Source organism: Acanthochromis polyacanthus, chromosome 3 (genome assembly GCF_021347895.1).
Source record: "Acanthochromis polyacanthus isolate Apoly-LR-REF ecotype Palm Island chromosome 3, KAUST_Apoly_ChrSc, whole genome shotgun sequence".
NCBI lineage: Eukaryota > Metazoa > Chordata > Actinopteri > Pomacentridae > Acanthochromis > Acanthochromis polyacanthus.
This window is the reverse complement of record NC_067115.1, coordinates 34,581,328-34,704,703: the sequence shown is the minus strand read 5'-3', so window position 1 is coordinate 34,704,703 and position 123,376 is coordinate 34,581,328. Positions and strand designations below refer to the sequence as shown.

At 39.9% G+C, this 123,376-nt stretch overlaps 7 protein-coding genes across 9 annotated transcripts; 3 read left to right on the top strand and 4 right to left on the bottom strand.

Moving 5' to 3' along the window:
* Nucleotides 1-1,884: 1,884 nt before the first annotated feature.
* On the bottom strand, nt 1,885-24,683 carry klhl2 (kelch-like family member 2). Of its 2 annotated transcripts, XM_022218482.2 has the most exons (15): nt 24,197-24,683; nt 20,527-20,652; nt 20,283-20,389; nt 18,902-19,023; nt 16,736-16,898; nt 16,493-16,602; nt 16,292-16,408; nt 11,776-11,925; nt 11,549-11,666; nt 8,381-8,578; nt 7,176-7,277; nt 6,327-6,455; nt 5,982-6,122; nt 5,762-5,905; nt 1,885-3,360 (listed from the first exon to the last, which is right to left on the bottom strand). In XM_022218482.2, exons 1-15 carry the CDS (start codon nt 24,256-24,258, stop codon nt 3,332-3,334), a joined length of 1,818 nt encoding a protein of 605 aa, XP_022074174.1. In that variant the 5' UTR covers nt 24,259-24,683; the 3' UTR covers nt 1,885-3,331. The 2 variants fall into 2 exon arrangements, with proteins under 2 accessions (XP_022074174.1, XP_022074176.1); XM_022218484.2 differs by lacking the exon at nt 20,527-20,652.
* A 3,356-nt stretch (nt 24,684-28,039) lies between these two features.
* med28 (mediator complex subunit 28) lies at nt 28,040-30,459 on the bottom strand. Its single transcript, XM_022218481.2, has 4 exons — nt 30,264-30,459; nt 29,060-29,126; nt 28,860-28,972; nt 28,040-28,696 (listed from the first exon to the last, which is right to left on the bottom strand). Exons 1-4 carry the CDS (start codon nt 30,420-30,422, stop codon nt 28,493-28,495), a joined length of 543 nt encoding a protein of 180 aa, XP_022074173.1. The 5' UTR covers nt 30,423-30,459; the 3' UTR covers nt 28,040-28,492.
* Nucleotides 30,460-31,579: 1,120 nt separating this feature from the next.
* Nucleotides 31,580-39,866, bottom strand: lap3 (leucine aminopeptidase 3). Its single transcript, XM_051946095.1, is given in 18 exon segments — nt 31,580-32,074; nt 32,209-32,321; nt 32,396-32,475; nt 34,847-34,949; nt 35,047-35,135; nt 35,243-35,367; nt 36,891-37,049; nt 37,203-37,269; nt 37,272-37,315; nt 37,317-37,364; nt 37,817-37,886; nt 37,889-37,930; nt 37,933-37,953; nt 38,030-38,116; nt 38,119-38,160; nt 38,228-38,286; nt 39,278-39,393; nt 39,746-39,866. Coding segments are annotated over 18 exon segments (1,545 nt in total). The 5' UTR covers nt 39,839-39,866; the 3' UTR covers nt 31,580-31,887.
* Nucleotides 39,867-40,933: 1,067 nt separating this feature from the next.
* clrn2 (clarin 2) lies at nt 40,934-46,074 on the bottom strand. 2 transcript variants are annotated; one of them, XM_051946093.1, is made up of 4 exons: nt 45,968-46,074; nt 45,518-45,832; nt 43,540-43,719; nt 40,934-43,379 (listed from the first exon to the last, which is right to left on the bottom strand). In XM_051946093.1, the coding sequence occupies exons 2-4, from the start codon at nt 45,768-45,770 to the stop codon at nt 43,111-43,113; spliced, it is 702 nt and encodes a 233-aa protein (XP_051802053.1). In that variant the 5' UTR covers nt 45,771-45,832; nt 45,968-46,074; the 3' UTR covers nt 40,934-43,110. The 2 variants fall into 2 exon arrangements, with proteins under 2 accessions (XP_051802053.1, XP_022074180.1); XM_022218488.2 differs by lacking the exon at nt 45,968-46,074 and having other exon boundaries at nt 45,518-45,963.
* A 1,761-nt stretch (nt 46,075-47,835) lies between these two features.
* Nucleotides 47,836-66,884, top strand: tapt1b (transmembrane anterior posterior transformation 1b). Its single transcript, XM_051946092.1, has 14 exons — nt 47,836-48,285; nt 50,971-51,101; nt 54,070-54,188; nt 55,069-55,231; nt 55,356-55,491; nt 56,265-56,362; nt 56,463-56,532; nt 56,694-56,774; nt 58,157-58,266; nt 61,254-61,313; nt 62,783-62,851; nt 62,947-63,023; nt 63,109-63,281; nt 64,558-66,884. Exons 1-14 carry the CDS (start codon nt 48,108-48,110, stop codon nt 64,809-64,811), a joined length of 1,719 nt encoding a protein of 572 aa, XP_051802052.1. The 5' UTR covers nt 47,836-48,107; the 3' UTR covers nt 64,812-66,884.
* A 14,043-nt stretch (nt 66,885-80,927) lies between these two features.
* prom1b (prominin 1 b) lies at nt 80,928-112,280 on the top strand. Its single transcript, XM_051946094.1, is given in 28 exon segments — nt 80,928-81,329; nt 81,332-81,551; nt 93,041-93,102; nt 93,448-93,474; nt 93,577-93,782; nt 95,241-95,361; nt 95,516-95,579; nt 95,670-95,759; nt 97,244-97,461; nt 97,573-97,647; nt 97,744-97,807; nt 97,926-97,934; nt 98,015-98,174; nt 99,419-99,571; nt 100,686-100,809; nt 100,967-101,070; nt 101,334-101,418; nt 101,513-101,659; nt 101,769-101,840; nt 103,828-103,920; nt 104,250-104,267; nt 104,440-104,493; nt 104,606-104,686; nt 105,228-105,296; nt 105,790-105,879; nt 107,780-107,895; nt 110,113-110,147; nt 110,247-112,280. Coding segments are annotated over 27 exon segments (2,586 nt in total). The 5' UTR covers nt 80,928-81,287; the 3' UTR covers nt 110,135-110,147; nt 110,247-112,280.
* Nucleotides 112,281-118,152: 5,872 nt separating this feature from the next.
* On the top strand, nt 118,153-119,100 carry fgfbp2b (fibroblast growth factor binding protein 2b). Its single transcript, XM_022212675.2, has one exon. The coding sequence runs from the start codon at nt 118,204-118,206 to the stop codon at nt 118,951-118,953; it is 750 nt and encodes a 249-aa protein (XP_022068367.1). The 5' UTR covers nt 118,153-118,203; the 3' UTR covers nt 118,954-119,100.
* The last annotated feature ends 4,276 nt before the right edge of the window (nt 119,101-123,376 follow it).

Below are 123,376 nucleotides of genomic sequence, written 5' to 3'. Positions count from 1 at the left end.
ATAATATTGATGTAAAGAATTTGAATGTCATAGGTGGCTAAGAAGAATGTAGTATAGACTATTGTATGTCATTTCAGATAGGTAAAAAGCTGTCGCAGTCCTTTCCAAACCATGCAGTACTTCTGTAGTCACCAGATTTACAAGCAGACAGAAGAACAGAAATTACAGTTTAATTATTGAACTTAAAGAGCCTTATTAGCAAAAAGTTAACAGTTAATTAAGCATAATTGGTAAGCAGTAGAAATAGACAGCCGACGGGAGTACATTAATGTTTCATTAGATAAGTAATGGTGAAAAAGTGATTACATGGTCGAAATAGCTCCTTAGAGACACGGCTAAAAGTTTGAATTGTTAGCTGATTGTATGGATAAACAGCTGAAACTATAACAGCACTAATAAACAAATGAAATAGTTCAGCTGAATATAGTGGACAAAAAGGTGAAAGCCACAACTGGGAATAAACAGTTGAATTTATTATCTTAAAGTATGGCTAGCTAGGAGTTTAAACAGTGTGGTAAAAGTAGCTAAGGATCATTCCAGAATTGAAGGACATTTGAGCTAGAGTGAATGAGGTAGAGTGAGACATTCGATCAATAAAAATGTTACAAAATAAAGAAAAATAGAATTGAAGACATAGCATTTCTCTACCCATTCTTTTAGAAAACTGTTTAATGATGTTAGTTCCAGCGTTTCATGTGATTCACTGTTTTCTTCTTGTTCTACGAGCTAAAAAGCTTATGCTAATATGTTGTGGGACACGCGCTCCAAGTATAATAATTATTTTAAATACTATGTTGATTTAAAAAATGTTCCCACAATTACAAGAGACATCAATGAAAAAAAAATAACATCAAAGAACGTAGGTGTAGGTTTAATTTTAACGGTTATATTTTAGATTCAACTTGGTCATCAGGGGGATGGGACAAGAGAAAAATGGCATTTTTAGAGGGAACTCCAGACTTATCTGGCATTTTAAAAATATTTTCAAACATTCTTTTGTCCTAGTTTTTTTAGATTTGGTCTCAGGGCAAGTAAATTTAGGCAAGAACTGCATGTTTTGATGAGTAGGATGTAAAATGTCCTCCAATTCTGGAATGACCCTTAAACAGCAATAAGAGCTAGGTGAACTTGAGTCTGATGAGTGTATCAAGTGGACCTTAGGTATTCAAAGTGGCTCTGAGGAGTCACCAGCTGTAGATGATCGGAATCGCTCACAAGAAGGTAAGAGATGATACCGCAAACAAAGTTTGATTCACAGGGCTTTCTAAAATCACAAAAATTGATCATTCAAATTGTTGTATGTATATTTTTGACAAATTTTTCCAGAATACCTATAATAAATATGTAAATAAATTATACATAATAAAGAAATAATAAAAATGAAGGAACAAAAAAGCATGATTGCTTTTTTTGTGACAAAGATGGATCTGTTTTAATGAGTCTAACTTAGACAATAAAGACTCATAGGAGTCATTGGAAACTCAAGATGTAAAAGTATGGTATGTAAACTCTTGTTTAAAACTGTAATATAAAACAGCAAGAAGTGGAATTTCTCCAGTAAAGTGCAATTGTATACCTGAGTAAACGTACTTTGTTTCTTCTTGCGAAACCTTTCTTTTTTTCATTCCACCAAATCCAAAGTTCTCAAATGTTTAATATCTAAGCAAGGACAAAATAAATAAGAAATTTCTCTGAATAAAACCGTCTAAAATGTGTTTAAATTTAAAGTGGTCGGTCTGAATAGCTTCAGACAAGCAAACAAATCATGTGCAAAGGTGGAAATTCAGTTGGCATCAAAAGAACCATCAAGGTTAAACACTCAACTAACGGTGAAGTTTGATTTGATAATTACCAACAAATCCTGAAAACATCACACACGGCACATTCAATTTCAATGTTTTACTGATTTGGCAAAGTTTTAAAAATGGATTATATCATTTCACAGCTTTAAATACAAGAAGCATATTTATTAATGATAATATAAAACAAGTAATGAAACATTTTCAAAGTCATTAGCCTACGTGACATTCCTCAATACACTGACAAGAAACAGCGATACCAGATACTATTATAGCAAGTTTCAATATAGTAGGAGAGGCAAGAGAAAGAGACTGAAGAAACAGAAAAATCAAGAGTAGGTTTGGTCACTTTCCAGATAGAGAGAAACAGATTAGTAAAGTAGCGTAATAAAGAGCGACAGATAAAGAAGAGACATATTAAAATTGGCACATTCATAGTACGTCAGGGTGTGCAGTAGTTAACAGGGTTGCTACACCAAAAGGAGAGGAGGGTACCGTTGAAGGATAGCAGGTTGGAGACAGGGACCATGCAATGAGTTCAGGCTGCTGCTGTCAGTAGTGGTTACAACCACAGTAAATATGGCTGCCAGGTGACAGTAAAGCACTCATACATCGGACTGTTTTTCATCTCAAACAGCTTCTCCCTCTGTCTGTCGCTGTTATTTTGGCAACGTGAACGACGCTTCTCGCTCACTAGAAGAGTAAGTGTCCCAACGAGCCTGTTTCCTCCAACATAAATGTACATTATCGTGTTTCTGAAACTGCTTCTCGCATCGCTATTCTAAATTAACGCGGGCTAATGCAACCGATCTGGAGTGAGTCAAAAACGTATTTCGAGTCCGGCTGTCGTCTGTCCGGTAACAGGACTCAAGGCATAACAGGGGGGCAGAGGGGGGAAGCGGGGCGACATTCAGGCACTCTTGAACAGCCACACTGCAACACTGTAAGAGGTCAGAGGTCAGACGGATGCGGCGTCAAAACAAGGCGCCGCCACACGGATGCACACGAACACACATGCTCACAAGCAATGGAGCACCTTTAAACGCACACACACACACACACAAACACACACTTCTCAGGAGGATAAAAACGAAGGAGAAACTAATTTCAGTCCTGAATGGTCCTTTTCAGCCTTCCCTCTCCCGTAGATTAGATGAGTGGTCTTCCTCAGAGTTGTTAACACTACTAATGTTAAAGTAACTTTGCAGTTATAGTAGCTTCATATCAGTAGCGTTTCAATGGCACTGCAGTGGTGCTTCCAACTGGTGTGTCCAGTCACTGCTGCAGTCCTGCCACGAGGGGAGAGAAACGCAGGTCTGATCCTCCCGTTTGTTACAGCTCCCCCGCTCAGGTAAGTGCAAAAATCTTCATCACCTTCAGCAATAACAATCTTGCCGTTTTCTTCATCTTCGTCAGTGCCTGTGCCAATACTGCCCAACTTAGAAGCATCGGCATCATCCAGACAGATCCAAGATCAGTATTCAGCAAGAGAATACATTCTGCTCCGAATCAGTGGCGGGCATCACGAGCAGTCATAAGGGCTTGTCAATCACAGTCACGCCTGCAAAAACATGAATGAATAAATCAGACAGATCATTAACATAATCGGTTTCACGTGCAGGGGAGTCCAAAAGTCTAAGAACACAAGGAAAATCTGTCCTATTATCCAGTAAACCTGAAAATTATGAGAATATTTGAGGCTTTCGGAACACTGATTTTTTTCCCCATCTGAGCTCAGATATTAGTTCTGGTGTTGTTTTTTGATGAAGATGATGTTAGCTGAGACAATACTCATAGAACTGCCAAATTTAACTAACAAAGTCATTTTCTGTTGTTGTTTACATCCGGTTGTACAATTACACACATTGTGTTGCATCAGGACATCTATTCCAAGATGAATCTTGAAGATCATCATGTTGATCTTGTAACTGATGTCCTGATATCGAGCATTTTATTTCAATGTACTGTATATCAGATAGCTTATAATTTTATTTTTTAGTAATTTCAAGATTGGGAAGGTCAGCCTGAGGCCACTGTTGGCATCAGAACTAAGTGAAAGTGTCAGAAGTTGGGCTGTTATTCTGATCAAAGTGGGACTTCTGAGCATTAAAATCAAATCATGGCTAGACTGAAGGTTTCTAAAGGGCAGTGTTCTCTGAAACTGGATGAGTTGAATCCAAAGCACGAACTGAGACGACACCGTGACTAGATCAATACGTCAAACTTTGTTAACTAGATGGCACCTGGACTTCTCTTTTTGGGTCTTGAAGATGTTTTGCCTCTTCCAAGAGGATTTTTCACTTCTGACTGATGAGGAGTTCGAGATATATATATATATATATATATATATATATATATATATATATATATATATATATATATATTTTTTTTTTTAACCATCACCCCCAAATTACATAAATAATGACAAAGGACTCACATGTTATGAGGTGTGGATGGTTGAGACACTGGCAGGAGAGATCTCAAGGCAACATTATAAGTATCTGATAAATGGTGTTTAAAGAATGCTTTCATGCAAAAATCACCTACTATGCAATCGAACTGGACACAGAAGGTAGATGGTTTTGAGAGAGGAGTGAAAGAAGCCATCATATTAGACTGAAAATGCCATCTTTAGGCATCTTTAAGAAGCAAAGTCTGTTTACCTTCTACTGAAGCTCTTAGGATTATTGATCGAGAGACCAATCAGCAAAGTTCTGTCAAAAGAAGGCCGACTAGTCGTGGTCTTTGAGGACAAATTTCATCTCGAAACGAGGTCAATACTTTGCATGAGCTAAGACACAGAAGTATTTCACAATAGATGAAGGAAAAAAGTCCTGTTTACTAATGAAGTGCCATTAAAGATTGGTGGCAGCAGCAGAAAGGTGTATGGACGGAGACGAGACCAACAGAGCAACACGGTGCCTGGAATGTTCATGTCTGGGACTGTTGGTCAACTGGACCGAATAAACTGCATCCTGAGCAAGAAGAAGCAGTGATCCATCCTGCAGAGACATGTTCCACCCTCTGGTTTGGACCTTTGTGGAGAAAGATTCAAACTGCAGCAGGATAAAGAGCCTAAACACACCTCAATGCTTTCTTTGACTCGGGCACCAAAGAGGACAAAATACTTCCTAACTGTTAGACCTGACTGTTATGGTACGAGTCCAGTAGATTCGTTTTTCCTGCATGTAAACCACCACTCGGTGAGCGGTGTTCAACTCCTGCTGACCTTCTTCTCCAGCTATCCTGCCTGCCCCTCATTGGACAAACGCATCGACTCATGGGCTGTTTGCTCCTGGATTTCAAGCCGAACCAAAAACAGTTCAGCGAAAAGTATTTCTGAAAGCATTTGAGGCAAGAAGTAAGCTGTGAAGTTGCTAAATCTGTCCGTGTTTTAGTTCACCGACGGCTAGTTTAGACATTTGATGAAAGTCTCACGATGCTTTGGACCTCCACTCACCGCATCGAAGTTACATTTACAGTCTACTTTATGCAAATGAGCTGCAGGACACGCAAAAGATCGCAGCTTTAAATGCATCACAATCAGACCAGCATGCAACGTGGTGCATTTCACATAGGCAATGAATGGGATGTAGGAAACTGCCAGATCTCGTGGACGCATACCTTTAGTCTTCATGAGCTCTGTGTTGTATACTAATTTCAGTCTCAATGGTTAGAAAATCTTAAATGTTTAATCTGCATCCTCCTCCATAAAACTTCTCGCATTTGTGAATAGGTACGGATGCTTTTTAGTTGACACCCTTCAACTACGTGTCATCGGTGAGAGCTTTTTCTGCAGAAGTCAGGTTTCCAAGCTGCTTACTAAAGCAGGATTGCTTGCACGTTACACTCCGATTTTAGTTGAGCTCAGGGAAGCTTTGTGCACAGCGAAGGTCAAACATCCACATGAAGCAACAACAACCAAATCCAACACCGAGCAGCACAGCGCGTTGACTACTGACCTGCATAACTGCGGCCGGTGCTCATGCAGGTCGGCAGTAGTGTCCACTTGTCAGAGTTTGGATTGTAGAACTCCACTGAGGCCAAATTGCAGCTGCCATCATCTCCTCCCACCACGTACAGTAAGTTGTTTACGGCACAAACACCTGAACACACCAAAGGATTACTGGAGGAACGTCCCACACCTGAGGACGTCCGGCGGACACAGAGCGTCTCACTCACCTGCGTTGCGTCGACACATGTTCATGTCAGCTACTTGTCGCCAGCTGTTGGAGGATGGATCATAAACTTCACAGCTCTTCCTCACCAAGGGGCCGTCGTGCCCCCCCACAGCATAGAGTAAACCTTTTAATACACCTACACCTGAGGAACACATCGGACGACGCACGGTTATCATAAGAGATTTTAAATATTCTGGTCATGAATTATTGCATGCAGCACCACATGCGTCATCTTTATCTACGGGATTTTTGCATTGTTTAAAGAATAAATCTATGGGAATCATACAGAAAACTTGGAATATCTTCAGCTCACATTTTACAAACTTCAAACCAAACATACACACACCTGCTCCACTGCGTCTCGTGCCCATCTCTGCTATATAACTCCACACGTTGCTTTTAGGGTTGTAAGCTTCTACTGTACTTAAACATTGTCTGGTAGCTCCATCGTAACCTCCCACAGCATACAGGATCCCTGAAAGTATGAGGGCAGTCGATCCATGAATTAGAAAGAGGTGCAGTTTGGGACAAAATAACAGAAATGTGTGAAAATCCTTGTCATGCCATTGACATTGGAAGCCATCAGGACCGTCCAGGTTAATTATATTCTGATCAGAGAATAAAACTTTCTTCCACCTTTCAGTGTCCAATATTTGGTGCTTCTTGCAAAATCCAAATGGGCAATTTTGTGGCACTGAAGGAGATGTGGATGTTAAAGAAATTTTTTGTTTTTTAAGTCATTCCCACGCTGATGCCGTCTGATGGTTATTGGGCTGCAGTCAGCACCGGTAAGGGCCTTATTTTGGGTCAAGGATGTCTTGACGGACAGCCAATTGGATCCTTCAGCCCAGTGCCGGTGAAATTATTTTGAGTCTACAGCTTGACTTTTTTGTTCCATAACCCTCAGGATATTTTAAGAAATAACTGTCTTACTGCATCCAAACTCATCCGTTGTGAGATGCCTTGCTTATGCAGATTAACAATCCTATCATGTTCAAGTACAGAAAGCTTTTTTGCCTTTGCCATCAGGAGGTCACGACAGTGTGAATACCTCACAGGAAATGCCATGGAATCCAAACTTTTTGTGCAGATTTTGGCTTTTAAAGGCTGTGGTTTTAAACTTTTGATCAGCTGACAAAAGCATGTTTAGTTTAAATGCAGTTCATTTGAAAAACAGACTGAGAAACGTACTCACCATTGACAACACCCACTCCTACACTGCTGCGTCGGGTGCTCATTGGTAACACATGGAACCACTCGTCTGTCTTAGCGTTGTACGCCTCAACTGTGGACAGACCTGCAAGCACACACAGAGCATGTAACAAAAACACCACGAACTGCCAGAAATATTAGGATTCGCTGTGGTGGCACACTTTTTTAAAGTCTATTTTAACATGGCAATTTGAGGTGACAACACTGGAAAAAATGTCCCTCTCAAAACAAGAAAAAAAAACTTATTTCAAAGAATTTTTACGTTGAAATGAGTGAAAAATCTGCCAACAGAACAAGTGAAAAATGTCTTGGTAAGGTTTTTTGAAATAAGACATGATATTTAGAATATTCAGATCTTAAAATTAGCTAGGAAAACTTATTTTAAGCTCTATTTTACCAGGATTGTCATGCTTAGGTGTTTTAACCCTCATGTTGCCCAAAAAATATTGCCTTGTCTGGAAAAAATCCAAAGATTCAGCAAAAAATCCCCCAATTTATAAAAAAAAAAATATTGTAAAACCATCAGGAATAAAATTCCTTAAAAGTTTCTCTTACAAGTTGTATTTTTTTTAAAAAATCCTCAAATTTGGCAAGAAATAAAAATAAAACAAATTTTTAAAAATCTAAAAATTGTAAATATTTTCTAAATATGAAAAAAAAAATCTTCCAAAAAATATAAATCCTAAAAATATCTAAAATGATTACAAATATATCAGCAAAAGTTCTAATATTTTCTTAAGAACATTCAGGGGAAAAAAAAATCAAGCAAAATCCAGCGAAATTCACTGGATTTTGCTTGATTTTTTTACTGAATGTTCTTAAAGAAAATTTTTTTTCAACATTTCTTTTTTTCACCGAAAAATGTTCAAAAATTTCCCAAAGAACTGTGAAAATGTGGAAATTTTCACTGTGAAAATATTTTTTTTCCCCACGTTTTGAAACTTTAAAACGGGTCAATTTGACCCACAGGACGACACGAAGGTTAAAACAAGATAATTTCAAGACTGTTTGACTTAACAAGATATTTTAGTTGCATTGTCTTAAAACAAGTCCCTCCATCTTGCTGAGATATCACTTGTTGAGTGAATTTATCTTAAATCAAGTGGGATGAGATATTCTGACTAAAAATAAGACAAATAGACTTGGTAAGATTCAGAGTTTTTGCAGTGTAGAAGAGCGTATCGGTACCTGTGCTGCCATCGAAGCCTCCAACAGCGTACAGGAGCCCGTTGAGAACTGCAGCACCGAGCGTCGACCTGCGATCCTGCATACTGCTCACACTCGTCCAGCGGTCCATCATCGGGTCGTAGCAGTCGACCGTCCGCACACGTAAAGAACCGTTGAAACCGCCGACCGCGTAAACACACCCGCCCACGTACACCACACCTGAAGAACAGCACAAAAGGCAGGAACAACATGCTTTAGTGAAGGTGGAAACCAGCCAGGGCTCAGAGTAGAGAAAGAAATCTTTATTGTTTAAAAGTTGTCAAGAACAGAGCAGCACAGCAGGCAGCTTTCTGTTAAATTATATGGCTTCTGATTATTTCATGAAGTCTTGTTTCTGGCACCGCTGAAGAAGGTTGTGTTGCAACCTGTTATTAAACTATCAAACCTGCTTCCAGACGAGTCTTCGCAGCGACGAATATCTTTAGATGTATTTGGTACAAGTTAATCAGACACGTGGGAAATGAGTAAAGCTGCTCGTATGAGCCAAATAGGATCCACCGTAGCTCGTGATATACATTAAGAATGCACACAGCTGATATCCAGCAGGAGTCAAACAGACGGACATTACTACAGTCTGCAGTTGAGCCCCTCCTGATCAGGTAGAACTGAGGAAGCCTCTTGGATAGGAGGTGTAACATCAAGAGCCAAAGAGAATTCTGTTTTTGGCAAACAATTTTTGCAATGAATACATGATTGAGTCTATTACATCAACACACTGTTGAGAATTACATCCTTATTGAACCTGAATTTGAATAATAACTTTTTTCTTTTTAACTCTCAGTTTCCTCCATTCCGTTGCTTATAAAATAGTCTTTAGATGAAATTGATCCATTAATAAAGTCCGGAAATATCACATCTGCATTAGTGGTATTCATATTATTATCATGATATTTCAACCAGCGTGTGGAGAGCCCACTACAAGGAGTGAATAATAAAATCAAAGCGCAAATTCCACTGTCAGTTCTGTTAGATCCTCCTCCGCAGGCTCTTTAGCATCGATCTGTCCACCACCTGCTGTGACTGGTTTACCAGCTACCTTCTGACCGTGTCCAGCAGGTGAAGACGGAAAACATCGTGTCAGACCCACTTACCCTCTCCAAAGGTGTACCTCAGGGCTTACTCTTGGGGCCCAACCTTATTACTTCATCATGGAGAGTTATGTGATGATCGGCATACGTTTGTCCTTCAGTCGATCAGTTTGCATTTATTAATCTGTCAGTACACAACATTACTCAAAAACGGACTAACAGATTTGGATGAAATTTTAGTGAAGATCAGAAATGACACAAGGAGCAAGCGATTAGATTGCGATTAGAGTGATCCAGCTTGTAGTCTGGATCCACGGATTTGTTAAAGATTTCTGTATCATTGTGAGATAGCGGCATGGCGTCACTGTAACTATAACTACAAGTGAACACTACATCAGCTGCCTGCTGATGATCACATGATTGTGATCCTACTACAAATCCACCACTGTAGATTTATCGGGACTTATCTGTTGGAAATCATACGACTGAGCAGCCTTGGCGGAGTACTGTGCTCTCTGACTGCTTTTCTTGTTTTTCATCTACATTAAATGGTAAATGGTTGTATTTATATAGTGCTTTTAAAAGATACGTCACATTCACCCATTCACACACTGATGGCGGAAGCTGCCATGCAAGGCGCTAACCACGACCCACCAGGACCAATTAGGGGTTCAGTGTCTTGCTCAGGGACACCTCGACATGAGCACAATGGGCCGAGGATCGAACCGGCAACCTTCCAGTTACAAGACGGCCACTCTACCCACTGAGCCATGCCGCCCCCATAACATTAACAATGTTGCAAAAGCTGCTGGCAGTTCCTGGATCTATTTGTATGCCGATGATACCATCTTATGCCCAGTTAGCTGTTCACTCCACTCTTCAGCTCAGCCTCACTTCTGTTGAGCAGTCCTTTCAAAACCTCCACCTCCGCCTTAACATCAGTAAAACCAAATGCATCATTTCTGACAGGAGGAATGTTGAATCCGTTCCCCCCACAATCAGCTGTACAGATGACTCGCCTGTGGAGTACGTCAAATCCTATAAATATCTAGGCTTCTGGCTGGATTCATCTCTGTCTTTCGCCACACATATTAACAATATTCAGACCAAACTTTCCTCTACTACAACAAAGCCTCCTTCACTCATACTGCCAAACGCACCTTCGTCATGATGACAATACTCCTCATTCTGGATTACGTCGACATCATTTACAAAATAGTCCCAAGTACTGTGTTAAAAAAATTGGACACTCTTTATCACTCATCTGCTGTGCCATTAAAGCACCCTTCCACATTCACCACTGCCATCTCTATAAATTGGTGCTGTTTCCCTCCCTTCATGACCAGCGCCTTCACCACTGGTTTCATTTGGTTTATAGGTCAATTCTGGGCCATACACCTCCCTACCCTGTCCTCTTTTCTTCAGTGGATACATCAAGCTAATCATCCTCAATACTTCTACTATTTTTGGCCGTAACGCCTTTCGCTTTGCAGCAGCTAATGACTGGAACACCTTCCAAAACACCCTCTAATTTGCAACTTTGCCTCCACTCACCACCTTCAAGCTTAAATTCCAACAGATTGCAGTTGACTGTTGCTCCTGCTGATCACTTCGGGCTTAACTTACATATACACACAGTTTCATACACCAAATGCACATTTTTTTCACTCACATGCATATGCTCCCATGCTTCCAACTGGTTTACTTTAGTTATATGTTATGCTCATATGCCTGTTTGTGTCTGTAGTTTATATGTGTGTTTGCTCCTCCTGGTCATGTTTGTAAATGAGAAAACTGGTTCTCAAACATTTCTACCGGGTAAAATAATGGTCAAAGAATAAATAGAAAATTCTCATCAGCGTATGTTGAATGTACGACACAATGAAACTTTACTTATTTCATAGTTATAAACATAAAATCTTTGGATTTACAAGCTGATGAGGAACAACTGAATGCACCATTAGTTCAGCAACCCAAAATGCCTCTGCAGGTGAAGGTGTAGTCTGGCCTTCCGGTCCTTTAATGCGTCCAACTTAAACATTATTTAGAGGACACAGCCCTTTAACTGTGGTGTCATTTATTGGTTCTGAGGGTTTTCTACCTGCTCTGCACCTCCTGGTTGGCAGTTCAGCCACCTGGTACCATCGCTGCTCCTCAAAGTCGTAACACTCAACGCTTCGGATGGCCTTGGGAGCCTGGCCTCCGACCACCACCATCACCTAAACGCAACAGAAGCAGCAGAGAGATGATAAGAAGGTCGTTTGTTGCGTGTAGCTGCTGTATGAGTAAGTGTTCATCTGTTCTGCTGGGCATCGGCTGTGTTTGTACCTTCGGACAACAGGCTGGAGTCCTCATGCGTGTGCGTGCCGTCTTCATCAGAGCTCTCTGATCAGCTGGCAGCAGGTGGTACTTCATGGCCTCAATCAGATAGTCTTTACATGCACTGCTGTTCTTAATCAGGGATTCCTCCTCCACCCGCTGACAGCGAAAGGAACAAAGTCAGCCTGCAGGACTCAAAAACTGCTGCAGTGTATCAAGGTAGCTGAAAATTAATGCTTCTGTGGCAAATGCTGGTTGTGTTTAGAGCCTCTTGAACATTATTAATAGCAGAACATTTTAAATTGCGTGTTTTTTAAAAGACAGAATATGCAATGAAGTGGTGGAAAACAGCATGATTTTCCAGAAAAAGGTTAAACCCAGAGGAAAATATTACAGCTCAAAGTTTGCTCTTCTCTAGCTTGGGAGACAAATTGTGATTCTCGTTTCAACCTTGTTTTAATTTGGATTTGTCTGATATGTTTCTCATATTTTCTTCCTAATATTCACCAGGAGATATAAGTGAGAAAGGAGGAGAACAATTATAGCAACAGGAGCCATACTGGAGACTTAAAGGAGAATATTTGACTAATGGATCCAATTTTTCCTCAGTTGAGCTCCATGTGAGCTGTATATGAGCTTTATTTTCTACAATTATTATACAACCTGTCAAGCTGTCTTCCCAATATTTTGCTAACCTTTTTTTTTTAATGTATTTCAAAACTTTGGTGTCACATAGAAATGTCCATATTTTTGAAAGAAAAGCTTTTTTAATTGAAGATAACATTAAATGAATCAGAAAAACAGTCTAGACATTGTTAATGTGGTAAAACACTATTCTAGCTGGAAACAACTGATTTTAAATGGAGTATCTCAATTACAAAAAAGAATATTTACCACAACCTTTGGTCAGAGGCCACGCCAAGTGAAAGATGCAGCTTACATACTGTATATGGCTACACACTGTGGCCATCATTAACACCCTAATACATGGATTACTAACATTTGCCTGACAAACCAGCAGGTATTACAACAGCATAGTTTATAGTAGCGATCATTTTTTGCAATTTAAACATCATGCACAGAGAGAAAAAAGTTGAAAGGACAGAGGTATTTAGCTAGGCGTGTCAGTTTCCATTTCATTGTGATTATGGGACACAATTTTGAGGGTTTGAATGTTTATTTTCTCAATAACTCTGGGGTAGAGAGGAACATTTCCAGCAACCGTCCCTCCTGTGTTCTAATGCTACATTGTGTTAGCTAATGGTGTTGAAAGGCTAATTGATGATTAGAAAACCCTTGTGCAATTATGTTAGCACATGAATAAATGTGTGAGTTTCATGGAAAACATGAAATTACTTGGATGACCCAAAACTTTGAACGGTAGTGAACATATATATATATATATATATATATATATATATATATATATATATATATACAGCTCACATGTAGCTCAACTGAGAAAAAAATGGATCCATCAGTCCAGTTATCTAATAGAAATCTCAAGTATGGCTCCTGTTGCTAACTGCTCTCCTCCTTTCTCACCAGCATTGCCTGGAGAATTTTAGGAGAACAATATTAGAAACATATCTGACAAAACTGAAGCTAAAACAAGCCGAAAAATAAGAATCACAATTTTGTCTCCTGAGCTATAGAGCGCAAACTTTAAGCTGTAAGATTTTCATCTGGGAAGAACCTGAGCCATCGCACGCATTTTCTACCCTAAAAGAATCTAACACCAGTAATATTCTCATGCAAGATCAACAAACAAAAACAATTAAACGGCATGTAACTTCATCTAAGCCAACCCAAGATTCAAATCTCTTCTGCAGATCGACATGACAGAACATTTAAAAAAAAAATAAATCAGTATCACAAACAAGAGAAGTGCTTCTTGTCATGAATGAAGCACTGCTGCCATTCATTTCAAGGTGAGTCAGCTGTTTTGCTACCAGTGAAGTCACCAGCCCACATATAGAAGCTTTTTGTCATAACCACCTGTTGTTATTGTTGCTTAGCTCTGTTTTCTTGTATGTACATGTTTGAGCTCATTGGATACACAATAATCGATTTAATGTTCAACATGTTTGAACTTTACATTACAGCTTATGCTTTATCTCTATAGTTTTATCCTTTATAATGCCTATATTTCATTGTGGATGCCCCATAGCTCCATATTTTACATCAAATGTTCACTTTTTAAAGGCTTCTTTGTTTATGCGTTTGCTCTGTTTTTCTTGGTTTGTTTGCACTATATTTTCATTCACAGTGTTGTGTAATGGATGACTGGGAATGTGACAAATGAATGTTTGAATTTTGGCACCAGGTAACACCTCACCATCTCTCAGGCTACTTTACACTGTGTTCCAAATTATTATGCAAGTAGGATTTCAGTTAAATAAACATTAGATTTTTTTATTTTTCAATGAAACGCTTCGCTTGTGTCGTTTCGCCACTGACATCGATTTCAGACAGGTTTGATCATTAATTTGGCAGGTGAGCCTAATTAAATGGAAATTAAGTGAAATCATCTTCACCCAAGACAATGCACCATCCCATACTGCATAAAATACCATTGAGTCCTTGGCTGCTATGGACATAAAGAGAGAGAAAATCATGGTATGACCACCATCATCCCCTGAGCTTAACCCTAGTGAGAACCTGTGGAGCATCCTTAAAAGTAGATCTATGAGGGTGAGCGCTAGTGTACCCGAAGACAGCAGCTCTGGGAGGTAATTCTGGCAAACACAGGAAATCCAGGCAGAAACTATACATGGACTCACAAGTTCTATGGATGAGAGTTTGATAGAGGTGATATCCAAGAAGTGCTTCTATGCTAATATGTAACTTCACCTGTGAAGATATTTTTGATAGAAAGAGCATCTATTTTGAGAAAAAAATATCTTCTAATAAAGAAAATATAACTGATTTCCATTTTCAGTTCTTATAATCTATTGAATGCTTTGAAACTCTCCTGTGCATAGTGATTTGGAACACTGTACTTTGTGTTATTTAAAAAAAAAAAACTATTGCTATCATCTGAAGTTTTGTTTACGAAAATTCTGATTATAATATGATAGCTGAGGATTTTTAAAAAAATGTACCGGCTGTCATTTGTATTCACTAGTTAGGAAAAATGAACAGCACATACATAATAACTTGGAGCACAAGTTACATATTCATAGTTAGATATTCCTCTGGGTTATCCATATGCAGAGGATGGTTTATAGTAAGAGAGCTGCAAAAACGACCAAGTAAAGCAGAATACTAGCCTAGCCGCGCTAGACAACCCACGGCAACAAATTTAATTCTCTGCCAGGGTGGGTCTAGTTACCCTCGGTAAGCCTCGAGGTTGGATGCTCCTAAAACTGGCCGGACGAATCACCATGAAGTGTAGAGTCAGAAGGCGGGCGTAACGAAGTGACGACAGAGGTGCGACGACTCTGACAGAAACAACCGGCGCACAATAAACAGTTATCTTTCGACTCGGCTTTGGCCACAGCCCTTAAAGATTTGAAGCCAAAATTCAACTTGAAAGATAAAGAAAGGACGGCACTGAAGTGTATAAATAAGGCTTCACCGAACTCCCGCATCCTCTGATTTCCGGCGCTCTAGGAGCTACGTCAGCATATTCGTTGCGCTGATTGGTTGTATACCTACCCAATTACTGTAGAGTGATTTGAAAGACAACGTTTTAGCCCAGCCTCCCTCCCTGTTGAGAGTTCCTAGCCCCTTGCGTCTTCAGACCTGGGTCTAGCGCGGCTAGGCTAGCAGAATACAGGGTGTCCCAAAAACTTTGACATCATTTTGCAAGCCAAAAATTTTGGCAATTCTTGTTGAAATCACCTCAAATTTTCACAGAATGTCTAGAAACAGATCAAGATTTTATATTTAATGCTTTATTTATGTTCTGTTTTCAGGTTGAGCCATGCCGTTCACTCCCAAAGAGAAGTCACATTGCATCTTGGAATATGCTCACAAACAGTCACCCTAGACTGTGCAGAGTGGCGTGTGCCGTGTCACAGGCGGTGCACATACCGAACACGTACGAAATTGGTCCCATAATAAACTTATGATGTTCAAAATCTAAACTGTTCAATTTCATTGAGCTAGACTTAGTAGTTTTCAAGATAATTGCTTTTAAAATGGTGTCAAATTTCTGGGACACCCTGTACATGCCAGCAAAGTCAGCCTCACTTTGCATATTTAAAAATACAACAGAACGTGAAACGCTGATGCTAAAATACAATTTGTGACTGTTTTTATTTTGCCAGCAGCCACAAAAAAGCTGAAACAAACCCTGACACATCTACTGTAAGCCAGATACTACAATGATCTGTTGAAACAGAGGAGAAACCGTTGAGAAACAGCTGCTGTAGCTGTTTGTTGCTCAAACAATAAAGTAATATGGTGGCAGAATTGAGACAGCTCATGACAACAAATGCTCTTCAGTGCTTTGCCGCTGAACACTTTAACTGCGACGAATAGAAAACACATAAAAACAAGCACATCCAGTCCAACACACCTGCACCAGGTATTCTCTGGAGAGCAGCGGCAGGCGGACGTGTTCCATCAGGTGAGCCAAGTGTTCCTGGCGGACGTCTTTATCGTGATTGACCCACGCTATGACTGCTTCAAACACCTGCACAGCGTTGTACAAACACACACGTCAGTGTACGACTGTTTGGTCGTAGCTGCGTTTAATGAGCAGGGTGACAGTTTGTACCTTCTCCTCCGTGGGGATGGTGAGCTTGTCGCTGGCGATCAGGCTGGACACCTGCTCCATGCCCAGATTGAGAAACTCTTCACTGCCGACCACCTCAGGAAAATGTTGCTCTGTCAGCAGGAACACGGTGTAAGCACCAGGCACAACTATTTTCAACATATCTGCATGTTCATTAATCACGCCTGCTCTCATTCTGTCTGATGGTTAATTTTAACAAACACGAGCAGAGGTTTGCACACAGACCTGCGTAGCTGTTGGCCTGAGCGAGGAGCTGCGAACAGGCATGCAGGTCGGCGAAGGCTCGTATTCCCAGACAGTTGGACGGATGAAGCTGGGAGCTCAGGAATTCACAGCATGCCTTTTTCACCTCGTTAAGCTGGAGCAGCCCTGCAGCAGGCAACAGCGCCTGAGACACAAAGACACTAAGTCTGTAGATGATGGTACAGAAGAATTAAACAGCAGGGATTGTTTTTTTTTTTACTGCTTTAACTGCTACTGGATGGATGGATGGATGGATGGATGGATGGATGGATGGATGGATGGATTGGATGGATGGATGGATGGATGGATGGATGGATGGATGGATGGATGGATGGATGGATGGATGGATGGATGGATGGAATTGTGCTGGTCAAAGAAATAGAAATAAAGTGCAAAAATTGCTAGCATTTACAATAAAACAGAGTATTATAAAATGAGAGAAAACAATATAATGCAGTATTAGAAAGTAAAAAATAGAACAAAAAGGCAATATGAAAATGATTTTAAGGAAGAAATTATGATCAACATTAAAAGTAAATCAGACTTTTTTTTAAGAATTTCTAGGTCAAAAGTCTGCTATTAAGCTTAAATTATGAGACAGCAGTTCTTCTATATTTCTTAAAGTATCTTAATAAATAAAAAATATCCTAAGTTTTGATTTTGCATATTAAAAATAGTGAGTTTTTTTCCTTTTAAATATACAAAAGATAATGTAAATTTGGTTTCACTGGTAAGTTCTAAAGTATCAATTAGATAGACAGATAGACAGAGTACAGGAAACAACAAATAGAGTATTAAGTACAGTTACTAGGTACAGTTTCTCTGCTACAGTAAACGCTGCTCCTCACTTGCCTGAGTGACCTCATTTGAACTCTGTCTTACATCACTGTGTAACACATTTGAATAATGTCTGCAGAATTTGACCACACCCTCAAACAAACATTGAGCTGCCAGGTATTTGCTCAGTAGAGCTGCTTCTGCTAACGCTACATATCTCTGCCTATATTCACAGATCTCAGATCATAGTCCATGACTTATGCTTTCTCATTTTGTTGTTCCATCTGACCAGTCAGAGAACTGGACTTTTTGATAGGGGGTCCTTTAAGTTACAGGAATGTTCCAGACTGAGGATGAGAAACGGTGCTGCAGCAATGGACAGTGTGATGAAAATAATGTGCTTTTTCAACATGAAAGCATGTAAATAGAGTCGAGAAGACCATGAAAATCAAATCAGAAACCTGTAAACGTGCATAATATGGTGCTCTTTAATTTCAACGGTACCAGGTTGGTGTACAAAACACCATCCTGTAGTGAGATGACGACGTGATCAGTCACCTAAAATAGCCCCTGTCTGTCACTCCGACAGTTTGTGTGAGGAAAGCACACATGCTGTGATAAAAACGCATGTTTGGTTTAACAACTCAAACGAGCTTAGAGCATGGTAACCTTTTCTCACTAAAAAATAACTTAATTGTTACCTTTTTAGTGCAGATATATGCACCAGTTTAAACAGCTATCAGATGTCCAGTGACATAAATGTTAAAGAAATTAAATATTCTCATTTTCCAGTTATTAGAGCAGGTACACTGCTATTAAAAATGTTTATTAAATGATTGTGGATGAGGAAAATACATAGCAACTGTCTGTGATAACCAAAATGACACACTTAAATGGCACTATAAAGCCATAAACGTGACGCAAGTTCAGTGAATACAGATTGCTGGGGCACTGGGTTTGGTTGTCAGGTGTGGCACAAAAAGAGGCAGGTCCATGTGATCGGGCATGCAGAGAGGAGGGACAAACTCTAAATTTGTGAGGACTTCATTGGTTGGATGTTTTTGTGTTCCATGGAAGTGCAGAATTAAGATCAACTGCTTTCCAGGACACATTTCATGAGATCTTAAAAGACATCCTAGCAGTAACTGTAGCAGGAGAATGTCAATATTGATCTGCTCTCATTAACTTAGATTTGTGGGAAATCAGAAAAAAAAGCATTTCAATACACATTACTACAAATTCTGTGTTTTTTCAATATCTGTGCAGCGCTTCAACAGCTGTTCAGTCCTCAGAAAACATGGAACTGACCGTAAATACTGCTCAGTGTGATAAAAAGCTACGATCACGGAGCTAATGCATGCGAGCCTTTACCTGCACATTATCCTCTGTGACCTGTATCTCTGCCGTGTAGATGTAGTCCACCAGCAGGCCCAGAGTCCAGCCGTCCACCTCCTTTATCCTCACTCGTTTCGCTCTGCTCTCTGCCATCTCCCCTGCGAGAACAAGCGCTCATATTATCCTTCCATCGCCGCAAAGATAAAACCATGCAGTGAGTTAATCTGCATTAATGGAGCTAAACCAGGGGTGTCAAACATACGGCCCGTGGGCCAAAACCGGCCCGCCATAGAGTCCAATCCGGCCCACAGGAAGACTTTGTAAAGTGTAAAAATAACAGAGGTGAAAAAACATTTTAAGACATTGACCACTGGAATATAATGTCAGTCAGCAGCTTCAGTTCAAAAGAGTTTGGTTTGGTTGAACCAATTGTCACAACTTTTATGTATTTTTTATGCACAAATTTTACACATTTCAAAGGCAAGGGGATAACACAACCTTCTTCCTTCATAGTGAGTCAGTTCAGCTGGTCAGGATTACTACACAGATGTGGAAATGAACGCAAATTTAAAATCATTTCTACATCTTGACAAGTTGTTTTGATCATGGTAACGAGTAAAATATTATATTGTTCAGTTCAGAAACCTGAGACTAATATTTTGTGCCTTCTGTCTGTGATGTGTAAGTCGTAACGTGTAAATGATAAACTGAGGCACAATATTGTTGAAATTGTACTTATTTATGTTCTTTACTCAAATATACGCCTTCCTCCCAGCTCTATGATAAATCTAGTTCTGTTAGCGGTACCAGACAGATTCCTTAATGAGGGATAATACACAAGTTATCAGATACTAGTGTTTGCCTTTTCTCTTTTTTTCTACTTCTGTTTCTGTATATGAAAGACAACAAGTGATAACAAGGAGGATAACCTTAATGGTTTATTTCTGTTATTTACACTTACTGTCTTCTGAAATGCCTACATTTTTCTTTTTCAGTCTGTTTCATTTCATTTCTCCATGAATACATCCCTGACTTGTGTGTTTGCACTTGTGACATGGTTGGAATGTGTTCTGTTATGTTCTGACACAAAAAAATACATTTAACAAAAAAAGAAAAAGAAAAAAAGAGAAATTGTACTTATTTTAGCTGATAAATTTCAGGATGTTCATAATGTTTTGTAGAAAAGAGGTTTTTTTTTAAAGCTGAACATTTTCAGAATGTACCTTTTTGCATTAAAACAAAAGAAAAAATGTGGAGTTGTGGTTATTTATTGGTTATTAGGCTCTGATTTTACCGGTACGGCTCACTTGGGATAAAATTGGGCTGAACGTGGCCCCTGAACTAAGAGGAGTTTGACACCCCTGATCTAAACACACCTGCCAGCTGTGGTGTCCTCAGGATGGAGGATGGTCCTTACCTGTGAACATGGCGTGGAAATACGGACTTCCAGCCGCCAGAACCACCCTGTGAGCGGAGATCTCTACGTCCTCGGCCACTATGGTCACATCACACAACAGGCTCTGGCTGCACGAGCATCGAGGAGGGGGAGACAGAAAGCGAGAGGGAGAATAAACAACATCCGGTTACAGTGTACACGAAGGGGGACAAAAGGATTTGGGGATGACAAGACAACAAATGACTGAAGAGAAAGTGTGCAACACCTGCGCAGCTCGTTCATGACTTTGAACGCCTTCCTCATGTGCCGAGGGTTCAGAGTGACGGGGCCTTGCCTCTCCACTCCTTCTTTGTCCTCTTTGTCCAGTGCATGTGGACAAAGTCTAGTGCACCTGAGAGGGACAGCACAGATACATGAACAGGAAACAAACACAAAAAACACACACAGATATAAACAGAGAAGTGTCTGATCAGGATGTTTCCGATCGTGCCTACATCAGGACGGTAACCACAAACACAGTCGGAAGCTGCATTTAAACCCATTTCTACCTGGCTGTGGATGATATACAGTTAACTTTCCTTGATTTAGAAAACAGAGGCCACTTTATTGGGTCAAAGCTTGATTATTAATCAGGCACAGCAGTCAGATTCCCAGGAGACGAAAGCCCTAGATTCACCGCGTGTCAGTTGTTTATTTGGTAATTTGCTTAACTGCTAATTTGTTCATTAGTAGTCCAGTCACACCTGCAGTATTAAATAATGTTCTTCTCCGTCTTGTCTAATTCTTATCATAAAACCTTTAATTATTAGTTTATATTGTGCATATTCCACAATAAAGTGGTGTTTAAAATACCTCAGTCTAACTGTGACACATAAAAGCCAGGGCCTTTAATTTAATTAAACTAATTGTTATTTATACTCCACCGAGGAATGCAGCGGAGTTATGTGACGATTGGCGTACACTTGTCCTTCCGTCTGTTATTCCGTCTGTACACAAAATTACTCAGAAACAGACCAACAGACTTGGATGAAATTTTCAGGGAAGGTCAGAAATGACACTAGGACAAAGTGATTGGATTTTGGCAGTGATGAGGCTTATAGTCTGGATCCACAGATAAGGTTAAAGATTTCTATATAGTGGCACAGTGTCACTGTAACCATAACAACAAGTGAACATATGATCACATGATTGTGATCCTGCTACAAATCCACCGCTGAGGACTTGTCGAGACTTATTTGTCATAAATGATACGAGGAATAATTGATTAAATTGTGGGGGTGTTTCCGAGTCCCATCAATTCCTGTCGCCTGCTACATATTTAGGTCACGCGATTCAGTATCCATACATAACGTACCGAGTCGTGATTTCTGATCATCAATAACTAATAAACAAATGATGCATTTCTGACAATGTCGCATGGAGGAATGAACAGCCCTGGTGGAGTACTGTGCTCTCTGAGTGCTGTTCTTGTTATTATTACGATAGGAGTACCGTCTCGCTCTACCAGAATTTCTATCTTTAAGAAGCTTAATATGTAAAATAAATTAATTTTTTAATCTGTTCTGCACTTCTATTAACAGCACTATTGTTATTATTTTTGCACTGCACAGTAAAATTGAATTTGCTGCACATCTTCAGCATTTTAGAATACATTTGCACAAACACCCAACAACACACCAATACTGCACTGCTAGTCTTTCATTTGTTAGATAACATAAATATTGAAAGCAAAAGATAAAGGTAGAGTCCATTTGAGTCTGATATAATAATAAAATATAATATAATAAATTGTCCACACTGATGCATCAAACAGCATATTTAGTAGATATTTTTATTTAAGTTGCTCCTCAAATTAGGAGTCACGCCTTCTCCGTGTCTGGATTTGCTTTTTTGTGCATATTCAATTAAATTTAATTCAATTTTATTTATGTAGCGCCAAATACAGGTCAAATTGTCTCAAGACGCTTTACAGAACCCAACAAACAGATTCCTCAGTGAAGTGGTATTTAAATTATCTCAAACTAACTGTGACACATAAAAGCCAGGGGCTTTAACTTAATCAAACCAATAATTATTTTTATTATTATTTTATTATTTATTATATCATTACTCCGCCAAGGAACGCGGCGGAGTTATGCGACGATCAGCATACATTTGTCTGTCTGTCTGTCTGTTTATTAGTTTTTGATGATCAGAAATCACAGCACCACAGAACGTGGCCATTTAATATAGATGTACCCACAAACAAAATGACTTTGATACAGAAATCTTTAACTAATGCATGGATCCAGACAATAAGCAGCATCTCTGCCTAAATATGATCAGGAGGTCCTTATGTCATTTCTGACCTTCCCTGAAAATTTCATCCAATGCTGTTTGTATGTTTTGGAGTAATTTTGCGCACAGACGAAAGGAGAAACGTACGCCGATCGTCACATAACTGTTGCTTTCCTTGGCGGAGTAAAAAGCAAAAAATAAAGGCAGAAGTTAGTAATTTTCAGGTCTGATACACACAAACACATAATAGATAGACAGATAGATAGATACTACAGGTTTGAGGTCACTTACAAATGTCTTTAGTTTTTTTTTTCAATGAAGATAACATTAAATTAATCAGAAATCCAGTCTAGACATTGATAATGTGTTAAATGACTATTCTAGCTGGAAACGGCAGACTTTTAAAGGAGTATCTAGATATTACAATGTGTCAGCTAATGGTTTTGAAAGGCTAACTGAAGATTAGAAAACCCTTGTGCAGTTATGTTAACACATGAATAAAAATGAGAGTTTTCATGGAAAACATGAAATTGCCTGGATGACCCCAAACGTTTGAACAGTAGTGTGTAAATATATGCTGCACAGGATGACTGAAGGTGTTACAGGTCAAATATGTGGGGTTTAATCTTTGAAATATGTTGTGTTTTTATAAGATCATCTGTGTTTTGAGAGGAAAATCTTGATTTGACTCGTGTCTAAACCTGAAAATCTAAACACAGACAACAATATTTATCATGACATGAAACTGACCACACCAATGCATCAAGCATTTGGTAGATATTTTATTCTGGTGATTCCCAAATTAGGGGTGACACCTTCTCCATGTCTGGACTTGTTTTTCCTTCTGATCTTAAGTGTAACTTTAGGTAAGGCTGTTGAACACTTAATTTCCCTCGGGATGAATAAAGTATCTATCTATCTATCTATCTAACAGCTGGTAATTGTAGGTGTTACAGGTCAAATCTGTGGGCTAATCTTTACAATATGTTGAGTTCTGAGAGTAAAATCTTGATCTGACTGGTGTCTAAATATGAAAATCTAATGAATGTAGTGAAACAAAGAGAACATGATAAACCTGTGAAGTGTGGTGGAGTAGAAGTACTTCATATGTGTGCAGTACTTGATTGAATATATATACGACTGCCCACACTGGGTAATTGTAGGTGTTACAGGTCAAACGTGGTTTAATATTTACAATATGTTGTGTTTTGAGAGTAAAATCTTGATCTGACTGGTGTCCATCGAAATCTAAACAAAGAGAGCATTATTAGTCTGTGTGGTGTGGTGCAGTAGAAGTACAAGATGGAAGTAAAGTACTCCATTTGCGTGCAGTACTCGAGTAAAACTACTTTTATTCATTCCATAAATCACGTGGCCCTTGTTTTCTGTCACAAACACACACATCCACACACACACGGCTGTGAACACACAACCACCGCCTCCCCCACATAAACACACCGACCCTGCAGCCCCCAGGCTCGGTGTCGGTGCCCAGCTCTCCGGTTCCCCTCCCCGGTTAGCCTCACCGGCTGGCCGCTGTCTCTGTCAATGCGGCACCATCCGTCAAGCGGCCACCGGGAAACGTCAACACACACACACACACACACACGCAAGCAAGCACGCGCGCGCACACACACACAGACGGCTGTGTGACTTACAGCGGATGACTGTCCATGGTTCCGGTGTCGTTCATAGAACTTGGCCCAGCTGCATGCACCATTCCATATCCACGGCGGCGTCTAACGGCGGAGCTAAATTCAGGCGTGAATCGCGGCGATCGAGCGTCCAGCGGCGGGCAGACGGGCTGACGGCAGCCCCATCGGAGCGGCCAGCTTCATGTAAAAACACAGCCGACTGCGGTGACACTCTCCACAGACACGTTGCGCCTCAGCCCGGCTGTGGTGCCCAGCGGACGGCCGCCTCTGTCGGCGAACCAACGCGCAGCCAAAGCAGCCCTCAGCCGCGTTAGATGGGGCTTATTTTCCCTCCTCCTGCCCTGCTGGGTGTATCTGGGTGCGAGAGGCGGACGGACGAGGGTACCTGTTATTTTCCAATCGCTGATTAAAACGCACAAACAAGGACATGTCCGCAAAGACGGTCCTCCGAGCGGCCAAGGCGCCCCGAAGAAGGCGCTGTCTCCCTCTAGCTGTGGAAGACTGATCAGCGCCGATACCGGATCGATAAGTTACCGATAGGAGAGCTGCGGCCTCGCGACTTAATATTAATAGCATCATTTTGACCTAGAAATCCTGATTTTTTTGTCTGATGAGTCAGCTGTGAGTCAGATCCCCATTTTCCCAGTAAGTCCGTTGAGTTATTCATTTTTTTGTACTTTATTATTCTCTATTTGATTATTTTGTGAACTCTTATAATGTTCTGTTTTTATCGTAAATACCATCAATTTATCTAATTTCATAATATCACCAGTGAGCCCAAATTTACATTTTCTTTTGTAAACTAAAAAAATAAACTCGTAATTTTAAATATATAAAATCAATATAAGAGCTCCTGTCTCATATATATTAAACTTATTAGCTACATACTAGGTTCCCTTAATATTAATATTATTTTCACAGAAGTCCATATTTTCATAGAAAAGTCCATATATATATATATATATATATATATATATATAATACATTTGTACATTTCTGTAAATACCAGCATTTTACTGACCTTATTGTTGCTATCTATCTATCTATCTATCTATCTATCTATCTATCTATCTATCTATCTATCTATCTATCTATCCATCCATCCATCCATCCATCCATCCATCCATCTATCTATCTCATGACCAAATTTTGTGAAAATTTAGTTACAAGCCAGTATTTTGACCTGGTAAATCAAACTTTTAATTTGTATCACAGTTTTAATTTATCTCCCAAAATTTATGGCAAAAATTTTGCTTTAAAAAAAACAAAACAAAAAACCCCACAAAACTTGTGATTTTGATTTCAAATAAAATTTTGATACAGTATCTTTAAAAAATACTTTTATTAAGCAATTTTGGACTATAAAAAGTCAAAACAATTTAAGTCATAAGTTTATCATAATTGTAATATATTTAATAGTTTTCAACTATTAAAATATATATTAATATTTAATGTGTGAGACTTTCAGCTAAGTTACCAATTTCCCCCAATATTATTCTCAATAACCTTTTAACCTCATATCTTGTGCAAAACTACCAACTTTCTCATCATCCTGACATTGTATGTCACATTTTCACTGCAAAAAAATGGTTCGTTGATAGCATCGCTAACAGATAAGGATTTGAACACATTAGATGGTCAAAAATGTTTGCACAGAGCTGCATATCTCACAATTCTGACTTAGTTTTAGTATCTCATAACTGTGACCTACGAACTGAAAATACAAAAACATCTCATCATCACTGTGACTAACAAATGCTTATTTTCTTTCTCATGTCTTAGAGAGTCAAAATTTTCATGTAGTGTCTTATAAGTTTGATTGCCTGGCAGGAATTAGTGCAGACTGAACTAAAGATGCACAACAAGCTGCTATAATTCAGCTCAGCCTATATGTTTCAATTAAAGCACTGTTTAAAAAAACGGAGGCTTTTGTCAATAAAATAATAAATTCACATCCCGGTCCTGCTCATGTCAGAACCACAGACCACTGCTTTGAGGAAAGCTTTGTCTCTGGGGCCCATCTGTGAGGATTTTTCTCTGGCTGTGCTGTCAGCGAGCAGACGATTGAGCTGTGAAGCTGAGCAGAACAAGTCTGTTACAGTGTGAAGACGCTGAATACATTAGAGACAACAGGCTGTCAGGAGGCTCAGCCTTCACTTATCAGGAGTCACTCCTCTGTCATCGAGCGCACACAGGATGTGGAATTAAAGCTGTTGGCAGGTAGTTTTGTTGAATCATAATGGGAAGGCAACAGTGTGATATTTTGTGTAAATATGGTAAAATATTCGAAATAATGATTTTATAAGCAATCTATTCCAGCTACTTGAATGGTGAGTGATGAAGAGTGTATCCCACTGATTAAAGAAAAATAAAGGTCAAAATTAAAGCAGCTCCCATAACGCTCACTCTTAAAGTTCTTATAGCACAATTTGATATCATTTCACCCTATCTGCTTGGTAAAAACCGAGTTCTATAAGCTCCATGCCTCCACAGGTGTAGTCTGAGCTGAGATAACCCTTTTGACGTTAATTCTCAAAGGACATATTTTTTTTAACCCTTTAATGGGCACTCATTAGCCTAGCCGCGCTAGACCCATGTTCTGAATTCTGAAGGCACAAGGGTCTAGGGCCGCTCGACAGGGAGGGAGGTGGGCTAAAAGGTTGTCTTTCAAATCCCTCTGCAGCAATTGAGTAGGTATACAACCAATCAGCGCAACGAATAGGCTGACGGAGTTCCTAGAGCGCCGGCGGATTGTGGCTAAGTCCCATTAGCTTCCCAACCAGCGGAGCCAACTGGTATATTAAGGATTTGCCATATCCCGTCGGCATAAGTCCAAATACGTCTTTCTTCTCAATGAAACACTTCAGTGCCGTCCTTTGTTTATCTTTCAAGTTGAATTTTAGCTTCAAATCTTTAAGGGCTGTGGCCAAAGCGAGTCGAAAGATAACTGTTTATTGTGCGCCGGTTGTTTCTGTCAGAATCGTCGTGCCTCTGTCGTCACTTAGTTACGCCCACCTTCTGACTCTACACTTCATGGTGATTGGTCCGGCCAGTTTTAGGAGCATCCAGCCTCGAGCCTTATGGAGGGTAACTGGACCCTCCCTGGCAGAGAATTAAATTCGTTGCCGTGGGTTGTCTAGCGCAGCTAGGCTAGGCACTCATTGAAATACTTCAAAATTCAAAATGTCAGCCTTAGGATATTATTGGAGGACAAAAGACTGTTTTACTTTTTTGACATTTTTCAAAATTTTAAATTTTCATGTTGAAATTCAAGGTCAGTGAAGTTACCAGAAATGGTTCCTTGCCCGTTAGTGGTAAAAAAATAAATAAATAAATAAAAACTTGAAATGTATCTATCATCACTTAGCACAACTACTCAACTGTAAATGTGTGAGTTTCGTCAGCTAACCATGGTTAGTTTTGACGTTTCGATCAAATATGGAAGAGGACCGAGCTGCAAGTCCATCTTTTTCCAACTTTGGAGAAAAGAGAAAGTTTGAAACATTGTAGTCCTCTGCTGACTGGTTAAATGCCACGATGTAGTGTGCTGTAACACAGAGTGATCTTCAGTGATTGGCTGGGTGAAAACCACATGCTTCTCAGCCTCACTGAGAGGCGGGGCAACGCCATATTTAATGTGTGTGAAAGTCACCAAATATGATCAGTTGCCCGATAAAGGGCTATGAACTGTTTTAATTTATTCATCTCATTCACGACCCGTAAACAGATCTTCATGTGTAAAACTGGCGGAAATCCCCTTTAGACATAGATCAGTGCTATTTACAAAAACAAGAATTTCCCAATGCATCCTCTGTAGAAACAAGAAACACTGAACTAAGTCTCTAGTCCAGATTCAAAATACTTGCAAATTTATTTTTACAGTAAAAAAACAAGAAGTCTGCAGAGAAAATATTTACATTAATCAAAATACAGGAAAAGAGTCATAACTTCCCCCACAGCTTCGCAAAACAGCAAACTGTTCTTGAGTTTAGTTGGAGGTTGACAGTGGATGTCACACATGGTTGGTGTTTAGGTACGGTCTCATAAGAATTTAGTCCCACAAATATTCACCTCATCTCCATTTTACTTCAAAATATGTCTGAACATCTGATGAATGCAAGCACAAATTTCCAGTTGTAGTACACTCTCAAGTCTGAGTCCATCTTAGTTGACCCAATCAGATGAGAATATTGTGGAAAAGTCATTATTGCAGCATTCATTTTTCAGCACATCCTGAGTGCGGGGCTGCTGTTTTTTTTTTTTTTTTTTTTTACATGATGTGACTGGACCTCTGGCGTGTTAGTTTGGCTTTAAAGGGGCAGGAGGCAGACTCGCTGAGGCCTGCTCTAAAAAGGCCAGCGGTCCGGGAGGCGGGAGGTCTGAAGGTTTTCGATGCTGAAGGCTCACATCCTCCAGCACTTGTTGCCAATGGTGTAGCTTGGTCAAGTGTTTCTGAACCAGCAGCTCCTTCCTCTGCAGCTCATTACGCAACTCTGACACATCCTGCAGAAATGAGTTAAAAAAAAAGCATGCATGAGAAGAAGAAAATGCACACCAACAAACAGAGAGGAAGAATTAACACAAAAAAGTTTGAAATTAGCTAGTTTGGTCCTCAGATGGTGAAGACGACCACATGGAGAAAATGTGAGTCAGTCTGACAGTTTACCTCTTTCACCACCTGCTCTGGTTTCTGCACGGACAGCTGAAGCCTTTTCTGTAAGAAGAAGCACTCTGTCTGCCGAGCCACGTCCAGGAACTTCTGTATACACTGGTCCACACCTACAGTTAGCAGACAGAAATAAATGCATCAATGCACAGATTACAACATGATAAGCATTTATTAAAGAAATACGGGTCTTTACTTACCGGTTCGAATCTCCTCCTGGTCTGTCCCGTTAACATAGTCTTGGCTCACCAGGGATGCAAAACATGCCTAAAGAATGAACAGATAAAACAACACTAGCAAATTAGTTTTTTTTTTAACAAAGTAGTTTAGAATGGGGTTTTAATAAAAGTGGCTGTCTAACCCTCTTATACCTGAATATATGAATATAATAAAACAGGTTTCTGAACAGAAGCTAAATCCAGGGTTGTTTTGCAATGACAATTTGTTTCTCCGCAAACGATGCCATATTTCTAGCTTAAGTCATAGAGAAGTGAAACATATTCTGAAAAGGAAAAGCCAGTTGTCAAAGAAGTTGTCTCTGACCTCATATGCCACATAGTCTGGACTGTGTTAAAATACTAAGGGGAGACAGAAGACTGTCCAACCAGACTTTAGAGGCTGTGACTTTTTTCAGTGACAATCTAAGAGTGTTCAAATCTTCGTTTGTCTCTGCTTGTTAGGGTCAGAGCTCTCTGCAAACCAGTTAAGCTCCTCTACACTAAACTGAGAAAACGTCGTCATCGACTTTTTAATCAGAGGAAATATTATGATGAGACAGATGCCACAAAACTAGGACACAAGTGTATTTAATATCTAAAATGTTTGACCCAGACTAAATATAACCAGCAGTATGTTCACAGAGCCATAGTGTAACCCTTACTGTACAGAGAAAACGAGTTATAACATGGTGACTGCAATAAACCAGGAATGTAGTTCTGTTGTGTTGTTATGCATGTCAGTCTACAGACAGCTAGAAAGGGTTAATTTTACCAAGACTACCAGCTAGCTATCAATTACAAATGTGAATATCTATATGTGGGACACTGTTTTCTTTTAGTTGCTGGTTTCAGGAGTGAGAGAACCTGAGTAGGGTGGGTTTTGAAGCCTGACGACGAAAATAACAGTAGATCCAGTCTGTGTCCGATTTGTTTGTTAGCAAACGAATGCTAACAGCACAAACTGGGGCTAGCCGGCAAACCCAGCATCAGCATTAAAACTTCCTCATGCATATAGAGAGAAATCGGAGTACAGTTTGCTCAATGAAACCTCTGTGAACGAATGCTGGCGTTTAATTAAATTCCAACAGCACTGGCTAATAAAACGTTGAAACATCAGCTAGCGCAAGCTAAAGCAGCTAACAGTTGGTAGAGAGCGCTAATAGAAGCTAGCACATTAGCTGTCTACCTCGAAAGAAGCTTCCAGTTCATCCACTAGTGTGTTGTTTCCCGGGACTCTGGTAGCGCCACCGGGGAAGCCCGGCTGACCCGGTCCACCGGGACCACCTACGGGGTGTGCACCGGGAGGCTGCTGGCCGGGAAACATCCCACCCATGGAAGACGCCATCTTAATCCGAGTGTTTTCTAGTTGCACATGCGCACAAAGAAGCTGATGTTGCCCTGTGAATCTCTGTAACCAAAAGTACATGCACACCTCTATTCTTGTTGTTCTGAGGCTTTTTTTCCCCTGAATTTGTCAAAGCCCTTTATTTATATTTAAGAGACATCTTTATAATGAAGCCCACAGTGAAACTTTAGACAACGGTGTGCTTTAGATTTGTGGCAGCAGCTGTGGAGAAATGGGTCAATAATATATAATTGTGGGACTTTTTGTAACATAGTCGGCAGGTATCAGTTGACATTTTTGCTGTTTTCACTCCTAAAATCAACATGGCCACATTATATGACATTTTTACAGGAAGATTCTTCAAAATATTGTATTACAACTGAGTAAAATTGAAATTGAAAGTGATTTTTAAAGATATTGTAGTAAACTTGTTAGCATGTGATAAATCCACACTTTTCATTGAGAGGTATTTTTTAATGCGTAATTTTGTTGAAAGGGATTTCTTAGACACAGATGCAATTTGTTATATACATATAAAATTTGTTATATTGCCAAAAAGAAATATCTGTCATGTTTATCTAAACTTAATAAAAAGAACACAATCAAAACAATCCTTAAATAAGCTAATTTTATTAGAAGGTTGTTATTAAATTCGGACAGTTTAGTTGACATTTTAATGATATCCAGTTATTTTTTATTAATAAGTGATTGTTTCCATAATACATACTTATGGAATTTGTAATGACATGACAATAATGAGCATAAAAAACATTATTTGTTTTTTTACTTTTAATAAAAACATATGCAAGATATGGACTTCAAAAGTCCCTTAGTTACATATTGACCCAAATGGTTTTCCCAGTTTGGATTAAAAACATTTGATTCTGGAATAAATAGTCTTTGTTCTTGGTGTTATACAAAAGCAGAGGCATTGAGGAACACCAGTGCTGCTGTGGCTGAATAGCATCAAATTCTTGCAGCAAAGTGTGCAGCAAGATCTTGTGACAGTCATGAAACCAAAAGAGTGTAGGCTGATCAAGCAGCATCTGAGCATCTACAAATTAGAGATAATGTAATATCCACATACTTTTGGCTACATATATCATGTAAATTGATGCTCAGTTGCCAACAGAGCCAAAGAGACAACAACACACACGCCTGCTCATTTTTTTATTTACCAATTAGAATCTATTTATACAACACATAAAAGATCATATAAGTGCTATCTAGCTTCATGTATCTATGGTGAAAACATCAGTTTGAGGAATACATTGCGTAGAACAATGAGGTCTACAAACATATGTTAAAAACTGTGAAGCTCCATCAGGCTGTCTCACTAAATATTTCTTTAGTACCTCAGAGGAACCGTTCAAATGTGTGTGGACTCTAGTGTTTAACTCTGTTCAAGACCTCTGATCACTCAGGCTGGACGACTGTGGAAAAGCCTTGAGATTTTGTGTCCATCTCAGCCGTTGTGCGCCAACCCGGCAGCGAACTCCACCAACGTACGCGTCGGCCTCCCAGACATGCCTTTCCTCAGGTAGGGAATCTCGTCTTTGTTGCTCATCACGCCAGCAATGTCCAGATGAGCCCAGTGGGGCGCCGAAACGAACTCCCTCAAGAACGCCGCCGCCGTGCACGCGCCGCCAGAACTGGAAAGGAATCAACAGACACGATCGTAAAATGCGGGGAAACTATGAACCGTGAGCCATGACCGGACTCTGCTGCTACTCTGAGGCGTCTTGCAGGGGCTGCGAGGGATTCCTGTGTGTGGCGAGATACGTACCGGCTGTACTTGCCGATGTTGTTGAGGTCGGCCAGCTGGCTGTCAGTCACCTGTCTGGTGTAGTGCTGGAACAGAGGCATCCGCCACACTCTGTCACCTGTCACAACACTAGCCTACACACACACACGCACAGTCAACAGAGGAGCTGAGGGACTGAGATGCTGTGTTTATTGTGTATCTGCAGTACCTTGTGCAGCTGCTCCCAGAGCCAGTCAGAATTCGTAAACACTCCCGTTGCTGCCGAGCCAAGAGCTACATCCATCGCACCTTGGAGAGAGAAGAAGCAACATTTTAATATTTCTTCTTAATAGCTGCATCTCCTCTGTATTTACTTGTGTAATAACCTCGGTCTATCTGCTTTCACATCCACTAACAAAGGACACAAGAGGCGCTTTTATTTCCTCGTGCTGCTATCTCCATGACAACACTTCATGTATGCTCACACTACAAGCAGCTTGTCATCAAGACTGAGCCAAAGCCAAATCATGGATTTTGCTGTCTTGAAACATTATGTCAATTTGATGCTCCTGTTTAACCATCTGAACCCCAAACTCACAGATTGGTTTGAAAGGCATATTGTCTTTACAAAAACTGCAAAATTAAAACAATTATCACAACCAAGTATTCTGCTCTCTCAGGAAACAATCAAAATATCTGCTTAAAATAATGATGTTTCATCAAAATGACTTTTGAAGTTTACATATCTCATTTAAAAAAAAAAAACACTGGACACCCTGGTAGGTCAACTGGTTGAACGGGTGTCCCGTAAACAGGTGCTACAGTGTCCGGTGCAGCGGTCATTGGTTCTAATGCAGCCTATGGACTTTTTCTGGAGGTCTATCCCCCTCTTCTCCCCATGTTTCCTGTCTCTCTCTCGCTCTCTCTCCACTGTCCTAAATAATAAAAGTCCAAAAAACTACTTAAAAAAAACTTCTCTAACCAGATTCTGTTAAAAAAAAGCTCTACTCATCACAGCCACAAAACCACGAGTGATTCAGATGTGACCAACAATCACATGACAAGAATTCAGCGACTTTTCAGCGGAACTGAAGAATGTGTTTACACAGAGCAGAGAGGACACAAATATGGAAACTAATTTAAAATGTATGTAAAACGTATAGTAGGCAGAATCACCATTTTCCAGTATTATTAACACCTGAGGGAACTCACTGTTAGTAAGTCGCGAACCAGTTTGTGAAATAAATTGCTGGAAATTTTGTAAACAATGACCCTTCATTTGGCCTTTTCAAACTAACAAACATGCAGTTCCCGTCCACAAAAGGTCACACACTAATATTTCATTGGACCACCTTTAGCTCTGAGAACGACACACGTTCAGTGTGGCATCGTTTCAATAAGCTTGTGCAAATTTACAGCATTTATTTCTGTCCAGAGGTGCATTAATTTTCTGCCAAGATCTTGCTTTGATGATGGGAGAGTTGCACAAAGTCTTCTCCAGCACATCCCAAAGATTCTCAATGTGGCTGAGGTCTGGACTCTGTGGAGGTCAATCCATATGTGAAAATGACGTCTCATGCTCCCTGATTCACTCATTCACAATGTGAGTCCCATGAATCCTGGCATTGTCCTTTTGGAATATGTCCGTGCCATCAGGGAAGAAAAACCCCACTGATGGAAAGACCTGGTATTTTTTTAGTATACTTAGGTAGTCAGCTGACCTCATTCTTTGGGAGCATAATGTTCCTGAACCTGTAACCTGACCAACTGCAGCAACCCCAGATCATAGCACTGCCCTCACAGACTTGTACAGAAGGCAATAGTCACGATGGGCGCATCAATACATCCGCCTCTCTTCTTACCTGATGCACCCATCACATTAGAACAAGGTACACCTGGACTCATCAGACCACCTGACTGACCACATTTGTTCCTTGAAGATGATGGTTCATCACAATCCTTCAGGTTTTAATAATACGTTGGACGGTTCTTAACCTGATTTTAGTAGTTTCAGAAATCTCCTTAAATGTTTTCTTTGCTTGATGGAGGCCAACAATTTGACCCTTCGGGGACAGATTAACATCCTTTCCATGACCATAGGATATGTCTTCCAACATGGTTGTTTAGGAAATGAGAAGCTCCTCACTGCTTCAGCTCGAGTTAAAGAAGTTGTTGCAGCTGAAACATATTCATCACTGCAGTACTTATCGAATGGAAGGCTCTTACCTATTTGCTTAGTTAAATCCAGGTGGCATTTTTATTTTTTTGGACAGACTGTATATTTAAACACCATCTGCCTATCTATCAAATTAAGAACTTCTTGCTCCCTAAAAATGGTATCAGGCCCAAAAATCATTTATTGGCTCAGCTCTAATATTGTCTCCAATGAAAGCAAAACCAGAGAATGTATAATGTTCATCTTGATTCCAGGTCTTTTTACATTTTTAAAAAATTGTATTTTTTTTGTAAGATTGATGGCATGGTAACTGAGTCACAGTGCACAGAAGAGATTTCCTAGTTCTCTGTGCTTCTAGTCGTGGCTGTGCTGTTTCTGTAGGTGTGCAGGACTTTTTTATTACAGCCAAATGAGCCCACAGTAGGTCAAAAGGTGCCAGGCGCAAAGAAACGAACACAAATTGCTTGGAGTTCAGAAAGAAAGAAAAACAATGTGAAATCCCACCTGTTAGAGTAGCAACATTGACAATGGCTCTGGGATTGAAGGTGTGTCCATAACAGAGCGCATCAGCGAGGATCAGTCGGCCCTCTGCATCTGTATTATCAACCTGAACACAGCAGCAGTAAAACCTGTTCATCTGTGCACGCACAAACACACTCAGAGAGCTGCTTGAACCTGTCACATGTCGTCATGGGTCCACCCACCTGGATTGTTTTCCCATTCCTGGCTGTGACGACATCACCTGGTTTGGTCGCCTTTCCACTGGGCATGTTCTCACACAGGGGGGCCAGACCTGAATCAGGGCGGCAAGCTCCTTTTAGACACGCTCAGACTTCACCATGTGTCATGTATGACAGGAAGCAAATGCTGTTGGAGGGGATTTAATGTCAAGAAGCTCACCAATAATGTTGACTGGCAGTTTCAGAGCTGCTGCCATGACGATGGATGCGCAGACGGTGGCGGCTCCACCCATATCAGCCCTCATTGCATCCATAGACTGAGAGGGCTTCAGAGAAATACCCCCACTGCAGACACAGAGAGGAGCAGGTCACCATGACGACAGCACTGTAGTGTTCTGTCTACATATAATTCCTTATATATTGAATAAGACGGATCGCCACACCTCTTCTCTATGTAATAAATTTGGAAGAGAGGTTGGAACCTATCATCACTATTCTGGCAGTGCAATCTGATCAAAATATTCTGGGGTGCAATTTCTAAAGAACTCAGTGGAGTGACCCAGGCCTGATCGAAATCTGTTGCGTTGACTCGACCACATTTCAAACTGTGTGACGAACTGCTGTTATTGGCTAGGAAACACATCTGGATAAACTGGATTAAGGATAAACCACCAACCGTTACACAGTGGTATAGAGAGTTATTTAGGCTCCTCCCTCATGAAAGGATTAGTGCGTTTCTCAGGGGAAATTAAAGGTATTTCACAGTCATGTGGTCTCCTGTGCTCAGTTATTTACCAAAAGAACTGATTCAACTTGGATGACGACAGAATGACATAAAGTGGCCAAACTCGCTATTAGCTAACCAATAAGCAGCATCCATCCTTATTATTGTGGTGTTCTATTATCAGCATAGTTCAGCTAGCTTTGTCTCTTATGTTGTCAGTATTCAATTTGATTGTAAATAGTCTGTGAAATCTGATCATTATGATAACATGTAGGACAGTGATCATCAACTGGCGGCCCCCGGGCCGAATCGGCCCGCCGAACCGTCCAATCCGGCCCGCGACTGGATTCCAAAATTGTGAGGATCAAAGAGAAATATCATGTGGTCCACACTATTAAAGCAGTCAGTCCAGTCATTATTAAAGGATCTGTTTTCCACATCAACTTTTCGTTTCGTGGCCTTAGAGAGTGCCATTTTACCCGTGTTAAGAGGCCTTTTCCTGTCACTTCTGCGGTGTTTTCTTTTTCAAGTGCTCTGTGAATAAAGTTGACTTGAGATGAGGCAAAATATCTCTATCACTCCTAAGTGGTTGACTGTGGTACAGGTGATAGGAGCACTGACTCATAAAGGCTAAAATGCCTTCAGTTTTGTAATGAAATGGAAAAATATAAAAATAAACATCAATAATAATGTTATGCCAAAATTCGATTTTTATTTAATTTTTGTTTGAGGGTCCGGCCCCCAAAGTGACTGTCCGGTAAAATTCTGGCCCTCTGGCAATAGTTGGTGACCCCTGATGTAGGACATCAGACTGTGGTGGTGGAGGGTTGGGTAGCTGGACTTCAGCTTATCTTGAATGTATGACATGTTATGGTGGCAGTATTTCTTATTATTCACTTACTCATTTATTTTCCCTTTCTTTCAATTGAAAAATTTATTTAATAATTGACTCTTAATGTACCCTTGTTTGCTTCTTTTTTCTTTTTTCTTCTCCTGTTTTTAAATGTGCATGTATACAACAGCATAATGTCCAATTTGACATTATTTGTCTGTTTGTGAAAATACAAAAACCAATAAAACTTAGTTTAAAAAAAGAGGTGTGTTCCATTAGATATCTTTGTGTCACAGCAGATTATGGTTTTACCTGTCAAACGTGATGCCTTTCCCTACGAGGAGGAGCGGTGGCTGCTTGCTGTCAGGTGAACCGTTGTAATGTAGCTCCAGGAAGACAAGGCGGCTCCTCCGACCCTTCGACACACTGAGAAAGGCTCCCATCTGTTGCTCCGTCATCCAAGCCTGAGATCTGCAAAGAAAACCAGAATTACACACAACAGCGACACATAATCACAGCCTTATTGTGAGTGATGAACTACTGACAACTGAGCTGATTAAAGAATTTCTGCATCAGTTTGGTGTTTTACATGAATCAGTTCCATCAATACTGATTAATATGCACAAACCTTTATTTATCGTGACTCGTTCAGCGTGTGGAGCAAGTTTTTCTTCAATGGTGTTTGCGAAGCAGTGGGAGTGATGTGATTGGCTGGAGCTTCCATGAGAAGCCGTGCAGGTTTGGCCTTCTGCATAATGACGCCTTTCTTCATCCGACATGTCAGCACTGAGAGCACACAGACAAAAATACAGAAGCATGATTTCTGACGGCTAAGTCCCATAGTCCACAGCAGTTGATTTGTGTAGGATTCAGTCATGTGATCAACAGCAGGCAGTGATGTACTGCTCACTTGTTGTCATAGTTACAGTGACGCCATGATGCTATCTCGCAACGATACAGAATCTTTACAAATCCGTGGATCCAGACTATAAGCTGCCATCACTGCCACAGTCTAATCACTTGTCCTTGTGCCATTTCTGATCTTCCTGAAAATTTCATCCAAATCTGATTGTCTGTTTTTGAGTAATGTTGCGCACAGACAGACAGACGGAAGGACAAACGTACACCGAATGCCACATAACTCCGCTGTGTTCCTTGTAATAGTAATAATGGCATGTTGGAGTCTTCATTTACAACAACATCAGAGACCTACTGAATTCAGTGAGGCCCCAGTTTACCTCCCGTGAAGCTGCGCTGTTACTTTGGTCTTTTTCTTGGATTTGAGTTGGTCGTACTGAAACAACCCAGAACGGCTCCTTCTGCAGCTGACTGAGCATCACCACAGCTGTCCACTCCACATGTTTCACCTCCAGGTCTGAAGCAACCGGCAGCCAGCTGAGAACACGCAAACAAAGACACAAATAATCAGCCAGGAACCATGAATAAGGAACCTTGTCTGTAGATGAGGAAGGCGTCTTACGACACTGCCTGCCTGATGTTCTCCTTGCTGGTGTCCCAGTTTCTCTGCCCACAAACACTGCTTTGTTCTTACCCAGGCCGACCACCGCCACACAGGGAAAGTCTGGAAAAGAACAGAGAAGGTTTATCCAAAAGTCATCAAGTGAAAATGCATAAAACCAATGAGACACCTTCTCACCTTGTGATTCTAAAACATTCTGCTTTTGCTTTCTTGAGTGCAGGTCCAGAGCTGGGAAACAATAATAAAAAAGAAGTTCATGATGCAAACGCTCAAAAGAATGGACCAAGTGCATTCATTCATATAATATACTATTATGTTCTGTCTTTTTTGCATTAGAGATACAAAATACGGAAGCACCATCACACTTTTTCTTTCTGTACAGAATCAATTAAACTCAGGTACCATTATACGAGTGCTCTTCTTTCTTCTAAATTCAGAATCATTTTCATATAGTGTGCAAATTTTAATCATATTTGGGGTCAAAAAAGTGCCTATAAAAGTATGATTCAAAACATTAAAATGACAGTGGAGTTAGAAATAGTGATGACTGTGACTCCTGCTCACTGTTTAGATCTGATAAGTTTATTAAAAGTTCAAGATATGATCTATTTCACTGAATGACTGCACTGTATATTAAATACACAACATTATAAATACAGATTTTTTTGAAGCATGCTCTTTTACAAATACAAACCCAAACACCCAAATGCTTTTTTCGGTTAAAGGAAGTGAATTTAGCTGATTAAAGCTGTCTTAAATGAGGAAAAACAAGCAGAAATTCCCCTCAAGCATCAAATTTTCACCAAATACAGCATTAATTAAACACAATACATGTAGTGCATCCACTATATTCTCAGTGACTGGAGTATAATTATGGCAGTACTGTATCTTGATATAGTAGTAACTAAGCAAGATGTCATTGTAATGAAAGTATCCTAATCTGTCATATATCTAACTGGATTGTGTACAAACAGTCATTCACCTCAAGTTACTGTATCTGAACACAGCTAAAGTTTTACTTATGACAATATGCTCTCAGTTATTGTGTCAGATCAGCTCTATTTTTGTCTCCAGAACAAAATTGCAGGCCATAGACCCAAAAAATTAACCTAAAGGTGTATTCGTTACCAAGTTCCAACAACAACTAAACATTACTAGAATCACAGAGGCAGAATTTATTACATTAAAGTGGTTGTTACTGACACAAAACAAGACTCACATTTTCAGCAGCTCTGATAGTCTTCAGACAGAGACTTATCGACCTGCTGCAGCCTCAGTGAGATGAAGGCTGTCATCCTCTCCCTCCTGCTGCTCAAACACTCCCAGCACCAGACCCTGCACGCGTGGCGCGCGCGCGCGCACACACACACCACACACACACACACACACACACACACACACACACACACCACACCACACACACACACACACACACACACAGAAAGAAGACGCAGAAGCTGAAAACACTCAAACACTTCCATACCCCGATGAAGCAGCAGCACACCACCTAAACTCACACACAGTTAAACAGACAGACCATCCATCCGCTTATCCTCACTAGGGTTGCGGGGGGTGCTGGAGCCTATCCCAGCTGACTCGGGCGAAGGCAGGGGACACCCTTAGCAGGTCGCCAGACCACCTGAAACAGGATGAGCCACTGCTGTGACTCTGTCAGTAAACTACTCACCTTTCTGTCGCTCAGGTGAGTCTGTGCGACACTAAAGCACCTGCAGGTGTTCGTCCGCACCGCCGCCTTCACTGTTCTCCTCACCAGAAGCATTGTCACCTGCTGCACATATAGAAACCTGCAAAACTACTCGTCCACCCAGTTAAAGGTCGTATTCATCACATGTGCAAAAGCAAACCTCAGAGCGTCGCGTCTCTATTGCGTCACCAACAAGTGCCAAAGAGTGGCCTTTGGTCGCCATCTAGTGACGCATGTCCGCGTTTAACCATTTTCTGCTAAGTGTTTAACATTTCTAACTATAAAATAATTAAGCAGCTTTACAGATGATGTAGTCTCACTAAATTAAAAAAAAATCAGGTGACATAAAACTACAAAAAATGCTGAAACAATTGCACTAAATTCAATTCTGTCACACACAACTCATGCACACCCATTTTAGACCCCTGTAAGTGTTTACGTTCTTATTTTAGCTCTGGATCTTGCACAAATATTGAAACAAATTCCTAGCTAAATGTTATTTTTTTTCTATTTTTTCCTATTTTGATGTTTTTGGTAATGTATTTGCATTCATTATTTCTCTGGTGTTTTTAATGTTTTAGTTTTTCTAGTGAGTTGACTGGTTCTTCTTGTCTACTACATTTTATTGCTGTTAACTGTGTGTTAACCTGCGTACGACAAATAAACAAATCTTAATCTCTGTCTGAATCTGAGTCAACAGTCGCTTCCCAGCAAGCAGGGAATGTTCCCACATAGTTGATGGTACTGACATTACTTAAGTCAGATGTTCACAAAGGGAAATATACAGTGCAATCTTTTTTAATGCATTGGTTATGTGTTTGTTAGTTTAAATAATGTGTGAAATACTTTTGTCATGTCACTAAAGGTCTGTTTAGATGGTGTATGATTTTATGAGATACATAAATATAGATACATAAATAATGTGTAATCATTTGCATCTACTTGGTAGTAATTTGAAAGCTCCGAGAATTTACAAGTTCAAATACTCTTAGAAAGAAAACATTTAAATCTAATGTTCAAAGAATGTAAAAAAAAGTGCATTTATCATTCCCAACAATGTTCCTATGAGCTCAAATGTTAACGAAGATAAAAGGATGTTTGGATGATCAGGCCAGTGTTGTCAGATCATGTTACATGATAATAATAGAGGAAGTCAACATTCAAAAAAGGTTGGCCTCAGACGACAGAAGGTGTTTTAATATAGCTCAGACAGTCTACATCATGAAAGTCCTTCACCAATGCCCAAACTAATTTGTGATGACTCTTTGCTACATGCACAAAATAGTTTTAGTTTTGAACTGCAACCAGAACTATGAAGAATTAAATGAAAATCAAAGTCTTTTACTTTAATTCTCACTATGTATACATGCTCATACAGTCAATTATTGCAGTATTTCAAATACTTTCAACTTCAACAGCAAAAATGTTTGAAAAAGATCAAACATAAGCATGCAAATGATAATAATGCAAATTTAAATACTTAAGATATTTCAGACTGATGTCATGTCGTGCAGTTTTAAAAGTCTACATATTACATTCCATACATACAATGAAAAAATATCATGTAAATACATATATAACATAATTTACAGTAGAGAACGTTTGAGGTTCAGATGTGGAGTTTGAGACTTTTTCAGTTTTATCATGCTTAGATCCTCTGCAGCAACAAATATCAAACAACACATAAACAGAACAAAACACTTGTTTATTCTGTCTACAATCTGGTTATTGTGTCTCAGGTTCTACTATGATTTTCTGGTAACTGAGTCCGAGACGACAAAAGAGCAGTGATTTGGGTTTGACTGGAACAGCAGCCAGCAGGTATCAAGTTCCGTAGACTGTCTCTGTCAGGATCTACACTCAACAAAAATATAAACGCAACACTTTTGTTTTTGTTCCCATTTTTTATGAGATGAACTCAAAGATCTAAAACTTTTTCCACATACACAATATCACCATTTCTCTCAAATATTGTTCACAAATCTGTCTAAATCTGTGATAGTGAGCACTTCTCCTTTGCTGAGATAATCCATCCCACCTCACAGGTGTGCCATATCAAGATGCTGATTAGACACCATGATTAGTGCACAGGTGTGCCTTAGACTGCCCACAATAAAAGGCCACTCTGAAATGTGCAGTTTTATCACACAGCACAATGCCACAGATGTGGCAAGATTTAAGGGAGCGTGCAATTGGCATGCTGACAGCAGGAATGTCAACCAGAGCTGTTACTCGTGTATTGAATGTTCATTTCTCTACCACAAGCCGTCTCCAAAGGCGTTTCAGAGAATTTGGCAGTACATCCAACCAGCCTCACAACCGCAGACCACGTGTAACCACACCAGCCCAGGACCTCCACATCCAGCATGTTCACCTCCAAGATGGTCTGAGACCAGCCACTCAGACAACTGCTGAAACAATTGGTTTGCATAACCAAAGAATTTCTGCACAAACTGAATTTCAATCATGGTGTCTAATCGGCATCTTGATACGGCACACCTGTGAGGTGGGATGGATTATCTCAGCAAAGGAGAAGTGCTCACTGTCACAGATTTAGACAGATTTGTGAACAATATTTGAGAGAAATGGTGATATTGTGTATGTGGAAAAAGTTTTAGATCTTTGAGTTCATCTCATAAAAAATGGGAGCAAAAACAAAAGTGTTGTGTTTATATTTTTGTTGAGTGTACTTTCATTGTTCTTCATCTGAGTCATAGAAGACACAGTGAGGAGCACATATTCTAAAGCACACTGAGGAAAATGTTGCATTGTAAAACGTATTTGACTCACCTTTTACTCTGACAGAGTAAAGATAAACATTATTCCAGTGCTTCTCATTTATATGATGTTGAACAGCTTTATGACAGTGACGGTAAATACTATTCTGGGTTGCAAACTTTATGTATGTCAGCTGTCTTGAGCTAATTTCATCAAAAATCTCTGTGGAAAATCCACCACTAAATCACTGCACCATGTTCTCTGGGAGTTCAGTCTCAATAACAAGCGGTTCTCCTGTCAAAATGTAGTTTGAAGACTTAAAATTGTTTGTCACATTTCATAAACGAATGTGGCTTGAAGTGTGAGGCTCCTCTAGCAGATTAAAATTAATGCTTCAATCCTACAATTAATTTCTGCTGGAAAATTAAGATAAATAAAATTTGTCAAGTGTAAATTTCCATAAAAATAATGTCATAAGGCTGTAATTCGGGCTGTGTTGAGCCTGAAAGTCACATAGATTACAAAAGGCAGGGGCTCTGGCACTGTGTTGGTTTTCTCTGCTGTCAGTCTTCAAAGTTTGCTCTTGTCAGTGACAGAAATGCTACAAACACTCCTTTCTGGTTGGTGCTTCAGTAGAGCAGGTCCAGAGCAGAGATAGTGGGTTCTTCAGGCTTCTTGGGCTCAGGTTTGGGCATCTTAATCCGACTCATGGCGACCACTCCGCAGATTGCAAAGTGGGTCGCAATGCTGCCGACACCGAGCCAGAAGGACCAGTCCAGGCTGTCGTCCAGGACAACGAGGACAAACAGATTCTCCCGATAGTTTGCCACCCGCTCGGTCAGACGGTGGTGTCTAACAGCTGCCAGGAAACACAGAACACCGAGGGCACCGAACAGAGCTGGAAACACAAGAAGAAGAGGGTAATCAGGCATTCTGGGAGAGGAATGGGAATGAAGTAATCAGACACTCACTCAAAAAAGAAATGTGAAGGAAATACTGGACATGTGAAGTGAAATAAGAGGAGAAAAGCTAAGATCTGTCTGCCCTCACATACATACCAGCGATGCAGTTCCACAGGTAGAGGCCCTTGGGCCCTTTGATGCTCTGGTAGGGAACCTTGCGAGCGTTGTAGATGCAGAAGGACAGACTGACCAGAGCGAAGCCGACGGCCACCAGCAGGAACAGAATCACCATCATGTGAAGGCCACCGTTCAACGTCCGCACAAGCTTTGGAAAAACTTGGGAAGAGACCGATGAGAGTCAAGAAGTTATGACAGGACACTGAGCTCTCAATTATCTGAATTATTATTATTAATTTTGATAAATATGTGGATTTTAGAATAAGTTTACAAGTTTTTATGAACTGATTCCAGCGTTTTTTGACTGTGTGTTCAAAACTGACCTCTTTTACATCAGCAATTTAAACTATGAATAAAGCTTATTCAGGATTTTTTTTAGGTATTGCTGAGAAACCTCTCTTTTTTGATTGTAATAAAGTGCAGAGACAACTTCTGCTCTGTTCTCCTCTGGAATGCAAAATCTATCGGATTAGTTAAAGACTTACAGCAAACAGTTACTAGTTGGTAATAAGCCTCAGTGGCTGGTGTTTGCTTATAATGTAGCAAAAAAGTGTTGGAAGTACAATGAATAGTGATATACTTTCTGATAAGACACCAAGATTGTATTTATAAAAGTCATTAATAAAGTGGTTTATTATCAAGTCTGCACCTGTAACTGTAATTAAGGTAAGATAATTGGGTTTTATAGAATATGGCAACACAAACTGACCTCTTTTAGACCAGCAATTTAAACTGTCATTGAAGCTTTTCCAAGGCTTTTTTTTTTAGGCATTGTGAGGAACGTTTCAAAATATGTGATTCTCAATCATTTTTTGGGTGTGAACAAAGATCTAGTGCAGCTGTTCTCTTCACCCCTAGAACTTATAATCTACTGATTTTGTTAGTGGTTAAAATACATACAGCAAACAGTTATTAATAAGACCACATTTGAGGTTAAAAAAACAATAATAAGTTTCAGTAGCATTGTTTATATTTGCTCATAATGTTGTTATAAATGTTGGAAATACATTAAATAATTACATACTTCCCAATAAGATATCAAGTTTGTACTTATAAAAGTCAATAATAAGGTTTTATTAATTGTGAAGTTTGCACTTAAAACTGTAATTAAGCTCAGAAAATTGAGTTTTATGGAATATGGCAACACAAAATCTCTTTTAGACAACTTGGATGAGAGGTGAAACGTCTTCAAGGAACTTTCTTAAAGTCCAGTGGATTGATTTAAACAACTCTGGATACTTTTAGACAACCAATTTAAACTATGAAAAAAGTTTTGCCCAGCATTTTTTTTAAAGTAAGCGATAATAAATCTCTTTTTGGGGGGTTGTGAACAAATACTGAGTGCAGAGACAAGTTCTACTTCCCTGTTCTTTCCTAGAACTTATAATCTACTGGTTATAGTGATCAAAATTTTCAGCAAATAGTCACTAATAAGAACAAATCTAGGGTTTCCATGTTGTAATATGTCTCCGTGGCAGGTGTTTATATATTAATTTTTGCTTTTAATTAATACATTTGCACTCATAAAAGTCATTAATAAAAGGTTTTATTGTCAAATCTGCTCCTGTAACTGTAATTAAGTTAAGCAAATTGAGTTTTAATGAATATGGCAACACAAAGGTTCTTATTAATAGGTCATAGCTTATCTAGAAAGCATAATTTTATTTATTTACTTTTGGAAGAAATTGTCACAGCTTGAATAGTTTGACACCCTTCTTATATAATGTTAGGCCTACTATTTATTATGATACAGAAAATACAATAGAATTAGATTAAGCTGCATCCCAGAAGCTTACATGTCATATTAAGAACCATGTGTTTTGGTTGGCCATGGTTGTATAGTAACTTATTTTATCTGAAGGCTAGTTATTTTTTTTTATAGTGCAATGCCTTGTTGTGCCATTTTAAAGACTCTGGTTTTCCATCAGGCAGAGCAACAGGCAGCATCTGATCTTACTGTAGATTTTGGAGCGTCTTCTCCCCAGTCCGCACTTCTTGGCTTTGCCTCCCTGGAATAATCCATAATAGATGTCCCCGATGAACTGGTCCATCTCAGGATGGGACGCGTTCACGATCTCCACCCCGGTTTTACAGAGGATCCTGCCGGTAACCCACCTCTCCGTGGACAGGGCCACCACCAGGAGGACCGCAGAGAGGACGCAGAGCACCGAGGCCGCCGAGAACGTGATCCGTTTCCACAGAGAAGGCATCTTACGAGCCCATGGCGCCCCGAGGAGAGCGGTGCGCACTCGGCGATCACCATGAGTTTATTCTGCAATTTAAAGAAGGAAAAATAATCATAATCAGGCAACAAAAGCGGATTCTCTTAGCGGGATCTCTCGTGTGTTGATGTGTGAGTCACAAGGGCGCAGAAACTGAACCTATGGCGGTCAAAGAGATCCCTTACCGGGAGAAACTCTATCCGAGCTCCCTCTCCCCTCCACCCTCCTCTTTATTCAGGGGTGGAATTAACCTTTGCAGTCTGGCCTTTGGAAGCAGAAATCTATCATCTGATTGGTGACCTTAGAGGAAGCTGCAGCTGTAAAATCCTGAGCACAGCTAATTCTGCCACAAAGACAGATGTGGTTCATTATAGTGCACAAACTAAAGGTCAGTTCAGAGCATTAACAAAGAGCTTTATGAGCCTCCTTCTCCTGAAAGCTCCACTCATTAATGAAGGTACATCTTGTGCATATTAGTAGTTTAAAATTACATTTCATACACTTCTGAGTAACATACTTAACATACTGAGTCATATTTTATGATATAGTTTTATGGTATGGTTTCTAACTTTTTATTTATGAACTTTATCAGACTACATTTATCATCTGAAGCTTGATCAGGGTGTAAAATATGATTAAATGTAAGGAATATTTAGTTCTTCCATATATTTTGCTCTTATTTTTTCTTATAGAAGCCAATATGCAATCTATAATACTACAGTAACTACAAATTATTATTTATGTTGTGAGATTTAAATGCACAAACTTACACATGAGCAACAAATTAATAGAAAAATCATACAAAATGTCTTAGTGTTGGGCCACCATATGTTCTGTTCTCAAAGTTTGTGGAACTCCGCTGGAAGGATGAAACGTCATTCTTTCAAAAGACATTCTCTTATTTGATGCTTTGACCATAGAGGATATTGTTTTGGCAAACATACTGTATCAGTCCAAAGTCTCTCATTTGTGTCCAGCTGAGAAGGTATGTGGTGATCGTGAGGGCCATAACATATGATTTGCAGCATGTGCACCTCATCAAACCATTCCGTCAGAGGGATGTGCTCAGAATATTCCTTTAATCTGTCCCCTGTCTGTATTAGCTAGTACTGTTATGTCATAAAGCATATTTTCTTACTTTTATATTGCTATGTTATGCCATTTTTCAATTTTAAAAGTACTTGTAGATAAATAAGAGAATTAAAGTAGCTGAAATATTCAGCATGAAGCTACCTCCTGTCATGCTTTAAAACATGCAGGTGTTATTGGTAGTATTCTTATGTGATGCATATGAGTATATGCATAAGTAAAGATTTTTCCCGGGCCTCAGGGCAAAAATTTGCTGTAGTTCCCTGTGAAACCGTGTACATTGTGTACCCTGATGCACACTCAGCAGCGTCAGTGCACACAGTGGACTACATGGAACCTTTATTACATGTTTTTCAGTAGCTTAGCAAACAGTCAACATGCATGCAAACTATAGAACTGAAAATATGTTTGACATAAGAGAAGGTGTTAAGATTAGAGGAAAGAAAACAAGAACCACATGGAGACAGTTTCAGTTTATGTTGCTTAAGGTGCAATCAATCAAATTAATAACTAGATGTTGCTTTTGTGCTAACTCTATCCATCTCTAAATGCTATAGTTTAATTGGAACTTACAGTAAATTCATCTATTCTATTCTAGCTAATTTGATTGTACTATAAGGTGAATTTCACACACATAAATCAAATGTTTATGTATTTCAAAGTTATGTTTGTAGCCCCACTGCAAGACCTTCACTGTTTTAATGATAGGATTTTTTGAAAGTAGTTAAAAAAAACACATTGCTTTTGACCTTTGATTTTATTTATCTCAATTGTTTTTTCTATATTGACAATGAGCGATCTGGGTTGCCAATAAAATCACAATGTAAAGGATAACCTTATTAAACAGTGTTTATTTTTCACAGTTTGGTCAGTATTTGTGCTTCCCATCTCAGTGAAGTATCTTCAGTCTAAACTGTCACTGAAGTAGGAAATGTTTCTTTTTTATTGAATTTTATTTTTTGAACAAATGTACTTTTGCAATGCTTAATTTTATTCTAGTTTCCTTTTTCTACGTTTCAGTCAAGCTGATTGATTGTTGTACACTATGTTTCAGCGATGGGAAATAATCAGTCATTAATAATATAAACGACAACAAAAAAAGACAGTCTATGGACTAAACACTACTGTTGATGTTTTTGGTGACGTCTGCTGGTGAGCCGCTGGAAAGACGGTGCGTAATGACGTCAGGTCGTGTGACGCAGTCTCCCAGGCAGCAGCTGAGACCGTTTGGTGAAGATGGCGGACTCGCTGTCGACAGGTCTGGCAGAGGAGAAGGAGAAGGAGAAGGAGGGCAGGGAGAGGGACAAAAAAAGCGCCAACACGGACAAGAGCAAGGAGAAAGACGGAGCCACGGAGACGCTGGCCTTCAGTGACAAAAACGGCGGCAGTAAAGGCAAGAAACGCAACCTGTCAGGTAAGAGCTAGCCGCGCAGCCTCCAGTTTGACAGCGCTTGCTAGCTGCAGAAGTGATTGTTTTTTTATTCACTGACAAACAGCTGATGTTAGATAACGTTGCTCCACGGTAACACTGCCTGAGTACGCAGTTTAAATTTCAGTCTGCTGAGCCTGTGCAGCTTTGGGCGGTGCTCCGAGTTAGCACTTGATCCTGGGGATGTACTGTAGCTACCACATTGGCTGCTATTTGTTTAACACTGAGCTGAACTAAAGTAACGCCAGGTGGCTAAATTATGTGACATGCATTCAAATTATAACGTGCAGCAGGACTCCTGACTGTCAGTGAAGTAGCCCAGCTGCATGCAATCCTGCAGAAGTCCAGACAGGCTAGTTTGCTTTTCTGTCAAACTGCTGTTTCTTTGCACAGGCGCAGTCACAGGTGCTGTTGAGTAGGTATAGTACATACTGTTTCTGACCAGAAGTATATGGACACGTATGTCCATGTGTTCGTGGTTTAGAGGTGTGCTCCTGGCGTATAATGGCATTCTGGTGATTTAGTATTGCACTCTAAAATTGGGGGTTTGTGAGAGACTTTTTCCAAACAATACTTCCTTTTTACATCAGATATTTTTTATTTAATTGCAGGAAAAGGTGCATGTGCTACCACTAAACTAGCAATGGCTCTGATATATCAAACTGTCTCAGTACGCTTTGTCTGTTAAGCAGCTTACACAACCACATGGAAATCTATTATCTTTACTCTCATTTTTGCTTTGCTTTCTTAACATGTGGATTCAGCAGGAGCAGAGGTGTCCATACCATGTGTCAGTTTTTTTTCTGGCTCAAGATAGGTTGGCATTAACAGTGCAGTTGAGTCAGTAAGTCTGTGTTACCTTGTTTGTTAGAAATCTATGTAGTCTCATGTTATTTCTGACTGTTTCATGAATGCAAATGTTGATTAGGGTTAATTAAAGGAAATTCCAATCAACAAAACTGGATAAAGATCTGTATATAATCTTGTTCTCAGTTCTCTTTTGTAAAACCTCCTGCAACATGATATAGGTTTGGACTCTTCTTGCATGATAAACACCCACATTTTTCAGACTCTACTCCCCCTGTTTATAAATCTAAACCCAACCTGTGAAAATAAGGACTGATGACTGAAGAATGATAAAGCTCCTCCAGAGCCAGAAAAAACATTACGCAACTTGTAAAATATTGTGGACTGTTGATTAGATCGCACTGATTACCATGTGAGAACAAACGCTTTACTTGTGCAGTAAAGTACACAATGTCAATGTCAAGTAACAAGAGCAATGGATACAGATGATGCAAAGTTACCTAAATGTGCATAGTTGAGGTAACGAAAAGAACATAATGAACAGACAACAGCAACACACTGCATGCTTTACTTTAAACATGTTGAAGCAACTAAGAAAGCTGCACTGCCTGTACAACATCCTGAACACAACCTAATCCAGCAGCGTAACACTTATGAGGATGAACTGGACCTCCAGCTGTGAACCAGGTCTTATCACCTAACATCAGCGACCAGCCTCTCTAATGCTCCTGCATCTAAATGGGAGCAAATCTCTGCAGCCAGGTTCCAAGTATTATGGAAAGTTGTTGAAGCAGCTGCTTTCTTACCATTATTTTTGGCTGATTCTCATCTCATTAAACTTGGTGAATATGAGTTTAAAATTGCATGAGTGATAAATAGGTTAAGGGTCCTCTTTGTTAGACAGACAGACAGACAGACAGACGGACAGATTGATAGACTTCATTGTCTGTCCCAAATGGTGACAAAAACTCCTCTTTGACAGGCTCCAACAGTAAAATACAACACATTGAAACACACTGAAAATACAAGCTCACAAGTAGATGTCTAAAAGAAATGTTAAAAAGAAACAGCAGCCGATAAAAATAAATAAATATGTAGTGCTCAGTGTCTTATTTTATTTTGTTGAGGGTGGTTATTGCAGTGGGAATAAAGGATTTTTTTGTAGATGTTTTTGCGGGCCAGTGGGACTTTGTAACGTCTACCTGATGACAGTAACTGGAAGAGGTGATGAAGGGTGTTAGAGGGGTCCACTGTGAACAGGGTGACTTTCCTAATCACAGAGCCGTTAAATAGTTCAGAGATATGAGTTTGTGGTGACCCAATGATTTTGCTGGCCTGATTGACAATACAGGAGAGTTTTGTTTTGTGTTTAGTGGAGGGGGAGCTGTACCAGGATGAAATGTTGAATGTGAGGATGATTTCGATGAGTGGGGTATAAACCGGGGTTAAAATGCCTCTGCTGACAATTAAAGTCTTCAGTTTCCTCAGCAGGTGAAGGCACTGCTGTGCTTTTTTGTAAACTGAATCAGCATGATTTCCAAATGACAGGTTGGTGTCGATCTCTGTTCCTAGATATTTAAAAACTTCAACCTGCTCCACAGACTGGCCCTGCATATTGAGAGGTGTAAAAAGGGGTGTCATAGGTTTACCTCTGCACACACAGCACAACTCCTTTTGTTTTTGAGGTGTTAAGCTCAAGTGAGTTTTTATGAAAAATTCGAGTCAGGTTGTTGGCTGTCTCATGGTAACGAGTCAGAAGTGGAAATGCTCAACCAAGGAGCCACTGGCGATCTCTAAATTAAAGCATTTATTTTGTAATGTCTGACGTTTGCATGTTTTCCTTTTGTCTGTGCTCATCTCTAGACCTGTCTCTGGTCAGATTTATAACTACCGAGCTCACCAGAGGCTACTTCCTAGAACACAACGAGGCCAAATACACAGAGCGCAGAGAGAGGGTCTACACCTGCCTTCGCATCCCAAAGGAGCTGGAGAAGGTAAACAACACTCATGAACACTAGGGGTGGGACGGTTCACAAAATCCACGGTTCGGTTCGTATCACGGTTTTGTGGTCACGGTTTTCGGTTCGGTTCGGTACACATTAGTTGTTTCAAAAGTCAATTATGTCTTGTATAGTAATGTTAAAACTGAAAGAATGAGGCAGCCTGACATTTGATACATTATTGTGACAGTCTTAGGTTAAAGGGAAGTGAGATTCTGGCAGTGAAAGCTGAGACATTGGTAGTTCCAACACACTTTTCATTTATTTGGAAAACATATCTAAAAAAAAAAAAGAATCTTACAACTAGATTCTTTTAGCAATTAGGGGTTCGGTGTGTTGCTCAGTGGCACCTCAACATGAGCACGACGGGTCGAGGATCGAACCGCAACCCTCCGGTTGCAAGACAGCCACTCTACCCACTGAGCTATGCCGCCCTGTAACTATCAGAACCTATCAGACTTAGGTTCCTTTGAAATCACCACAAAGACAACATTTTCTTCGCACACTAACCACTTGAAATTGAAGTGTAGTATTTGAAATACAATCAAACAAATGAGGCTGGAATGTTTATCAAACTTAAAGTGTCACTGTGTTATCTAAGGTAACATAAAATAAATAATCCAAATGAAGAGGTCAATAATATAAAATGCAGCGTATACCAAACTTAACAGATAATGCACTCTACTGCACTCCCTCACACAGCTCTGCTCATTCTATTATCAAGTTCTTCTGGAAGAAGATAAGTTTGTCCACATTCTCGGCCAAGAGACGGGATCTACTTGCAGTGACAATGTCCCCTGTAGTAGAGAAAACTCTCTCACTTGGTACTGATATACCTTGAACTGTGAGGTAACGTTGTGCCGATTTAGCGATGTGAGGATATTTATGTTCATTGTCCTTCCACCATGCAAGTGGATCTGCATCCACAGGGATGCAGCCTGTGACCCTGTATGATATGACGTCCTCCTCAGTGGTCTGGGACAGAGTTTTGGTGGTTTCCTTCTGTTGGAAAAAATTCCCCCAAAAATTCTGCCATGACAGATTTTTTCTTGGGAGGAGATGGCATCCCTGACGTCCCTGGCTCTCCAGCTGAGGATGAACTATCCACCTGGACTTCTCTGGGTTGACCCTGCATGATAATATGACAAATAACATAGTATTATTATTAGTAGTAGTAGTAGTAAATAGTAAGTAATAGTAAAGATGATAAAATAGATTACATTTAATAACAATTGCAAAAATAAAAAACAGCAATACCTGCTCTTTAATTTCCGTGATTTCCCTGATAACATCACTGTAGATTCTCTCAACAGAGGCTTCTTCCAAGTAGGGTAGGGACTTAAATCTTGGATCCAGGGCTGTTGTTCTGTGCAGATAGTCCTGAAGCTCAGGGTTCCCATATCTGACTTCCAGGTCTTTGGTGACGGCTGCCTTAGCATCTTTGATGGTGGAGCTGTCCTCTTCACTTGTCATGGATTTTAATATCATCTTCTGCAGAGGGATGATCATCGACACTGAGGGAGATGTTTCTGTGCTCCTGAGGGTTGTCACATTCTTCAGGGGTTTAAGAATCTTAATCAGATCCTCTGCCAGTTTTGCCTCGCCATCATTCAAAACAGAGATGTCCTTGAGATGTTTCTTAACATCCTTCTCCATCAGAGCAGAGTAGATGGCAGCCTGCTGTTCAAAATAACGCTCCAGCATGTCATATGTTGTGTTCCAGCGGGTGGAGACATTGTGTATTAGTTTATGAACTGGCAATTCCAGCATCCTCTGTTTGGTTTTTAGGACATGGCTGGCTGTTGTGCTGCAATGGAAGAATGTCGCCACCTTCCTAATCTTCCCCAGCAGTCACGATACCTGACTTATTGAAACTGCATTCTTAGCTGCCAGATTAACTGTATGTGCAAAGCAGCCAATTTGTGAACCCAGTCCAGCTGTTTCATTTACTGCATTCACCATATTCTTTGCATTGTCTGTAGTAACAGGGATTGTGCTGCTGTCCCTCTGCAACTTCCATTCGGTCACTGCTTCTGTCAGTGCTTCAGAGAGATGCTCACTGGTGTGGCTCTCAAAGGGGGCGTGTCTGTAAAACAGAACTTTTCATCTCCCACACTGAGGTAATGTAATGGACAGTCACAGTAAGGAAACTTTCAGTTGCCCTGGATGTCCATCCATCTGTAGTAAGAGCAACATAAGCTGTGTCAGACAACTCGTGCACAAGTCTCCGTCGGGTCTCTTCATAAAGTGCAAGAATTACCGTGCAGCTGAAGTGTTTGCGGGAGGGGATTTTATATCGCAGCTCGAGTGCCTTTATCATGCACTGAAATCCCGCACCCTCAACCACGGCAAAAGGTTGCATGTCTTTAGCAATGAAACACCCCAGTGCTTTCGATATCCCTTTCGCCTTGTCTGACTGGTCTTTGTACATTTGTTTAAAAGCCGCGGGGCGGAGAGTTTGTGCAGCCCTGGCCGGCTCCTTGCCTAGCTCTCCACCCCTCCTGCTTGCGCTGCATGTCACTGTGGGGTGATGTCTCCGCAGATGAGCCAACATGTTAGATGTGTTTCCGCTAGCATAAGTGACACGCGTTGCACAGTGCTTGCACACTGTCGCGCTTTTATCCACAACTTTCTTACCGCTTTCGTGGGTCACCCTGAATGCAAAATGGTCCCACACACCAGATCTATATAACGCTGCTGACGCATCTTCCAGCTTCAAGTCTTCTCCGCTCGCCATGGTCGCACCTTCTCGTCAATTGATTTCCCGGGACACACCCAAAGTTGAGCACAAGTATGAACCGAACGGTGCGCACCGAACCGAAACAGCCGTCACGAACGGTTCAGTTCGGTTTCATAAACCGTCCCATCCCTAATAATTTAGAGAAATCTTTGTAATCGTCACACATAAATTACTAAATCTATTGTTTCTGCTCCCTGTCTTTCTCTAATTGTCTCTCTGTAGTTGATGACATTTGGCTTCTTCCTCTGTCTGGATGCCTTTCTCTATGTGTTCACCCTGCTGCCCCTCAGGGTGATTCTGGCCCTTTTACGGCTCTTCACGGTGCCATGCTGTGGCCTCAGGTAACGTATGTGGTGAAGGATGCATGTTTAAATCCATCATTTGCCAATAGCAAAAATATTAGTATAATAATTTAAAGCTCTTCTTCAATACAAGTTTGATGTAAACCACAAAAATCCTCGTAGATTCGAAACCACACCACTCTGAAACAGTTTTAGCAAAAGTCCCATTTTGTTCGGTTCATAAAAGGCTGTACTTGCTGCAGATTTTGTACTAAATTGCATAATTGTACATTCAAGGATGTTTACTTCTACAGTGACATTTTGGTGGCATCTTTAAAACTACTTTAACAACAACAAAGAACTTTAAAAACAAGTACTAAAAATGGGTCAGTGCAAAAGGTGCTTATAATCTGAATAGTTAAGTGATTGATATGAATAAGGTGCTCGGTGCTTAAATGTAGAAGAATAATTGTTGGTATGAAAACAGATTGTGTTGTATGGTGTACTTGTGTTCCTGTTAATCTATCCAGCACCATCACAAAGGGAGGATAGGACTGCAGCTAACAATTATTTTCATCATCAGTTCAGTTAAAAAACAGCCCATCAAAGTTTTCTAGAGCCTTTAAATCATATCCTGGAGTTGCTAACATTACAACAGTATTCATTTTCTTACATGTGGCAAAGAAAAGCACCAAAGTAAGTTATATATTAAGTTGAATGCACAGAGTGACTACAAATTACACAAATGTAATAAATATTTTTCACATGGCAGTTTGAAAACAGTGCAACCTTGTTCTTATCCAGTAGAGGGCAGCAGAGGTCTCTCTGACTTTGTTCAAACTAAACAGATTGAAATAACCTGCATTCTGCTCTTCTTCATCTGCTTGTGATTTCCTTCTGTGAGCATTTCCTTGACCTGTTATTTGTGTGTTTGCTTCAGTGGCTCCCGCTTGCTGCAGCCCGCCCAGGTGTGCGATGTGCTGAAAGGCTTCATTATGGTGCTCTGCTACTCGATGATGAGCTACGTGGATTACTCCATGATGTACCACCTCATCAGGGGCCAGTCTGTCATCAAACTCTACATCATCTACAACATGTTAGAGGTGCGTCTAGATGATACTTCTAGTCTGTTTAACTGACTGAATAATTAACTGATGATACTGCTGGCAGCAACCCCCTCATTCACTACTTTGCCCTCCTGTCAACCTTCCCTTCTTGGGGTGTCAGGTGGCAGACCGCCTTTTCTCGTCATTTGGCCAAGACATCCTGGATGCTCTTTACTGGACAGCCACAGAGCCCAAGGAGAAGAAGAGGGCGCACATAGGCGTGATTCCTCACTTCTTCATGGCTGTGCTCTACGTCTGTATCCTCAGATGGAAGTTGAAATGTGATTGTTGCTGCCAGTCTGCAGATCTCCATGAGGTCACTACAAAAGAGTACCAGAATATAGAGGAGGCAGCATTTAAAGCCTGGATAGTTGGCTGTTTAGTCACTTATCTGTAGTAATGTTCATAAACAGCAAATCGTTTAGTAAATGTTTAAATGAATTTGATTTTAAACAAGTGCGATGACAAGCTTAAATTCAGATTTTAAACTACAGTAAAGACATAAATTAGGACAATGCCAATAAGAAACAAAAATAGAAAACATACAAAAAAGGGCCTGGTCATCGATAAGAAATACAAAAATCAGTTATCAAAATCTGTTTGGACATAGTTGTACGTATACACATTCATATTTTCATATATACAAGACACAAGTAAATTAACAAAGTACATCATATAAAAATTGAAAATAGAAGGAAAGTTTAATTTTTCAGCAAATGTGAAGTCTGCTGTCTTTAAAATGGAAGATGTAACCAGTATTTGTCATAAATGACAAAACAAGTCATTTGAAGATGTAAAAAAGATGAACTTTTGGAAATTTTGATGGATAGTTTTACCAGATTTAGATGTTTTATAGACTAAATTATTAATCAGTAATCGAACATTGTTTGTTTCAACCTTCCACGGCTTTATTTAAAGTTAGCAGAGCTTATTGATGGGTGTACATTGAAATTAACACACAGCAGAATGTTGTGTGTTTTTCCACTGTTTCCATCCTACTAGTATAGTTTCCTTAATACGTTTTGTCTAGTTCTTCATGCCATCCTCATCATGGTTCAGGCCACAACTCTCAATGTAGCCTTCAACTCCCACAACAAGTCTCTGCTCACCATAATGATGTCAAACAATGTAAGTATAAAGCTCACACACACACAGACTTACTCACTCATTTAAAGTGAATGCGACAGTGCGGGTATAGTCGTGATAACTTGGGTCTTTTTTTTTCTAGTTTGTTGAGATCAAAGGAAGTGTGTTCAAGAAATTTGAAAAGAACAACCTTTTCCAGATGTCAAATAGTGGTAAGTGGTGAAAACTTTAACAAAAATTACAAGTTGCTCAAAATTTCACACCTCAGCCTTTTAACTTGACGATTCCTTGTCAGGTAAATATCTGGAATCAAGCTGAGCTACAGTGAGCACAAAGTAGGTTAATCCTGGATTGATTTGTTTGTTTCCCACAGACATAAAAGAGAGGTTCACCAACTACATCCTCCTGCTCATCGTCTGTCTGAGAAACATGGAGCAATTTTCATGGAACCCTGGTAACTAATGTTGTCATCATGCAAAGAATGTGGCGTTACTGAAAAAAGTGCAGCTAGCAGCGATGCAATCATCAGACACAACATTAAAACTAAATTCCTAATATTGTGTAGCTGGGTATGAGCTCCACAAGACTTTTGAAAGCTTTCCCATGGTACCAGTCATCACAATTTGGCCGCTGTCAAAGCCGTTCTGGCCTGTACGCCTGCCCATTTTCCTGCAACATCAACTTCGAGGACTTATTGTTCACTAGCTGCCTTTATTTCCCACCCTATGACAGATGTCTTCGTAACTAGACAATCAGTGTTATTCACTTCACCTGTCAGTGCTTTTAATGTTGTTGCTGATTGGTGTATATAGATGTGCATATCACAGTACTCACAGGTATATCTTAACAAGCTGCTGCAATATTTGCACTGCTATCACCTCAGTAAGCTGTTCTGTTTTGCACTACGGCTAGTTCATAGGATGATTTTTATATGTTGTATTTTTTATTTGGTTGTATTTTGATCCTTTTTTTAAATGTATGGTGCAAATACAAAGGTGTGAGAGAAACGTCTTTTCAGTTTCTCTGTATGAATATATAGAGAAATTGACAATAAAAATCTATTCTATTCTACAGTGCCTTGGCAAAGTATTTGCTCCCCAACAGAAATCTTCTGTTTTTGCATATTTGTCACACTGAAATGTTTCAGATCATCAAACTAATTTTCATTTAAGACAAAGATAACATAAGAAACACAAAATGCATGCATGCATCTTGCCATGTGTGAAAAAGTAATTGCCCCCTTAGCCACCAATCTACCAAATGACCAAATTCATTCAGCAGTTGGGTTCAGTTCCACCATCCACACTCACATAGGATTACTGCTTGTTGAATCTAAACACCACTAAATAGAACCTGTCTGGCATTGAGAAGTAGCTAAAGGGTCTCAAAAAGCAGCACGCTATCACGTTCTAAAGAGGTTCAAGAACAGATGAGAAACAAAGTCATCAACATTTGTCAGTCTGGAGGGTTACAAAGGCATTGATGAGGCTCTGGACTCTGCAGAACCACAGTGAGAGACATTATCCACAAATGGAGAAACATGGAACAGTGGTGAACCTTCCCAGGAGTGGACCAACATTTCTCCAAAAGCGTCGACATCTAATCCAGGAGTATATATAAATACGAATATTAGTTTAATCTGGAACATTTAAGTGTAAGAAATATGCAAAACAATGGAAGATTGTTTCTGTAGGGGGGCAAATACTTTTTCATGGCTCTACACATTGTTTGGACTTTTCAGTGTACGTGGACATTTGATTTCTCTGCCTGTCTTTTTTTTTAAAGCGACATTGTATTTACTAATTGTGCTGGTTAACTTTTGATGTTTGTTTTTAGACCACTTCTGGGTGCTGTTTCCTGATGTGCTCATGGTGATGGCCTCAGAGATCGCCGTGGACGTCGTCAAGCACGCCTTCATCACCAAATTCAATGACATCAGTGCTGACGTGAGTCATTTATGTCCACTCTCACAGTTAGCTTATTTGTATGTGCTCCAGTGAATGTTGAAGTGTGGCAACAAAGAGAGCAACGCAGTTTGGTGTTTTTAAGCTGCTCGTCCACAAACGGCACAAAACAGTTCAACTAAATAATCTAATTCCTGGTCTACTGTTTTTTTTGTTTTGTTTTTTTTTATACAGTACTTTCAGTTTCAGTGAGCTCTTTTGCCTGCTTTATTCTCTATTTATTTCCAGGCTTTCGGTAGTTAGTTTAATAATAAATCAGGACATTCAGATAATGCCATGTTAGCTTTACTGTTCATGTTTTTGGACAGGTTTTATTGAGAAGAATGGTTTTATGAATTTTACAATTGATAGGTTATTTATGCATGTATGGCTGCAGACATTATTCCAGGAACATGCCATTTTGATGGTACATTATGACCCATTCATAGATTCTTTATGCTTATTAGTGTCACTCTTACTTTCTACTTTTGCCCTTTTCATGCAAGTAGCTAGCAAGTATAATGGATTCAGTGAAATATGTTGTGTGCTGCAACTTTGGCTCTGTGGTTTTAGCCTACGTTTGCTTACATTTTTGCAAACTATAGGTTCAAGGTATGCCACAGTGGATTCGTTGATGTACAGACATCTGTCACTAAATTGAGAATCATAGGTGAAATCAAGCTGATGTTTAGCTGATTTATCTGCAAAGGACATCTAGGGAAGTGCAGATTACACAGAAAATAAAAATATGTGTTTCATGTCTGTGAGTCCTTTAGTATTTCCTGCGATACTTAAAAGCTGATTACATAAATTAAATATGTGTGACAAATTCAAATAAGATTTGTAGCCTCCTAAGTTCTGGCAGTTTATTTGTCACAATTTGAACACTGAAACTGATGCTCAGCTAGATAGGCGGTGCATTGTTCTATTGAAGTTGTTGGGTGGATTTCCAGAGGGATGCTTACCTTATGACGACGGCTTGATGAGGTGGGGATTAAATGCTTAACTGCAGTATCCACAGTTCAGCTCCTTGCAAGAAACTGTATTTTGCCAAAACTGGTGTCAGAGCAGAGTCAATCGCTGGTTCAACAAAGTACTTTTGAACACTCAAACACTGATCTGGACTTGTATGTGTAGAGAAATGCTCACTTAGAGAGCAGTGCTGAGGTAACTGCAAGAAGTTGGATGTAATATGCTTTATTACAGCAGATATTGGTGCAACAAACATGTCTGGATTGGCTCAGGATAGCCCGACACAAGAAACATGCCCCTCTCAAAACAAGAAAAAAAACTTATTTCAAGGAACTTTTACCTTGAAAAAAGTGAAAAAATCCGCCAATAGAACAAGTGAAAAATGGTTTGGTAAGATTTCATGAAATAAGATATGATATTTAGAATATTGAGATCTTAAAATTAGCTGGGAAAACTTATTTTAAGCTCTATTTTACCAGGATTGTCAAGCTTAGGTGTCTTAAAATAAGCCAGACATGCTTAAAAAAAGCAGTTTTTCACTCAAAAATAGATTTTTGCTTTCATGTAACCTCCTAATTTGAGATGTATTAACCCTCCTGCTTTCTTCATTTACAGGCAGCAAAAAATATTATTTCCTTGTCTGAAAAAAATCCAAAAAATCAGCAAAAAAATTCCCCAAATTTCTGAAAATTTGCGAGACTTTCAGGAAGAAAATTCCAGTAATTCCTTAAAAGTTTGCCTTAAAAGTTTTATTTTTAAAAAATTCCCCAAATTTGGCAAGAAAATTCTTGTAAATATTTTCAAAAAATGAGTAAAAATCTTAAAAATATCTAAAGTGATTCCATATATATCAGTAAACTTGTAATATTTTCTTAAGAACATTCCTTAAAAAATCGACCAAAATCGAAATTCGTGGATTGTGGTTGAATTTTTATGTGAATGTTCTTAAGAAACATTTTTACCATTTCTTTTTTCCATTGAAAACTGTTCAAAGATTTCCCAAAAATATTGAAAATGTGGACATCATAAGTTTCACTGTGACAATAGATTTTTTTCCCACATTTTCAAACTTTAAAACAAGTCAGTTAGACCCGCAGGACGACATGAGGGTTAAGACAAGATAGTTTCAAGATTGTTTGACTTAACATAATATTTTAGATGCGTTGTCTTAAAACAAGTCTCTCCATCTTGCTGAAATGCCACTTAAGTGAATTTATCGTAAATCAAGGGGGATGAGACATTTTGACTAAAAATAAGACAAATAGACTTAGTAAGATTTTGAGTTTTTGCAGTGTAGTCCTGTGAACAAAGTGCTTCCACTCCTTTGGGGTTTTTAAGTCAAATCTCATGATGTCCTTGTCTGACACTGAGCTAAGTACATCCATTCACAACGGCTGTGAGGTGCAGTTGAAAGGGCAGGAAAAATCTTGTAAGTGTACCTCGAGTTAGGATTATCTTCAACAATGGACCTTTGAGCTTAACAGACTTTCTTCTGTCTGTCTGACTTTCTGTCCTACTCCACTGACCAATCATTGGGTGTTTTTTCCACTCACACTAGACACTGTCCACTGTAGTGTCAGAGTGACACATTTGTTCTGACTGCACCGGTTTCACACCTTCTTCCCTGATGTGTGTCTTCCTCTTTTATTTTCTTTAAGGAGTTGTAGCCGTGGTTATGTAACAGACACGATCCCGTCAGGAAGGGATTAACCCCTTTATCTCCAAACTGTCAAACCAAATCACACAAACTTCTCTCAAGTCATTAGCGGTCAAACACTTGTGAATCCATGCTAGACTACATTCAATGCACGTGTGCACATTTTCTGTGTTTTTACGTTGTTTTTTTATTCCATTTCCTGTCACTGCCCCTACTGTTCCTTCACTTGGCATAAATGCACAGCAAGATTTATCACCTTCTGTCGTTATAACACACACACCAGGGCTCACAGTAACTTTATACGTGTTTCATATGACTTGATTTGGCTGACAAATGTTGTGTTGCACTGTGTTATTTTCAGGTATACGGGGAATACAGAGCCAGCCTTGCCTTTGACCTTGTCAGCAGTCGACAGAAAAATGTGAGTGCAAGACGTTCAGATATCTGCTGTCTCCCAACCAAACTGCTCAGCAAATTCTAGGCCAACTTATTAAGAACCAAAACTAATATGCAGTGCATTCAGAAAGTATTCATCTTATAAATTGATTTCTTTTAATTTATCTGCAATGAGCATTCCATAATGGCAGTGATGATGCAGTGTTATATGAACTGAAGCATCACATTGATATGAGTATTCAGACGTTTTACTCCGTTAAAGCACCTTTGGCAATGAGTGCAGCCTCGAGTCATCTTGGGTGTGACACCTGGGTTTAGGGATTTTCTGTCATTGCTCTCTGCAGGTCAGGTTGGATGGAGACTGTTGGCTGACAGCCACTTTCAGGTCTCTTCAGAGATGTTTGGTTGGGTTCAAGTCAGGGCTGTGGCTTAACCAGTGAAGAAATAGAAAAGCCTTCCAGCATCTTCTTGCTGATTTTTCTGTTGTGATGTCCAGAGCCCTCTGGAGCAGAAAGAAGGATATCTCTGTACTTTCCACCAGTCAGTTTTCCCTGGCTGGTGTCCTGTACACCACAACATGATGCTGCCACCACCGTGTTTCAGCATGAGGATGTGTTGGGCAGGTGATCAGTGGTGCCTGGCTTCCTCCACACAGAACACTTACAGTTTAATTCAAACAGTATAATCTTGTTTCTTACAGTTTGACAGTCTTTAAATAGCTTTTTTGCAAACTTCAAGTGGGCTCTCATGTGTCGCTGCTTTAGTCTGGCAGCTCTGCCTTAAAGCCCACGTCAGGGAGGTGCTGCAGTGATAGTTGTCCTGGAAGCTTCTCGCAGCTCCACGCTAGATCTGTGGAGTTCAGCCAAAGTGACCATCAGTTCTTCTCCTGGGATTGCTCATTTTGGCTCAGCAGAAAGCTCTAGGAAGATGTACAGAGGATACAGTGCTGTTATTTATTGAGTAGAAACATCTCAGAGATGATCAGTAGAAATAGAAACCACCTGTATATAACTTTCAAATGTCACAACAAAGGGTCTGAATGCTCATGTCAGTGTGATTTCTAACTTTTCCTTGTTATTATGTTATCAAAAAAATCTAAAATTCTGTTTGTCCTTTTTGTTGAGTGTAGATTGATTAAAGAAAAAACATAATTTTTTATCATTTATTGTTATAGAATTAAATCTATATTTATATAGGAAATTTTCCAGTAATTATTTTGTAAAACTGCTTGTTTTTGTAGCAACTCGTAAATTTGAGAATTTAATTTTTGTGTCAATGAAAACTAGACCAGTTTTTTTTTTACAATATTTTTGCATGTTGAGTCCTGTTTTCTTGCACTGAGTGTGCATAAGTTAAGAAATTCTGTAAAGCATCTTGAGACAGTTTGACTGTAATTGGTGCTATATAAATAAAATAAAATAAAGTAGACTTGAAGTTGAATTAGAACAATGCTGCTTGTTGATGCATTTACATAATTGTTTCATGTGTTCTCAGGCTTACACAGACTACAGTGACTCGGTATCCAGAAGAATGGGCTTCATTCCTCTTCCTTTAGCTCTGCTGGTCAGTCACTCCTACTGGCGATAATGAACTGAGGTTCTGCTGTTTAATGTATGTACAGTTTAAATCTGATGATGTTTGTATTTAATTTTTTTTAGCTGATCAGGGTAGTAACCAGCTCAGTGAAGATCCAGGGTTCGCTCTCCTTTATGTGTGTGCTGCTGTTTTACCTGGGGTAATTATTGACCATTACGTCTGCAGCAATTTGAACTCTGTTTCCCAATATTTGTTTCAGCTAAACAGTTTTGTTTTGTGTGCAGGATGATCACTCTGAAGGTGCTCAACAGTATCGTCCTGCTGGGAAGATCTTGCGTGTTCGTCAAAGAGGCCAACATGGAAGAAAAGCTCTTCGACCCTCCACCCTCTGTGGTCTCCAGCCGTGCTAACTCCAGAGCTCACCGCACCAAACACGTTCACACTACAGCACCACAAGGTAGATGGATCGGCGTTTCTCACTGTATATATCATATTGGCCACGGTTACATGAAATTTTTTAATTCAGAATTATTAATTCGGAATTAACTCATTTGGAATTAAAGTTTTGTGCTTCAAGTTTACATGGAAATATTAATTCTGAATTAAGGTTTACATGGACTGCACGTTTATTCCCCTTCCTTCATTCCGCTTTAACACTTGGGCGTTGGAAAGGATTCTGATTGGACAGGGAGTGGACGTGACGTATCCCTGTTTACCGGAAGAAAACAAACTCCATTTGCCACCGCATTTCTTTTCCATGGAGGAACAACGAATAAGCACGCTTTTCTCTTTGTTTTTTATTGTCGTTTTGAATTAGAAACTCAACAATGGCGTACTACTTCAGTTGCGCCAGTAAGGTCACAGAACGTGTACGTCAATACGTCATCGCTACATGAGGAGCCAAGCATGCGCAGAATGACCAGAATTACACCCCGTCGCAAAAGTTTTAGGACACTTTCTCATTCAAATAAAGTAGAACCTGTTCTACAACTTTTGACAGGCGGTGTATCTACCAAATCTGGTACACATATGCAGCACATCAGGCTGAAGAAAAAAGTCAGTGACAGCCACATTCCAAACCCAACAGGAAGTGAGCTATTTTGCGTTGAATGTCAAATGTTGCACATTTTTAATTTTTTTCTAGAGCGAACTCCTCCTAGGGGGAAACTCCAATTCACCTCAAATTCGGCCGGTACATACAGGAGGCCTTAATGATCAAAAGTTATTAAACCTTTTTCCAAAGTCAAAGGGCGTGTCCGTGGCGGCCTCTGGAATTTTGATCCTTCGCCATGAAATTTCAAATGCTGTGTAAATGCCCTGAACATGCTCCAATCTGCCTGAAACTTTACATGTATGATCAGAGGCCTGCCCTGATCACATCCATATGATGAAATACACCCCCTGTCAAAGGTTGTAGGACAGGTTCTACTTTATTTGAATGAGACAGTGTCCTAAAACGTTTGACAAGGGGTGTAACTGTATACATGAATAGAACGTACACAGGAATTAGTTTGTTCGAAATTAACATCGGAGTAAACCAGGTAGCTTATTCGGAATTAAGTTTATTTGGAATTAACTTTTTAATTCGGAATTAAGTGTTTACAAGGAGATTTTAAAGCGGAATTAACTTTAATTCCGAATTAAAGAGGAATTAAAGATCTCATGTAACCGTACTGATTACTTAATGGAATCATGTTTGTATCGTCCTTGCTGATAAACTCTCTCTCCAACAGAGCCCACAGCTGACAAAGCAGGAATATCCCTGGCATCAGAAGTTTCCCAGCCCACCAACATGGCGGAGAGCGCTGCCCCCACTCTACCCAAGAGTGACTCGGACACATTCCTGACGACGCCGGACGAGGAGGACGATGACAAAATCATCAACGCTGACACGGGACTGGAAGGAGATGGACTCAAACACAGAACGCCCAAAAAAGACCTGCTGGAGATCGACCGCTTCACTATCTGTGGCAACCGGATAGACTGAACGCCATAGCAGCAGCAGCAGCCAGTCAGCGCAGTGTCCTGGCAACACGGCATGGTTCAGGGATCAGACACGGGTCATGGAGCATGCTCAGACCTGACTTATTCTTGTGCACCTGACCCCTCGAATATTTATTTATTTATTACTGACAAAACCAGCCAAGGCATAAAGCTGTTATAACGGGCATCGATGGTCGCTTCAGACATTTCCAGCTGGTCCTGTGGGTGTCCAATGATCCACTGACACCCGGGTCACGGTAGCCATGGCAACATGCTTGCTGATGAGGATGACGGGGAAAGCAAGACGACAGAGAGAGAAGCAAAAGTGCATAAGTCAAATCGTGTGTGATCATTGGAGCGTTACAGCTGGACTGTGCAGGCGTGTTCAAAAGCACAATCATATGTACAGCGAAGAGTTTTTAGAGAGAACAAAACTTGTCAATTTTTACATTTTTTTTAATTTGAAAAGTCTGATAAATTCTAATGTTTGAAATGGAGTTTTTACGATGAACCTTAGACCTCTTTTCTAAATCGACCGCGTTCAGCCGCAGGACGACGACTCAGAAAAACGTGAACATCTCAAACCACCAACACACATCCAAGTAGATCTTGTTTAGTCCAACACGTTAAACATGGCAGTAGTGACACTAAAAACGGTTTTGCATGAGTGCTGCGTCTTCAGTTGACATGTTTGGTGACTTTACCTTTTGGACACAGATAAGAGCTCGGAGGTCTCAGCCGTTTGTGTTGGTATTGTCAGTTTGAAGCACTGAGAAGTCAAAGCGCTTGTATTTATTTTGAGGTGATCTCCAAAGCCACGTAGGGTTGGGAGGTATTTCATTTTCAAGTGGTTTTCTTTTCAATATTATTCATTTCTCCAGTCAGTCGTTCAAGCATGTAGCCTACTGATTATCACGACTACAACACAGGTGTAGAGAATTTTATCATGTTGGCTTTTTAATTTCTGAAACTGTGAACTGACCTTTAGATTCATTGTGTGAGTCAACATAAAATGCTTTTTTTTCCCAATTCCTCGCTGTTTTGAGTGTGAGTTGTATGAAAAATCACAGAAAAGATGTCACGTTGGCAGATAAACTACTTACAGTTGACTGAATGCTAAAGGACGAGTCGCCTCCGAACCCAGCAGATTTCTTTTTGTAAGGGAGCGCTACCTAAGGACATTAAGATTTGCTTTGTGAAAATTGCAGACGTCGTTTGTTGTTGTTGGCTGCTGGCTTTTGATTGAAAGAAGGAGTTCTCGCTACAGTAGACACTTGTGTATCAGTTGGTCTTAATTGCTGTGAAAGATGCTGTTTAACCAGTTAGAGAATGTCTAACTTAGCCCCAGGTTTCCCCTCTCATGTGTCGTCAGTATTTCTTAATCTGGAGTTGCTACCCAAAAAATAGCATATAGGCTTTATTCAGTTTGTCCAAAGTGAACCAGATTTATTACACAAAATACAGTATTTATCTGTACTGTTATTACTTTATATCATGTTCAGCATTTTTCATACAAAATAATGCATTTTTACCTAGGCTGATTAAATTTGTTTTGGTTATCTGGAAAGGAATCAGTTTCAGCTTCGGAAAAATCTTTCTTTGACACTTTAAAATCTGCTTTACCGTAGTAACAGACTTTATTATGCAATGAAGACAACATTTTCACATCCATCTTTAGTCACAGTTCCCAAAAGACAGGAATGTTTACTTACATAACCTCAATTTTTTCCAAAATCACCAGGCTGTTTAGTAATATGCTCATCTTAACTGTGACTGTAATGTAAGATCCATACATGAGAGGCACAACCAGGGGCCAAGCGCTGCCTAATTATAGGAACGCAGTCAGTACAGTGAAATACGAAACTGCAAAGAAGGATGAAGAGTGTGAATGCATCATGATTGTGTGTGTTTGTGTGAGGTTACATGCAGTGTGTGGATGGATCTCACTACCTAAAGACATAGTATATGTATAAATCAGATATTTTGTTGTTTTTTATTTTTCATGTACAACCCATCCGTGTATTGCATCTCCTTCCATGGTAGAAGGAGAATTAAAAAGAATGACTTTGTTTTGTAATGCTTGCTGGTGTGATTTGAATGCCTTGTGTGTGAAAGTACGAGAACAGTAGCGGGTTTTTTCAGTGGAAGGAGTCACTGGCGTCTCTGTTAACTGGGAAAACACTGCAGCCCACTGTTCCCCCTGAACCGATGTTTGGATGGGGGCGTCTGTCATCGCACACATTCACACACAAGAGGGGGTCTTTTTTCTGGAGGTTCAACTCTGATGAATTATCTGGTTCTGGATACACGACCTTCCTGGTTATGTTTTGACATATTTCAGTGCAGCGCTGTGTAAATTACCATGTGAATGAAAGGAAGCACTGACAAATCAAAGACTTCAACCAGACTGTGTACTGGAAAAAATGTCCATCTCAAAACAAGAAAAAAATATTTCAAAGAACTTTTACCTTGAAATAAATGAAAAAAATCTGCCAATAGAACAAGTGAAAAATGTCTTGATAAGATGTATTGAAATAAGATGTGATGTTTAGAATCTTGAGATCTTAAAATTAGCTAAGAAAACTTATTTTAAGCTATATTTTACCAGGACTGTCAAGTTTAGGTGTCTTAAAATAAGCCAGATATGCTTAAAAATAAAAAGCAGTTTTTCACTCAAAAATAGAATTTTGCTTTCATGTAACCTCCTAATTTGAGATGTATTAACCCTCCTTCTTTCTTCATTTATGGGCACCACAAAATATTGTTTCTTTGTCTGAATAAAATCCTGAACATCTGACAAAAAATTCCCCAAATTTTTGAAAATTTGCAAAACCTTCGGGAAGGAAACTCCAGTAATTCCTTAAAAGTTTTTTTTTTTTAAATCTCCAAATATGGCAAGAACCTTCTTGTAAATATTTTCCAAAAATGAGAAAATCTTCCAAAAAAATCCTAAAAATATCTAAAGTGATTACATATATATCAGTAAAACTTCTAATATTTTCTTAAAAACATTCACATAAAATTCAAACAAAATCCAGTGAAATTCACTGGATTTTGTTTGATTATTTTGTGAATATTCTTAAACATTTTAAACATTTCTTTTTTCCACCAAAAGATGTTTATAGATTTCCCAAAACTGTTGAAAAAGTGGACATCAGAAGTTTTACTGTGCAAATATATATTTTTCCCACATTTTCAAACTTTAAAGATGAATTGTGATCTTTTGTGATCTCCCATGTACACACCGATCAGGCATGACATTTTTACTGCCTGTCTAATATAGTGTTGTTCCACCTTTTGCTGCTAAACAAGACTGGAACCATCGAGGCATGGACTCCACTAGAACCCTGAGGGTGTGCTGTGGCATCAAGATGTTGGCAGCAGATCCTGTCCTAATGTTGCGAGGTGGGGCCTCCATGGTTCAGACTTGCTTGTCCAGCACATCCCACAGATGCTCCATTGGATTGAGATCTGGGGAATTTGGAGGCCAAGTCAACACCTCAAACCATTCCATTTTTGCTTTGTGGTGTAGCGCATTATCCTGCTGAAGGAGGCCACAGCTATCAGGGAACATTGTTTCCATGGAAGGGTGTACATGGTCTGCAACAATGCTTAGGTAGGTGGTAAAAAAAAAAATGTAGGATCCATATGAATAGCAGGACCCAAGGCTTCCCAGCAGAACATGGCCCAAAGTTTCACACTGCTTCTGCCAGCGTGTCTTGTTTCTGTAGTTTTGGATCAGTTCTGATGCTCACATGCCCATTTTGTTAAGGTTTCACTGAATGTCACTGTGAGGTCCTGTTTGCTGTCCACAGCTGCTGCGTGTCACATCGTTTCCTCTGAGTTTGCAGCACCGCAGCAGCAGAAACCGTCAGTGCTTCTTTACGCGCTGTTACGCACGTGGCGCAGCAGCAGTCACTTGATTGGGATCAGACGATAAATAATATTCTGTGGACTTGTACAAGGGCGGACTTACCATTAGGCAAACGCAGGCAATTGCTTGGGGCCCCGAGACTTCCAGGGGCCCCCAAACGTCTAATAAAAACTGATTACTAAACGTGTCTTCGATTTGAAGCAATTATTGTTTTATCTTAATTTGCGCTCTTAAAAACACATAAAAATGGTTGATCTATCACTATCATGATTGAACCCCCCGACTTTCTCACGCAATGGACTATACCATGTTACTGCGCATGTGCAGGCTTGTTTCAGGAAGACGGCAGCAAAACAAACTTGTTGGCGCGGTTTGAGAGGTGAGTGGTGAGTAAGGTGAAGCGGAGTTATCCCAGTGGAGCAGAGAAGGCGAGAGGAAAACCAACAGTTTTTTATCAAAACTACCAACGGTATCGACCTTTTTCAGGGTGATCCCGAATGCAGGAGGACAACAGAAAGAGCCAGACGCTGCTATCAGTGGCAGCTCTGCTGTCAGTGTCAGCCCAGCAGGAGATGAAGTGGAGAGTGATGCAAGGGACGCTTTTCACGAAGATGTGATTATTATATCGGTGGAGATGGTAAACTATATTAAATGTTGATGAATGCTCTTATCAATTACAGTAAAAGTATTGAGATGATTCAATTAGATAATTATTCCCTCAAATTCCCCCTTTTAATTGATTCAAAATCTTTTTTTAGTGATAAATATTATATATGATATATGAAAACGGTTATGAAATTCGAAACTGGGGAGAGAGAAAGAAAGAGGGAGAGAAGAAAACATTACAAAGAAAAAAAGGAGAGAAAGAAAGAGGGGGAGAAGAAAACATCACAAAGACAAAAGGGAGTCAAAAAAAAGAAAAGGGAGAAGGAAAGAAAGACAAAGGGTAAATCTGATAAAATGATACTGTTAAAATTTTTGTTCTCATAATTGACCTTGTTATCTTTTGTGGTGTCTTCTTTTTTTAGTAACACAACATACAACAAAATCTAGGCTGAACCTGCTGCTGCTGCCACACTGAAGACGTGTTGAGGTGAGAATAAAACTTTGGTCAGTGTAGGAGGAGGATGTCGAGGGCCCCAGTGACTGGGTTTGCCTTAGGCCCCCAAATGACTAAATACGCCCCTGGACTTGTACACACCATGTCAGCTGTTCTACACGGATTGAAGGTTTTTAGGGTGGATTTGTTTTTATTAAAGCTTCACTGGATGAATCTTGAGCTCCATCAGAGTGTCAGAACAATTTTTTGAAGTTAAATCGTCGTTACGCATGAAATGTGATTGGACTGGAGTTACAAGGTGAACTTTGTGCAAACTCCTGTGTCTACATGGAAAAATTCAAGTTTAAAAACAAATAAGTTGACATAATGGAATATTTATTGAACTTCTTATCAAAATTCCTCACGCCCAGGCACGTGCGTGCATTAGGCTATTTAAAGCCACAGAAATACTCTGAACGCATATAATAGACCCTCCATCAGCCCCTTTTTGCACTTGGAATTTGTTTCAACCTTTTGCAAACTGACCTGATGGCCAGAAAGCTCTCAAAGCCGGAAAGCATCTTGTAACCAACCTTCCTGAAGACAAACCTCAGCAGATCATCGAGAGAAGAAGAACCACCTGCCGGAGAAAGCAGCAGTTTGAACAGAAGCACCTGCAGTTTGCATTCAGGTAAGAAAATTCATTTTATGCTTTTCCTGCGTCTCACTCATCCTGATCTCTGAGTTGATCTAGTTGAAGATGTTGTGGGAGCATCAGGTTCTTTTCATTTCAGAGCTGATCCTGTTGGTGAACTGAAGCTCACATTTTGCTTCAAACACTCTATCACATTTGTGTTGTTGTGTTGCCAGTGTGTGACTGTCAGCGGACAAACAACTGTTGTGTTGAATCTGTCATTTGCCATCATTTAGGAGCCTTAGAGTCCATGTGTTCTTAGTTGATCACTCTGAAATGTGTTTTCACTCTGTATCGAGCTGTTCCTCTGTTTTCTGATCGAGCTTTGAGAGTGACTGAATGATTTCCAGTTTCTAACCTGGAGAGAAGCTCCCCATTTGTGTGCTTATTTTGGAGAAATTCCGTTGGTTCTGCATGACTTGGTCAAGGTAGCCGAGGTTTAGAGTGCGTAATTACACGCTGCAGCTGGTTGGCTGGATGAGTGTTTTCTAGCAGTGACGGAGACTGTGGCATCTTGTAAACACAAATGAAGAAATCAGTGAAGGGGCTCAGACCCTCTTCTCAAACAGTCACATTTAGAGTTCATTTTAATCCGGTGTAGCTATTTGGTTTGATGGTGGAGACACCAGCTTGTTCTTACCTCTGCCATCCTTCAGACCAGCCAGACCTTCAGCTTCTCTGTCTCCTCAGCCAGGCTCCATGCTCTCCTCCCACTGACCTGCTGTCCATCACCAGTCCAGCTTCCTCCTTCACCACCTCAGACTCACAGCAGCATCAGGAAACTCCACCGCCACCTCTTTCCCTCCTCCTATAGAAACTCATTCATCCCAATAAATCTGTAACCTTCTCTTAAGTATCAGTGTTCAGCTTTCGGGTTTATACACTCTATAAGAAGTAGTTTATTCAGCTGTGGCCATCACTCTTTATGTGAGAGTTAGATGCTGACTAAAGTGTTGTAAGATAAAACAGGGAAGCAGTTTGATATCATCTGCTTTTTGTCATTGCTGTTTATAAAATACACAGCAGTAACACAACTTGTTACAGTTTACTGACCAGTCATCAAATCCTCTCATATGAGAGAAAATGAAATGATCTGCAGTTCAGTGGGGATTAATTAATAAATGAGAGGTAGAAATCCTGAAGACAGATGTAATTAATGATTCTCGTATCTTAATATTTTGGTTGACGCATCCTCTTATCAGTTTAAGTTCTCCTGGGCTACAGAGGTGATGAGCAGTGTGAGAACAATATGCTTCTTTCTGCTTAGGAACTCAGGGCAGGCAATAGGTGTCACAAATGTTTGGAGTGAAATGATCTTGTACCCTGCTGATTTTTTTACTTTTTGCAGATTATATATATTTGAATAAAATCATCCGTTTATATAATTTAATGCACTCTTAGAATGTTTACAATTCTCATATTCTATATGTGGTGTACTTCAACCAACTACATCAGTTATATAAGATAATAGAAGATAAAGAAAGCTTTATTGTCATTATACACAATGAAATTCTGGATGAGTTTCTCCCTTTTAAACACACAAGGCAAGTTAAGGAAAAAGCAAAAACAGTGATACAGTTTCGGAATTGGTCAAAAATGTTCATCATGAGAGAGTAATATAAACCACCTTTCCTCAAAAATGATAGCTTCCAATCAGAAGCTGCCACTTTATGGAATAAGATTACTGTCAAAAGTATTCATCCACAATTCTAACCATTCGTATTCGTAATGTTAAACATTTGTATGTTAATAAAAAACTTGTACACAAAATTCTGCTGTCATATGCATGAGTTTGATAAATTAAGGGTTAGGATTGTTTTTACAAGTATGAACCTAAAAGTTGTGAGTGCAACTCTAATTTCTACGACTACGAAGTCTTCCCTGTGAGGACGAATTCAAGTTTATGGGTACGAGTAGAAAAATACTGGAATGACGTCACATAGGTCACAGGGGAAGGTAATCGAACACCGATTGCTCCAAACGCGCATGCGCCATTTATAAAGAGTAGACGCCGGGTGGACCCGGTGGACCTACCGGGGCAGGTGACGCCTCACAGGTCAAGTAAATAACACATCCAACTTCTTGTAATTTATTTATTTCATGAAACTGTACTGTTTTAATTGATATACAGTTTATGGACGAAAGACGGTACTGCTTAGCTTGCACGCTAACGAGCCGGGCCGGTGACACATTAGCCTTCTAATGCAAGGAGGCTAATGAGGAGGCTTAATAACAAAACAAACATAATTTGAGATTATGGATCGTGGCAATTGGCATATGAATCAGCCCATTGTACAGCCTAAATTGCTGTAAATTAAGTCCAGTTTCAGTTCTTTGCAAACTCAGACACGTGCATTAGTTTAGTTTACAATGAATCTGGCGGAGTTCGGTAAAGTTGGAAAGATATTCACAGATTCGGACTTCCGGCATCAATAACTCATGAGATATATGTTGTCAAAACATGAACGATGCCTCTTTCAAATCGTTGGAAGGTAGACAATGTGCTACAAGGCCAATTTTATCAAAAGTCGCTGTATTTCAAGCTACAGAAATAACATTGGCGTCTATGAGCAGCCAGCGGTGCGACGAGTGAACAGGGACCGTCTGCAAATAGCAAAACCGCTGCAACAGCGAAAAGAGACACTACACATATATTCAATAACTTCACTGTAGAGCCACCAAAATCACTGGAGCCATGAATGGGCTCTTGCTGGTCATACTACAACTCTTGCTTTGGCGCTAAATCAAAAATCTGAATTTTAAGGAATTTTTATGTTTTGTATGATTATTTTATGAGTATTAAAATGGCACTTTTCTTCATGTATGTGGTATATTTTATATAACACACAGGGAAAATGGCATAAGGGCATAGTGTACTTGCTGTGACCTGTGCTGGTCAGACCGTCAGGTTTATTACCTCCAAGTATTGTCTGTACAGTCCTTAACTAGAAAAATATTACTCTCAATTTAACATTATGGTATAAATGAATCAATTGACACTGAAACTTTGCAATAAAGTGTCTTATCGTCTTTCTTCTCAATCATCAGTACTTGAGGTGACAGTCTAAACAGTTTGTTTGGTATATTGGTGTTATCTGATACTCTCTTTGGTAAGGATTGTAAATTCCATTACTATACAGAATTATGTGTTTGGACAAACACGTATATTATGCCCTTATGCCATTTTTCCTGTGTGTTATATAAAATATACCACATACATCAAGAAAAGTGCCATTTTAATACTCATAAAATAATCATACAAAACATAAAAATTCCTTAAAATTCAGATTTTTAATTTAGCACCAAACAAAGAGTTGTAGTATGACCAGCAGGAGACAATTGATGGCTCCAGTGATTTTGGTGACTGTACAGTGTGTAAGAGTGAAGTTACTGAATTTTAATACTCATAAAATAATCATAAAAAATCCTTAAAATTCAATTTTTCATTTAGCACCAAACAAAGAGTTGTAGTATGACCAGCCGCAGCCGATTCATGGCTCCAGTGATTTTAGTGGCTCTACAGGGTACAAGAGTAAAGTTATTGAATAAATGTGTAGTGTCTCTTTTCGCTGTTGCAGCGGTTTTGCTATTTGCAGACGGTCCCTGTTCACTCGTTGCACCGCCGGCTGCTCATAGACGCCAATGTTATTTCTGTAGCTTGAAATACAGCGACTTTTGATAAAATTGGCCTTGTAGCACATTGTCTACCTTCCAACGATTTGAAAGAGGCATCGTTCATGTTTTGACAACATATATCTCATGAGTTATTGATGCCGGAAGTCCGAATCTGTGAATATCTTTCCAACTTTACCGAACACCGCCAGATTCATTGCAAACTAAACTAATGCACGTGTCTGAGTTTGCAAAGAACTAAAACTGGACTTAATTTACAGCAATTTAGGCTGTACAATGGGCTGATTCATACGCCAATTGCCACGATTCATAATCTCAAATTATGTTTGTTTTGTTATTAAGCCTCCTCATTAGCCTCCTTGCATTAGAAGGCTAATGTGTCACCGGCCCGGCTCGTTTGCGTGCAAGCTAAGCAGTACCGTCTTTTGTCCATAAACTGTATATCAATTAAAACAGTACAGTTTCATGAAATAAATAAATTACAAGAAGTTGGATGTGTTATTTACTTGACCTGTGAGGCGTCACCTGCCCCGGTAGGTCCACCGGGTCCACCCGGCGTCTACTCTTTATAAATGGCGCATGCGCGTTTGGAGCAATCGGTGTTCGATTACCTTCCCCTGTGACCTATGTGACGTCATTCCAGTATTTTTCTACTCGTACCCATAAACTTGAATTCGTCCTCACAGGGAAGACTTCGTAGTCGTAGAAATTAGAGTTGCACTCACAACTTTTAGGTTCATACTCGTAAAAACAATCCTAACCCTTAATTTATCAAACTCATGCATATGACAGCAGAATTTTGTGTACAAATTTTTTATTAACATACAAATGTTTAACATTACGAATACGAATGGTTAGAATTGTGGATGAATACTTTTGACAGTAATCTTATTCCATACCACTTCACACCTTTTACAGGTGGCCCCGCCCCTTTTTTTAAACCGGAAGTCCAACTCTAGCAGAAAGAAAAAGTGCTGCATTTGGACGTCTGCTTTAAATGCTACTACACTTACTAAGGTGAATCTATTCCGAGTACACTCCTAGCATTTCAGTATAATTTCACCGGACCGTCCCTCCGCATCTTCAGGACAGCCTGTCCTCAAACCAAAAACGACCACATAGGTCGTCTGTACACACCCGTATTATGACCGAGTGTTACGTTTTGACTATGCGACCTCTGGCGGTTGAGTAAATATCGACACTCCGGTGTCGCAGGTGAAACGTCACCATGAAACAAAGTTTTATCTAACACTATCCCTATCGCTTTCCCTCACCCTAACCCTAACCATAACCCTAAGCCCGTGCTGTGAAAGTGAGGATAAAGCCGTTTCGCGACGGAAAAGCTGTTTCTCGAATTAAATCACGTAATGCGTTTGTTTTCCCTGTAGGGGCGCAAACGTTCAAACGACCGCATAGGTCGTATTCCGGTGCACGTATCAAACGACCGATGTGGTTGTATGAATTTGAGGACATATTGCTTCAGCATCGTGTCAGACAGAAAAGAAGAATAAAAACAAACAAGCATGCAAGATGTTTTTAACTTTAAAACTTTGTTTCCAAAATTCAGAATAACTGTCTGTACACTTTACAATAGCATACAGCCTGACATCACAAAGATGTCTTAAACATTATAAATACGAAATACATCTTCGGCCCAAATAGCAATTCTCGCAAGTAAAATAGCCTAACACTGGTTCTACCACAACTGTTGTTCTTTCAGCAGAAGAAGTGTCACGATTAAAATTAAATTCGGGACTTTTCCCACAAAGCAAGCCGTATTCTCTACATGCTAAGTTTGACGGTTCAGTGACGGCAGTAAACCAAGCATAAGGATATATGTAAGAAAAAAAAACACTCCATCTGATGTAAAGTTAAATCTTCATTAATACATTTAAAAAGTGACGTGTTTTGAAATCAAAAATGCAAAAGATTTCCTTTAAGGATTGTTTCAAACATGAAGCTGCGTGTATTGTACAACATTCAGTGTCCAACAAAACCGGTAATGCACCTAAAGATGAGCAGGACAAAAAGTATCAAATGTCTCCCGCTGAGCTTTCAGAAAAAGCCACGACTGATAATTTTACATAATCACACAGCCCATCGAGAAGACGAGCGCACCCGGTGCTACACTACGCACTCAGTGTACGATTTACACACGTGGACAAAATTGTTGGTACCCCTCAGTTAAAGAAGGAAAAACCCACAATTCTCACTGAAATCACTTGAAACTCACAAAAGTAACAATAAATAAAAATTTATTGAAAATTAAATAATCAAAAACAGCCATTACTTTTGAATTGTTGATTAACATAATTATTTAAAAAAACAAACTAATGAAACAGGCCTGGACAAAAATGATGGTACCTCTATAAAAGATTGAAAACTATTTGACCAGAGTGACATGATTAACTCAGGTGTGTCATTTAATTGACATCACAGGTGTTTCCAAACTCATAATCAGTCAGTCTGCCTATTTAAAGGGAGACAAGTAGTCACCCTGCTGTTTGGTGAAAAGGTGTGTACCACACTGAACATGGACAACAGAAAGCGAAGGAGAGAATTGTCCCAGGACATCCGAAAAAAATTATAGACAAACACCTTAAAGGTAAAGGCTATAAGACCATCTCTAAACAGCTTGAAGTTCCTGTGACAACAGTGGCTCATATTATTCAGAAGTTCAAGACCCACGGGACAGTAGCCAACCTCCCTGGACGTGGCCGCAAGAGGAAAATTGATGACAAATTGAAGAGACGGATCGTTGGAATTGTATCCAAAGAGCCCAGAGCAACCTCCAAAGAAATTAAAGGTGAACTCCAAGGCCAAGGTACATCAGTGTCAGATCGCACCATTCGTCGTTGTTTGAGCCAAAGTGGACTTCATGGGAGACGACCAAGGAGGACACCACTGCAGAAAAAAACTCATTAAAAAGCGAGACTGGAATTTGCAAAAATGCATGTTGACAAGCCACAAAGCTTCTGGGAGAATGTCCTTTGGACAGATGAGACCAAACTGGAGCTTTTTGGTAAGGCACATCAACTCTATGTTCATAGACTCAAAAACCAAGCATACGAAGAAAAGAACACTGTCCCTACGGTGAAACATGGAGGAGGCTCAGTAATGTTTTGGGGCTGCTTTGCTGCATCTGGCACAGGGTGTCTTGAAAGTGTGCAAGGTAAGATGAAATCTGAAGACTATCAAGGCATTCTGGAGAGAAATGTGCTGCCTAGTGTCAGAAAGCTTGGTCTCAGTCGCAGGTCATGGGTCTTCCAACAGGACAACGATCCAAAACACACAGCCAAAAACACCCAAGAACGGCTGAGAGAAAAGCGTTGGACTATTCTAAAGTGGCCTTCTATGAGCCCAGATCTGAATCCCATTGAACATATGTGGAAGGAGCTGAAACATGCCATTTGGAGAAGACACCCATCAAACCTGAGACAACTGGAGCTGTTTGCTCATGAGGAGTAGGCCAAAATACCTGTTGACAGCTGCAGAACGCTCATTGACAAATACAGAAATCGTTTAATTGCAGTGATTGCCTCAAAAGGTTGTGCAACAAAATATTAAGTTATGGGTACCATCATTTTTGTCCAGCCCTATTTCATTAGTTTGTTTTTTTAAATAATTATGTTAATCAACAATTCAAAAGTGATGGCTGATTTTGATTATTTAATTTTCAATAAATTTTTATTTATTGTTACTTTTGTGAGTTTCAAGTGATTTCAGTGAGAATTGTGGGTTTTTCCTTCTTTAACTGAGGGGTACCAACAATTTTGTCCACGTGTGTAGTTGCGCTTCAGTTGTGTTTCAGTGTCCCGCCCGCGGTACACTTTGAGATCTGCATAAAGTAATTTGCTAAATGTTTGAAACTGCAAACGCGATTATACAAACACTATACGCCGATGGAAAGCTTAGATTCTCATGAATCCGCCGGTATAAACCACTTTCAGATGCGATTACCACAGCGGGTAATATAAACACATTTGTCCGACAAACAACAAATATCCATCCATCTGTTCTCTATACACGGCTTCAACGTACACAGCGCGACTCACATTTCCGGGTTCATTATTACACACGGATGAAAATATTCCACAAAAAACGGCCATAATCCAACCTTGGACATCCAGACGAAACAAGCCAGTAACATATTTTGTCCAAAACATGTCTTGAAGTCTGTATATAGTCCACGAATAGGTCGTTTTGAAGGAAATGCACCTCGCGATGCGCGTCCAATATTCCCTTTATTTCTCGTCATATTTTTATTTACAAATAGAATATTAGCGATTTTTTTGTACTGAAAATGGCTGGAATTGACTGCAGCTTAAAAGGTTAGTCGAGTTCAGCAAGACATTTTATATTTGTAGTTTTGTTTGAACAAAATGACAAATGCTTGGATTTCCTCTATATTTGATTAGGTGTCAAAACGGAATAACAAATGATTGAAGAGTGCACGGATTGTTGTTATAGTTGATCAGATATTTGCTGTTTGATCAGTGACTATGCACTAATATTCCCGATCCTCAGCTCAGTGTGAAACATTTTTTTTCATCTAATTTTGGCAATCCACCGAGCCCGCAAATGCCGGTCTTTTGGAAAACGGTGAAGGCTTATAGAACCGTTATAAACACCAGAAGCCGAACATAATGGTACACTACAGTACCTCCCATATCGACCTTGAACACGCTGAAATCTGATTTTTTGTTTTGCCGAGAAAACAATGTTTTTCTTTTTTGATTCCATGTTATCCATGCTGCGAAATAGCCTCCGGAAGGACCTGTAAGCCCTCCCGGTCAGAACCCGGAAGTTAGCATTTTGACGTGCACAGGGTCTATTATGAAGTTGCTGAAAAGACAACAACTAAAAAAAAAAATCAAACAAGAGGCCTACTTCAGGGCCTGTAAAGCACCTCAGAGTTTCAGCCACAGTAAAACAGTCCGGTGCCTAATAGTGATCTAAATTATTATGTCCTAAATGAATGCACAGCTTGAATTATGGCTTTGTGGATGTAGGCTGTACCTCCATCCTCCTTTATTCTGGTCTCCTCATTTCAGTTTACGAATGAGCAGCTAGTTCTGTTTAGTTCCAGCAGTCAGCCTGACTGCAGCCTCTCTCAGCAGGAGTCAATCAGCAGTATGGCAAGAACTACAACTGTTGTTTAAACTATATGTTGATTTCTACATCATTGAAACTTTCCAGTTAAAAGACTGTCGGTTCTTATTTTCTGATCGATCTATTTTAAACAGTCAAATTGTTAATGCTTTTTTATTTATGATATATTCCAAGCAGTTAAATTGCTAACGTTTTATTTATCCAAATGATATATTTCAAACAGTTACATTTTTAATGTTTTATTTTCTGATCGAGGATTTCGAACAGTTAAATTGCTAAAGTTTTATTTTCTGATTGGTATATTTCAAACAGTTAAATTGCTGAGTTTTTTTTTGTTCGTTCTTTCTTTGTTAGAGAAAAGCTAATGCAGAACATTTGATTTCAGGGGTTTCTCTGTCAAAAAGAATGCTAAAAACTTTTGTCATAGGGTGGATGGACAAGAATGCTGAAATTTTTGTTTTACAGGGACGCTTCTGCTCCAGATCAGATAAAATACTTTTTGATAGTTAGGACCCGGGAGGGAGGGGGAGGGGGGCGCATCTGCACCGAATAGATAAACCGCTGAGGGTTAGGGAGACGTGACTTTGGCCTCCGAGGGGGAGGGTCTTCCAGGAAAAACACATTCTAAAATACAACATGGTAAGGCGGGACTTCCGGTAAAAGACCGCGTGGTAAGGCGGGACTTCCTGTTTTAAAAAGGGGCGGGGCCACCTGTCAAAGTTGTGACGTGGCAGCTTCTGATTGGAAGTTGTCATTTTTGACGAAAGGTGATTTATATTACTCTCTATCATGTCTTCTTGTTAATACATTAGTTTTGAGTTATTTTGTTCAGACATAAGGTGAAGAGATAGATGTTATTTGCCTTTCTTGACAGTTTTGGCAAAAGCTCTCACCTTCATCAGAAGCGTCTCACTGACAGCGTGTCTCTTCACTTTATGTCTGAACAAAAGAACTCAAAACTAACAGTTTCAGAATAGTTTCAAATTGACCACACAAAACTGTTTCCGCATTGTGCTCGAGGTAGTTACAGTCTAAAGCCTTGGTGTGGCCGCCATGCCTGGGCTGGATGTGAGTACACTTTGGAATAGTGTTTTTTACAAGGACATTTTGTTTTTAAGGTCCAGAGTGTTTTTTGTTTTGTTCTGTTTTTTACAGGACATTGTGTATACAATTATAGTGCATCAGAATCGTTATTAGTGGTAATCATTTACAAAATCCAAACTGTGACAATCATAAAACAATTGTCCATTTGCCACTTGTTATAAGGAAAATAATCGTTTTTCCATTAAAATGTAAACAAACTAGCATTTAAAGGGTTAAAGTTCTAAAAAAAATACGTTATTGATCAGACTTATGTAGACAGGAAAAAATAGCACTTGGCAGCAAATCATAATATTTTTAGAAAACCTATTTTTGGCATTTGTTTTGGCTGGCACTTCTGTCTTTAATTAGCTTTGTAAAAGTTTATAAAATGGACACCTATTAGTTAAACCCGTTATTTTTTCACATTTTCCACAGAGTTAGAGGTGTTCAGTATTCCACTATATACTACTGTATCCATACATAGACAGCAGACACAGCTCAGATGTAAACAAGGACCTGAAGTGTCCCAGTAGGCACCGGATCTCTTATTATTCGTGCCACCTGTGCCTGCCAGCTGGGTTAAACCGGGTAAACCAGGCTCACCTGTGGGGGCGACAGGTGGTTGGTCGGTGAGGTGTCGCGCGCCCACAGATGCGCCAGGGCGAGCTCTCTGCGTGCACGCGCTCACTTGAGCCTCTTGCCGTGCACGCGAGATTAGTGTCCGGTGAGCGCGGGGGGGACACCGGGAGAGCGAGCACACCCTGGCCGTTGGTCCGCTGAGTCGACGAAGAGCTCCGCGAAGATGTCGGCGATGAGTCCGCACCGAGACACGAGCAGCTAACGGCCGCTGCCTCCGGATACCGAGAAGTTTCTCCGTCGGACAGTTGAAAGGAGACCTGCGGGGATAAACCGCCCAGAGACGGACAGGTGTTTTCCGCCGTCTCCCCCCTCCGTCCCCCGCTGGACTGTGGCAGCCACCACCGAAGCTGCTTGCTGGTTTTCTTTTCTACTTTGTACTGCTCTTGTTTTTAGACTTTTCTGAGCCATGTTGTGGTCGCGGTGGCTTGTCCTGCTGCTCTGCTGGGGGCCACAAGCGGCGAGCAGCAGGCGGATGAGAGGGACCGGGCTGGAGTCCGAGCGGACTCCCGCAGGCAGCGCTCCCCTCCGCCGGTGGAGCCGCTGGATTTTGGGTTCGTACCCGCGGCCGTTTACGACACCCACGCTTACTACGAGCCGGGGAGCATAGGCATCCTCTTCCACATGGTCCACGCGTTTCTCTACGTGGTACAACCGAACTCCTTCCCTAAAGGTGAGATCATTACCGTCACCCCCTCACCTTGTCTCCGCTCTACCCTCTCCATCCTCCGCTCTGGTTCTCTCTTATTCCCAGGACTTTCCCTACACACAACACTAAAATGCCTATTAAGTTTCAGATTCGATTAGATAAACTTTATCAGTCCCAGTGGTGACAGATATTCTTCTTTAGACATGGCTAAAGGCAGCAGGTAGAACTTATTTTAACAAACACATTCAAAACAACAACATAAACAAGAACAAGTGTGTGCAGTGTCTATTTGTGACTGTTCAAGAGGGTTATTGCTGAGGGGATGAAGGATTTTTATATTTACACCTGCAGCAAAATGCACATGCAGCTAACAGGCATCTTATTGAGTGATGAATTACCACGGCAAATGACTATAAACTGTCTTTTTGGCTTCTATTTTAACCAAATTGTGACCCACAAAGAGGGACAGATACCACAGTGGTAACATAAAGTTAGCTGTGTTGATCTTAAAGATTTTGCACCTCAGATGCTCAGTATACACAGTAAAATAACTGTACTTGTTGTTCATACGGTACATTATATATATGCATGCTGAATTAAATGATGAAATATAACTAGATTATATTTATATGTGTTGAATAAAGAGATGCACAAATGTGGGCATGGGTTAGAAGCAATGCAAAATTCTTAAAAGTGCATCATAGTTGCAGCATTATGTTACAAAAGTATAGAAATAAAGAGTATGAATGTAAAAGGGTATGTTTTGTATTAAAGTATGGGGATTATGATGAGGTTCATGTCATGGTATAATTGTGACTTCCATGTTAATTTTCAATATCTTACACTTTAAATCTGTCAGTAGCTGGTTAAACCATCAGTTGTACATCTAAAGCTGGAATTCAGTAGTACCCAACCTGTAGTGAAGCTAATGAGAGGTAATGACATTATTAGACAGCTCAATTACAACAGCGGGAAAAGATATGAAGTGATCACAAAGGCAAAAATCATCTGTATGTTAAACAAAAGAACTTATTTTCTTGCTTTTCTTTAATTTTAGCTTCTTTCCTGTGAATTACAGGATATTTTTACATCTACAGGTCTTTAAAAATCCTTCAGATGAAACAGTCTGTGCAGGAAAAATGAGCTCTTTGGAATGTAATCTGCTCACGTGACTTGTGTTGAGGGGTCACAAGTAGACTTTGCTTTGGTTTGAGGGTTCACAAACCTCACAAACCTCTGGCCTGGCTGTTTCTTTAGCCTATCAGAATGGGTCGTCCCAGTTGTACGTCACAAACTAAACAGCAAAGTCCAAAAAACACTCAGAGCCTCAAAGAGACCACTGTGGCAGGAGTTATTTGCACACTGCTGGTGCATCATTGAGCAGAAATCTGTCATATATTTGCTTTTCAATATTTTAAAAAATGCTGTCTTTTAAAATACAAGTCAAAAGGCCATCCGGGGCTGTACAGTGTGAGCGTTTCACTCGCATATGTGCCTAAAAATAGATCGGTGCGAGTAGAAAAAATAAAAAGGGAGCGCGCGTGCGAGTACAGATGTCAACCCTATCATTCGCATTTTGCTTCTAAAATAAATACACACAAAGTCGATCAAACTAAAAGTCATAGCCTACAACTTCTTCTTCAACAACTTTTTTTCACATCGGCACGCTACAAAACGTAATGACGCGCGCTAATGTCTGAGCCACACAAGGTCCCCTCACGACAGTCACCTAGGTAACGTCAACTACGCCATTTCTGTCGATTGGATACCGGGAACATTACAGCATTTTTGCGGGAAAGAGAGATGAAGAAAACAGTCATATTTAAAAAAAAATGTGGACCCAAGGAGGGTGAGAGAAATGTGAGAGAAAATGTAGTAGAAAATGTAGTCCGTTATCCCAGATTCCTAGCCTAGCCATGCTACACCCATGTTTCTGACGGCACAAGGGTCTAGGGAAGCTCGACAGGGAGGGAGGCGGGCTAAAAGGTTGTCTATCAAATCCCTCTGCAGCAGTTGGGTAGGTATACAACCAATCAACGCAACGAATAGGCTGACGTAGTTCCGAGAGCACCGGCGGATTGTGGCTAAGTCCCATTAGCTTCCCAACCAGCAGAGCCGTGGAGCCAACTGGTATATTAAGGATTTGCCATATCCCGTCGGCATAAGTCCAAATACGTCTTTCTTCTCAATGAAACACTTAAGTGCCGTCCTTTGTTTATCTTTCAAGTTGAATTTTAGCTTCAAATCTTTAAGGGCTGTGGCCAAAGCCGAGTCGAAAGATAACTGTTTATTGTGTGGGTTGTTTCTGTCAGAATCGTCACGCCTCTGTCGTCACTTCGTTACGCCCGCCTTCTGACTCTACACTTCATGGTGATTGGTCCGGCCAGTTTTAGGAGAATCCAGCCTCGAGCCTTATGGAGGGTAACTAGACCCTCCCTGGCAGAGAATTAAATTCGTTGCCGTGGGTTGTCTAGCGCGGCTAGGCTACCAGATTCCCTGTGTCAGTGCCAGAGATGCAGGTGTTGTAGAATTTTCACACTCCTCGGAAAAATCTGACTCCCCCTCCGCGTGAACACACGCGACTTACGTTTCACTCTGTGGCCACTTGACATGTAAACTGTTGTACGTTTACTGTTTTTGCTGTTGTTTTCGGGTTAAATGTGATTAAGTACCGACCTGCAGACGTGTTTTCCTGTTAAATATGATTAGGTGACATGTTTCTCCTCCTCTTCTCATCCGTATGTGCGCACCCTAAATGGCATCGGGGGGAGATCCTACGCTACTCTCAGCTTCACTCCTATGAAGACATTAGGACAGGACAGGGTGTAATCGCCAAATATTGTTCATATTCCATCAGTGTTCTACACGTGTCAATAAAATAATTGTTTACTGAGAAAACTTGATCTCCTTATTTAAAATCGGACTCCCCTAAGAATGCAAGATATGGCATCAAAATATGTCAAAAAATATTTATGTATAAAGTCTTTAATTTAAGTATAGTTCTTAAGTATAAAGTCATTTGTTATTGTTGTTATTTTTATTGGGCCAGTAAACAATATAATAGAATTGAAATTCTTTCTTTATCCCACACCTGGGAAATTATTTGCTACAACAGCTAAAACACCAAATCACAACAAGTTTTAAAAAACCTAGTAAATTACAGTCTGTAAGAACAGAATAATAAAATAAGGGGCTAAATGATCACAGTATGGCAGATTAAGACCAGAGAGACTATTTCAAAACTAGGACTTTAACAGAAATATGCAGTTTGAGTTAACTGTGCAGATTATATGATATGAAATAAAACCTGGAGTCAGATTTTGTTGTGTCACTTAACAAAATCTGACTCCCCTATTATTTTAGGAATGCAAGAAGTGACAACCTCCAAAGTTTCTCAGCCAAGCGTGCCAGGCGACGTGAATACAAAAAGATGTGGGACAGGGATGTTCTCTGTATTAAATAACTGAGCCTACTGCTTGGCTTGTTGTGTTAATATTGTGTTAATAATGTTAATAATAAAATTGTGCAATTCATAGTGCTCCTAAATTTTTTTCTGTGCTCTTAAATTTTTTCATTTACGAGCACCTGTGCTCCTAGTGAAAAAGCTAAGTGTACAGCCTTCCTATCAACGTGGAGGGATCACATGCAGTGATGGTGTGTGCTCGCTGAGCTCATAAACCAAAGTTAGGAGCAGATTAATGGGATCAATAGCTGTCATAGTTCATAAGTGATCTTCCGTGGGCCCATGCAGTAGCACTGAGGTGATTAATAGTGATCAGATTTGTCACATAATCAATCATAGTGAATGTTGCTCTCTGGTCCCCACAGTGTAGTCCAGTAACCTAGTGATTGGTATAGTGTGCAGCAGCCCATTTAAGGCGGTTTGTTTGTGTGTTGTATGTACAACTATGAGTGGTCACGTTGGAGGGTGACATGGTGCAATAGGATTGAAGGTTTTAAGTTGCTGCCATTTTGGTGTCCAGGGCTAGAGCCGCTGGCTGGCTAATCAATTAGCAGATCAGCGATTAGAGGAGGCTTTCTCAGTCACCTGCATCACTGTGTAATACCTTAATCCACTGGACCATATGCTGCTAGTGCCAGGGACCTTCCAGAATGACTCCCTGTCACCAGCACGCACAGGTAGAGAAGCCTCACCACTCCCACCCATCACCATACGCCATATGTACGCAGAAATCATGCATGTTGCTCACACACGTGAAACACACACCTCAAAGTCAATTTTTACAATCTGATGGAGACACAGAAATGTGGAAACGTGATTCTGTTTGCACCATAAAAGGCTGTGAATCAAGCAGTGTGCTCCAGTTAGCTTCTGGACTCTGGAAATCAGTTATTCCACTGTTTATAATTACTAACTAACTATTAACTCCCTATAGAATAGAATAGAATAAAATAGAATAGAATAGCCACTTTATTGTCATTCATAACATACAGTAGTTGGTGCATATTTGAACGAAATTTTGGTGCATATGCTCAGCATTGAAAAAAACAATAAAAGAATGTATGAAATATCACAACATATACAATGTAAGTATTTTAAAGTAAATGGTAAATGGTTGTATTTATATAGCTCTTTTATCCAAAGCGCTTTACATGATACATCACATTCACCCAAAGTAACACTCTATGTATGTAATGTGTGTTCTTAATGATCACACTTAAGGCATTTGCAGGTTATTCTGGCCGACTGAAGCGCCAGGTCGTCTGAGCCAGCGACAGGTGAAAGGGCCCGTTTTCAGGTGACGGCAGTAGAGTCAAGTGAAGTAATCAATTAATTAGGTGTCAGTTTGTGGACACAAATTAAAATGAAAGTTACTTAGATCGTTTTCCCAAGAATCTGTGAAATTTGCTTTTTATTTCTGTGAAGCTACAAATATGTTTATGTGACTCCAAAGCCCTGAAATAGGGAAATCAGTATTTACTTAGCGAGACAAATTGCCTTAAGCTTGTTAACCATACTAGCATTGTAAGAGTGTTTTACTATCAGTGTCGCGTTTTGTAATCTTTCTCTGTCATATATGGAACACAAGCACGTTAATTATTATTAGTAGATAAATATTTCACTGAAAAACTTGAGTTAATACGATGACCACTTGTTTTCAAACATATCTTAAAACCACACTATCAACATGGTTTCATGATATTAGCTTACTCACAGGTGAGACTAGTGTATTCTACAGAAGTAGGATCTTTATATTCTGGTGAATGCTAAAATTAGCAGCATTTAATTCAAGTAACAGACAAGTTAGGCAGTTGAGTTATGGAACAATAATCATATCTTGATGCTGTTTCACACACTTGTGTCGGGCAAAAAACACAAAAAATGAAAATGTAAAAGTGAAAGTTGTGTAAAGTAGATCTCAGTTAAAACTAAAAACAACAATACAGCAGTCAGCACCACACAGAGTGCTTGTGGAGAGACAGACATATAAAAACATATCTTATATGACCACAGGTACATACATAAAATTATTAAATAAAGTAGTGTGAATAAAATACTCTTTTTGGCTGAAATGAAATTCATGAAAATGTTATTTTTTTAGTAGTTTCTTCTAGAAAGTTTATACTCTTTACAATTTAACAAAATACTGACCTCTGCCGACAAAATATTGATATTATAGGAGACTTTTTAAAAAACTAGTGATTCAAACAAGAGGAAAGCGTTGCTTCATCACTATCACTGGCATCTCTGATAAACTGTACAATAATATGAAGTCTGAACACTGCAGCATCTACAATAACACTTTGCTCATCAAATGGCAATTCAAAGTTATACAAGAGTCTTTTATTTCCTGTGCAAGAGTTGTTTTTTTACTGAAATTATGTCAAAATGAGACTTAATGTACACACGGTGTTCTTTAAGTACACCGGATAATGGCTAAATCGTCCAGTGATACTGGAATTCTGTTGCACCATCAAAGAGATTTTCCTGCGGTGCTGATGTCCACGCTTGGGTTTGAGCTTAGGTGAGGTCATTGTTAGTTATTGCAGAGGTGGCACGTTTGGGTTTAGGCTGTCAGAGTTTTGGCTAAGCTAAGTAGAAAATCAAACCAATGCTGAGGTGACAGAAGAAAGACGGCTGATTACTTAGACTGTGTCCTGTCACTTAAAATTCATAAGTTTGATCAATATACATGAATGATTAAATAATCAGAATCAGCTCTAATGGCCAAATATGTACACTAGAAAGAAATTTGGTTTGGGCTATCAATGTCACTACAAGGAAATTTGGTTTTGGCTGTCAGTGTCACTCTAGGAATAAGAAAAGAGAATAATAAAATAACTACAGAAAAAATGAAAAAACATATACATATATTTACACATCTAGAAAAGAATATTTATACACAGTAGTGCAAAATGACATTTGCCGATGTAAGAACAGCAGCTAATGTGAGAACATAGTGCAAAAAGCAAAGATTACTTTAGATATCACAGATATAGTGTAAAGGTGCAGTATTGTACAGAGAGTTAAAAAGTCAGCAGTATTTAAGCTGAGAATAGCTCAGCTAAAACAAGAAGTTCACTCAGAGAGCGCAGTACTCTGCCAAGGCTGCTAAGTCGTTGTATAATTTCTGAAGAATGGAATCTTTAATGAACAATGGCTTTGTGGTGAGCCATGCATGTGTCATGCATGTTTACGTTATGTACGGATACCGAATCGAGTGACCTAAATATGTAGTGGACGGCGGGAATTGATGGGACTCAGAAACATCCCCACAATTTAATCAATTGTTCCTTGTATGATTTCCGACGGATCAGTCCTGATAAGTCCACCGCGGTCCATTTGTAGTCGGATCGCAATCATGTGATCGTCAGCAGGCAGCTGACGTAGTGTTTACTTGTTGTCATGGTTACAGTGACACTGTGCTAGTATCTCACAGTGATACAGAAATCTTTCACAAATATTTGGATCCAGACTATAAGCTACATCAATGTCAGAATCTAATCACTTGGTCCTTGTGTCATTTCTGACCTTCTCTAAAAGTTCCATCCAAATCCGTTTGTCTGTTATCTAGTAATGTTGAAAACAGACAGACCAACGCATGCCGATCATCACATAACTCTGTTATGTTCCTTGGTGAAGTAATAATGTGGCACAATTATTGCCGTGTGTGTCAAAATCACCACAAATCCCTGTTACTTTATTAATTTACTTAATTTCTTTCAGTTTCCAGCAGAACTGCTTGTTTGAGAGCTGCTGTTGAGAAGGTCATCACCTCACACTCTCTTTGTGACTCGCTCATCAGGTCCTACAAATCTGCGTGAAGGTTGCTTTTTAGTGAACAAGCATTTTGGGCTCTTTCACTGAGCGAGGATGCGGTGTCTTATCCCCCTGATACACACAGGGTGGATTAGAGGATTAGCATCCACAGGGCTAATGCTAACACGGTCCTGCTACCACTGCTACAGATGGTGTAGTCACACACGGACTTCAGTGTGCAAACGCCGAAAGTGGGTCATAGTCCTGTGTTTGTCTGATTCCCTTAATTACTGTGACTGTCAGCTGACAGGTTGTTTATCAGGTAGTGTCTTAAATTACATCACATTTGAGAGGAACCCGTGCAAGTTGGATGGAATGTTTAAGAGAGGCTCATGATTTCTATGTAACTTGCACATCTTCATCTTAGGCGGGTTCGTCTTGTGCTATTTTTGTACTCCTATTTATGCGTATTAATAAAAATAACTTTTCTACAAGCAAAGACCTTTTCTTCGCTTGAGATGGCAACTCACACTTCTGCTGCATTTTAGCCGAGTCAAAATTGAAGGGACGTCATCCAGATAACTGATTATTTTTCGATTAATTAACTGTAGCACAGTTATAAGTACAAATGAAAATAATTCCCAGCCTCTGCGATTCTTGTGTGTTCTTAGATTTATAATGGTAAACTAAATTATTTTTGGGTTATCAACAAGCTATTAACATATATCTGCTTCAGGAAATTACACTGCGCTGGCCATTTTTCACACTGTTTTCTGATACTTTATTGATGCTTTATGGAATGACGAAGAAGCCGATTGACCTATGAAGCCGTACTCAGTAGATTGTGTCTTGTCTCTGAGTATTCCTTAAATGTAAGTGTCTAGTGCTAAAGAGTAAAAAGACATAATCCTCTTAGTAGTTTTGCTCGAGCTCACAGTGGGCTCTGCAACTTTCTTTAGCTCTTGCCTCCATGAAATACTGCATTTATGGCAATGTATAACACAGAGTAAAATGTACCGTACGGTTAGCAGTATTTTAAGTAAGTGCTACATAACTGTGCTTACCATGTTTTGCACTGTGTACTCTACAATGTGATGTCTGTCAGCATTGCAGTAAATGTATGTGACTTCAGAACTTTTACATTTCAGAAAGATATCCTCAATTTTTCAACCCAGCATTATACTTAAATAAAAATACCTTCTAGTGAAGACAGTGCTTTCATAGTGTCTAACGGTAACTTTAAAGCAGCTGTTCCTATGGTGGGGTCAGGATTGAGGAGTGTCATTGTACTTCTGGGTGATAACAAAATAACAAACTGGATGGGAAAGAAGAAAAAATATAAAAATATTGTTAGGACTTTGTTCACTTTTGTAAGTTCAAGTCTCTAAAAAAATCTCAAATGGAAACAGAGCAAGAAGAAAGCCATTCTTTGGTTGAAATCTCGATAAACACAAACATGGTGTCGAAAATGTGGCTTCATTTTATGTATAGTAGCTTAATGATCCACCATTAGCTCCAGTGTCGTCATCTGATTCCCCCAAACATGTTTGTGCTGGCGTGTTAAGGTGAAATCCACAATAACTGGCCAACAATGTGCTCGAAGTCTGGTCGTTTCAACTCTCAAGTAGTCGTCACACTTCATCAAGTTTGAATAACCTCAAAATCAGAAATATGGTTAAATTAAAAATCCCTCTGGTCCAAAGAAGCATTTAACAAAGAGATTTAGCATTTTCAACTGTTTTGGTGCAGATTGAACATGTTTGTGCGTTATTTATTTTTCCATATATATTGAATTTTCCTTCGGGGGATGAATAAAGTGATTGTATTCTATTCTATATATGAGAAGACTTTTTGTTTTTATGCTTTGTGTGTTGAGAGGTTTTCCATGTGAAAAGCACCAGAGATGAGGTTGGGTTGCGTAAGGCTCTCCACACCTCCCAGTAATCTCAGGGCAGCTCAGTGCAGAGGATTGAGCCAGCCTATGTTCACACCTTACCGTAAGAGGGCTGTAGGTTCAACTAATATATATATATATATCACATCAGCTCATGAGCAGCAACAACAAACAGGAAAACTGTTTCTTGTTGACATTTTGTACTTGTAGTATCTTGTATGGGTCTGTTTGTGTTTGTTCCACTGTCCTTGCTTTAATTGAAGTAAAAAGCTAAAAGGTCAAACTTCTTTAAAAACTTTTAAATTGTACCAAATACTCAGCAACTACACTAATACTGAAAAGGTTTGTTTACCAGAAGTGGCTCTTCTTGACTGACATTAAAACCAAGAAAAGGTTGCCTTTTTTTTTTTTAAGCGCAAAACTTGCTTTGGTAGATAGAAATTGCCTGCCGGCCTCAGCCACTGCTGTAGATGCATGAGTTCATGTAGGGAAGGGGCATCTATTCATCTGTTTAGGTCTAACTCTGGAGGTTGGTTATCCCCTTTTCCTTTCATTTGCAGAAGTTACCTCTTATACTGGGTCACTGAACTAAGCTGTCTAAGCTTAGCTGCCCTCAGTGGCTAATGCTAACTAAGTAGCTGAGCAACAACAGGTGGCCTTGACACAACTCAGATGTGCTCATGTGCTGCATCTGCAGAGTTAACAGAGATAGATAACGTCACCCTGTGTGACAGTCTCAGATCTTCTCCAGACAAGACAAAGGTATTAGCATTTTCTTACAGATGTAAACATCTAAGACAAGTCATGCAGTCGTCTCCAACCACAAGATGAAGATGGTGTTGACAGGATTAACCATATGGTTGCCCAAAGATACCCCCAGTCATGGTTCCTGTAACTTTTACTCACCAGAGGGGCTTAATGAGGCTAAAAATGCAAACTGAAATCCTCACATGATTTAAAAAGCAGTTTGGTTTCAGCTAACTGTTCAACAAACTTAAATACAACACTAACAAAATACATTCAACCTCTATGAAAGCTGTGTTTTACAGGTTAATACTCAATATCTCAATGTGGAGTTTACGGGATGTAAGAGCTACAATGATTAGTCAGTTAATCAATTATCTAATTATCAACCAAAAATGCAAAACACTCTCTAATTTCAGCTTCTTAACTATGAGGTTTTGCTGCTTCTGTCTGTCACATGTTATTGTAAGCTAATTCCCCTTTAAATTTAAAGACGCTACAATGAAATTTCAGTGGGAATTTTTCACTATTTTCTGACTTTTATAGTTAAATCACTTGGTTAATTAATATGAATAGCTGTTAACTGTTGACTTATAGGAAATGTGCATTGAAAAAAAATGCAAATGTGTAGTATACTAAGTATAGTCAGTAATACAATGTTTATGTGCCTAATTTACCCGAGCATTTAAAAACAGATTACAAAGATAATTGCTGCTCGTCTCAGCTTTGTCTGCTTCCTCACCTCATTCGATAGTCAGCAGGTGTACAAGCAGAAGGCTGAAGCAGACACTGCATGCGTGTATGTTTGTGTGTGACGGCTGTGTAAGCATTTATAATCTAAATTAGCCTCCATCTGCTTGTCATGTGCATTGGCAGCTACCGTTCCAATGTGGGAAGATTTGCTGAGTGACAATTTTATATTCTTTAAAGAAGAAGAATATGCTTTTTTGTGTGTGTGTTCGCACCTTAGTATTCATTTTTAAATTTGGTGTGAGCAAACAGAGAAATGAATAACAAACACATGATAAAGCAGTGCTAAATATTCATATTAGGAAGATTTGTACATTGGAATGTGTTGGAAAGCATCCACATGTTGCTTATTTAACCTGCACTTCAATAAAAGTGTTATGTTTCTATACGTACTGTAAATACATACATTTAATGTGTGGGTATGTACATGTGGCATGCAGGTATCCCCTGAAGTGTGTAGGAATCAGTGTTTACCTGCTGAGTAAGAGTCAGGGTGAGTCACAGTGCAGGTAGGCTTAGTGCTGGCTGACCCACATACAGCAAACACACAGACAGCTGGACAGAACCAAAGTCCTCATTGGCAGACTACACAGTTCAGGCAGTTCTTGTAGAAAACACACAGCTGTTAGATGCATGAGGAAATACAGCCACAATACTGTCCGCGGAAATGAAAAAATGATTCCACATAATCTGTGTTGTCTGCTTTGTGAGCAGATAAATGGATTTTTCCCACTCCAGCGTCGCTTGTCATCGCTTACGTCCAACTGATCCGCCTGCAAATCACTGTTACACAACTGATTAATATTCTGCTGCGTAGTATCTGCAGATTTGAACGTGTGTGTGTGTGTGTGTGTGTGTGTGTATATGTATCTAATCATATATGAATATGTTCTTTTTTTCCAGACCTCATTGTCAGAGTCATTCAGCAAAACATGGGGGGAATCAAAATAGAGGACTGGAGGAAGGTACTTCTGATTTTTTTAAGTATTGTAAGACTATACTGGTGAATTAACATATTTTCAATACTTTAAATTGAGTTTATAACTCCAAACAAGATAAAAGATTGTGTTTGCAAAATTTTAAAGTGTGCTAGAAATTTCATTTTAGTGTGTCATTTTATGAGTATTTATTAACAAGCCTAATTTTTTGGCACATGAGGACACATGATGATAAGAAACACAATGTAATAATGTTTTGTCATGGAAGACACTCATGAGCAGCAATTATCCTTCCTTCTTCATCCCTCAGCTGTCACACTGACCTTATTTCTTGTTTTGTTTTTTGTTTTTCTTCCTCTTTTGGGATTACAGCCAGACAACGTCGTACTGTTGCTACAGGTAAACTCCTCATAAATACACTGACACTGCGATGCTGCAAAAATTGACTAAATAAAGCACAAAGAAAAGACTTATGAGTGACTGAACGTTCTTCTCCTGCAGTGGATCCACTATGAGGCCGGATTCATCGTATGTGCGACCGTCGGTATCGTGTTTGTGGTCCTCGTTCCCATCATAGCAACGTGTTTCTGTGTGTGTCGATGCTGCGAAAACTGCGGAGGTGAGATGCACCAGAGACAGAGGAAAAACGCTGACTGCCACCGAGGTTTCTTTACCGCCTCACTCATCACCATCTCCGTCTTCATCATGTGAGTCCACTTCTTTCCAGACTTTATCATTAGCAGCCTGGCTACCTTTACTTTGAGAATGCTTTCAAATTAGAATGAGAGAACTTAAGAAATGATAGACGTCATTATGCGCTCTGACAAGCTGAGCTTTTGGACAGACTGGAAAATTGAAAAACTGCCTTGACATATGCACTTTTAGATTGACTTGTAGGTGTCGCTTCTGAGCTTTAATCAGAATCGGAATGTTTTATTGCCAAGTTATCACATACAAGGAATATGACTTGGTTTGTTAGTGCAGTGAAACAGGAGCATTTAGAGGAAGTGCTGCCTGTCATAGTTAAAAACAGTAAGTGTAACGAGATAAATAAGAAGCAGTGACAAAAGGTAACAGAAATATTTCCAGTATTGAGGAATGTGCAAATTAGCCACCTAAAATTACACAGAATGAACAAGAATAAACAAGAACTAAAACTAAAGGGATCTTTAGCTGGATTTGAACCAAGAACTTGCATCAGAAGCCCAGAATTTCTCTCCACCATCTTTCTCACGAGAGATTATGTTGCACACTAAACACTCCAGGGTTAGAGGCCAACACTGGACCTGTCATCTCTGTACTGTCTGCACTAAAGGCAGTTACCACAGAAAATCATCAGTAAATGTCACTATAATGTTGAATTATTGATATCAAGCTCTATAAGATCAGATCAACACATTATTTCATGAGTTATTATCATTGCAGCCACAATACAACTATTTCACAGATGCAGTAGTCCTTCTCAACATGCAAACAGACGTTTATGCGTAAAATCAGTGGATAAATTCCCCTTTAACAGCAGCTGCTGATATTCAGACACATGGTGAGTCCACGTAGACTGTGTGTCGTGTGGAGGAGACGGGTACGCAGAAATACGATCCAAACCGTGCAGGACAGTTAGGTGTTACTGATATCACTTGGCTGACTGTGAGAGGCCTCTCTGTCTGAATGAGTCCTTTCACATCACTAACATGCGTGCTCGCACACACATGAAGCACTTTGTGGCCATTTGGAGATGCTAAGATATTATCTGATCAGGTTTTGTCATTTCCATTCTTTTACAGTCTATTACAAAACTGATTTTTCTCCTCTGTTTGCTTTGTTTTTCTCTTAAGAGTCGAGTTTAGCAGTAAGTCAGGGCTTTGCTTCAGGGCTTATAATGTTAAGCTTGGAAATTTGTCAGGTACTTTTTGTGTCTTAAATGTCAACAGTATGGTTCTTGTCATAATTTTTTATCCTCCTTTGGTACACAAGGTTTGCTGATATAGTGCCACATCATTACATGTAGCGAACATCTTGTTTGTTAGTCCCAGGTGAATCTTCAGTGAATGAAATTCGAAACTGTACACCAGAAGTCCATCTTATGCAGCCTTGCTGCCCCCTGCTGGTAAACTTTGTCACAACATCTGGTGTCTTTCCTGATCCTGACTCTGTGTATGTTCCAGTCTGGGAGTTCTCATCGCCTATGCTGCAAATCACAATGTCAGCACCCAGATCAAGAGCACCCGGCGGCTCATTAATACCAACATGAGAGACCTGAAGACATTTGCTAACAACACGCCTGCGGTATGCTCTCTCACACACACACACACACACACACACACACACACACACACACACACACACACACACACACACACACACACACACACACACACACACACGTAAAAGACCCACAGAAAAAACAATGTCTAATGATACTGTCTGTGTCCTCCTGCAGCAAATTGAATACCTGACAGCCCAGTACACCACAGCCAAGAACAAAGTCCTCTCAGACCTCGACAGTAAGCTGTTTACTTACAATGTTTGTCTAAATGTCTCTCACTTTACATAACAGTGCTGTCACTATAAAACCACCTGATTTTTCCTGACAGACATTGGACCGTTGCTGGGCGGCAGGATACACAGTCAGCTGGAGAAAGAGGTGGTTCCCTCGCTGGACACTGCCCTGCGAATGGCAGGAGGTACCTCATTGTCTCTGCCTCTTTTAGTGTCATAATTTTCAGCTTACACATCTGTGAAACAGTATCACATAGCAATAAGAAGGAAAACAACACCATCTCACTCACAATTCAAGGATAGAGCCTGTTGAATTAAACATTTTTTTTGAAAATAGTGCACTGTTTAAGTTTTGTGTTGCTCACAAATACTCAGACACCTCGAAATATGACTCCATTGTTCTGTTTCGAAGACAAAATATTACACTTAACCCTAAATGTTACACTAAATACAATACACTCTCTTTGTTCTTGCTGTACTGAAACTGATGTGGAATTGTGTGAATTGTTGTTACTCTTACTGCTAATGATTGTCGCTTGCATGCAGGTTCCTCTCTTTCAGGGTTTATCTATCTGTGCAGAATCCTGATATGTCTTTTAAGGGAAAATCCTCACCGTTTTTATTTTCTTTTTCCTCTGCGATTCCCTCATGTTTCCTTTTTTATCTAAAGTAAAAGTTGAAAGTGCCATCAAAGGTAAACAGCTAGTCTGGAATCAGTGGTGCAGTACTCGTGACTTTGTGTTTGTGGGAGTGTTAGAAACAAATGCCCATTCTGACAGTTTTTTGTTGTGGTTTTCCCCTGTGGGTTGTGGATCTGTATTCAGTGTGATGTTTTTTTTTTGTATAAAATCTACAGTGCTGTGAAAAAGTATTCTCCCCCCTGCTGATATCGTCCATGTTTTGCCTATTTGTCACACTTGAAGGCAAAAAATACTCGAAGAAAACACAAAATGCAGTTTTTAAATGTTGATTTAATGTATTGACGTGTAACACTGTTCAGCCCAGCTTGCCCTATGTGAAAAAGTAATTTCCCCCTTAGCTATCAACCTACCAACTTAAGGCTCAAGCGCAAATTTGTAATGCAACATGACAATGACCGAAAGCACACAAGCAAGTCCACCTCGGAGTGGCTCAAAAAGAATTACATGAAGGTTCTGAAGTAGCCCAGTCAAAGTGTGGACTTGAATCTAACTGAGATTCTGTGACAAGACGTTAAAAAGGGCAGATCATGCTGGAAAATCATCTAATGTGACCAAATTAAGAGTATTCTGCAGAGAATAGTGGACCAGAATGCCTCCACGGTGATGTAAAACACTGATCACAAGCTGGAACAAACATTTAACTGAAATTGTTGCTGCCAATTAAGGGACCAACCAGTTATTAGGTTTATGGGGGCAATTACTTTTTCACGGGGATGATATAGATTTTCAAACAAGCTTAATTTAAAAATTTAAAAATGAATTTTGTATAAATATATATGCAATAAATCTAAATGTTAATTTGATGATCTGGAGCATTTAAGTGTGAGAAAGATGCAAAAATAGAATACATAAGGGGCAAATACTTTTTCACAGCACTGTATTTGGCTCAGTAATTTAACAGTGTAAAACAACATTTTCAAAAGAAATGCAAAATTTTGTTGTTTTCATCCTTCCTCTGTTGTTTCTAGCCATGAGGGAAACCAAGGAGGCCTTAGAGACCGTCAACACCTCCTTGGAGCTTCTTCAGGACGGGATGGGGAAGCTTCAGACCAGTATTTCAGGGGAGCGTGCCTCCCTATCCAACACGCTGTCCGACCCGGCCTGCACCAATGGAGCTGTGTCTCCTACATGCAACACCATCCGCTCCACACTGTCCCAGCTGGGAGTCAACGCCGACTACTCCAAGGTAATAAGAAACTCTGCATTGTCCCACAAACACAGCCAAGCGGCACGGCAAATTAGAATCAAAGCATGAAAATAAAGCCTAACTATTTCATTTTCTCTCTCTACTTGTCAGCTCTCAGATGTCAGCCACGCTTTGGTCAACATTAATACCATCTTGAGAACAGATCTCAGCAACATTGTACAAAAGGTTAGTGTTTGTCTGCCGTTTATCATCATCTATGACTTTTTGTTTCACCCTCCATCTTCACCTGACTCTTTTTTTTCTTTTTCTGTTCACCTCCAGGGTTATGCGTCCTTCAATGACACACCAAAACTGGTTAAAGAGCAAACTAAAAACATTGTCTCAGGTACATAAATGTGTGTTTGTGCCTCTGTGCTTTCGTAAGCAATATCAGAACGAGTCTGACTAGAATCTGTCACCTTCTTTCTCCTTTGCATGAACACCTGTGGATGATGAAACCACAGCTTTGCCTAGTAAGTCCTGTCATTAGCCCTCTGTTAGATGCCTGTATTCATTTTGTGTCTTTCTTAATTAAAATTATGTCTGTTTATAGGAGTAAAAGGCATGCTGGATAAGATCGGCACAGAGATCACCAGCTTCTCCAAGATGTTCCCAGTGGAACCCTCTCTGGCCAATTTCACCATCTTCCTCAATGAAAGACAAAAGGCCATCGAGTCCTTTTACCCACAGATTGACCAGATGGATTTCTATAGGTTTGTCTGCATGTATAGTATTATGATAAAAAAATATATATATACGGGGGCTCATATGACAATGTTTAGAAACAAGAATCTGCATCTGTATGAACACATTTGACTGAGGGTAATGGTTGGGATTTAGAGAGGTTCAGCTTTCACATAAACAGTTGGGAGGTTGGGGTGTCTGTTTCTTTTAACTTTATGGAACTGACCGTCCGACATTTCCACCTACTTCACGTTGTGATTTGCCAGCTGTGAAAAAGGTAAAAAAGAGCCGAGGCTTAAAGGTCTCGGTTTATATTTTTTATTCATTTCTTTACTATTTGTGGCACTTTTCAAGTCAACAAACAACACTAGGAATGCCCTGTTAGAAAGATTGTCGTCCTTATTTGTTGACATTATCACATCACCTCTTTTTCCATTGTAGCTGGCTTTTCACTTCAACTTCAAATGTGGCCACTCTTCCCTCAGGCCATACCCCACATGAACAATAAACCAGAAAATCATTAAGGACTTCTGTCAGTGCAATATTCAATACATATACAGTATTTGAACCTCAAGTGCAGTACTCTTTCGTGCAATATTGTAATTTAAAACTATTCTAATTTAATACCATTGTTTACACTAACTTTTACACAGTACTTCTTATACTTGCACTTGTAGCATTTCTTATTTAGAAATCACAGACTTAGATTTCTTTATTTATTCTTTTACTATCTGTTGTTATTGCGAGGTACTGCTCTCTACATGACAAGTCAAATTCTTTGTGTACTCACTTGGCAATAAAGGTTTTCTGATTCTGATTCTGATCAGCTACAACTACATTTATTTTCTGACAGTGTGCCAAGATGTGGCAGTTGTTAGGAAATTTCTTCTTCAGTGGAATCCTAACTGCTCCTAATAGCACTCAGAGTCGTCTCGTTCATGTCGAATTATTTACTTGGAGCAAGTGAATCTATTTGCACAGGACAGTCTCTGAGCAAATGATTAAGGACTGTAGGTTACGCACAAGCTTCACAATTGCCATCAAATGGACCCAATACTAATATTTAGAACAAAGAAGGAAGTGAGTTCCTGTAGTTGCACAAACAGTTGGTGAGCCTTATCAGTTCACATGGCTTTGGAGTTCCCAGTAGTTTCCACAAGTTCAACATAATACAGAGAATGGTACCCAAAGTCATAATAGGAAAACAGTACATTTTTGGTAACAGCTGTGATTATAAATTAGAGTACACTTGCTGTGTTTTGTGTGTCTGCAGGTGGATCGGCTGCGTGGCGGTGCTCTGCATGGTCATCCTGGTCCTGGCCTTCAACGTCCTCGGTCTGCTGTGTGGCACCTGCGGCTACGACAAGCAAGCGACGCCGACAACCCGCGGCTGCCTTTCGAACACCGGAGGAAACCTGCTGATGGCGTAGGTTGACATGGCAACACCCCATCCTAAAACCATAGGGGACAAAAGATATATAACATAAAAAGCTGATTCAATGCTATGAGATAAACTGCATAGAGATGGTGTTCAGATATGGCAAAAATAGATGAGTAAAGGTAAAAAAAATAAGATATATGTAACTGAATATGTCTTTAATTCAGGTAATGTAGTTTAAGAAAAGAAAGAAATCAGTAACATTTTTCCAGTAACAGTATTATTTCACACCGTTTATGTGAAATAGGTAATTAATAAATTTAGTAAATATCTATACATGGGATCAGTTAAGTGCATCTAGATTCTCTGTAGTCCAACTTTCTGGTAATAAACAGAGAATATGCTTTCATTATGTGCACAAGAGATAAAGAAATCAGTACAAAGCTAATGCACCACTTATTAATGGATCTATATTTATACCTTATGCAGGTAAAAATTATTTTAATCAGGCTTTTTTTATCTTTAGCTTACTAGTACTTTACTTGAAATTGAAGCCTGATAGTAGGTTAATGAGACTGATGAGAAAATTCAAAACAGATGATGACAAAAAGGTAATCACTATTATACAAATTTCACCACAATAAAAAAAAACACACAGTACACCAAAGATATGACAAAAAAATGGAACAAGATGGAATAAAAACAAACAAATAAATTAAGATAACAGAATTATCATACCAGTCATAGATGAACGTGTATGATGATAAAAAAAAATTAACAAAATAAAAATCAGATGGTGCTGTTTAATGTGTCTTATGTCATTTGCACATTTCTGTATCACTCTTGTACATTCTGTTGATATTTTCTATAGCTTTATCTTATCTTATTTTATTTTACCTTCTCTTCCCTTGTGTTCTTGTGTTGTTTACCCCTTTATTGAATGTCCATACTGCTGTAACAACTTAATTTCCTTCCAGGGATTGATAAAGTCATCTAAGTCTAAGTTAAAAGGTCAACAGTTGCAGGGACAAATCAGTTTTTAAGTCTGTTGGTATTACACCTGTAGAGACTAGACCTGTAATAATATGAAGAAGCACGTAGCAAAAGACAGAAAATGCAGCAAATCAGAAATTCAACTTCTCTCGGTTTCTTGTTCTTTCAGTGGGGTGGGCTTCTCCTTTATCTTTGCCTGGGTGCTGATGGCCATCGTTACCTCGCTGTTTGTTGCTGGTGGAAACATAGAGAAGATGTTATGTGAACCTCTGGCTAACCGGCAGCTGTTCAAGGTACTGAATACAAACTCTCCTCTTATCTGAATTATCTCCTTCCTGCTTCATTGAGTTTATGTTGGAGAGTTTTAAATGAGCAACATAGTGTTGCATGATGGACAATAGTGCTGATGAATAAACTAGTACATGTATGTGTGTGTTTGTACATATGTAGATCATAGACACACCGTTCCTCGTGCATCCTGAAAAGAAAAACTTCCTTCCTGGGATGCTGTTTCAGAATCCAAATATTGACTTGACTTTGGGCAGCATGTACAGGTACCACGGCAACACCTAACGCACGCATCATGTACATGAAGCTAACTGTTTTTCATCAAGAGCTTGAGAAACCTATTTTCAGTTGAAGTTTTGTTTATGTGCATTCAAAGCAAGTATATTCTCAGATTTGGTGTTTCTGACTTCAGTCCAACTTTTCTTCTTCTTTGTATTGAAATGCTACCAAATTCATTGTTTTGTTTTTGTAAGAAAATGATCAACTCTCCTGGTGGAGGTTCAGTTTGTGATCTGCGTGTGTTTCATAGGGAATGCTACGAGAACAACGGTCTGTATCACGCTCTGCAGCTGGAGACCATGTTCAACATCAACTCCTTCCTCAACAGAACTGTGGTAAGCGTCACTTTAACAGTGAATCATTCTGCTCTGATTGAGTAAAATGAATGACAACTGGCTAAGTTGTGAGTTTATTCATGTTTGACAACAGTACAACAGGGATCTGGCCAAAGTGTTTGAAGGTGTGCAGGTGGATCTGCAGAACGTCACACTGCTGGAGCAGGCCGGCAGAGACAACCTCATCAACTTCGCCAACTCTGGAATTGGAAATATCGACTATGATGCTTATCTTACTGAGGTAATGTGTGTGTCTGTGGTTAACTATTTATCTCATGCACTGAAACCTTAAATACAAACACTAAATACCAAAAAACATCTATCGTAAAAGAGTTATTTAATTGTTTTAGGTAAATAAGGGAGTCACTCTGGTGGATCTGCTGTCCTTTGCTACTGACCTGGAGGCTCAGGCCGACCAGCTGGTGAGTCCTGTCATGATTTAACACCGACAACATGAGTGTTATTATTGCTCAGAAAATAAACAATAGTCATGTTATTTCACATATGAGAATCCTAATATGCCAACAAAACATTTGTACACAGAATTTATTTTTAAACTATTTTTCCCTTATTTTCATTTTGTCTTATTTTATTTGTTATTTCAGTTATGTGAAGGGAACTCATGAAATAAGAATGTCGTTACTCAGGGTAGCCACTGTTTCTGCTATGGATATGACAATAAAGTTCTTGAATCAGCTTTAATGGCCAAGTACAAACACAACATACGAGGAATTTGGTTTCAGCTGTTGCTGTCACTGTAGGAATAAGGAAAAAAGAATAATAAAATAACTGTAGAAATAAATAAATGTGTGTGTATATATACACTGACAGTCATTAAAAACTTTGAGACCATATTTTTCAACATAATTTTTATTTTGAAGCCCGAAACTGGATTTTCTTCATATGAATCATTTGTTTAGCATATTGGCATACAGAAACAAAAATCTAAAGTTTCAAGAATGATTTCAAAATAAAGAATTTCACAAAAGAAAATGGCACCTGCCAAACACAAAGTCACAACAGTCAATACCGAGTATGGCCTCCATTTGCTTCGATGCAGGCAGCAATCCGTCGGCGCATGCTTTGGACCAGGCTTCTGATTGTGGGTTGGGAACAGCCCATACGCCTGGCTACATCACTGTAGCTCAAACCGGCCTCCACCATACCCAGTGCCCGGAGACGTTGTTCATGTGATAGACGCGGCATGATGCTGTTCACTGGACTAACAATGGTGGCCTTTTTTGGGCCTTTATATAGGCCTTCAAAACCCATTCTCAAATTGTGCAGATACTCACTGAGTATTGCTTGGTGTGTATTTGGTTCACTTTTGCAAAGCGACCAACCCATGTGCAATGAATCATGACAAAATGACAACTCATCATTATCTCAACTACCAGGGCACTAGATCATCAGTAAATCCACAATGAATAATTACAACCCCCTACTGGACCTGGGATCTTTCTGCATGGAGTTTACATGTTCTCCCTGTACATGCGTGGGTTTTCTCCGGGTACTCCGGCTTCCTCCCACAGTCCAAAAATATGCTGAGGTGAATTGATTACTCTAAATTGCCCGTAGGTGTGAATGTGAGTGTGATTGTCTGTCTGTATATGTAGCCCTGCGACAGACTGGTGACCTGTCCAGGGTGTCCCCTGCCTTCGCCCGAGTCAGCTGGGATAGACTCCAGCACCCCCGAACGCCAATTTCTTATGAGCCCTGATTTGAATTGATTGTCAAACACTGATAGTAGGTTATGCAAATGTAACTTTGTGCTGTTTATAATAAGTACAAACTTTCAGAAAATTGACTAAAACTTTTAAGCTCAAACATTGTGAGTTGGTATAAGTGACATTTTGAACCATCCAAGTCAGAATGATCTGAAAATGGCAACTGCAAAAACAGATGCGATGCTCATGACAGATCTAAAGTGAATCTTCTTCACATTTTTTTTTCCACTTGGCAAGGTTTGGTAAAGGACAACGCATTTCTCATCAACCAGAAAATCAGTCTGTAGCTCCCTTATCTTTGCAATTTTCATCCAAATAATACTGACGGACGTGTTGAAGACTGTAGGGATGCCGTATAAACTTATAAAACTGGATGGACAAAATGGACAACCCCTCCAGACAAGCCTTTTACTTCCCGCTCACTGATCGGCCTCGCCAGCCAGAACAAGCCGCCCATTCACCCTGTGCGCACACACACATTTACGGCACATGCATGTTATAGGATCTGTGCCATTTAAAGGCACGTGGCACTTAGTACAGTGGGATCAGTGTGCATGTGTATCTGTAAGGTAGAAAAGAACAAGAAGTAAGTGATTTAACATTTATTCAACATGAAGTTCTCACAGCATCCTCAACGACAACTGCAGCAAAGTCACATATTGTCCACTCTGTTTGTTTGCAGCCTCGTGGTGCTTTGGAGAACGCACTGAGAGGACACGCCAGCAGTATCAGACTCATTCACAGGGAGCAGGTGGTGCCCATGGAGCAAGCAATGGTAATCAAAGCACAAAACGCATAGCGCTAACGCCAGTCATACTTCATACACAGGTACAGGAAAGTACATACAGGTTCTCTCCCACCTCCAGGCAGTTACACCTTAAAGCTACTGCTTTAAGAACTCAACTACCCAGTGGCACAAACAATTATACTTTACACTGACACAATGACATGACGTGATTTTTGTACAGGTTTGTTCACTCATCACATGATCACATCCAGCTACAATAAAACTGTAAAAGCATTTAAATCCATTGTTATAAGTTAAAGACATAACACTGCAATGGTCCCTTTTTTTCTTCCTTTTCTTTCACAAAATGGTGACAGAAATATGTCCGAGCGCGGGTAAGCCGCTGTTGATGCACGGCACTGTGACGGTGTTTTATGTGTGTGTTTGCCGTAGCGACGTGGTCCGTGTTGTGACAGCAGTGAAGTTATGTCATCGAGTATCTGTAAATGAGTAAACAGACGTTTTGACGTGTCTTTTTTGGTAACGGTCTGCGTTTTTACTTTTCAGAGCACACTGAGTCAGAGCATCAAAAAACTGCAGAGGACGTCCAACGACCTGCCAGTGAGCAAAACACACTCACAAGAACAACATTACTAGATCATAAACAGACACGTTTTAAGCAGTTATCTGCTTAACTGACTCCAATTAAATGAAATTTTTTTCTGTCTCTCAGGTCAAGGTCACTAATGTCCTGAGCGCCATTGATGCAGCCGAGTACCTCATCACCCATAATGCCTCACATGTGGTGAAGCAGGTACAAGACAAACATGGTGCTATTTAAGCTTTATGTAACTGTGCACATGGGACCTGATAATGTGGAGTTTTTTTAAGGAACCGGGGTCAGCTGCGTTTGTAATTCTTGTTCAATGTGCAAATGTGCTTTGCAAAAGAGAAAGGTATCTTCAGTGAAGGTTTATCTTAAGTAGTGAGATGAAATGTGCCATGCAGGGTTTGTTCTGTTATTTGCCCTATTTGTTGCTTCAGACAAAACAAAAGATGACATTTTCTTTGTAATATATCTTGCTAACTTACTGGATTATTATAAACACATTAATAAGCACATAAGCAACTTTTTGCACTGCAATCCAAATGTAATTAACAGATCACTAAGGACCTTATAGTGGCAGTTTAATTTCATTCATGCATTTTTTGGGGGGAAATCGGAGGAAAGTGCATTTTAAAGGAAATCGATTCAGGGATTATTCAGCGAGAGGACAAACTTTCAACCCTGGAGCCTCGACTGTAATCATCCTTCAGTCACACTTCCTAACTTTTTTGTCTGTGTTGGTTTGTAGGAAACAAAAAGCTATGTTCAGAGCTTGGTGGGATACTTCAGACAGTACACAGAATGGGTGAAAAACTCAGTGAGTATTATTTTCTTTCTCTTTTTGAAGGTCAATTGAGACCACATGAGAACAGGAAAAGTTCAAACTGTACTTTGGATTTGCTGGATTGTTACTCTGCCCACTCCAATGGGCTGATTCAGTAATTGAGCTTAATTCAGCTGAAGTTAAACCAGTTATGTAGGTTTCAGTAAATTACAGGAGCTTTAGAGATTTCCTTTTTGTAAACAGACTCTTTTCACAGTTGGTTTGAATTAAAGTCAGTATGGAGAACACTGAGGAGATGAGCCAGCAGGAGATGAAGTGTGCACAGATACTCAGCAACTTCTGGTTTTCATATTTGGCAACATTCTTACATACAGTGTGTGTGTGTGTGTGTGTGTGTGTGTGTGTGTGTGTGTGTGTGTGTGTGTGTGTGTGTGTGTGTGTGTGTGTGTGTGTGTGTGTGTGTGTGTGTGTGTGTGTGTGTGTGTGTGTGTGTGTGTGTGTGTGTGTGTGTGTGTTTTCTCTACAGCTAACTGCAGAGGTTGCTCAGTGTAAACCCATCAGTAACATTGTGGACAGCATGGAGATAGTAGCATGCAGCTTCATAATCGACTCAGTGGTAAGGACTCACTGTGGTTACCTGTATGTTTGTGTATATGTGTGTGTGTGTATATGTGTGTGTGTGTGTGTGACTACCTGGCAGGCCGCTGAAGAATGCTGATTCATTCCACAGCTGTATGTACAGTACATGTACCCTCCATGTATCCGGATTTTAACTGAAAATAAAACGGCTCTTTGACAGTTCAGGGGGGCTCTGGGTTTTGGGAGCAGCGAAGACTGGAGGCCACATGTACGAGAACACTCGGAGATGGGATAGAGTCTGTTCTGAGCCATGATGGGGAGTTACACGCACATAGATTCTTCACTGTTTTCACTCTGGGCTCTGAGGAGTTGTAAAACTTTATATTTACATATCAGCTGTATATCATGCGTGCGAGTTTGTCAGAGTTTGATGTCATCTCAAACAAGCCACAGGCTGTGGGCAACACAGACAGAGATTGAACACATGGCATGAATGCTTCAGCACTGCCTGCAGCTACTGTACATGGAGGTGTGCCACATATGTTTTTATTTTCATGTTCTGTCCCTCTTTGGTGTAGTGCTGTGCATTTCTTGTGCATCCATGTGTATGTAGCTTTGTGTGAAATACAGCAGGAAAATCTGACATGCTGCAGCTAACAGCTATTTCTGTTACCAGTTAATCTGTCTGTTAGAGGTTTTAGTAATTAAAATTTTGTGACAAAATATGATTTCCAGAGATCAATGAAATTTTTTAGTATTTTTTTTTTTGTTTGGCCAACAACCTAAAAAAATTCACTGCTAATAACATTAAATAACCAAGAAAAGCACTTGGAGAGTGCAGTACTTCACCAAAGCTGCTGAGTCGTATTATTTCCAACGACTGAAATCTTAAAAAATTCATGGCAGAAATCAAGTCACCAAAGAATATGGCTTTTTAATGTAGATGTACCCACAAACAAAATGACCTTGCACTGAGCACAGGCATGTGTTATATATGTGTACATTATGCATGGATACGGGATCACGTGACCTAAACATGCAGCGGGCGGCAGGAACTGATGGGACTCAGAAACACCGCCACAATTAAATCAATTGTTCCTTGTATAATTTTAAACGGATAAGTCCCGTTAAGTCGATTTGTAGTAGGATCACAATCATATGATCCTCAGCAGGCAGCTGACGTAGTGTTCACTTGTTCTCACAGTTACAGTGACGCCGTGCCGCTATCTCACAATGACACAGAAATCTTTATCAAATCCAGACTATAAGCTGCATCACTGCCAAAATCTAATCAGGTGGTCCTTGAGTCATTTCTGACCTTCCCTGAAAATTTCATCCAAATCCGTTTTTGAGTAATGTTGCTAACAGACAGACCAACACACAGACGGACAAACGGACGCCGATTGTCCCATAACTCTGCAGTTCCTTGGTGAAGAAAAAAGACTCTTCATTTGAGCAGTGATGGAAACTGACAGTGTACATTAACACAAGTACTGCACCTATTAAAGCTTAGTACTCTACAGTTACCATTTTATACTTTTTGAAACTCTGTTTGAGTGCATTTTTGAGACTAATATGAAGCTTTTAGTTCATAAATGATGTTGCTGTTGTAGTTAACATAGTGTTCAGATGTCAAAATTAGGTCCACAAACAGTTACATCATTGGAAAGCTGATTAGAGAAAAGCATCAATCACAGAAACCCAACAGTATAATGTATAATAATAATGAAATTGGGTTATTCTGCTGCATGAGTAATATTGATTTTGCTTTAAAACACACGTTATCGTTGTTCTCCCTTGCAGACGAGATCTAGAACTTCTTCTAGCATTGCATTTGAGAAGTTGAAACAAGTGTTGGTTTATTATAATTGACAGTTTTTGAGTTTCATGTTTGAGAGTGGCTGGAATGATGAAATGTTGTTTAATTCTTTTCTCAGAACACGTTCTGGTTTGGTCTCGGAGGCTGCTGCATCCTTCTGATCCCCAGCATCATCTTCTCTGTCAAACTGGCCAAGTACTACAGAAGAATGGACACAGAGGACGTCTTTGAAGAGTGAGTCTAAACACGCAGATCATTTTTAGACAAATAGCCAAAATCAGGCACTTTTCATTTTGCTTCCTGTTTTTTAATCTTTTCTGATGTAGATCAAAGCAGAATTAATAATTTTCTGTCCTTCTCTCTGTCATTACTCCTCATCATGGACACCGATTCTCCTCCTATTTTCTCCTCGTGTTTTTTCCGTTCTCTCTCCAGCTGTTCTTACCCGTGGCTTGTTGCACTTTGATGCATGTCAGTTATTCACGCACCTCGTCGCCTTCTTCCACGTACCTGCTCTCTTTCTGGTACAGGATACTTCAACTTTGGATCGCTTCACACCTTTCTCTCTTTGTTTTCATCTGAAATCACGGGCATGGTCTCTCACTTCTTTGCATGGACTCCCTGTTGCTCTTCATTTTCCACTTTCATTTCCTCTCAGCGGATCACTCCGTCCTTGTTGCTGACAGAGGAGTCCTCCCATTCTGTCTCTCTCATCTGTCCTCCCTCGCTCTTGTGTTGCAGTATGGTTAATACAGGTAATCATGGTGAACAGGTGTGTGATATCCATGGAAACCTCGCTGTGCTCAGGTACCACCTAAATCTACTTGCTTGCAAGCGACAGTGTTAATTGGTGGAGGGGTGTTTTTGTCCGTAGCTTTCAGACTCTGCAGATGGGCTAAAGTTTGGTACATGAAATTTTTCCACAAATGCTATAAAGAATTCCCCATATGTGTGTGTGTGTGTGTACATTTAGCTCTCCCTATAATGACACTTTGACTCGGTTTCCTCGGGCCTCTGCTCCCCCGAGCTACTCCGTTTGGTGACCCACAGGAACCCACTGACAAGGTATTGATGATCAGCGATAACTATCCACTAACTCTACTACTAACTAACTACAACCATCTAAAAACCATCAACTCGACTCATACTTTATCGTAGGTCTTCAATTCTCGCCAGACTTTCTTCTTTCTTCTTCATCATCCTTCATCCATCACAGTTGTGTCTTTAAACATTCAAACACAAGACAAGTTCATCCGATTCTTGTTGGATTTGTTCGGCTTTCAGAAGACTCTGTTCAGGAAGAACGAAGTAAATTTATTTGCGTGCTTCACATGCTGTGTGCTGCATAAGAAAATATGTGTGAATATGAATTGTTGAAGAGGTTGCAAGATGGTTATTCGAACAGAAAACAATCTTAAAAGCGTAAAAAATACTCAGATCATAAACTTTTATAATTCACTGAGGTCATTTGTTATATTTTTATGAGTTTCCAGCAAGAACCGTTGGGAACTGCTACATTAAACAAGAAAAGCACTCTGCTAAGGCTGTTCATTCACTGACCTTGCGCTGAACACAGACGTGTGTTATGCATCTGTATGTTATGTACGGACACCGAATTACGTGACCTGAATATGTAGCGAGCAGCGAGAATTGATGGGACTCAGAAACATCCCCACAGTTCAATCAGTTGTTCCTTGTATCATTTCCGATGGACAAGTCCCGATAATTCGATGGATTTGTAGTAGGATCGCAATCATGTGATTGTCAGCAGGCACCTGTTGTCATGGTTACAGTGATGCCGTGCCGCCATCTCACAATGATACAGAAATCTTTAACAAACCCATGGATCCAGACTATAAACCACATCACTGTCAAAATCTAATCATTTGGTCCTTGTGTCATTTCTGACCTTCCCTGAAAATTTCATCCAAATCCATTGGTCTCTTTTTGAGTATTGTTGCACAGACGGAATAATAAACGTACGCTGATCGTCACATAACTCCACTGCATTCCTTGGCAGAGTAATTACAAGCACCTGTTCAAAAACACATAAATCTTGCTGAATTCCAGTGAAGGCTCAGAAACAAGAATTCAATCTGAGTTGAACAATGAACAGTATTTTGTGTCTTGTAGTACATTTTGACTTTGCGGTCAATATTTTTTACACCTGCGACCTCTCTCTTGACCTGTAAATCTGCAGCTGGTGGCACTTTCAGCTAATTTTGTTGTTATTTGCACATTTGAACCTTTTAACAGTTTCCACATTTATGGGCTTGAATGTTCCAAACCGCAAGACAAGGTTATGTTTTAGTTGGTTAAGTTGTCTGCAGATGAAATCGTGCTGTCTGTGATTCATGATATTAGATTAAACATCTTACAGGTTTTCTGTTGTGCAGTTTGTTTGAAATGCTCAATAAACCCAACCTTGACTGTTTTCTTTTTTCTCCGCAGTGGACAGGAGAGCTGGAACTGATCTCGACTTTGTGGTAAGTGCTCACCTGTCCACTTCTTTGCTCACTTCTTCTCCATGATTCAGAAAAAAACTGTCTTGAGTTGATTTCTAACATGGTTTCTCTATTTTCCAGGATCGTTGGACTCGTCTTGTTTAGATCGTGTAGCATTTCCAAGGACAAAAGGGAAGAACAACAACAATCAGGAACTGTGCGGAGAGGCTGACCCGCCGCTCGGTATTCTTTCAGGCCATTTGATAAGGAACTCTGATGCCAGTCAATCGTAAACCTATAAAGTGTTCCCTCGCTCACTCCAGCTTCCGGTCACATTAGTCCCTCTAGTGTTTCATGCTGTACACAATCGACTAACAGAACATTCTTCTTGCATAGTTAGTTTTACCTGTAGCCAGTGAATTTCTCCTCAACACTTTCAGTTTTAACACGGTGACACAAGTGTACATTTTTTACACTTTCAAAACTTTTGAAAGTTTTATATATTTTTGTTAATCTTTGTTTTATAACATGTAGTAGTTTTTTTGTAGTAGTAGTAGCCCATTTCTCTCTTTTTTTTTTTTTTTTGTCTCTGTGAATACTTGTGATATAGCTTGCATCATTTTGATTTCAACTAGTTCACCAGGAACATTTTTAAGAAATAGTTTGACATTGTGGACAATACGCTAATCGCTTTCTTGCTGAGAACACGATGAGAAGATACACTGTCAAGCCTGTATGTCAAAAATAAGCAGATGGTTCGTTTAGTTTAGCAAAAGGACAAAACTAAAAGCAAAGTCAGGCAAAACTAAGAGTCAACAGTTAGTTTGAGCTGCTGTGAATGCTAATGTCTGCGTGCTAACAAGCTCACCGTGGTAAAAACAACTAGCTGCTATTCTGCTAGTGTAATGTTTACCACGTTACAATGTTTACCTACCTTTGTTTAGTAAAATTATTTACTAATTTATTTCTAATTAGCACTAATTAAAGTGTATGAACACAAACCAAACTAATTTAACTAATTACAGTTGTGACTTGATGATCATGGTGTGAAAAATCAAGGGATCCCCAAAGCTTTTCTTTTTAAATCCTCTGGGTAACGTGTTTTTCTGCAGAAAATTTCATTGCAGTCCGCCAAAAATATCAACCTCCTGGTGCTCTTGAGGGACAAGTAAGAGGATGAGAAAAGTTAATAGGATTCATACTCATAAATGTCTTTACCTCATGCACAGGTAAACTGTCAAACAGTTGAGATACTTGGATATTTCTGTCTGGACCAAAGTGGTGAACCGGCTGATCAACTGTTCTCATAGAATCCAACGTGATTTTTTTTCAGGGTTTGTTTTTGTACCAATTAAAATAAAAGAAAAAGGCTTTAAATGCATTGCATTTCCTTTGAACAGGTGAGCTTCTTCCACCATCGCCTGTCTTTGTGCTAAGCTAAGCTACCCATCTCTAGACTTTTTTTATTGTTTGATACAGACAAGATAGTTATCGATCATCCCAGCTAACCCAGCAAGAAAGCTAAAAAAAAAAGAGGGTTTCCCAAAATGCTATCCCTTTAAAGCTCCAGTCTAAAAGATTTAGTGGTATCCAGCAGTGAGGCTGCAGATTCCAGCCAACTGAATACCTCTAACCTTCACCTTCCAAGCTTTTAGGAGACCCAACAGTGGTGCTGAAAAATGTGACATGTCCTCTCTAGGGCCAATGTTTGATTTGTCCATTCTCGAGTGGAGCAGCATGGAAGAAAACCTGAACCTTCTATAAAGGACAAAAACACAACAAAATAATGAATATTCTAATTATTTTCCGCCATTAGATCCATCTAAATGTGACACACTGGACCATTAAATGCTAAAATGACTAATCTGGCAGCTTAGTTTGTTTCTGTGTTCACGTCCTTGAGACACAAAGAATTCCTAGTTTATCCTGGATCTTGAAGCAAAATGTTACAAGCTATTCAGGGCACATGCATACGCTACACACACCGCTCCCTAACAAGGTTTCAAGACAGCTAACACACAAAATACTGCGTCTTAGTGAGGCCCTAGTTGCTTGCGTTGTCCAAGGTTTGAGAAATACAGCTCCCAGAAGCCTCAGTGATGTCAGAGGTCTGAGGTACACAAAAGGAGGTGGTGAAGGGCGCAAATCTGTGAATAAAAACTTGTCTAAAAACTGCCTGCTTTGTTTTTCTTCCATAAACTTCTTGTCAGTCTTAAACACACTATAGCAGATATTCAGAGCCACAAAGGAGATTCTGGTAACTTTTTTGGTGCCAAAAATCACTCAAATTGTCCTTTAAGCATTCTTTAATGCTGTTTAAACGTCACAAAATCAATGAAAAAGAATCCAACCCTACACATGAAGCAAACGCACACGTGTGTTAAGCCGCCCAGTATCCTAAAGCAACACACCTTGCCTGCCAAAACATACAGCGTGCATGGGAATGTGGAGAACATTCATGTAAAATTTGCAAAGTGAAGTACGTGCACATGGTGGCTGGAGGTTGACAGGTTTGCGGAGAGTGACGACGAGGGGCTGCCGGGGGGTTGAGGTGGCGCGATGCTGTTGCACCCTATCAGAGGACGACTGCACTTGATTTAGGAAAACATCTGGTCCAGACAACATACGCACACACTCATGACATGTTTACTTTGCTTCCTTGTGTCTCTTATAGGGGAACTTTTCCTCCTCGCCGACACACCGAGGGCTATAAAAAAGAAAACTTCCTGAAGGCATGCAGCCGCCTCTACTCAGTTACTTCTTCCGCTCTGTGTCCAAACCCGCTGGTTCACGTGGAATATTTCGGTCACTTTAAAGGCAGCGTCTGTTTTTCTGTTCAGTTTTAAAAAGCTCACACTCACTGTAGGGCTCAGTCAGGCCTGGTTTTGAACTCAGGACCCTCTGGACCAGTACTGCCCGAGCAATGACAGTATTTATGAGTATGCAGCATGTGTTTAAAGCCAAACTATCTGACTATTCACCTCCACTGTGTTTTATTTTTACCAACTTGTGCATCTTTTTTTCATTTTATTTTGAGATGTATGTGACTTCGCAGTATTGTCAACAACGCACTCTCTCTAGAATATGTTATTTTCTTACACTCAAAGACTCTCTATATAACTTGTGAACATATCCATATAGTGTAGACATATGAGCAAAATAAAAAGAACACCATGGCTAAGCATTTCCACAGTTTCACAGACATTGATTCAGACTTTCAGGGTATCGTATGCAACAAACATCAGGAACCAAACCAAATCAACTTGCAAGGTGTTACTTTCGGTAGCATTACTCTGCTTCGGCTTCTGGTTCCATGACGTATGGCTGAATTAGTCCAATATTTAGCCAGAGCTTCTCATTCACAGTGTTTAAGCAGAGTTGTAGGTGAGCTGGTGTGCTTCAGCTGAGAGCAGAGAAAGAGGTAAGAACTTCATAGATCTGCACATTCTAGATGAAGCATTGGTGCCAAGATAAATTGAAGGAATTTTTAGGCAGGAAGAGACTATTTTCATGGGGAAAAATGCAGTTTTTAAGGGATAAATCAATGACAGTGACATGGACTTTAAAGGAAGAGTCTGACATTTTAAGAAAGAATGCTTGTTTAGTTACCTGCCCATGTATGGAAGAAAGTCCATATCATCCTCACATCCGTTTGTTAAATTTGATGCTGGACAGAAACATCTAGCCTGGATTTTAAAGGTCCCATACTGCACCCCCTTCTAACAAGTTCATGTAACTCATACACTATAGTTCAAAAGTTTGGGATCACATAGAAATGTCCTTTTTCTTGAAAGAAACGATTATTTTCCAATTAAGATAACATTGGATTAATCAGAAATCCAGTCTAGACATTGTTAACGTGGTAAATGACTATTCTAGCTGGAAACGGCTGATTTTTAATGGAATATCTCCATAGGGATACAGAAGAACATTCCCAGCAACCATCACTCCTGTGTTCTAATGCTACATTATGTTAGCTAATGGTGCTGAAAGGTTCATTGATGATTAGAAAACCCTTGTGCAATTATGTTAGCACATGAATAAAAGTGAGTTTTCATGGAAAACACAAACTTATTTGCGTGACCCCAAACTTTTGAACGATAGTGTATGTCTCTAGAAAGTGTTATTCTAGGTTCAGCTCAAAACACTGGACGTGTAGTTTATTGTACCACTGCTTGAAGACCCCTGGTATTGCTCCTGTTTCAAATAAGCTTTACAGTGCCTATCATAAGTATTCACCCCCTTTGATGTTTTACCCTTTTATTGCTTTCATAAATCAATCATGGTCAATAAAATTTAGCTTTTTTAACAAAAATATTCATTAGAAAAAACTCTTTAATGTCAAAGTGAAAACAGATTTCGATAAAGTAATGTTAATGAGAGAAAATTATATAAATAAAAATAATTGTTTGCATAATTATTCACCCCCATTTTAATTTAATGGTCTAATTCCATAGAGGTCCATCAAATTGTTGCCAATAGTCTCACAATTAGTGAAATGAAGATCACCTGAGTGGTGTGGGTGTGTTTCAAGTGATTGAGTTGTAAAACACCTGTGTCTGAAGGGTCCAGAGAGTGGTTGATCAGTATTCCTGGCTACCATTACACCATGAAGACAGAAGAACACTCTAAGCAACTCAGGGAAAGGGTTATTGAGAAGTACAATTCAGGGGATGGTTACAAAAAAATTTCCAAGGCACTGAACATCCCCCGGAGTTCAGTGAAATCAATTATCAAGAAATGGAAGGAATATGGCACTTGTGTGAATCTGCCTAGATCAGGCCGCCCTCGTAAACTGAGTGACCGTGCAAGTAGGAGACTAGTGAGAGAAGCCACCAAGACCCCTACAACTACTCTGAAGGAGTTACAAGCTTCAGCTGCTGAGATGGGAGAGACTGTGCAGGTAGCAACTGCTGCCCGGGTTCTTCACCGGTCAAAGCTTTATGGGAGAGTGGCAATGAGGAAGCCACTGTTGAAGAAAAGCCATATTAGATCTCGACTAGAGTTTGCCAAAAAGCAAGTGGAAGACTCCATGGTCAAGTGGAAGAAGATTCTTTGTCTGATGAGACCAAAATTGAGCTTTTTGGCCATCAGACAAGACGTCATGTTTGGCGGAAACCAAACACTGCACATCACCAAAAACACACCATCCCCACTGTGAAGCATGGTGGTGGCAGCATCATGTTGTGGGGATGTTTCTCAGCAACTGGACCTAGAATGCTTGTAAAAATAGAGGGCAGAATGAATGCTGCAAAATACGCTGAAATCCTGGGGGACAATCTTTTTCAGTCTGCAAGAGAATTACGTCTTGGGAGAAGATTTATTTTCCAGCAAGACAATGATCCAAAACATACTGCAAAAGCTACACAGGAATGGTTAAAAAAGAACCAGGTAAATGTTGTGGAGTGGCCGAGTCAAAGCCCAGACCTCAATCCTATAGAAAATTTGTGGCTGGACTTGAAAAGGGCTGTTCATGCCCGATACCCGCTCAACCTGACAGAGCTTGAGCTGTTTTGCAAAGAAGAATGGAGCAAAATTGCAGTGGGCAGATGTGCAAGACTGATTGAGACCTATCCACACAGACACACTGCTGTGATTGCAGCCAAAGGTGCATCTACTAAATACTGACTTGAAGGGGGTGAATAATTATGCAAACAATTATTTTCATTTATATAATTTTCTTTCATTGACATTATAGAAATCTGTTTTCACTTTGACATTAAAGAGTTTTTTCCAATATTTTTTTTTTGTTAAAAAGCTAAATTTTATTGACCATGATTGATTTATGAAAGCAATAAAAGGGTAAAACATCAAAGGCGGTGGATACTTATGATAGGCACTGTAAATCCAACCGAGAAGCTGCTGCCAACCATTCTACTTTCAGGAAAATGGTGCTTACCCTGCTGTGACTTCATAAGACTGACTAAATGATCAACAACAAACAAAGGGATGGACTTTTTTTTTTACTAAGTTGTAGGTCTTTAGACACACTGGTGATGCATAATTATGTTCCAAAACAATAAAAACAAAAGGATTTTCCATAATATGACATGTTATATCTTGTGGATTCCTTCAAAAATCAAGGAGCAGAAACTAAAGTTGTGGCTTTATGGGGTATAATTGTTGTGCCTAGCCAAGTCCATAACATGAAACAGAACTTAATGTTAAATTGTGAGTTCTGAAACTTTCACCATTGGATGTTGTGTGCGAAGTTGCCCCAAACAGCTCAAATACAACATGTAAACTAGCATTAGATGCACCAACTCTGACTGATCTCAGCAGGAGCCAACATCTTTTTAGTGGAATCATCGAGCCTGAACTGTGTGTGCAGATGGACCACCTGTAAAATTCACCACATATTCTGACTGAACACATTGGTTAGATTACTTGTTCCCCCTGTTTCCAGTCTTTGTGCTAAGCTAAGCTAATTGTCTGTAACTTCATACTCAGTGGTCAGACATGGGAGTGGTATCCATTTTCTCTTCTAGCTTTTGGGATAAAAGCAAAAATAAACACATTTCCCAAAATGTCAAATTATATCCTGACAGCTTGATGCATGCTGATGCACTAATGAGGGCATGCCACAGAACCGCGACCTCCACGGTTTGACTCTCGGCCAGGTGGATCCACGCTGCATGTCATGCCCGCCCTCTTCATTCATCTTGTATATCTGTACATGCAGGACAAAAGATGCAAAAAAGAATCTTGCTAAGAGCTTTAAGGTGAGGTCACAAGCACTAAAACAAGGACTGGTACTAGTTACGGAGCAGTACGTATAATCAAACAAATTGTTCTGCAAGAGCAGCTTCAGTGCTCCTTGGTATTTATTCTGAAAGTCTCTGATATTCTACTGAAGAAATGAACATTATTCTTCAAAAAAAAATATTCCGTCATTTGAGGCTTTCATAGTAGTGATGGAGAGCACAGTCCCAAATCTCCCACAGCTGTACAGTATTGTTGAGATCTAGTGATTGTGAACATGGTAACAGATGGTTCACGTCATTTTCATCCTCATCAAACCATTCAGTGGCGCCTTCTGCCCTGTGGATGGAGGCGTTGTTGTTCTGGAAGAAACCATTTCAATCAGGATAAATCTGATTCCTCAGAGCAGCTACTTTTTGATTATTAGTGGACCCAAACCATGCTAACAAAACGCCCCCACAACACGATAGAGCCACCGTCACTGTAAGGAACAAGGGTTCAGGTTTTTCCTTTGTCACCTGTCTGCATCTTTGGCTCCCGTTTGTTAAAATTAGCCACCAAAGTTAATCTGACATTAGCAGCAGACATCTGGACCAATAATTAGCAGATGAGCTTTCAAGGTTTGCAGTGGGACCCTTCTTGGGGGCCTTTGATCACCTGGAGGAAAAAAATGCTGAATAATTTAAAACAACTGTGACAAAATATTCTATGGTATGATAAGATAAACTCAAATCAATTTTCCTTTAAGCTTGAATGATACACATACAACATTAGTGTACAATGTAATATGCATATTCAATTCTCTTCCATTCAGAATATTGTAATTTGATGATTTTTTAAAGTTCTTTTCGATTTCAATTAGTAGGTGGAAGCATTAGTTTGTAGCTTTGATAACAGTTTTTTCATGCTGCCACAAAAGCCAAAGTCATCTGAAGTAGAACATGATGATCTTTTTTATTTCTTCCAGAGTCACAGATCAACTTTTCGCCCTTTTTCAGGCTGCAGTTTGGCTCTGGGCTCTCGCATCAATAGTCAATGAGCCTGTGTGTGCCTCCTTCAGACCTCCTGCTCCCCCACTCGTCTCCCACAGACTTACCCTCTTCCTCCCTCAGTTTATGTTCACCCTCTCTTTGTGGTTAATCTATGTGTGTGTTTACATATGTGTAGGTGTGTGTAAGGGCACATGTGTGTATGTTGGTCTGTGGTCCGATGGACAAGTTGAACCTGGAGGAGGAGTTTAAGTCATTAAGCTCACCTGCATAATGCCTTCTTTGTAACATAGGTTTATAACGTCGCACTCGCGTGCTTTCCACCCTTGCACACTTTCACCCCCCGTGCAGACACAGACTACAGCCCCCACCCAAGCCCGTCCGTCTCTCCCACACCTAACGCCGTCATGAGAGCCAGGATGAGACTCTTGCTGCTGGTCTTGGCAGCAGCTGTTTGTGCGTCCTACGCTCAAACCAGCAACAACAGCAATGACAACAGGCAGCAGCAGCAGCAGCAGCAACAGCAGCCACAGCAGCAGCAGCAACGCAGCGTCTGGGATGAGGCCATCAAATTCACCACCAAGACCAAAGATTCGTGCACCATGGTGGTGTCCGGAGCTGGGGACTATACTCGCCTGCGTGTCTCCTGCAAAGGTCAGACACCGGGACGCTCCTACTACTGCGACTTCCAGGGCAAACCCAACCTGTGCCGCGCCTACAACCTCAACCCTCGCCACTACTTCACCCAGATGATGTGGGATCTGAGGAAGCTGAGCCACGCCTGCCAGGGACCCAGAATCTACCGCCCTCAGATGTGCAAGAAGTACCCTGACGAGGCCCAGATGACCTTCCTGGCCTCCTGGCCCAAGACCACCACCCCCAAGCCCTCCAAGCCCGTCCAGGAGCCACGTAGACCAGCGGTGCCGGCCCAGCCCAAGCCGGCTACCACTCCTAAACCTGTGAAGCCCCAGTCTCAGCCCATCAAGCCCCAGCCAGGCAAGGGCACCCAGACCAAGAAAACTACCCTCAAACCTGGGAAGACCACTACTCGCCCCACTGAGCAGCCCGGCTCCAAAGCCTCCCGCATGGCTTCCGAATACTGCTGGAAGAGCTTCGAAGGCCTCTGCACCTACTTCATCAGCTGGTTTCAGAACTGAGACGAGACTGCAGACACAGGTGGGTGACAGAGAAATGACGAAAAAGAAAAGAGGGAAGGTAGAGAGAAAATTCAGGGAGACGCACGCCGATGCAGTTAGGATTACAACGGAGGAGCAAAGCAACATCTCAGAGTTTTAACTAATGCCTGTTTTTCTCATGATTTAAAATGAAAAAAGTATGTATGCCTGAATGTCTTTCTGTTATTCCTCCAGGTTGGAATCACCAGCGATCAACCGACTCTTCTATCTTCTGAATGAGATCCTCTGGAGTCATTTCATTGCTTTGTGATGTCCGACTCTGCACATTCAGCATCCTACAGGCTTGAGCCCAAAACACTCGACGTGCACTTGCGTACGATTAGACTGGTGTCATGTGGCGTGCATGTCATTTTTAAATCTGTACAACACACAGCAAGGTAAAGGGAAAATATGACAGGCATGTGTTTCTGTTTGTATATGCTGTAAAGTTCCCTCCTTATGTCATGCAAATATTTCAATGGCATTTACTCTAAGAAAGAAAATGTGAGGATAAAGAGAATAAAGTCAGAGTGGTGACCTCTCCTCGTCTGTGTTGCTCCATTTTTTTTCTGTTGAGCTGAAACAAAAAGCCACTTTCCACACTCATCGATTCAAGGGAGTCCTTGTTTCTTTTAACAACATGTCTGCTGAGGAAGTTGTTACGGTGCAGACACAGAGTGGACCCAGACTGCAGGAAAGAGAATATAGCTCAGTCACAGAAGGTGTCTGAGCAGAGCTAAACACGTCTTTGTATGAGCTGATGAATTGAGTCCTAAGAGCTGCTGTGTGCAGGAACAGAGGGCGTCTGTGTGGAGGCTGAAGACGAGTGGAAACGAACGTGGCTGCAGCACCAGTGTTGTTAACACACACACCAAACAAACACACACACACAGGATGAAGATGCAAAGCAAATGTTTACACTTCAGGAAGCTATTTAAAAATTCATCATGTGCAGCTAAATATCTTTTAAACTCACGGCAATTTACTTTAATTCCTACTGCGGGACACAAAGCTTCTAAAAGGTTGAACTGTGATGAGTAAAACGGTACAAATTGGTCATAATATTTCAATTCATTTGAAGGATGCAGCCATAAAACATGGAGTATTGGGGTCTGAATATTTCAGTGATTGCAAACATGTTGGGAATGAAGAGCTGAAAAAAGCCAATACAGAAATAGATTTTAAAAAAAGGATTATTTTAGCAATATTAAAGCTCATTTTGTGACCTTAAAATGGCAGCAACAGTCGCAGAGTTGATCACTTTGAAACATCGAATACAAATGCCATCTTAAAAAAAGGCTTAGATTTGAAAAGTTATATTAATCCCTGACATCAGCTCCATTAAGCAGCCGCTTATTCACTTTACAGCTTTACAAAGTGGTCAAAACTATAAACAACTAAGTACACATGGCTGGCAGAAAGCTTTCTAAAAGCACTCACATTGTGTGGTGGACACATTTTTTTTTAAATGATAGAAACAATAAACCAATTCAGAGGATAAATATTATGTATGATCTCTCTTATACGCTCCAGACTGGTCATGACAAGAGTACGAGGTATATTTCATATAGTATTATAAAGGTAATGTCATGTACACTACTGTTCAAAAGTTTGGGGTCATCCAGATAATTTCATGTTTTCCATTAAAACTCACACTTTTATTCATGTGCTAACATAATTGTACAACATTTTTCTAATCATCAAGGAGCCTTTCAACACGATTAGCTAACACAATGTAGCATTAGAACACAGGAGTGATGGTTGCTGGAAATGTTCCTCTGTACCCCTATGGAGATATTCCTTTAAAAATCAGCCATTTCCACCTAGAATAGTCATTTACCACATTAACGACGTCTAGACTGTATTTATGATTAATTTAATGTTTTCCTCATTAAAAAAAATACTTTTCTTTCACAAATGAGGACATTTCTAAGTGACTACAAACTTTTGAACGGTAGTGTTTATACACCCATCTGATCAGATATAAATAATGCAGCATGTGATCATGTGCAGCTATTAAATACTAAGTAGTACAAAATAATAACACCAATACAACACTGTAAAAATAGTTTGTCACAAGAAAAAGTCTTGTATTCATAAGCAAATATATATCTATGATGCATATATGACAGCAAAACACATTAAATTAATCCTAATACATGAGTATTTAAGTAGCATGTTGCTGTTGAAGCTTGGTGAGGTGGTGATACTTTTAATGACTTTATTTACCTTTAGCTAACGTAGTCCAGCTGTTCCCAACCTCAGGGTCAGCCTCCCTGTTAAAGGTCACGGTGAATCTGAGGGTTTCTGACATGATTAAGGGAGCAGAGACGAAGAGAAAACAAAGTTTGTTTCTCTAAGCTTTGAGAATTGCAGGGTCATTTTACCTGTTTGGACACTTCAAAATAAGCCTTCAGAGAAATTTAATGATAAAATCTCTTTTTGGTAGAAAAGCTGTTACACCAACAGAAATCACTTTTGTTGTGAATTCAATGACTGAATCTTTAACTGTGTGTTGAATTTTTACTCATCTTGTTTAGAAAAATAAGTCGAGAGGTCAAATTAAGAGAAAAAAGGACACTACTTGAGTAACTGTCCTGACTTACTTTTGACTGCTGATCTCATATATTTAGGTTGCAGAACCTCTGCTGAACACAAGATGGTGCAGCTGAGCTGAGACTCTGTTATCATTTGAGTCTGAAAGTGCCTTTATGTTTTAATTGCGTCTGCAATAAAAACTGAATTTATTTTAAGGCTTTCAACACATCTTAACCAGGGGTGCCAATAATTATGGAGGGCATTGTATGTTAGTTTCAAACAATATGTCCAAAACAAACTAGAATACACACACACACACACAAAAAGTCCTGTTTTCATCACTTCAAAGGACCCTACATTCCCTAGAAACTTACACTGACCCCAAACCTGACCTTTACGTTCACTTTGAAACAGGGGTGTAGTCTACGTGATACGCAGGTATACGCCGTATACCCATTAGAAAGTTTTCCAAATTTCCGTATACCCACTTAAAAATGCGCAAAGATACATATACCCAGGGGTGTAAACCATAGACTGTATATATAGTGGACGTAGCATCTGGCTCCAGAATTGAAGCCAACCCGGAAATGTCAAAAACTTGCAATATCACGCCATCCGCTAGGGTTGGCTCCAAAAAGCTTTTTCTCCATAGACCCCAATTCATTTTTGGAAAAAATAAAATTTGATAGACTGATTTTCTACAGCTCAGGATTTTTTTCCCCATTAGTTTTCATGGTCAAAATGAGAGATCAGGTGGCCGATCTTAAAATAAATCAATACTGAATTTTAAATAAATCGTTAAAGTTGGCAGAGCCAGGGGGCGTGGCTATACTTGATAGACAGCAACAGAAGCCTCTGCGGTAAAATGCAGGCGGGATAAGAGAGTCCTCAGCCAATCCTGCCCCTAGTTGCTCTCCGGTCCAGTCTGTTTGATGACGCTTTTTACGTCACTGGCTCCAAAAAATCCAAAATGGCGACCAGGAAGTAGCAAAATCCGGGCTTCATTTTCTCATCATTGAAACCAACGGGTGACGTCACGGTTAGTTTACGCTTGGTGTAAGCACGCAGGTATACGCCGTATACTCACTAGAAAAGGTCCCGAGATTCCATCACACCACTTAAAAATGCGCAAACATATGTATCAGTATGTTTTTTGACATAACGTTCACTTTCCCGTTCATAAATTCGTCTTCTCTGTGTTAGAGACCGGTGAAGTTGCATGGGACGGGGGAAGGTGTCTGGCTGAGAACAGGCTTCACTAAAAGGCGGACCGCAGTCCGGATCCGGATCCAGACGCCGTCTATACGGGTGTAAATTTGACAGGTCGCTTCTACTTTACCGGTGTAGCTTTCCAGTGTTTATCATTGGTCTCTCAGCTCAGAGACGCACAGACCAATTATGTAGGAGTTCAGGCATCCCACGTGACGCTACTCAGCCAATGACATCACTGCATTGTATCGCAGCTCTGCCTTCCATAAGCAGTTGAGAGATGAGGGACAAAGAGGACAGTAGTGATGGAAGTTCAGCTCTTTTCAGAGAGCTTTTGGCACTGCTTCCAAAGAAAAGCCGCTTCTTTCGGCTCCCAAACGGCTCCTAATTTATTATTCTTTGTAGCCTCATGTTTTTGCCTAACCTGGCAAATATGAATCGTTTGTATTTTGACAAACTCTTTTTCAATCAGTGTTTTTATGAGAAGCCTTATAATTGACTCATTTTGAGCATTTGTTTTGTTACAAAAACAGGCATTCTTACTTTTGTTTAATATTTCAATCAAACTTTTTTTGCACAAAAAACAAATGAACAAAACTCTGCACATGAACCCACAGAACCAGAACAGAACCAGAACCAGACTCAGTGTTCAAACAGT

Excerpts from the sequence above, each read along its gene's own strand:
- klhl2 (XM_022218482.2), bottom strand. The coding sequence starts at position 24,258 with ATGGTGCATGCAGCTGGGCCAAGTTCTATGAACGACACCGGAACCATG. Across the intron at positions 16,409-16,492 it reads CCATCCCCACGGAGGAGAAG|GTGTTTGAAGCAGTCATAGC; the intron begins GTACAAACTGTC and ends AACGCTGTGCAG. Across the intron at positions 8,579-11,548 it reads AACCAGGAGGTGCAGAGCAG|GTGTGGTGTACGTGGGCGGG; the intron begins GTAGAAAACCCT and ends GCTGTTCTTCAG.
- med28 (XM_022218481.2), bottom strand. The coding sequence starts at position 30,422 with ATGGCGTCTTCCATGGGTGGGATGTTTCCCGGCCAGCAGCCTCCCGGT. Across the intron at positions 28,973-29,059 it reads CCAGGAGGAGATTCGAACCG|GTGTGGACCAGTGTATACAG; the intron begins GTAAGTAAAGAC and ends TGCTAACTGTAG. Across the intron at positions 28,697-28,859 it reads CAGAGCAGGTGGTGAAAGAG|GATGTGTCAGAGTTGCGTAA; the intron begins GTAAACTGTCAG and ends TCATTTCTGCAG.
- clrn2 (XM_051946093.1), bottom strand. The coding sequence starts at position 45,770 with ATGCCTTCTCTGTGGAAACGGATCACGTTCTCGGCGGCCTCGGTGCTC. Across the intron at positions 43,720-45,517 it reads AAGACGCTCCAAAATCTACA|TTTTTCCAAAGCTTGTGCGG; the intron begins GTAAGATCAGAT and ends TCTCTTCCCAAG. Across the intron at positions 43,380-43,539 it reads CCTGTGGAACTGCATCGCTG|CTCTGTTCGGTGCCCTCGGT; the intron begins GTATGTATGTGA and ends TTGTGTTTCCAG.
- tapt1b (XM_051946092.1), top strand. The coding sequence starts at position 48,108 with ATGGCGGACTCGCTGTCGACAGGTCTGGCAGAGGAGAAGGAGAAGGAG. Across the intron at positions 56,363-56,462 it reads CCATAATGATGTCAAACAAT|TTTGTTGAGATCAAAGGAAG; the intron begins GTAAGTATAAAG and ends TTTTTTTTCTAG. Across the intron at positions 56,775-58,156 it reads GCAATTTTCATGGAACCCTG|ACCACTTCTGGGTGCTGTTT; the intron begins GTAACTAATGTT and ends GTTTGTTTTTAG.
- fgfbp2b (XM_022212675.2), top strand. The coding sequence starts at position 118,204 with ATGAGAGCCAGGATGAGACTCTTGCTGCTGGTCTTGGCAGCAGCTGTT.